Source organism: Artemia sp. Qi Xiang Cuo, chromosome 9, assembly GCF_049724085.1.
Source record: "Artemia sp. Qi Xiang Cuo chromosome 9, ASM4972408v1, whole genome shotgun sequence".
Classification (NCBI taxonomy): Eukaryota; Metazoa; Arthropoda; class Branchiopoda; order Anostraca; family Artemiidae; genus Artemia; species Artemia sp. Qi Xiang Cuo.
Window position 1 is genome coordinate 52,274,959 of NC_142802.1, and position 118,043 is coordinate 52,393,001.

At 36.3% G+C, this 118,043-nt stretch overlaps 2 protein-coding genes across 3 annotated transcripts; one reads left to right on the forward strand and one right to left on the reverse strand.

Moving 5' to 3' along the window:
- Nucleotides 1-2,250: 2,250 nt before the first annotated feature.
- lig (ubiquitin-associated protein-like lingerer) lies at nt 2,251-83,136 on the forward strand. Of its 2 annotated transcripts, none has more exons than XM_089094684.1 (17): nt 2,251-2,292; nt 22,150-22,378; nt 26,057-26,140; nt 29,590-29,869; nt 32,572-32,763; nt 38,446-38,603; nt 43,453-43,563; nt 50,723-50,926; nt 52,217-52,444; nt 56,214-56,483; nt 58,986-59,163; nt 63,389-63,564; nt 64,372-64,488; nt 69,417-69,548; nt 71,422-71,622; nt 74,460-74,627; nt 82,651-83,136. In XM_089094684.1, the coding sequence occupies exons 2-17, from the start codon at nt 22,205-22,207 to the stop codon at nt 82,741-82,743; spliced, it is 2,766 nt and encodes a 921-aa protein (XP_088950810.1). In that variant the 5' UTR covers nt 2,251-2,292; nt 22,150-22,204; the 3' UTR covers nt 82,744-83,136. The 2 variants fall into 2 exon arrangements, with proteins under 2 accessions (XP_088950810.1, XP_088950811.1); XM_089094685.1 differs by having other exon boundaries at nt 2,279-2,374.
- Nucleotides 83,137-93,045: 9,909 nt separating this feature from the next.
- Nucleotides 93,046-103,479, reverse strand: mRpS16 (mitochondrial ribosomal protein S16). The gene is made up of 3 exons (XM_089094091.1): nt 103,345-103,479; nt 96,843-97,002; nt 93,046-93,222 (listed from the first exon to the last, which is right to left on the reverse strand). Exons 1-3 carry the CDS (start codon nt 103,453-103,455, stop codon nt 93,098-93,100), a joined length of 396 nt encoding a protein of 131 aa, XP_088950217.1. The 5' UTR covers nt 103,456-103,479; the 3' UTR covers nt 93,046-93,097.
- Nucleotides 103,480-118,043: the final 14,564 nt, after the last annotated feature.

The following is a 118,043-nucleotide window of genomic DNA, read 5'->3' on the forward strand; positions in this document are numbered from 1 at the left end:
CACCCACCATTCCCCCAAACACATCCAATCAAAATTTTCTGCTAGCCATTTTGGTCAACGTAGTAGAAAATGCAGGAAATTAGGTCTTTGAGGATGACACCCCCCAGCCCCCAGGGCAAGGGTTGTAAATTATGCCCTGGGGGCATATGAGGTTTTATTGAAAGCGTTGTCGTAGAAACTTCAAAAGGGCTCATTTGATTGGAAATTGAAAGGGCTAGTGCCTTTTTTAATAGTTGAAAGTGATGGGAGAGTGACTAACGCCCTTCTAATTCCCACCATTTCCCCAAACATATCCAATCAAAATTTTGAGATAGCCATTTTGTTTAACGTAGTTGAAAGTTCTGGAAGTTTATATTAGAGGATAACAACCACCCTAACAGCCCATAGGGTAAGGGTTGTAATTTTCGCCCTGGGGGGCGTATAAGGTGTTTATAGAAAGCGTTGTAGTAGAAACTCAAAAAGGGCTCATTCGATTGGAAATCGAAAGGCCTAGTGCCCTTTTTAATAGTCGAAAGTGAATGGAAGGCTTTACATTTTTATAGTAAACATCCATGTGGGTATAATGTATTATTTTTTGTTGCTGTTGTTGTTTAGACCAGGGCACTTCGTATCGAAGGAGTTGTTGTAGGAGCTTCGAAAAGGGCTCATTCGATTTAAAATAGCAAGGGGTGATGCCCTTTTTAATAGTCGAAATTGAACGGAGGGCAACTAATCCCCCTACCACGCCCCCCCTCCCATTTGCCTATTATGTTTAATAACTAGATGTTGCCTTAAGATTAAGTGAAAATGCACTGTGTTAATACTAATTCCCAATAAGGCATCTCAGCAGTATCCCAAAAACGACTGAGGGCATTATGTTAAAACTTTCGGGGCTACTTCTGCTCTTAAAATTTAACCAAATCAAAATAGTGTAAGCGTATCCAAGCTATCAAAGAAATTAAACAGATTTTTTTGCAAATGGTATCAAGTTTTCCACTTCAGGTAAACTAGAGGAGGTATGAAACTAAATTAAACACTACTATTTGTGTCCAGATTTTAAAAGGGTATATGTTGTTAAAAATTGCTGAAAATTTGTCTCCAGCATACAAATAGCAAGCCAGACTATAAAGTCTTAAGAAACGAAAACATTTAAAGTATTATTTTCTTTTTCCCTAAAAAAACTATGTCAATATAAAACGAACAGAAATTAATTAAAAAAACTTTTTCCTCAAAATAAGTTTTTCAAAGAAAAGTAAAGAACTCCATTAAACAAAAAATGAGCAAAAATAAAATCAAATAATCTACCAAACGTGAAACTACCACAGATCAGCATCGATAAATAAATGAAAACCAAAACGAACAGAAATTACAATAAATAACTGAGTCAAACTAAAATCGAGCCGAAATTAACATAAGTTGGGCTCAATTCCCCAATGCCTTCCCAAGGTCTGAACATCATTTGCACTTTACTGTTAAAAATACAAATGAATGTGTACCGTCAGTTTATTATACACATACTAATATTTAGTAATCAAAATGTTAATATTATTTGATGTATTAAAGTTATAAAAGTAAAAACATTTATATTTTTTCAGTAAAGTGCATATTATGTTCTGCCCTTGGGAAGGCATAGGGGGTTTGAGCCAAAATTTATGTTAATTTCTGCTCGTTTTGAGTTTGACTCGGTTATTCATTGTAATTTCTGTTCGTTTTGGGTTTCATTTATTTATCGATGCCTTACGCGAGGTTGCCGTTGCTACTCGCACAAAAATTTTACTATTTCGATTTTAGAGTGTCTTAGCTGATATTCTTACAAAAATTAATTGAAATTTAAATACCTTTTCAACTAAAATAAAGTGAAAAAAAGTTTTATGAGAAAAATAATTATAACCTGTGTAGATAACTTTATTAGCTTTATTGATGCCATGGGAAACCTGCGTAAAGAACATAAGTCTGCTTGTTTGGCATATGCATCAAAAGAAAATATTTTTTCTGCCTAAATATTTAAGATTGTTATCTTTAATTCACCCAATGAGAGTTATTGGGATAAAAAAATTATAATTTCGTCTTCCTTCCTTATAATATGTTGGTGTTTTCAAAAAAAGACTTCCCTTTTACGACTATTTGACTCACACATGGCACTCGATATCACATTCTACTAGGCACAGAGCAATTATGATGAATTCGTTTTAAAGATGGCATTGCTTGAATTGGATTTCTTCAATAAACCTTCATTACTGTGTGTACACTACCTAACGCACGTGTTATTGCCGAAAAGGTAAACAAACGAATCAAGGAATTGCTTAAATATTGGTGAGCTGACTTCTAGGGCGACTCGGACAAACTATCTTGGACAGATAATTTGATCAGAATGTATATTCCATAAATATGGACAGTAGGTTCCTCATCTCAGAAAAGATGCAGATTGTTGAGGTTGCCTGATAGGCTAGTTGGGACTGGGCAAGTTAAGATTGGCTGATTACAATTTTGAAGTTTTTCAGCATTTAAACATAAAGCAAAAGTTACCCTTACACAATAGCCTATACGCTTATTTTTTTCTCAAACCTTCTTAAGCCAAATCGATAGCCTAACATCCTTTTTAACCTGCATTTGATAAGCTCAGCCTTGGACTAGGCTATTGCAATTAGGCCTATGCTAGTTTTTGGATTCAGCAGACAATTGGGTAAAATGGTGGGATAGCAGCTCTTCATTAAGAGACTTGCTAGAACATAAACTTATAGGGGTATAATTCTACTTTAGCTACTTTTGGCTATCTTGGAAAGGGGTTAGGTTAGGAAAATGAAACTTTTAAGGATGGGTCTACATGCTAAAGTATGTCCTCAGAAGGTATTTTGATGTACCTACCTCCACTCCTCCCTCTAGGGGGCCCTGAAACTTTCCTACATGACAGGTCTTTACCTATTGAAATTTTGACAAAACGATAGGCTACTTTACCTTAATTTTCAGCTATCAGTTTCTTTTTCTCTGGTTTAGTTCTGAAATGCAATTCCTTTTATTTGAGTAGAATTTTAAATCATATCAATGCTTTTTTTTCAAAATTTAGGAAATGTATTTGCATATCATCAAAACCTTAAAAATTGGGATTGATCAAAGTTGTGAAGCTGAAAACAGTTTTGTTGTACTTCATTTGGTAAAGTTCTGTGAAATCATATTATTGAGTTAGGAATAAAGTGAATACACCATTTGATGCCTTTTTTATGCTGATTACGAATATAATAATCATTTCTATTGGAAATGAATTTTAGCCCCCCCCCCTAAATATGCCAATTCAGGGTTAGGTTAGGTATATATAGGGGGGGGGGAATTCATTTCTGATAGAAATTATTATTATATTCATAATCAGCATAAAAAAAGGCATTGAATTGTGTATTCACTTTATTCCTAACTCAATAATATGATTGTGTAGAACTTTACCCTTCTTTTGATAAATTTTTACCATATCATATTATTGACTTGCAAATAAAGTGAATATACCACTTGATGCCTTTTTTATGCTCTTTACAAATATAATAATCATTTTTGTCATGTGAAGCTGAAAACAGTTTTGTTGTACTTCATATGGTAAATTTTTACCATATCATATTATTGACTTGCAAATAAAGTGAATACAACACATGATGTCCTTTTGTATGCTCTTTCCAAGTATAATAATCATTATTGTCAGAAATGAATTTTAGCCCCAACCCCTATATATACCAATTCAGGGTATATATTTGCACATTAGGGGGTTGGGGGGAAAGTTTAATCTTACCTTTCATTTACATCAGAAATAAAATTTACCCCCACCTCCTAATGTGCAAATATATACCCTGAATTGGTATAAATGGGGTGGGAGTAAAATTTATTTCCAAAAAAAATCATTATATTTGGAAAGAGCATAAAAAAGGCATTGAGAGGTATATTCACTTTATTTGTTAGTCAATAATATGATTTGGTAAAAATTTACCCTTTATTTAAGCAGAAGATCTATTTTGCAAGGTTTCACTTTTATAACACAGTTTTTTAAAGGTCATCAAAGGTCAGGACCCTCTAGAGAGAGAAGGAGTTGAGGTAGTTACTTCAAAATACCTTCACAGGACATACTTTAGCCTGTAGACCCATCCCCAAAGGTTTCATTCTCCTAACCTAATCCCTTCCCAAGATAGCCAAAAGTAGCTAAAGTAGAATTTTACTGTGATAGACATTTCCAGATTGCTCATTTATTTAGGCTATTATTTATTTAAACACAAATGGAGTAAGCCTTAGGCTTGTCTCATTACAAATTAACAGTAAAAAAAAAAAAAAAAAACAATCAGGAACAATATGCAAAATACAATATACAACAAGTGAACCCCTGGGCATTGATTGGTACCACAATTAGCCTAAGCAATAAACTCCTTAGGCTGAAAATAACAAAAAAAGGAGATTCACCAGAATGCACACAGAGACAAATTCATTAAACTCTTTTTAGGGGCACTATAAAAAAAATCATACAAATGCCATAAATATTATGGTTATATATACTGACCTTCATATAAAGAGGTTCCAACCAAAGCTGTAACATTATTTTTTTGAAACAACATGATCAGGTAACATGTTTCATGATCTAATGGACCAATTTACAAAAGAATTCTGTCCAACCTTTCTTAAAACCCTTTTCTGATCCAACTTCATTGAATTTTGTAGTGTGAGTGAACACTGTACTAAGTCTATTCTATCCCTACTTAACTAAGTCTGATCTATCCCTTCTGAATTGCACAGATGGTATGCTCCAATATCTTAGTGGTGCTCATAAGACAAGTACTTCAAATATGGAATAAATTTTGATACCTGTTTTTGTACTTTTTCATTAAGCTGTGAATCAGATTTTCTTGTTGGATACCACACAGATGTGCAGTATTCAACTATTGGTTGTGTCATTGTCTTATACAGCTTAGTAAAGCTTTGCAGGTTAAACCTTCTTTTGATTCATAGCAAACTGTAATTGGCTTTATGTGATGCAGCTAATACTTGTTTATCAAACTGCAGCTGATTATCTAAAACAATACCAAGGTCCCTAATAGAATCAACTGAACATATTATGTTCCTTTCTCATGTTAGGCCTATGCTTTTTTTTCAAATGCTAAAGTCATGTTTGTGGTAGCTTTGTCCTGTGAAGATCATGTCCTGCTACAAAATAATGTTCATCTGCTGGGTTGCTGGGCTGAGGCCTGGCTTCTTGAATTCAATGTTGCCAAGTGCCATATCATTCACTTTGGCAAACAGAATCCATGCTGCTCTTATTTTTTCTTAGGCCACCTACTCTCCTCTGTTAATAATGAACAAGATCTTGGTGTCACTATTGACAACAAATTAAAATTCAGCACACATGTTAAGAGATCTGCTGCTGGGGCTAGTTCAACTTTGGGCTTGATTAAGCATACCATCTCCACTTGTTCCTCTAAAGTCATCAGTCTTCTTTATAAAGGAACTTGTGCATCCTAAGCTTGAAGTTGGAATGTCACTTGCCTCTCCATATTTTAAAAAAGATATAAAAGTTCTTGAAGATATCCAGAGACATGCCACTAAAGTGATATCTGGCATGCAAGGGCTTTCCTATCCTGTAAGACTACCAAAGTTGAATCTCCCTACACTTGTATACAGGAGAAATAGAGGGGATGCCATTTAGCCTTTAAGCTATTGAGGGCTAGTATTCTCCCAGCATTATTCCCTGCTGTTACCACCAATTCAAGAACTAGAGGTCATCAACTGAAACTTGTCAAGCAGTCTACAACATCTAGAGTTGGTACTCAATTCTTCTCAACATGTATTGTCAACAATTACCTTAATTACCTTAATTCGCACTTCGGAGCAAATTAAGGTCCATACTGGATCTGTTGTGCTCCGGGTCAATGATGGCAAAAAATTCGTCACTGTGTTAGGGCCCAGTGACACGCCATAGGAGAGGTCTGCTGGAGAGATGCAATTTAAGCCCACTCGGTAGCGGTGGCCCCGAGGTAGGTATGGCCCGTAAAGACCATTCTCAGTGGTATAGAGCTGACACCACCGCACAACAGCAACTTTGGATTGAGTATGCGAGATGGTTGGGTATGACAAGCAGCATCAGCCTCCTAGCAAGACACTCATTATGATAAAGTTGGCATCAGTCAGTAGTTGAGTGGGACGGACAGTCCCACTCATATTTCCATGGCTTGTTATTCCATTCTTTGTCAAGTCTGGACTTGAAGGATGCAGCCGTAGGTGCATTTGCCGTTTCAGCTTGAAGGCTATTCCAATCGTTGACAACATGCTTGGAGAAGAAGTGTTGCCACGTTTGTGTTTTGACAAAACATTTTGACAGCTTATGTGAGTGTCCTCTTGTATGGTGCTGACTTGAATGTTTGGTAAACAGGGGGTTATTTGGTTGTGTGTTGTACTTGTAGGTCAGCATCATATCACCATAGCGGCGTCTGAAGACGAGTGTTGGCAGCTGCATGCGTTCCAGTCTCTTGTTGTATGGGAGATCTCGTAGGCCAGCTATGCACTTTGTGGCACGTCTCTGAACTCCTTCGATTAGACTGGTATCATTCTTATAAGAAGGGGAGGTGAGACACGTACCAAAATCCAAAACAGGTCTAACTATAGCCTTATAGAGCCTTAGAAAGACTGTATGGGAGCGGCTGGTTATAGTGTGTTTGAGGAGACCAAGGCTTGAATTTGCTTTTGAAACTGCTTGTTGCCAGTGGCCGTGGAACTTCAGTTGTTCATCTATCAGCACTCCTAGATCTTTTTCTTTGGGACTAGATCTTTTTCTTTGGGACTTGTCTTTAGTACTAAGCTAGCCAGTGAATTGGGATCTGACATGCTGTACTGGTGACAGGGGTTGTTGCTTCCAAAGTGAAGGACACTACACTTTGATGTGTTGAATTCAAGTAGCCAGTCTTGTGCCCATGTTTGGATTTTATGAAGGTCATGCTGCAGACTTTGTTGGTTTGCAGGCCCAAACAGCTTGGAGTCATCAGAATAGAGAGTGATGTTGTTTTCTGTTCCATTCATCATAGCGTTGATGTATATAAGGAATAGGGTAGGGCCCAAGACAGTACCTTGGGGGACTCCGCTTACAACATCACATGGTTCGGAGAAGACCTTATCGCCATTAGTTGTGAAGAGTCGAACCTGCTGACTCTGACCAGTCAGAAAGTCCATGACCCAATCGACCATGTCCAAGTGGGTACCTGCTGCTGAAAGTTTCAATCTGAGATGGTTGTGTGGTACCTTGTCAAAAGCCTTGGCTAGGTCCAGTAAAATCAGGTCCACAGGGGTTCCTTTCTCCAGGTAATCTGTTATGGTGCTGTATGTCTCAAGGAGATTGGTCTCAACCAATTTTCCTGGCAGAAATCTGTGCTGGTTGGGGAAAGTATATTATTATTACGGAGATGTGTCAAAATATCAGCATTCACAATCCGCTCAAGGGTTTTTGCCACTGCTGAGGTCAGACTGATGGGTCTGTAGTTTTTGGCTTTGGTGCGGTCACCTCTCTTGAGTTTTGGGATGACATGGGTCAGCTTTCAGTCTTTGGGTACCTTCTTGGAGTCAAGCAACAGTTGGAAAATATTGCATAGTGGTTGTGAAATTACTTTGGCAAGCTCCTTCAATAGTCTTGGGTGCAAATTATCAGGACCAGCGGACTTATTGAGGTCTAGCGCTTCAAGTCGCTTTTGGACGACAGGGGGGGAGAGTAGAAGAAGGGGCATCGGGTTAGGGATGTCGTATGATGGGCTATGAGGAAGAGGACCATCTGGTTCATTGGTGAAAACCAACGCAAACTGCCTGTTGAGGAGTTTGGTGATGTCCTTCAAGTTGGTCACTTCCTTGCTATCATCTGTACTGAGTACTTTTAATGACCGTCTGCTGTGGTCCTTACTTGATACATACTTCCAGAACTTCTTCGGGTTATTCTTACTATCATCAGCTAGCTTGGACTTGTACCGTGCGTAAAGTTGTTTAGTTAGGCTTCTTAGTTTGTTTCAAGCTTTCGCAAACTTTTGGTAGTGTTCTTCCTTCCCTTCTTTATTGTACTTTCTCCAGTACCGTCCCCTCCTGTTTCTTTCCTTGCGTATCTTGGGGGTCATGAAAGGCAGTGTTTTGGGCTTTGGCGTGAGTTTTACTGATGTGTGTTTTTTTTTAAGTGTAAGTAGCTTGTCCTTTAGGTTAGCCCATTTTTGGTTGATATCCCCTTGAAGTAAAGGTGACCAAACTACGCCTTCCAGCTCTTTTCTGATTGCCCTGTAGTCTACATAAGTTTTCTTTATGTAATCATTTTTATCTTACGAAATGACACATTCACTTCTAGGATAATATGATTGCTCTTTCCTAGAGGAGGTAAGTAATTTATGTTCTGAAGCTGGTCTTTATCCCGTAAGAACACTAGGTCCAGTAGAGTTGGTCTCTGGAAAAGTCGGCCTCTAGTAGCTTGTTTGACAATCTGGTAGAGATTAAGGTCATGAAGGCAGTCTGTGAATAGATTCGTGCTTCTGCTTCTGTTTGTAAGTACAGGTACATACAGATATCCATCCTTCCATATGAGGTCACGGAAGTTGAAATCACCAGCTATAAAAAGGTTCCCCGTGTAATTCATAGTTGCTTTATGCAGCATTGTTGCTATTGTCCGCTCGGTTTCTTGGCAATCAGGGGCAGATGGGTTTCTGTAAATACAGCCTACTCTGGTTATTACTCCACCGCTGTCATCACATAAGTCCAACCATACAGATTCGACAAATTGTGAGTTACCTGTGAGACATAATGATTGTATAGTATAACATGTCGTGAATAGCGCCAACGGACCATACCTGCATTCTAAAGACTGTAAGTTTGACATGACACCATACCCTGGAATCTTAACATGGGAATCTTCGAGCCTGTTTCTACTGGACTTGGGACAAACCTCAGTCAATAGGACCAGATCATAATTTTTGGAATAAATCACGGATTTCAGCTCGTTCAATTTGTTAGGAAGTTGGTCAACGTTAGTAATTAGAGCATAAAAATCTGTACTTACTCGTTTTTGGTGTTGCTTACTCCAGTTGTTGGTCCCATTGCCTGGCTGATCCAAGTCCTCATCTGTTCTGTCTAAAGTGGTCGCTGGCGCCTTTGAGTTAGCAGTGTAGTAGCTTCCAGAGCTTGTTTTGCTCTCCAATGAGCTGTCACTAGTCATGGATGAGAGTCTCCGTAGAAAAAGCACTAACATGTTTGGTAACACCCATATTTACATTATTTACACAGTTCACAACTTGGAATTCTACATTTGCATTGGGTTTGGAGGAGAGACTTCTCCACTTTTCGCGTTTTTTGACACAATACAAAGGTCAGGGATTGCGAGGTTTTGTTCACCACCAGCTATTCTGTCCTTAAGCTCTGCAACAAGTGCTTTATATCTCTCTTGATCGTGTTTCAATCAATCATGGCGGAACTGTACTGCTCCTTTCCTTGAGAGAGACTCTTTCAAGATCTGTTTTTTAATTTGAAAGGATGACACAGTAAACAAAAGGGGCGGTGCCATGCTCCGGGTTGGATTGCTAGCCTGTATATTCTGCTTTAGGCAACGGACATTAGTTAAGGGACCGCAATTGATTCCATACTCGGTTGATAAAAACTACTTGAGAGCGTTAGTGTCATCAATGGAAGCGTCGATACCTTATGCAACAATGTTTTTTTTCCATGACTCTTGGTCTTTTTCAGCATGGATGATCTGTCGTACTTTGGATTCTAATGACTGCTGAAAGTTAGCACTAAGTGCTTGGACTTCTGCTTGCACAATTTGCTTCATTTCATCCACGCTACATTTTGAGGATAGGGCCACTTCCACACTATTTACTTTGTCTTTTATAGAACCTAGCTCAGCTCGAAGTGCACTCAGTTTGCGCAAGGGTATTGGAGAGACTACTCTGAAGGTTTCCTATTGCTTGCATGATCACAGTAGTGACATCTTGGATAGTAGCTGTAGGTTGGGGCGGGATAATGGATCTAGGGGTGGTCACATTTGATTTGCACCAAGCACAGTCCCAATTGAAACCATTTTTCTCCTGCATTTTCACGAGAAGTTCATACTCTGCATCAGATATTTTCAGGCAGTCACAACACATCCATTTCCCACACCCATCACAAAGTAATGCTTTAGAGTCCTCTTTCCACAGCATCTGTCCACATTTTTCTGGGGGCTCTCTCTGGGACGTTTCGATTTTGGCGGCATTTTGGGCACAAACAAATTTTCCACCAACAGGAAATTGTATTGGCAACACTCATGAGCTTCACCAGGAAAATTCCTTATATTACTCCAACTTTATCAAGTCAAAAGTTTCTATGCCACTAAAAAAAAAAAATGATTGGAATAAATTATCTAGTGAAACTGTTACTGCTGAATCCATTGATGTTTTTAAATGAAGGCTAGATGCTGAGTGGTCCTCGAAAGAGTGTAAATTCAATTGGGATGCTATCAAAGATGGAGCAGCACCTGGTCACCAGTGATTCTTGCATACAATTAATCATGATTCTGGAGCTCTATTTTAGAAATCCTTAGATTTCTCCTAGCTGCAATTTAAGGTAATTGTGGTAATTCATCCAAAGGCCCTTTAATGATCCCATATATAGTCTCAGAGTATAAACAATAAAAAAAAAAACACTAACACAGTAAAATATTTACTTTACAATATAAAGGATATTTATATTAATCAGATTATCATGTTCCTTTTTATGATTTTTCACATTTCAAGCTCTTTTACAATTGAATTTGTATCTATATTCAGGACAGTCTCTCAGGCTAGACTGGGTAGGCCTATATCAAGGCTACACAGCATTAGGCTACTGTATTACAACAGCTGTAATTTGTCATTTTTAAAGAACAATTTTTGTTGTATTTAGGCTATTAATCAGAACAAATTAAAATCTTCCTTTTAGAACCTTTGTTAAAAGGTGTTAAGCTACACAATTTTTAACTCTAATGTTTTTGTTTATTTGAATTATAATTTAGGTAAATCTTTTAGTGGGTCATATAATTTAGCTAAGATAAAAGTCATCATTTGATGCCTTTTCTTATGCTTTTTCATAATTCAAGAATTGCTTTTGGGGCTAATTGCATCTTGATCCCTTAAAGGGGCCCCAAAGATATTTCATTTTTGTAACCACACAAAGAAGTTATCTGCACTAGTTAAGTTATTGAAAAATGGTTAAAAGATACCACTAGTTTATAAGTAAGTTGTTCAAGAGTAATATGTTCCAAAAATACTTATTTATAATAATTCAAACCTCATTTATTAGGCAACTCAAATGTAAGCTGTTTCCTTACCAATTCAATTTAAAGGTGCATTTTTCAAATTTGTTTGAATAAAAATAGCACTGGAAACTTTGTCATCAACTACCAATAGCATCTAATTTGTCAGAAACTGTCTAAAGCTTTCTTTGACAAAAAAGTGTGTATGATTTTAGTTCAAACCTAGTGCCATATTATATAAATATTTTTAATAATTTTTTTCTGAAATACCCAAAAACTGATCTTGACTTAGAGCTGGCAACCCAAAAATCTTGATAATCTCTGCAATTTCAGTAGGCATTGTCTGTAGGTAAAGCACATATGATAGAAAGGATCTCAGTTTCCAAATTGTCTTCAAAATCTATGGACATGGTCAGTCATAAATCTTTGAAAACCTTTTATTTGAAATCTCCAATTGCTTTAAACTGGCTCATAGAAATTCATAGACTATTTGAATTACCCATGTTCCATGACCATACACCTTAGTTCTGTTGTAGTATAGATGGATGGATGATAGACTATCTATTAACAAGTGAAATTACATCATTTTTATACAATTCTGATGGACTTATGCCAGCTTTGCCTCTCTCTCAGACTATTGCCAAATTCCAGCCTTGGCCTATTAAAACAGACCATCAGTAGCCGAGAGGCAACAATATTCATAAAATTATATAAAGCTCTTGTCAGACCCCATCTCGATTTTGGCATGTGCCTTGCAGGTCCTTCTTATTGGCAAGATGTAAGGCTCATCGAAAATGTTCAGAGGCGAGCAAAAAAGTGCATGAAAAGCCTAAAATCAACTTCATATGAGGACCGCATCAAGTAACTTAAGCTACCTACCCTCATCTAAAGTCACATGAGTAGCAATGTGATGCTGACTTAGAAAATTTGAGAAGAAAACTACCATCTTTAGCAGCAGTCATAGCACCAGCCATCATTACACAAGAGGACATTCCAAGAAGCTGCCAAAGTTAAGCTCCTAATTAAGAACCCGTCAAATGTACTTCTCAAGAAGAGTTATAAACCATTGGAATCAATTGAAGGACTCAACTGTCAGCACTCCCTCCATCCAGTCTTTCAAATGCCACCTTGACAAGGAGTGGGAGAAGAGGCAGTGAAGGTTCAATTGGGAGTTGTCAACTCAAGAGCACTACAGGTCTGGAGGACCTTAAAGCTCTCAAATGTATTAAGGTGAATGGTCTTGGGTTTTTCTTCAATTAGCCATGGCAAATTGATGCCTGCAACCTGATATTTATTTACTTGAAACCAAGTGCTAGAAGGAATCTAGCACTAAACCAAGTGCTAAAATAACCTGGATATTTTTAATATTGTTTTTGCTCTAATACCAAAATTCCTACCCATCAGTATAAATGTATATATATATATATATATATATATATATATATATATATATATATATATATATATATATATATATATATATATATATGTATTTGTTTATACATACAGTACAGGGAGACCAATGCCTGCAAAGCAGACTTTTATACATTGATTCACATTGTTATTTGTTTTCTATCAAAGGCTATTGCCCCAGTGACACAATAGGTTGCTTCAAAGCTTCCCCAATAGGTTACTTCTTGCATTTTCATGTAACCTTTAGCATAGTTGTTTGTGTCTTGTCAGGGGTGAATCTCCAGCATTTTTATTGGGGGGGGGCACATTATTGGGAGGGGGGGGGACTGCCACCCCCAAACGACGCCCCTGTGTCTTGTAATATTTCTTCAGAGAGAGCCATTGGGTTACAAGGGATCCCATAATTTAAAAGATGTGCAAGGTATTTTTTAGCAGCATAATTGGGGTCTAAAAAGTATATCTGGCCATATGAATGTGGTTCAAAATCACCTTCAGGGGTCAGGGGAGTAGCTCCAGCATTTTTATTGGGGGGGGGGGGTTAAGATAGTCCATATATTGATAGTCAAGGGGCATGGGCTGTGTAATAGCTATTTTATCCAAATTATTGGGGGGGGGGGCCTTCAATAATTCTTGCTGCCACTTATCTTTTAACCACATATTTCTTTGTACTTCATTTTTGTTTATCATTACTTCAGACATTTTTCAGTGCCCTGTGCATTAGCTGCTCAAATTGGTCTTGTAACTTTTGATCATCTAGGTTGTTCATTTTCACCTGTGCATTTACATTTGTCAGGTTGTTCTCTTTATCCTATTTCATTTGATTGCCCATTTTGTTCATTTTGAGCTTCCGTTTTTGTCCTCTTGTTCTCATTTTGAGCTTACATTATTTTACGTTTTTGTACTCAAGATGCTATGAAACTGCATAAATGCCCATTGACACTTACATCACCAAATATGAATATACAAGTTTTCATATTTCTTAGATTTGTTCCATAAATTCTTCTAAATAGTTCTGAAATCTGATTTTCTAATGTATTTTGATTCAATCTGTGCAATTGCTAAGGTATTTAATCTTTCCAGATTCTTTGTTGATATTAGATAGTTTTTTTTTATAAATTAGGGGAACAAGCCACTCAATACCTTTTTTATGCTTTAATCAGGAATTAAATTTTAATTCTTTTATGTACATTTAAAGATAATAATTTATTTTATACCTCCAATTTCTTGGTGGTATAATAAAGCTTTTACAGTGATGAAACTGTTGGGGTGGTGACTAACTGCTAACTACTGGTTATCTTACCATTACCCTAGACTAAGTCTGATTTTTGATTATTTAGCAAGGTAAGAGCTGAAAAAGTATTGAATAGGTGTAAAAGAAGTGTATAGGTAAAGCAAAGTGCAACATAAATTAAGATACCCAGTAGTCAGATCAAAAGCCATCACTTCAATAGTTAAATCACTGTAAAATCTCTTATATACCAATTAGCACATGGATTATTTGCATTTCCTTAATGTATGATTAGCCTGAACATTTTCATAGGCAACACAATAGTGCTGCGTAAGTAAAAAGCAATGTGACAACAATGTATTATTTTTTTTTGGTTAGACCAGGACACTTTGCCCCTTTTAATGGTCAAAAGTGATTGGAGGGCAGGTAACCCAATTCCCTTGCCCACCATTTTCCCGAACACATCCAATCAAAATTTTGAGATAGCCATTTTGTTCAATATGATTGAAAGGACTGGAAATTATATCTTTGAGAATGACAACCCATTTTACTAGTCAAAAGTGATTGGAGGACAACTAGCCCCCCTCCCTCACCCACCATTTCCCCAAATTCAGCCAATTCAAATCATAGCCATTTTGTTCTATGTAATTGAAAGGACTGGAAATTGTGTCTTTGAACCTTGGACCTTGTATGCCCTGGGGGCATATAAGGTATATATATATATATAAAAGACCTACAATCACTTTTAGTCAAAAGTGATCGAAGGGCAACAACCCCCCCCCCCCTCCCATGCCATCAATTCCCAAAACACATGATTTAATCAAAATTTTGAGATAGCCATTTTGTTCAGTGTAATTGAAACCCCCATACCTTCTCAAGAACAGAACATAATTTGCACTTTACTGAAAAAAAAGGGTGTGAATTTTCAGTTTAGTATCCATACACTGATATATATTCCTTAAAGCTTTAATAATTTTTAATTTATTAAAGTTAAAAAAGTTAAAACATTTTAAACATAATTTTTTTTTAAATCATACAGTAAATAACCAGGTCAAACTCAAAACAAGCAGAAACTAACATTAGTAGGGCTGACAACCCCTATGCCTGCTCAAGACTAGAACATAATTTGCACTTTACTGAAAATAACATAAATTTAAAATGTTTTCACTTTGTTTTTACTTGTTTAAAACGTTTTTGCCAGATATATCTATGAGGAAGTCCTCTCCTTTGCACTCCAATTACAGTACAGGTGTTGGGTGCCCTTTTTAAGAGTAACAAGAGATTGGAGGGCAAGCAGCCCTTCTCTCAAGCCCATTCATTTTCGAAATGCATCCAGTCAAAATTTTGAAACAGCCATTTTGTTCAGCATACTAGAATGGTCCAGCAACAATGTCTTTAGGAATATTAGGCATTTCAACCCACAGAATTTTCCAATGGGTTCATTATACTTTAAAGCTAAATGTTGCTCTAAAAATTAATCAAAAGACATTGTGCTAAATGGTTGCCAATAAGACACCTCAGCAATGTATTTAGAACAACTGGGAGTAATAAGTTGAAACTTTTGGGGATGCTACTATTACTACTTCTGTTTTTACAATTGAAATAAATGAAAAGAGTGTAAATGTACCCAGGTTGTCAAAGACCATAGATAGAATCTTTTGGGAATGATATTAACTTTTTTTTCAGGTCAACTTCAGAAGCTATAAGATTAAATTAAAAAATACTGTTTGTGTCAGGATTAGAAATTATTGAAAAAGTTTCTCCTACATACAAATAGCAACTCATACCATGGTTTCTTATAGAATAAAACTGGAAAGATATACACAATTTTTTTGTCTATGAAAAAGACTATCAAAGGCAATGCTTAAATGTTTTATTATTTTTTTTTTTTTTTTTTTTAGGGGCACTTCATATGGAAAGGGTTGTTGCAAAAATTTTGGAAGGGGCTCATTTGATTGGAAATGGGAAGTGCTAGTGTCCTTTTTAAGATTCAAAAGTGATTGGAGGACAACTATTCTCCCCCATAACCTTTTTTTCCCAATTACATCCAATAAATATTTTGAGATAGCCATTTTATCAAAAATAGTTCAAAAATCATATAACAAACACTCCAGTGCCAATACAACCCCCCAGGGGCAGGCGTTGGGAGTTATGCCCTGGGGGCATGTATGGTTCTTATGGAAGAGATGCTTGTATAAACTTCAGAGAGGGTTCATTTGATTGGAAATTGAAATTATAACTCACTTTTTAAGAGTCAAAGAAATTGCAGGGCAACTATCCCCCCCTCCATGCTCTTTTTTCCTCAAACCCATCCAAAAATAACTTTGAGCTTGCCATTTTTTTTTTAAATAGTTCAAAGATCACATAACAAAAACTCCAGGGTCAACACATCCCCACAGAGCCTGGGGGCAGGCATTGTAAGTTATGCCCTAGGGACATATATGGTTCTTATGGAAGCAATGCTCATATAAACTTTGTAGAGGGCTCATTTGATTGGAAATTGAAAGTACTAGTTCAGTTTTTGAGAGTCAAAAGAGATTGGAGGGCAACTAGCCCCCCCCCCCCATGCCCCTTTTTCTTGAAATTCATCCCAAAAAATTTTGAGATCATCATTTGGATAAAAATGGTTCAAAGGTCAGATAAGAAAAACTCTGGTATCAATACAACCCCAGGGCCTAGGGGCAGGCGTTTTAAGTCATGCGCTGGGGGTTTGTATGGTTCTTACGGAAGGGATGCTTATATAAACTTCATAGAGGGCTCATTTGATTGGAAATTGAAAGTTCTAATTCACTTTTTAAGAGTAAAAAAGGGGAAGGGACAATTATCCCCCCTCCTCCACGCCTTTTTTCCTAAAACCCATTTGATAAGAACTTTGAGCTAGCCATTTCTTTAAAAATAGTTAAAAGATCATATAACAAAAACTCCAGGGTTGACACAACCCCCAAGGGCCCAGGGACAGACATTGTAAATTATGCCCTAGGGGCATATATGGTTCTTATGAAAGCGATTCTTATTTAAACTTCAGAGAGGGTTCATTTGGTTGGAAATTTAAAGTTCTAGCTCACTTTTTAAGAGTTAAAAGAAACCGTAGGGCAACTAGCCCCCTTCCTCTGAGCCCTTTTTTCTAAAACTCATCCAATAAGAACATTAAGCTGGCTATTTCTTTAAAATAGTTCAAATATCATATAACAAACACTCCGGGGTCGACACAACCCCCCAGGGCTGGGGGGCAGGCATTGTAAGTTATGCCCTGGGGACATATATGGATCTTATGGAAGGGATGCTGATATAAACTTCAAAGAGGGCTCATTTGATTGGAAATTGAAAGTTCTAGTTCAGTTTTTGAGAGTCAAAAGAGATTGGAGGGTAACTAGCCCTCCCCTCCCTCCCCATGCCCCCTTTTCACCAAATTCATCTGATAAAAAATTTGATATAGCCAATTTTTTACAAATAGTTCAAAGGTCAGATAACAAAATCTCAGGTGTAAACGTAACCCCCAATGGCCCAGGGGCAGGCATTGTATGTTTTGCCTTTGGGAAGGCGTTGTAAGCTATGTGCTGGGGGCATGTGTGGTTCTTATGAAAGGGATGCTTGTGTAAACTTCAGAGAGGGCTTATTTGATTGGAAATTGGAAGTTCTAGTTCACTTTTTAGAGTCAAAAGAGATCCAAGAACAACTAGCCCCCCCCTCACGTTTTTTCCCAGCCCATCCAATAAAAATTTTGAGATAGCCATTTTGATAAAAATAGTTAAAGGACTCAGGTGTCAATACAACCCCACAGGGCCTGGGGGCAGGCATTCTAAGTTATGGCCTGGGGGCATATATGGTTCTTATGGAAGGGAAGCTTGTATAAACTTCACAGAGGGCTTATTTTATTGGAAAGTGAAAATTCCAATTCACTTTTTAAGATTCAAAAGGGATTGGAGCCGTACTAGTCCCTCCCTCATGCATTTTTTCTCCAAACCCATCTGATACAAATTTTGAGATTGCCATTTGTTTAAAAATAGTTTAAAAATTAGATAAAAAAAACTGGTGTTGAAACACCCCCCCAGGGCCCAGGGGGCAGGCGTTTTAAGTTGTGTTCTGGGGGCGTATATGGTACTTATGAAAGGAATGCTCGCATAAACTGCAGAAAGGGCTCATTTAATTGGAAATTGAAAGTTCTAGTTTACTTTTTAAGAGTCAAAAGAGATCCGAGGTTAAATAGCCCTCCCCCCTTACACCTATTTTCCCCAAGTGTATCTGATAAAAATTTTGAGATAGCCATTTGTTGAAAATAGTTCAAAGATCCTATAACAAAAACTCCAGTGTCAACACAACCCCCCAGGGCTGGGGGAGCAGGCGTTTTAAGTTATTCCCTGGGGGTTTATGTGGTTCTTATAGAAGGGATACTTGTATAAACTTCAGTGGGGGGTTCATTTAATTGGAAATTGAAAGTTATAGTTCAATTTTGAAGAGTCAAAAGAAATTGCAGGGCAACTAACCCCTCCCCCTCCTCCACGCCCTTTTTTCCTAAAACCCCTCCGATAAGAGCTTCGCGTTAGCTATTTCCTTAAAAATAGTTCAAAGATCATGTAACGAAAACTCACAACCCCCCCCCCCCAGGGCCTGGGGGCAGGCATTGTAAGTTATGGCCTGGGGGCATATACGATTCTTGTGGATGGGATGCTCATATAAACTTTAGAGAGGGCTCATTTGATTGGAAATTGAAAGTTCTAGCTCAGTTTTGAAGAGTCAAAAGAGATTGAAGGGCAACTAGCCCCCTCTCCCACGCCCCTTTTTCTCCCAATGCACCCAATAGAAAATTTGAGATAACCATTTTGTGAAAAATAGTTCAAAGGTCAGATAACAAAAACTCAGATTTCAACACAACCCCCAAGGGCTGGAGGGCAGGCGTTGTAAGTTATGCCCTGGGGGAATATATGGATTTTATGAAAGGGATGCTCGTGTAAACTTCAGAGAGGGCTTTATTTGATTGGAAATTGAAAGTTCTATTTCACTTTTTAAGAGTCAAAAGAGATCCAAGGGCAACTAGCCCCCCTCTCCACGGCTTTTTCCCCAAACCCAACTGATAAAATTTTGGGATAGTAATTTTGATAAAAATAGTTCAAAGATCAGATAAGAAAAATTCCGATATCAATACAACCCCTCAGGGCCTGGGGGCAGGCATTCTAAGTTATGCCCTGGGGGCATGTATGGTTCTAATGGAAGGGATGCTTGTATAAACTTCATAGAAGGCTCATTTGGTTGTAAATTAAAAGTTCTAATTCACTTTTTAAGAGTCAAAAGAGATCAGAGGGCAACTAGTCCCCCCCACGCACTTTTTTTTCCCAAACCTGTCTGATACGAATTTTGAGATAGCCATTCCTTTAAAAATAGTTCAAAACTCAGATAACAAAAACTCTGGTGTTGACACAACCTCCGAGGGGGCAGTTTTAACTATCAAATGCATTTGTTCCTAATTGTCTTTAATTTTAGTTGGGCTATTTACTTCCCTTTGAAAGAATGTTTTTAAAAAATATTTTTATATTTATTTTGTTAGAACAAGACTTTTTGTTTGTTATTTTGACCATCAATCCCCCCTCTTTAAATTCCAAATAATTAAGTTGTTTTCCAATTTTTCAAATTCTATTGGTTTAGTAGATAAGTTTTCTTGTATTGACTTCTTGCAATAAGAAGAAAAAGTATCTGAATGAAGTTTTATGTATCTATCTTCTTTCATAGGCAGCACAATAGCGCTGCCTGAGTAAAGAACAATGTTGGCACAATGTATTCTTTATACATTTTTTTTTTTTTTTTTTGGTTTGGAAATGGTCTGGTCTGGGTTTGAAAAGGTCTGGAAATTATGTCTGAGAGGATGACAACAGCCCTCAGTGCAAGGGTTGTAAGTTATGCCCTGTGGGCAAATAAGGCATATAAGGGATCGTATAACCTTTGGAGGGGGCACATTGGATTGGTAATTATAAGTTCTAGGGCTCCTTTTAAGATTCAGAGTGATTGGAGGGTGAGTACCTCCCCCACACTTCGTTTTTCTCAAAATGCATTTTATTTTAATTTTGAGATGGGCATTTATTGCCATAGAAACTTCGACAACAGCCCATTCGATTGGAAATTGAAAGAGCCATTGCCCTTTTTAATACTCGGAAGTGATTGGAGGGTGACTACCCCTCTCCCCTTCCCCTACGCCAACGATTTTCCCAAACACACCCAGTAAAAAAATGAGATAGCCATTTTGTTCAACGTTATTGAAAGGTCCGGAAATCATGTCTATGAGGATGGCAATCACCCACAGCCCTCAGGGTAAGAGTTGTAACTTATGCCATGGGGGCATATAAGGCGTATATAGAAAGGGTGATCGTATAAACTTCGGAGGGGGCTCATTGGCTTCGCAATAATAAGTTATAGTGTCCTTTTTAAGACTCAGAGTGATCGAAGGGTGGATACCCCCCTCCCAAGCCTTGTATTTTCCCAAGATGTATCTGATAGAACTTCTTAGATGGCCATTTGTTGTTATAGAAACTTAAAAAGCAGCTCATTTGATTGGAAATTGAAAAGAAAGGGTGATCGGATAAACTTCGGAGGAGGCTCGTTGGATTGGTAATCTGAAGTTCTAGTGCCCTTTTTAAGATTCAGAGTGATAGCGGGTGGATAACCGCCACCCCCCAAACCTCGTATTTTCCCGCGATGTATCTGATAGGAAATGTGAGACGGCCATTTATTGTCAAAGAAACTTTGAAAAAGTCTTATTTGATTGGAAATTCGAAAGGGCGAGTTCCCTTTTTATTAGTCATAAGTGATTGGTGGGCAAACTCCCCCCCCCAAGCCATCAATTCCCAAAACATCTAATCAAAATTTTGAGATATCCATTTTGTTCAGTGTTGTTGGATGGTCTGGAAATTATGTCTTTGACAAGCCCCATGACTTCTCAAGAACGGAACATGGTTTACACTTTACTGAAAACAGAATACCTTTTAGGGATGTTCATTTTGTTTTTCTTCTCAAAAATGTTTTCACTATTCATATGAAGGGGCAAGTTCTCCCCCTTGCATTTCAAACACAATACGAGCGCCTATCGCCCTTTTTAGGAATAACATATGATTAGAGGGCAAGCAGGCCTTCTCTCAAGTCCATTCATTTTCCAAACGCATCCACTCAAAATTTTGAAACACCCATTTTGTTCAGCATAGTAGAACAGTCCAGCAATTATGTCTTTAGAGATATTAGGTATCTCAATCCCCCATAATTATGCAATTGGCCCTTTATACTTTAAATTTAAATGTTGCAATTGGCCCATTACACTTTAAAAATAAATGTTGGCTTTAAATAAATCAAATGCATTGTGTTAAATGGTTGCCAATAAGACGCTTCAGCAATATATCGAGAACGACTGGGGGTATTAAGTTGAAACTTTTGGGGCTACTACTATTACTACTTCTGCTTTTACAATTTACATAAATAAAAAGAGTGTAAGTGTATCCAGGTTGTCAAAGAGCATAGATAGAATCTTTTGGGAATGATATTAACTTTTATTTTTCAGGTCAAATTCAGAAGCTATAAGATTAAATTAAAAAATACTGTTTGTGTCAGGATTCAAAATTGTTGAAGAAGTTTCACCGCCATAGAAATAGCAACCCACACTATGGATTCTTATAGAAGAAAACTAGAAAGATATAAAAAAAATGTTTTATTTATTTTTTTCCAGAGGCACCTCATATGGAAAGGGTTGTTGTATAAATTTTGGAAGGGGCTCATTTGATTGGAACTGAGAAGTGATAGTGTCTTTTCCTAGAATAACGTATAAAAATAGGCTTATTAAAATGTTCCTTTTTTTGGAATTATCCAGTAATAAAATGTTGGTGTTGCTTTGCTGTGGGAACTACGAAGAATTGAAGGGGAAAAACATAAGGGAATTATGAATGTCGTTTTTATGTAAGCTAGCATAGTTACAATTTTAAGAATGAGTTGCGGTAAAAAAAAATGCCAGGAAAAATCAATTGCTTGTTTAAAGTCAAAATATAATGATCTCTCCCCTCCCCCCCCTCGTTTTATAATTATGAAACAATAAGGTTATACAAATATGTTGCCGGAGAGAATATTATGATTGAGTTTATAACATGGCATAAAAATTCATTAAAATTATATTAGGACAGAAACAATTGTTCAAAATTATAGCATAGTGTGAAAATATAATTTTCTTTTCCTACAGATTAGAATGCCAAAATCTTTCATAAGCATTGAAGTAGATATTCCTAAATGTAATTCAAGATACAAAATTGGTTTTTAGGTCTGTAAATACTGCATGTACATAGAACAGCTTTTGGCTTAGTGTAATTACCACTATGGCAGTTGGAAGTAAAGGATGTTCAGGAGGAGGAGGACGCAATCAAAACAAGACAAAACCAGCAGACAGTCAGCCAAATCGGGAACAACTAAAAGGGACCTCAAAATCGACAGAATCCACTGTACCTGCAAAAGTAGAGGTTACACAAAAACCAGAACCTCCCAAAATACAGGTATTTAGTTACTGCAAGTTTATTATCTGTGTTAATCAAGAATTATTTTTTATAGCCATTTAATGGAAACGAGCCAACTTTTTTTTTACATATAGACTGTTGACCTTTATCTGAGATTTAAAAAAAACAACAAGTTTTTTTAACTGAAAGTAAGGAACGACGTTAAAACTTAAAACGAACAGAAATTATTTCGTATATGAAAGGGGCTGTCCCCTCCTCAACACCTCGCTCTTTACGCTAAAGATTTTTAGTGTTTAAAAAATAGAGTTGTGAGAAAGTCAAACTTTAGCGTAAAGAGCGAGGCGTTGAGGAGGGGACAGCCCCTTTCATATACGGAATAATTTCTGTTCGTTTTAAGTTTTAACGTCGTTCCTTACTTTCAGTTAAAAAAACTTGTTTTTTATTTAATTTTGAATGTTTTTGAATTAATGCAGGTTTTGACTTTGGCTGATCGTAAATGAATAGCCTAATTAAAACAAAATTTGAATATTAATCTTATTATTATTTGGTTAAATGGCTTTCCCAAAACTTGTTTAATTTTATTTATGAACGTAATTATTAGTAATAAATATACCTAACTTACGTAACGAACTTCCGTATTCATATATTTTTAATACGTATATTAGAGGGTTCGCCCCCTAGTCAATACCTTGCTCTTTAAGCTAAAGTTCGAATTTGTTCCAGTTCCTTAAAAGTGACCCCTTAATCACAATGGCCGTTAATTAGAATAAATAGCTCTCACGAAAACACTAAAAAATCTTTGACTTAAAAAGTGAGATATAGAGTAGCTGGCGGGTTCAATTATATACGTATTAATTTCTCTTCGTATTAATTTTTGATGTTGCTCCTTAATTTCAGTTGAAAAACTTGTTTTTTTTATTTAATTTCTGATCTTTTTTTAAATAATGCTGGGAAAGAATGTTCCTTCCCCCATGAAAACTTCCTTCATGGAAAGGTCCTCCCACATAACCCCCTACCCCCCCCCCCACTACCAGAAAAAATCCCCCCTGTAAACGTCTGTATACTTCCCAATAACCAATATTATATGTTAACATTGGGTAAAGTTCATAACTTTCAGCCCTCCCCCAGGGAACTTCCGGGGATTAAGTCATCCTAAAAGACAAAGTTATCATATTTTTGACCATGCTGAACAAAATGGCTATCTCAAAAATTTTGATTGGGTGACTTTGGGAAAAAAATGAGCGTGGGAGGGGGCCCAGTTGCCCTCCATTTTTTTTGGTCACTTAAAAAGGGCACTAGAACTTTTAATTTCCATTCCAATGAACCCTCCCACGATATTCTAGGACCATTGGGTCGATACGATCACTCCTGAAAAAAAAACAAAAAAAAACACGCATCGATGATCTTTCTTCTGGCAAAAAAATGCAAAATTCCACATTTTTGTAGATAGGAGCTTGAAACCTCTGCAGTAGGGTTCTCTGATCCGCTGAATAGGATGGAGTGATTCTGATTTCGGTTCTATAACTTTAAGGGGGTCTTTCCCTCTTTTTTCGAAAATCAGCTAAATTTTCTCATGCGCGTAACTTTTAAAGGGTAGGACTAAACTTGATGAAACTTATATATTTGAAATCAGCATTAAAATCTGATTCTTTTTGTGTATCTATTGGTATCAAAATTCCGTTTTCTAGAGTTTAGGTTACCATTGAGCTGGGTCGCTCCTTACTTACAGTTCGTTACTGTTACAGCACGAACTGTTTGATTAAATAAAAAAACAAGTTTTTTTTTTAACTGAAAGTAATGAGCGACATTAAAACTTAAAAAGAAAAGAAATTATTCCATATTTGAAAGGGGCTGTCCCCTGCTCAATACCTCGCTCTTTACACTAAAGTTTGTTATTGTTTTAGAAAATAAAGTTGTGTGACAGATTCAAACTTTAGCGTAAAGAGTGAGGCATCGAGGAGGGGACAGCCCGTTTCATATACGGAATAATTTCTGTTCGTTTTAAGTTTTAATGTCGCTCCTTGCTTCCAGTTAAAAAAAAACTTGTTTTTTTTATTCAATTTCTGAACGTTTTTGAATTAATGCAGCTTTGATTTTGGCTCACCGTGCATGAATAATTAAAACGAAATTTGCATATTAATTTTACTTTTTTGGCTAAATGGCTTTCTCGAAATTTTTTTCTGACGTAACTTACGAATTAACTTACGCAACGAACTTGTATATTCGTATGTTTTATTACGTATATTAGAGTGTTTGCCCTCTATCCAATACCTTGCTCTTTACGCTAAAGTTCGAATTTTCTTCATATCACAAACCCCTGAATCACAAGGGCCGGTTAATTAGAATAGATAGCTCTTTTGAAAATACTAAAAAAAAACTTTAGCGAAAAGGGCGAGGTATTGACTAGGGGGTGTACCCCCTCATATACGTAATCATTTCTGTTTGTTTTAAGTTTTAATGTTGCTCCTTACTTTCAGTTGAAAAAACTTGTTTTTTTATTTAATTTCTGATCGTTTTTTAAATAAGTCTAGGAAATCCGGCGCCCCCTTCATAGAAATGTCCCTTCTCCCTAGGAAACATCTCCATAGAAGGATCCTCCCCCGAAACTCCCTCCTCCGACACTCCCTCCCCCCATTAAAAAAAATCCCTCTGAAACGTCTTTATACTTCACATTAACCAATACTATATGTAAACAAGTTCGCTTCCAGGATCCTTATTATTATTGATGTTATGTTTCATCTTTTTTTATTTCAATAAATTGAAATTGAATTGAAACAATGGGCAAAGTTCATAACTTCCAGCCCTTCCCCCGGGAACACTAGGGGATTGTCATCCTCAAAGACATATTTATTAGATTTTCGACTATACGAAACAAAATGGCTATCTCAAAATTTTGATTGGGTGACGTTGGGAAAAAATGAGCGTGGGAGGGGGCCAAGTTGCCCTCCAATTTTTTGTTCACTTAAAAAGGGTACTAGAACTTTTAATTTCCGTTCGAATGAGCCCTCTCACGATATTCTAGGACTACTGGATCGATACGATCACCCCTGGAAAATAAAAAAAAAACAGCAAAAAAACAAAAGAAAAAAAAAACAAATAAACACGCATCCGTGATCTTTCTTCTGACAAAAAATGCAAAATTCCACATTTTTGCAGATAGGAGCTTGAAACTTCCGCTGTAGGGTTTTCGGATGCGCTGAATCCGATGGTGTGATTTTCATTAAAGTTCTACGATTTTTTGGGGGTGTTTCCCCCTTTTTTCAAAAACAAGGCAAATTTTCTCAGGCGCGTAAGTTTTGATGGGTAAGACTAAACTTAATGAAACTTATATGTTTGAAATCAGCATAAAAATCTGATTCTTTTGATGTATCTATGGGGATCAAAATTCCGGTTTTTAGAGTTTCAGTTACTATTGAGCCGGGTCGTTCCTTACTTACAGTTCGTTACCACGAACTGTTTGATTTACTTGCAAAAATGAACGTCTTAATAAAGATTTTATCAAAATGTAAAGTTTTTTCATGTAAATGATTTTATAATATAAATTTAGATTGTGTTTTGTTAGACCTTCTTGAAGTAAACAAACTAATGCTTTCATGCACACGATTCTTTTGTGATTTTTAGTTTAAAATTAATTTAAATAATTAATTTTTTTTCTATAAAAAGAGAAACTTAATTATTTTATTTTTCTGCTTTGCTAATGTGATTCTTCTTTCATAGCCAACTGCTGAACAGATTAGATTAGCCCAGATTACAGCGTCTAGTAGAAGAGACGATCCTGATGTAGAAGATAAAGTGAAACAGGTACCTTTTTTTCCATAATACTCTATAATTTTTTCCATAATATCTTCTATAGTTGTGGTTTGTTAAGTTTTTTTAATATATAGAATATCAGCTTTGTGTCAGAATAGTTTTTTTTGGCACTTCCAGTTTTCAACATTGTGATTTAATCATTCACAATAACAGTCTAATAACAACAAATTCAGTCCAACCTGCTATAAATAAGAAGTAGTATGACGTGATTAGAATCATACTATTAAAATGTACAGTTGATAAAATAACTTGATTGCTCTTCATCAGTTTTATTTATATTTCACAATCTCTAGTCATTTACTCCTTTTTGTCGGCTATAGCTTGAATCATAAACCACTTATAAATTGGTGGAATTGGAAATTTTTTGAACGGCAATTCTGCGGCATTTACGCGACTATAATAGGAAGAAAACTTCAATTCTGCCTAAAAGCTTCCTTTTTAAGTGACACTTGTTCTGGGCTTATGATATGTGTGTTTTATATATATGTTACCGTGAATGTCCAAAATTGGTGAATGTCGACATTCACCGGTAAATGTCCTAAATACTTTTTTTTTCCCCTTGGATTTAGTCAGTGATGCCAGTCAACTTTTTCAGTTTTATGCAAGGTCTGACGGTGATGGGTTTGGTTTTTGACCCATTTCTGAGATTTATAACCTAATTTAACCTAACCTAACTTTAACGTTTACCATCAAAGCTTGCATAAGACAGAAAAAGCTGATTTACAAAGCTAAATGAATCCAAGCAGAGAAAAAGGAATTTCCGACATTCACCGGTGAATGTCGACATTAATCAGATTTCGGACACCCAAAATAACACACACAGACACACACACACACTGTAGAAGGTTTTGATTTTTTGTGGTTTCCCTACATCCTGTAGCAAGGCAAATTGCTGTATGTTATACACATTCTAGTTTGTTGAAGAGTTGTTTTGAGCAAGTTCCATAGATAATCAGACCATACTCAATTACTGGTCTGATTTACTGCGTGTAGAGTTTAAGGAGGGCTCTATCCATGCTTCCCCAATTTGTTCCACATAGTCTTTGCATAATTCTCATTTTCTTTTCATGCAAGATTGTATGATATTGTCAATTTGAGGTTTGAATGTAAGCTTGTTATCCAGGATTATTTCAAGGTATTTAGTTGCATTCTTAGTTGAGATTGTAGAAGTTCCTAGGGTAAATATGATGGAAATATATGATCAATGATTTGGGGACTGATATCGATAGTTTCATACTGGTAGAAACGTTTTGGAGGTTGTTTACAATAGTTTGGAGTTTATTTGCAACTTGAGCAAATGACTTTCCTGTTGCCCATGCTCCAATGTCCTCTGCAAAAATTCAACGCAGTGAGTCAATTTTTAATGCTGTCATATATTAAATGAATATTAAAACCTTGAGTGCAGCTCCCTCTGGGAGTCTCTTTTCAATAAGTCTTGAGGTTGATAGTTTCCCATGTACTTTAACTTTGAGTTCTATTGTCTAGAAAGTTGACAATAAATTTTCTGATTAGTTGAGGGAAACTTAATGCATGTAGCATTTCCTCTAGTATGTCTTCTTGTGCATTGTCATATGCTTCTTCTTCTAATTTAAGCTTCTTCTTCATATGCTTCTTCTAATTTAATCACTACAGCACCTGGTATTAATCCTTCATTTACGGTTTTCTGTGCATCTGTAACAGGTTTCATAATGATGTCTATAGTTGAATGGTAAGTTCTGAATCCAGCTTGATATTTTGGGAGGATGCTATTGGTCTCTGTATACCACTGGATACGGCTGTACACCATTCTCTCGCGCAACTTGCCAAGGGTTGGTAAACATACTATTGGTCTGTATGAATTTGGGTCATCTTTGTGTTTCCCTTGATTGGCCGCAGGTCTTATAATTGCTTGTTTTCATTGCTGGGGGAATACTCCTTGTGTGTAGCAGAGGTTAATTATATGTATTAGAGCTTCTTGGAAATTTTTAGGGACATTGGATACCCCGGAGATATGGATTTCCTCTTCACTTGGACTTGCTTTCTGGTTCATTTTATTAACTGCTTGCAGAAATTCAGTTGTTTTAAAGGGTTGTGTAAGGGGCGTTGGCTTATAAACTGTATTTAATCTTTCATTGTGCCTTTGCTTATTTAACACTTCTTTTTGGACAAACCTCTGTTGGTAGATGTCAGCAAGTGCTTCAGCTTTTTGCTATCATCTTCAGGTTGGATACCAGATACAAGTAGGGGGTGCTTAATGTTATTCTTCGTTTTTCCTGCTCTGATGATCCTGTATCAAAGTTGGTTTATTTTTGATTCAGGTGTATATCTGTCAATCTTCTCCAAGTAGGAAGCTCGTGTCAGAGCTTTGACCTTTCTTGTGTCTCTTCTGAATCTTGAGTAGGCTTGCTTAGATATATTTTCCGGGGTTTGGGTTTTTTCTAAAAGTCTTTTCTGCATCTCTCTTTGTAAATGAAGTTTGACACTAACATATACATATCATACATATATGCATGTGTATAGTTTTAACGTGTAGAAAGATTAAAAACAAGTAAAATTATTTAATAAAAAGATATAAGTGAAAAAATTTAATTGAAAAGAGTAATTAAAAACATAAAATAAGAAGGTAAACGAGTGAACATATACAAAACATAGAGAATACCTTTGCAAATAATAAAAAAAAAACAACAGAAACTCTTCCTATGTTCTACTATTTTTTGATAATGTAGGGGACACAAGTCTTTTCATATATTTGAGGTAAAGCAACTAATGGAGGACAAGATGGGAACGGGTCGAGAAACAGCCAGAGGTGGGCGGAATCTGTTTGGGAAAATCCATGCGAGGTTTTTTTTTTTCCATCTTTGAATCTAAAGGTATTCATATTGGAACTCAAATCGGTTAATGCTATACGGTTATTGATCAAAAATCCGTAGAAGCCATCGAAAAGGTATAAAGACACACGAAATGTTTAACAGGGGAACGACTTTATAATTAATTAGCTGTTAAGAGTGACCAGCCTTTATCTATATCTACGATATTTTTAGGATCCAGGGCACAGGAAAGTTGTTTTTGTTTCGAAAGATTTATTTTCCATCCCTTTCTGCCAGCGAAAAACTCAATGAACCAAAGACCAATTTTAAGTTGAAAAATACCTAAAAATGTTTGAAGTAATTTGAGAACCAAATGAGACCCAATGCGTTGAACCAATCTATCTTAACAGTTTAAGTGGAACTAGGCTGTTCAAAGTCCTTAATTTAAGCGGATGTGGTATAAGTCTTACTTTGACTAAACAAAAATATAAGCAACCGCCTTCTTATCTGCTCTAGCCAACAATCTTTTGATCAGTTTGGAGATATCATCAGGAAGTTTTGAAATAGTTTAGTGTCAAGTCCACTTCTAAGTATCAAACGTGAAGTCAAAAATGAGATTTGTTTGTGCTTATGTTTAACTTTTGGGTTTTTCAGCTTGTTGATCTCAGTAATAAATCAGTAGATGCATGTCTATCAGCTCTGCACGACGCGGACTATGATATTGAAAAAGCAATTGAGCTTCTACTGGAAGGTGTTGAAGACCAATGGGAAGTATCAGGGAGGAAGAAGAAGCAAAAGCCACCTAAAGCCCCAGTTGTAGAAATGGTCGAAGATGACTTGCCAGGAGATAAAAGGAATGAAGCTAATGCATGGGATAATGATAATAGAGGGCCTCGGAGCAGAGGTGGAGGACCACCTAGATTTAGAGGGAGAGGTAAGTAATGAAAATATTATTAATTTCTATTTGATATGAGGTGGAAAATTAGTCAGAAATAACCTCACTTAATTCTTATGCAATAATTGTCTGGTGCTGGTAAACTTTTCTTGATTTGCCACCTCCTTTTCTTTTTTTTTGTAGTCATCCTTTTCTTCTATAATATCTTTTTTTTAACACCTTGTTTTTTTTACACTTACTTGTCTCATTTTTTATCTTCCCCTGCCGCTTTTGGAATTTTTTTTTTTGTTGGACTTTCCTAAATATTCGGTTTCTTTATGGTCTGAATATCCTCTTCCGGAATTGAAGTCCCCCTGTCCTCTAAATTTGAAGATCTATTTTTACGGAAAGTTATTCCTGTTTTTTTCCTTTTTTAGCATGAAAATGTGTATTCTTATGCACAAAAATAGCGATAAACCGACCAACAATGGCACCTGAACCATTCTCCCTCTGAGGGAGAATGGTTCAGGTTAACTGAACCAATTATCATAACTCGTGATGCCTGAATTTCTTTTCGACAATGTTCCCTAGTAGTTTTGAACTTTTTGCAAGAAGTAAATGGTTTCTTTAATGCTGCCTCATTGCCCGAATAACAACTTAATCTAACATTTTGGGATTGGATATAAGATAGTTGCTATTTATATCTAAACCTAGCTCAACTTTCTAGGTAAAACCCAATTTAATGCATTGTGGAATTTATCCTTTCAAATTCACCCGTCTACTTTTGTATCTTTATTTTTATTCTCACTGTGCTTTATGTTATGTTTTTGACCGTGAATTTGACCTCTTTTAGATAAGCTTGCAAATTGCATCATGCAAAAGTTTTTTTTTACTTTTGTTTATTTATTATTTTTCTTCCTTAGAAGAAATATTTTATCCCCTAAATAAAAAAAACAGTCAAACAGTTCGTGGTAACGAACTGTAAGAAAGGAGCGACCCGGCTCAATAGTAACCGAAACTATGAAAAACGGAATTTTGATACCAACAGATACATCAAAAGAATCAAATTTTTGTGCTGATTTCAAATATATAAGAAAGTATCATCAAGTTTAGTTTTACCCATCAACAGTTACGTGCCTAAAAAAATTTGCCTTATTTTCTAAAAAAGGGGGAAACAACCCCTAAAAGTCATAGAACTTCAATGAAAATCACACCATCAGATTCAGTGTATCAGAGAACCCTATTACAGAAGTTTCAAGCTCCTATCTGCGAAAATATGGAATTTTGTATTTTTGACCAGAAGAAATATCACGGATGCATGTTTATTTGTTGTTTTTTTTTCAGGGGTGATCGTATCGATCCAGTAGTCCTAGAATATCGTGAGAGGGCTCATTCGAACGGAAATTAAACATTTTAGTGCCCTTTTTAAGTAGCCAAAAAATTGGAGGGCAACTTGGCCCCCTCCCACGCTCATTTTATTCTCGAAGTCACCCATCAAAATTTTGAGATAGCCATTTTGTTCAGCATAGTCAAAAATCTAATAAATATGTCTTTGAGGATGACTTAATCCCTTGCAGTTTCTGGGGGAAGGGCTGCAAGTTATAAACTTTGCCCAATGTTAACATATAGTATTGGTTATTGGGAAGTATACAGACGTTTTCAGGGGGGATTTTTTTTTCTGGTGGGGGGGGGTCAGAATAGGGGGTTACGGGGGAGGATGTTTCCTTGGGGAAAGGGACATTTCTATGAAGGGGCGCCGGATTTCCCAGCATTATTAAAAAAACGATCAGAAATCAAATAAAAAAAAACAAGTTTTTTTCAACTGAGAGTAAGGAGCAACATTAAAACTTAAAACGAACCGAAATTATTACGTATATGAGGGGGTCCGCCCCCTAGTCAATACCTCGCTCTTTACGCTAAAGTTTATATATCTATTCTAATTAACCGGCCTTTGTGATTCAGGGGTTTATGATTCGAAAAAAATTTGAACTTTAGCGTAAAGACCGAGGTATTGACAAGGGGGTGAACTGTCGAATATACGTAATAAAAACATACGAATATAGAAGTTCGTTACGTAAGTTAATTCGTAAGTTACATCAGAACAAATTTTCGAGAAAGCCATTTAGCCAAAAAAAGAAAATTAATATGCAAATTTTGTTTTAATTATTCATGTACAGTAAGTCAAAATCAAAGCTTCATTAATTCAAAAACGTTCAGAAATTAAATTAAAAAAACAAGTTTTTTTTAAACTGAAAGTAAGGAGCGACATTAAAACTTAAAACGAACAGAAATTATTATGAAAGGGTCTGTCCCCTCCTCAACGCCTCGCTCTTTACGCTAAAGTTTGACTCTGTCTCACAACTTTATTTTTTGAAACAATAAAAAACTTTAGCGTAAAGAGTGAGAGCGAGGCGTTGAGGAGGGGACAGACTCTTTCATATACGGAATAATTTCTGTTCATTTTAAGTTTTAATGTCGCTCCTTACTTTCAGTTAAAAAACTTGTTTTCTTTTATTTAATTTTGCACTAAATCGTGCTTGAATACCTCCGAAAGAAATCTTGTGTGGCTGGATTCCTTATGGCATTTTTTGTGTAGACCCTAAATCTATATACTAAACGTTTAATATTATTAAATATATCATTGATATAATATTATGAAATGTGAAAATATATCAAATATAATTGTCAATTAAGGGAGTTCTTTGGTTTAATTTTTGACTATCCTCCTGCTGTTGATGACTAATTTATTTCTGTATTTCAAGGTCGTGGAAGAGATGGTTTTTCAGACGGCCCAGAAAGGGGTAGAGGAGGAAGAGGTCGAGGTAGAGGTGGTGCTCGTGGGGGTCGGGGTGGCTATAGGGGAAATATTCCCACAGAAGTCACTGTTTTTGACTCACCGATGGAAACTTGGGGTGGTACACCTCAAGAAAAGCCAGAAGAAGAACTTAAAGTTGGTAAGTTCTGTTTTTTAAATACTATGGTTCATCGGTGGAGATGAAATTTAGACTCACAAGAAAATTCAATTTTTGGGAGAAAAATAATCCCGCATTTTTTAGTACCTGATTTTTTGTTTGGGAAATATTTAGCAAATAAAAAGAATGATCTGTTTTTAAGTCAAAAACATTCTATAAGTAATTTTTAAACGTCTATGTTGGGGCAGCGAGGTGTTTTTTTTTTTCAGGAGAGATTCTGACTGCAAACAAAACAAAAAAAACAGTGTGTTGAGCCTAGATATTCAGAATTCTTTATTTTAAATGTGTTTTTTGTTTTGCACTTTGGGCTTGTATGGAGAAAAGAATGGAAAATATGTTTTTTTTTATTATCTTTATCTATCTCGCCGTTTATTTTCTTATTAAGTTATTCTGTTTTTATAATTTGATGATAAATGTATATTATGAAGCAAAATAATATAAATAAAATATTGATAAAATTATATAGTAGTTTAACTCAACTGCTATGTATTTAAGCAACAAGTCTCCCCTATATAGAATAAGTAGTGTCACCCTAGTTTATTAACCTGATTATAGTGACCAACAATGTACGGAAAAATTATTCTTCAAAGGCGGGAGGATTTGAGAAAAATATAAAAAACATGTGTATATTATGGAGCATATAGGAAATGATCGGAAAAATTAAAATTAATCTAGAATTGAGGAAATTAAAGGCATCCAGGTTTCTTCTTATATGCCTTAATTTTATACCCAACGGGTACTGGTGGCTCTGGCCTCTCTTACACCCGGGGAAAGTCTTGATTATCCCCGTCTCCCAAAAATTTTCAAGCCAAATTTTAACAAAAGTTTCCATTTATTGAAATTTGACTTTTCTTACTTTAGTCTTTGCAAAATTACCAATTATCTTGACATCCTTTAAAATACAAACAGGTTCGAATACAAAAAAAAGACGTCAGAATTAATTAACTTTGGTGTACTTATATTTTCAAGGAGTGGTGATGAAGATATGGGAAAAAATGAAAACTTCGGATTCAGTTTGAATATATTTATTGGCAAACTATGCCCTCTACTTTATAAAAAAAAACATTACATGATGATTATAACCATTAGATTATTTATTTGAAATTTTCCACCCCTAAAATTTCTGCGCCTGGGACAAGTTCCCCCTCTTCCCCCACAAAAAAACTACCTCTTCAACGGGGTTGGAACATCCCTCAAATGTCTGACTGAATAAAACTCGTTGACAAAAAATAATACGGAACTATAGAATAATAATACCACGTTTCAAAAAAACGCAAGAAAACTTGGTCATTTGGTAAATAGGTGAGGATGCGTCTGGTTATAAGTGGCTACATCGTACTATGAACCATAACTGGAAGTTGAGTCTGGAACATTGGAGTCGGTCTCCAGCTTTAAGGATGTTTTCAAATCTCCTTTATGCCAAGAGACAGCCTTATCTTCATCTCATCGAGAAGAAAATTCACCCTTTTTAAGTGATAATTTTATTCGATAAGCAAAGCAGGGCAATACATATACCATCATTAATTCAAATTTCTGCAGACTAAGACCATCACACTCAGACGAATTTGAATTTATAAATCCTATTATTTGCTTCATCTCCTCCTAGTTATTTTCATCGATATTCATCTTCGCTCCTGAACCTCTTTCACCGTTCAAAGACTCGGCAATTTCATTACTATCATTATACTTTACAAAACAATGACGCGTTCATTCACGGGTTATGTCATTTTAATCTAATTAGTTTTAAATTAGAACTGTGGGGTTAGTATATATTCAAGAGGTGATAGCCCCAATTTCACAGCAGATAATCTTTATTTGTATAGCACGCAGCTAGGAACATCATCTCTTGTCATGTGTTTTGTCGAAAAAATCATTTTGTTTTAACATTTCGGTTACTATGGGCTAGAATTCATTCTGCACTACAATAATTACAAAAGCGACTTGATGTAGCATTTTTTTGTAAATGACCATTTAAACAGCTTTCTATGATGCTCCAGTGACCCCCTAGTAGCGGAGAAAAAAAAAGGACACATCAATGCTTCCTATGCAAAAAGGGTTTTCCTTGTTGTTCAAGCCAAGGGGCTGTACGTTTCGTTTATGGGGTTTCAGTCAAGGCTATTCCAATGGTGTACTTTTTGCTTCATCCCAACGCCCTTTTTAGGGGTTTCAGGCTATTTTTTTATACTATGGGCCGTAGTTCTTTATTAGGTTTCAGCTACCGCTGCAGTCACGATCTAAAATTTGTATGACACACAGAGAAAAGTCTGATTTTTTTTCTTAGCTGCAATAAAATATATATATATATATATATATATATATATATATATATATATATATATATATATATATATATATATATATATATATATATATATATATATATACATATATATATATATATACATATATATATATATACATATATATATATACATATATATATATATATATATATATATATATATATATATATATATATATATATATATATATATATATATATATATATATATATATATATATATATATATATATATATATATATATATATATATATATATATATATATATATATATATATATCAATGATGATTGGGTTTTGGATTTTGACATGGATAAGGTCATCAATACCTACCATACGTTTGGTCATATGTCATATTGCGTTTAGAAGACAAGGGACATTGAGAACCTGTATATAGAAGCCTACCGCGGGCCGATTGCCGGGGCCCAGCGGCAAAGCCGCTAGGCTTCCGGTATTATGTTTTCGGGAAAATTGGTATCTTGGGATAGTCTCGCATAAAAAAAAAACGATCTAGATAGGTTAAAAGTCTGAGAAAGAAATCGTTAAGAGCCTTAATTTTGGTTTTGTAATTGACGTCATATACTATGTTAGTACATCATATAAGCATTTCTTATGACATCAAATAAGTATTTTCTTATATGATGTCATGCACATCATAAATAAGATTGTTGAGTTTCCAACGCAACAGTTATTTATACAATATAATGTCCATTGGAAGGCCCAAAAAACAAAAATTTCCAGTTGCTGTTAGTATAATTTATGATTCTTTGGAACTAACACCTGAACTATGAAACATGATAAGATGTGAAATTCGACAACCTGAACCATCAACTGTGACAACACCAATGCAGACAGCTAAAGCAAAGGCCTTTGCTAAATTGTCTGTAGAAATCGAAATCCAAAAACGTGTCAAAAATGAAAATGAAGAGCAAGGGCACTAGTGGTTAGAAGATATGTGAAAACGACAATAAGAGCGTGTTAAAAATGAAAATGAAGAGCAGACACACGCGGTTAGAAGACATACGATATCGAACAAGTGAGGGAGTCAAAAATGAAAATGAAGAGCAACGAGTCAATGAAAATCAACCTGGACAGCGAGATTCAAAACGTGTCAAGATTGAAAATGACTGCGATAATGATTGGGTTTGGGATTTTGACATAGATTAGGTCATCAATGCCTACCATAACTTTGTTAAAAAAACGAAGGTTCCGCAATATGTATTTCATAATGACGAAAGATAAGACGAAGCAAACAAATTGAAAATGATAGCGATAATGTTTGGGTTTTGGATTGTCCCACCATCTGAACAATTAAAAGAAACAAAGGTTCGGCGATACGTCTTTCCTAATGACAAAAGACAAGCCGAGGGGAAAGTTAAAGGACCTTTTGCCTTTAGATACTTTTATTAAACAAGATAATTTTACAAAGGCGCCACTTCTAATTTAAGGTCCATTTGGACGTCATGACATCAAGAAAAGGTTCAAATGGTCTGCGTTTAGTAGACAAGCGACAGTGAGAATCTATATATAGAAGCCTGCCGCGTACCCCATGGCTGTTAAAAAAACAAAGGTTCGGGGATATGTATTTCATAATGACGAAAGATAAGCCGATGTGTAACGAACCAAACAAATTGAAATTGATAGCAATGATTATTAGATTTTGGATTTTGACATGGATAAGGTCATCAATACCTACCATACTTTTGAAAATCAAAAACATGGTTTGGATAAATCATTGGAAGAAAAAGAAGTTTTTGTCCCACCACCTGAACAATGGAAAGAAACAAAGGCTCGGCGATATGTATTTCATAATGACAAAAGACAAGTCTAGGCAAAAGTTAAGGGTACAATAAAAAACAAAATTCCACTCGAATGCAGAAATATGGTTCGAAGAATGACAGATTCACAGATTGTCTTCTCTTATATAGACTATAAAATTCTGCTGTAGCTCATCCGCCGTAGGCTGAAAGGCATGTAGAATTTTTTTTGTTCCTGGGCAGTACGTACCTTTCCAAAATGTAATTTGTTATTCATCAGTCTTGTCTGTGGACCAGACGTTCCTTCAAAACTGCTGAGGTTATACCTTTACCACTTTCTCACAATAAGCTGAAATCGGTAGCATAGTAAAAAAAAGAAGTTATGTAGTGGACTTTTCGTTTAATGGTAAATGCATATGTGGGAAAGTTCGGAAGAACTTGTTAAAACATTGTCATAGAACTTTACTGATAAGAATAATTGTTGGTTCTTCCAATAAAAATTTATGGATATGAATTTATACTTAAAATTTCTTATGCGTCTTCAAGATGTCTAATTTAGCAAAAGTAGCTAATCATGTATACTCTGTTAAATGTTGACAGAGAGACGCCTTAGGGAGTGACAGCATGTAGTGGCACTTATTTATATAAAGATGCTTTCAAATTTTAAGGTCGTTTACAGTTATGTTACTGTGTTATCTCCTCCACGGCCGAAGCTTTGATTTGCCACTGAAGTTAAATAGAAAACAGTTAATTTCAAAGCACAAGTTTATATTTTTCTATAGTTATCAGCCTCTGCAATTTTTCCAGCTATACCTTCAATCTTCTCATTGTTTGAGTTAATCGCTCTGTTTTATTGCTTAGCCTAATTTAAGTTCACTTTTGAGAACATATTTGTAGTTATATTCTTGGTGTAAGGTTTCCCTTGAGTCTGGCGTTTAGACTTCTCGGCCATCCTGACAAAAGTGAACGCGGCAAAATCGTTAAAACGACCTGAAATATCAATATGGGTGTCATCAGCGCTATACTTGGTAACTGTATACAAAAGCTACACTAGTGGGTTATTTTAATTTTTTTTAAAGTAAATTTTGTGATGGTAATTGTTACTTCAGCCTTGGTTTTTTTCTGCTATCAATGCATAACCTTATATGCCTTGAAGCTACTACTTTGGGGAAGTTATCTAAACTAGCAAAACATGTAAATTGAACCCTTTTTGAAATTTCAAGGGTAGTTATTTATTAAAGCCTATCTTATTGTGTGACAGGTCTTAGTTCTCTTTTTCATGTCTTTGGATATTATACCTTGATATACATGTGGCTTGGCTCCAGAGCCTTTCAAGTGGGGGGGGGGCAACTGAGTCAGCTACCCCGGGCGCTGCAGCTGGTATGAGGGCCGTGTCTTGGGAGTTGCCCATTTTGATCAAATTCTTCACTTTGATTCGTTTTTGCCTTATATTTGAGTCGGGAGGGGGGGAGGGGTGCCTTAATTAATTCTTCTTTTGGCGCCACCAACCCTAGGAACAGCTCTGATTGGCTCTAATTATTTTCTTTGTCTTAATCTATTATAATTGTTATTTGTCATTGCTATTTCAATTGTTATTTTGTGTAGATAACTGGGGCGACGACTTTCCGGCAGCAGAAGATTGGGACAATGAAGAATATACAGTCTCCTTAGCAGATACCAAAGTTTTCACAGCCAGTTCTGCCGTTGTACCGGAAACACCGGCTCCAGCTGGTGAACAAGGATTATCCAACGGTGACAAATTTGTAAGTAACGTTCGGCTAGTAAATATTCGGCTAACAACTTCGTGAGCAATACATATATCCATAAGTAGTTAAGTGACTATAATAATAAATAAATAGATAAAAACATACCTAAAAGACACTTAGATAGTAGTAGTTTTGGTATTGTATTTCTAAAAAGTAGAGCTGAAGAGGACAATGGGCAAATTTGGGTTACTACAGAAATGTTTATGTTCTACTGTTTAATGGCTAAAATATTTCTCCCTTCTTTCCTTGTTATATTTTACCATTTGTCTTGTCGATCTCATCTTTGAGCCTTTTCTTTATTATTGATTCCAGATTTTAGGAGAGATAACCATTTTAAAGAACTATATTTCATTTTTCTCTTGTTTCATTTCTTCTTTTTGTTTCATGTTTTACTTTTTGTTTGAGCAGTGGCTTTCAGGTTTCTAGCTTGAATAGTTCTGCTGTTGAACAGATAAATAAACATTTGAATTTAAATCTGTAATAGTTAATCTAAGTAGTTGGCTTACAATCAATTATTATAAAGTGTTCCTATTGAATATCTTGTTTCAGACATGCAAGAAACAGAAATAAGTAGTATAATCCACAGCTGATTAGCTGAAAACCAAACAGACGCTAAAAATAAAGGAATGAAGTGCTTATATAACAACAAAAAAATATTGATTGAGTTTTCTGCACAAAAAATAACTATCAAACAAGGTTGTCTTAAGCCAGTCTCTGGCAGGAGTCGAAGTTTGCTTTGGTTGCTTAGGACTCGATTTGACATACTCGGAAAGAAGTCGGTTTTAAACGACATCGTGTCAAAAAGAAGAGTGACAGGAGTAATAACATTCTCATCCACTTCATTTTCCTCTCAAAGTACACGTTGCATACAGGTCGACGCACAAACAATGAGTCCCCAACGTAAGAAAAAAGAAAAACAATCAAATTATATAACATTATGCAAAGTTAGAAGCAATCCTTGTGGAAATTCAGCCTATTGAACATTATGTAAAGTTTCACGCTCAGTCTGAAAATGAAAAGAAGAAATGCTACTTCTTTCTTAAGCCAAAAATAAAAACATTGCGACCCTCCAAATACCAGAGACCAAATGGCCCTAGCGACCCTTCAAATACCCGTTAGAGGATGAGTGGAATGACTACTCTCTTTCTCCGCGTCGGATCCTCTGCTTGAATATCTTAGAATTAGAAATAGGAAAAAAGGCTATCTGCTTGTACCGAGTGTCAGTGTTTCGTAGTGTCTGTTTCTGTTTGCATAGTCTGTGAAGCCGTTAATAATGTTAAAAAGAAATGCTTAAAGAAAGTTGATGATATATAGGGCTGGTACTTCGTGATCGGTTGTCCGAAACTTTTACTGCCACCTAACTTTAATGCAGCAAACATTTTTTTCTTGTCGCCTAATGCCTGATTTGGTTTTCGTCAGCATCATCACTTCAGTTATAGAAATAGTAAAGATTCATCTCACTGTAGTACCCATAGAACGATTACTATTGTGTATAACAATCTTATTTAAACAGTTTTATTGAACATTGTTAGATATTAGCTGGTAATGTAATAAAGTAAGTTTGGTACACACGCAGCAACCGGTTCGGGTTTAAAAGAAGGAGATTTGAGAACATGTCGATCACCGCATTTGTAGTACCCCTTGGTGTCACGAGTAGCATGAAGCACCGTGCTCGAAAAAGGAAAGTGAGGGGGGAGGGGATTCCCCATTTAAACAACTTCTCAGTCATATTATATGACCAGATATCACCTTAACAGCTTATCGAATACTTTTTCCTGGTCAGACTATCAGCTCTTTTTTTTCACGTCTGTCTTCTGACAAGTCCTTTGGCTGTTAAAATTATCCTTTATCATCTATGCAAAAGAAAAAAGAAGGAAACAAGAAGTTGTCTCAGCAAATGTAATTTAGAACAATTAGAAAAATCTAACATTGTTGTCTTCTATAAATTGGACCTTTGCTGGACAGTCTTATCCGGGTTAGATGCGACTTCAATTATGTTTAAGCACTTTTATTGAAAAGTAGAAGAGCAGAATATAACTGAATATTTTCATTGCCATGCCTCGTTTACCCAACATTCTTGTTCTATAGTCAGTGAACGAAAATGCATGTAATTGTTCTTAAAAACTGTTTGGTATAGGGAGGGGCTGCCGTTTGAGGGGCTGCGCGCCGTAATCGTGCTTTGCTTTGCACGACGGTTCAACATATCCACTGTTCTGTATAAAAGTTGATGAGACGATGAGTGGGATGTGTTTGAGGGTGCACGGACTCATTTATTGCCTGAAAATATATACATTGAAAATCATTGCTTGTTTTGAAAAAAAAGAAGGCTGCACATGCCTGCCTTTGTGCCAAAAAAGTTGATGTTAGGAAGGTAGAAGAACATTACGTACCATAAAAAAATTAAGAGTCATTGAAGGATTTTCGGTTGTTCCGTTCTCTAAAGGCATTGTTGCATCCAGAGGGTAACTTTTTGCATTCAAAAAGACAGGTTTAGAACGCTTTTTTAATTGCACTTAACCTCTCTCTTTTACATGTCTACTTGTCTACCAAAAATTTGTCAGGGAGAGAGAAAGGTGGATATTGGAGGGGTCACTTCGTGTCTTCTGCTTGTTTAATTCGCGCTGAATCAGGACTTTGCTCCCCTGAATCAAGACTCAGGGCTTAGTTTGTTTTGGATCAGTTCAGTAGCTTGGCTATATTTCTTTCTGATATGTGCCACAAAAATTAAATTGTCGGTCCTTTTTAGATTTTGAAAATGGTGCATCGCATGAACTAAAAACGGATGCCTTATTGTATAAGCTCGTCAAAGAGTAGAGTGATCACGTCAATTTCTTTAGCAATAAGATACCTATTAAATTTTGGGATGGACGTGTCACACCATTCTTCTGTCCTAAATGCTGAAAATGAAACAGCATATTCAACCAAAATCACAAACAGTAATGTGAAGTAAAAGTTTGTGGAACCACTTTCGGAACCTTGGGAAAATACCTACAAGTTATTCCATTTATCATTAGAAGCAAATATCTTGGCGATGGGGCTAGGGAACCGATGCACATCTTAGACACTTCTAGATATTACTCCAACTTCAATTTGAAACTTACGCAAGATTGAATGGAGTTTTCCACTCGGAGGCAGAATTATGGTTGGAAAATTTAAATCTTGTTGGAACAACCTCAGATAGTTCTCTGACATAGACTACTAAATCCATTTTTTCTTACACAATGTTAGCTACAGCTCAACTATAAGCGTTAGTCATAGTTTTGTCCCAAGGCACGAACTATATGCAGTTTTCAAAATTTAAGGTCATATTTATAAGCCTGACCACACTTTCTGTCAAAAACAAAACGTTGGACCATTACCACTTTCCTGCAACATACTGAAATCGACGACATAGGAAAAAAATATATAATAAACATAAAAAAGAAATTCCAGGACAAAACTAAATTATTGCTCCCGCTACAGTCATATGTACAAGTATGTTTAAGTTTTGAAAAACTACAAGTTTTTCTCAATCTAGTCTCTTTTAAACCTAGTTTAATTTAAATGGCCGGACTCATCGCTAATTGGATCTACGACTAAAGCTGAGGAGTATCAAAATTAGCCATTGTTTATAGAGAAGTTTGAAAATATAAAATTCTTTCCACAATAGTGAAAACACGACATGGACCGTCTTCGACTAAATTTAAGGGTTGGGATCCGGTTATGGTTAAATAAGCCAAATAAAAAGGGGGGCTACTATTTCACAAATTCCTTCCCCCCTCCTCCCCCGGTGAATCCCTGCCTAGGGTACAATTGGACTGGGATTACGTTATAATAGCTAGTTTTGTAAGTGGGTATTCAACTCCGGTCTTCTGGAAGCGGTTTTTGAGGCGTCTAATCGTGGTCTTGATAAGTCGGTAGTCGTTTCTTTTGGCAGATTGTATCGAAAGCAATGTAAAGATTAAGACTAGTCACAAGTGTGTGTTAAAAATTACCTTTACTAAAATCATGTCCTGTAAAGGGATTCATCAAGGAGCTACTTCCTCGTCGGTTCTTTCAATAATATTGTAGTTGAAGCCTAGTACAAGGTTAATGCTAGTTTTCTGTGTCTTGATCTAGATTTGTCATTTGTCAGTTTTGAAAAGAATTTTGCGGCACTTTAAAACTCATATGAGAAATTTCATGCAATGAGACCTGCCCCAATATAATATTAAGAAAGGGATCCTATCCCGAGGGGAAACCGGTGATAGTGCTGTGAAACCGTCATTCAGCATAACCTATCTTAGTGTACCTAGTGGTTGTGATGTAAGGTTGAAACAGTCTTGTTACTAGATGACACTATGAGACGTAAATTTCTACTGTGTGTACCTCCTTGGAAGAGTAACCCAATGATAGGTAATTTTTACTGTATGTCATTCCGTACATTGTTGTGCAGAAAAGAAATAAGAGGCTCCATAAAAGTTAAAAAAAAAAGTTAATAAAAGTTACGTGTCTCATTCATTTGCTTCTGTAATAAAACAAATTTCTGAAATTTCTTTTATCCGCCTCCAGATAACTAAGGCCTTGGCAGTTTGGTGAAACTGTACTATTGTATCTTGAATATTTATCTTATTGTCACAAAGTTTTTTTGTCCCGGGTAACATTTCTGTTTAACGCTGATCAGTTGACTCGCTAAAAGATTGTTTGTATAAAGGCTCGATTTAATTTCTAAATTTGGGAGAGCTTAAAGACCTACTAACAACTTTCTCGACCTGCTTGACTATTTTAACCTGCCTGACCGTGCTTGATTGCTTTATTCTTTCTTCTTAGCTATTATTTTGTCATGCTTAAGGACTTTTCCCAAACTGACATTTTCTTTTTTTCACAGCATGAACCTGACGCTATAAAAGTGCCACCTGCAACAGTGGGCTCAATTACTCATCCGAGTCTAGATCTTAACCTTCTTCTACAGAAGTCTACAAGTGCTGTTCAACAGCAGGTAAGTTTTCCCTGAGATAGAGGCTTAATGTATTTTGCGTAGGTAAACGTGGTATGAACTATAGAACTTGAAAATAAAATTTTGTGATCATTAAGGGGGATTTGATCAAAGTTTTGCGTGGCCTGTTTCTGGAATGTGTGCAATAAACACTAAGTCGTTTTTGTTTTTTATCCCAATTACTAAGATCTTCTTTCACTATGACAAAAAGAAGGGCAAGAAAAATCAGCACTGTTTTTTCATGTAGGAAGTCTAGACAATTTCTTATAAATTATTAGTTTTGTCAAATTTAAATATGAATTTTAGGGCAGTCTTGGGTAATTTTGCTGACCCTTTCAGGACAGTCATAATTTGGGTTAATTTGACTAGTTTTGTCAAGTTCATAGACTTGACTGATATGATTCAAAAACTGTTTCTCAGGGGTTTGCCATTGTTTTTTTTTTTTTTTTGCATTTTTCTTTTCTTGATTGTCAGAATGACTCTTGTATGCTGTATGGTTTAAAATTGTAGCAATAATAAGTGATGTGTAAGAGCGCACATTTAGAATATTTTTATTTCAAGAAATAAAAAAAAATAAGAATAAGAAATAGGGCAATTAATAAAATTGCCCTGTTACATTTATTATTATATTATTATTACATTAATAAAAATAATAAAATAAAGAAAAGAAATAGGAAAATTTTAGGCACTCTAGTAATTGCGCACAGGGTTTGAGCGTAGCTTGGTAATACGGGACCCAGAGAAGGAACCTTGCTGTAGCAACACACTGCAGGGCTGACGCAAGGACCTTAGTAGTCAAGAAGCGTTGTTAATCCGATTACTTACTGCTACTTACAATTTTAAGCACGGAAAGAATGTGTTTGTTGGCCACTTTTTTTGCTTTCTATTGGTTCGGGAGGGGGAGGGGCTAATACAACTGCGCTTGATGCTGTCTTGTTACGTTATCATGCAACATGATTCATTCACACGTATAAGTTATTTTTTCGGAAGTTATTTAGCTCTAAATGTCGTAGAAGTACTACTCTGCAGGTATTTCAGTTTTGTGAGTTATTTTTTAGTCAAAATCAAACGGACTCACAACCACATTGTGAGTTGTTTGATAAGCAGTTTTTTTGCAGTGACAAAAATATGCTACAACTTAAATGGAAGAAGATGAAATTTAAATTTTGCTGGAATAGAAAAATTTGAATACGAAATTATACCTTTGTTTCTTCTAAAAATGTGTATAGCAATCCTTAGAATTCTTCACTTGGCTTATTGGCTATTTCATTGTGTTATGTACCAACTAATGGCTTACGTGACCTTTCCAATGGGCTGAACTCGAATGTACCAATTAATGACTTACGTGACCTGTCGCATGGGCTGACGTCACAGAAGAGTGCACGCCGAGCGAAGAAGGAATGAATTGATAGTATATTAGCAAGTTTTGTAATTATTATAGTTATTTTGATTCTGACTTCAGATTAAAACGGTTCATAATAACTTTTCGACTTCCTTTATAAAATCTGGTGACCAGCGGCGGAATCCGTTCCCAAGGTGAGGATTTTCTTTCCGGGTTTTGTTTCCAAAGAAAGACTACTTTAAATTTCTGCTCCCGGGTTCAGTTCCGAGCAGAAAATTCACTCATTTGTTTCCATTTCCGAATAGAAATCTCTTAGTTGTTTTCGTTTCTAATTTCTGTTTACGGGTTTACTTCCGAACAAAAATACAATTTTCTTTTACTTTTCCGATTTCTGTTTACGGGTTCAGTTCCGAAAAGAAATTCATTTCTGTTTTCGTTTTAATTTCTGTTTACGGGTTGACTTCCGAACAGAAGTCCATTTTTCTATTTCTGATCTCTGTTTACGGGTTTATTTCCGAACAGAAATCTTTTTTGTTTTTGTTTTACTTTTCTGATTCCTGTTTTCGGGTTCACTTCCGAACAGAAATCGCCTTTCTCGTTTACGGGTTTACTTCCGATCAAAAATTCACTTTTGTTTTCGTTCTAATTTTTGTTTACGGGTTTACTTCCGAACAGATGTCCATTTCTCAATTTCTGATCTCTGTTTACGTGTTTATTTCCAAACATAATTTTTTTGGTTTACTTTTATAGCTTCTGTTTAAGGGTTCACTTCCAATTAGGAATACCTTTTCTTGTTTACGGGTTTACTTCCGAACAAAAATCCAATTTTCTTTTACTTTTCTGGTTTCTGTTTACGGGTTCAGTTCCGAACAGAAATTCACTTTTGTTTTTCGTTCTAATTTCTGTTTACAGGTTTACTTCCGAACAGAAGTCCAATGTTTGTCTTACTTTTCTGATTTCTGTTTACGGGTTCAGTTCCTAACAGAAATTCACTTTTGTTTCGTTCTAATTTCTGGTTTCGGGTTTCCTGTTTACGGGTTCACTTCCGCACAGAAACCCCTTTTCTTGTTTACGGGTTTACTTCCGAATAAAAATACAATTTTCATTTACTTTTCTGATTCCTGTTTACGGGGTCAACTCCGAACAGAAATTCACTTTTGTTTTCGTTTTAATTTCTGTTTACGGGTTTTACTTCTGAACAGAAGTCCATTTTTTTTCTGATTTCTGTTTAGGCTACGGGTTTATTTCCGAACAGAAATCCATTTTTTTCTGATCTCTGCTTACGGGTTTATTCTGAACAAGAATCCACCTTTCTTTTGTCTCTCTTCTGTTTTTTTTTTTGCTCCTTTCTTGTTTTACGGGTTCGAGTTCTAATTCAGGCTCCTTTACGATTAGACCTCCATAAGTTAAGCCCATTTAATTTTACCTTTTGCGCTGGTGGACGACAAGGAGACGAAAAAACAATCCAGGGAAGCAGGAGCTCCAAGGACTGACTTCGTTTCCTTACCACACAAGGTCAAGAACCAAGCATAATTATGAAGGGGAAGATCTAGAAACAACGTCAAAGATAGACCAGACTGTCTTGAAGTCATTGCTAGAAGCCTTCCAGCAAAGCTTCTTAGGAGAAGCTTTAATGACAGAGCGGAAGCTGAACGAAGAAAACAAGCTGTCTCTAGTACATCACCTGAAGAAGGAGATGCAACAAGACCGAGAGCTTGTAGAAACTAGCATTCGGACTCTCACTGAGTCTGGAGCCACGACCTTCTATATGGTCTCACTGAGAGAAGGTAACGACGTGGAGGCCTACTTGGAAGCTTTCACAAGAACTGCGACTGCCTGCAATTTACCTCAAGCCGCGTGGGTAGCCAGGCTTGTAGCAAACCTGTCCGGGAAGGCTCTGTAGGCTTATAAAGCCCTGCCAACTGCCAAAGCTAGCGACTTCGACGAGGTCACAACAGCAATTCTCAAGAAGTTCCATGTCAATAGCGAGACTTCTCCGACGATTTCGACATGCTAGCAAGCGCTCAGGCGAGTCTTATACAGAATACGGGGACTACCTGACTACCACAGCCAAAAAATGCCTCAGTTTTTAGAAGATGGAGGAACAAAGAATGGCAGAACCCAACATGAACAGTCTTTTAGAACAGGTCCTAGAAAAAATTGTAGTGGAGCAGTTCATTACAACTGCTAACACAGACCTTAGGGTTTTCTTAGGTCAGAGTGGTGCAAAAACCCTGGGAGAATGCATCAGGAAGGCCGAGGACTGGGACCGAAAGTCTCTACGACCGTTGAAGAAGTAGTTACCTCGAACAAAGGGACCTCTCACCCAAACTTCAACAGATTCTTGGTCTGGAAGACAAACCACACAAACCCTCACCAAAACGTTGTTATTACCATCCTAACTCAACGTCACATACAACCGAGGAATGCAGGAGAGGCAATAGCCAAACCCAAGAGACAAAAAGGGAAAGGGTCAATACAACTATTTTCGTGGAGGAGCTATCAGCGCTCATCCCCTGATTCATTGTCAAGGATCACTGGAATGGGAAAATGATACCTTCAGCGGTTTACTCGGGATGTGAGTTCACCATGTTAGACCCAAAACGGGTCAAGGGAGTTTACGCCATTTCTAGGAAAACTGTGAAGTATGTTTCGGCGGAAGGCCGAAAAATAGAATGTGCCGTTGGACTTCTGACGATACAGCTCGTGGATCGCGCAGGAAGAATTCTTGAAGAACGGATTGAAACAGGTATGTGCCCCACATTACCCCAAAACATTTTACTGGAAAGAAATTTTCCGAGATTCGAAGAGAACGTGCTTCCGATTAATGTCCAGGATCTACCCGAATTGATGGCTCTCTTCCTCAGCAGTTTTTATTCCAAGACGGGATTTATTACCGACTTTAGACTGATCATCTTGGTAGAACAAAAAAACAGCTGATTGTTCCCAGTGAGTATAGATCACAGATTATCAAGATAGGTCATGACAACTTGATGAGTGGTCATTTAGGCAAGGCAAGGACCACTGACCGCATTCTATGTCGTTTTTGGTGGCCCAGAATTTACAAGGACATCGGTAGTTACATCGTCATGCACAGCTTGTCAAATTACCGCCACACGCAAACCAAAGGAAAAGGTACCCCTTAGGTCTCTTCCCACCATAATTAAGTTATTCTCGAGAATTACCATGGATATAGTTGGACCCCTACCAAAAAGCTCCGCAGGTCATCGATGGCTTCTACTTATTACTGACTACGGATCTAGATAGCCAAACCCAAGAGACAAAAAGGGAAAGGGTATATGCATCTAACCTGGTGGAGGAGCTCTCAACCCCCATGCCTGGATACGTTGTCAAGGCTCGCTGCAATGGGCAAATGCTACCTTTAGTGGTTGACTCAGGATGTGAATTCACCATGTTAACCATGCTATAACTAAATTCGACGCCTATCCCATGCCGCGCATTGATCAAATATCGGAAAAGGTCCGGGCTGTACGGTTCTTCTCGATAATAGACTGCCGAAAAGGACAGTGGTAAGTCAAGATGGCAAGTATTTTGGTAGAGAAAACAACATGGTTAACTTCACTTGGTTATAACGAGTTTTGTGTAATGCCATTTGGGCTGTAAGGCGCACCTGCACTTTCCAGCGGATGATCGATGAAGTATTGAGAGAATACCCACACGCTCGGGCATACTTCGATGACATAAGTTTTCAGCGACACTTTGGCACAGCACCTGAGACACCTGAGTGAAGTATTAAAACGTATGAACAAGGCGAACCTAAAAATCAATACCAGGAAGAGTAGGTTTGGTTATACCAAAGTAGAATATTTGGGACACACTGTTGGGGAAGGTACGATCAGTCCATTACTGAACAAAGTACAAGCAATCAAAGCATTTCAGCGCTCGGCCACCAAGAAAGCGTTGAGAACCTTCCTTGGAATGACCAATTATTATTTACGGTTCATCAAGGGGTATGTCAGACTCACAAGGGAACTCAGTGCACTAACCAGGAAACAAGCACCTGACATTTTACCGTGGGAGCCTAAACACCAAGTCTTGTTCGAAGAACTGAAATGCAGACTTACATCATACTTAGTTTTGTGTCCTCCTGACTTTTCCAAGACTTTCTTCTTGCAAACAGACGCTTCCGACATAGCAATTGGAGCCACGCTGTCCCAATCCTTCAGTGATGGAGAGCATCCAATTTGCTACCTGTCGAGAAAACTGCTGGACAGAGAGACTCGATATGTGACGATCGAGAAGGAGTGTCTTGCAGTGGTTTGGGCCCTCTCACGAGTCCGCTACTACCTATATGGGTGAAACTTTGAGGTAGTAACGGAGCACAATTTCTCGGCGTTGCTAAACTCTGTGAGAGGTAGTAACCATCGCCTTGAAAGATGGGCTCTGTCTCTTCAAGAATATAGTTTCACAATTCGTGCAAGACAAGGGAAATTATATACTAATGTGGACGCCTTCTCGCGCCTCTAGGCAGCAGGCCTTACCCTCTATGTAAATATATGTGTTAAATTTATTCTTTTTTTAGATGGCAGAAGATGCAGAAATCATCATGCTGGAAGACAGGGACGTTCAAATAGACGAGACATTTGCTAAGCTCGGCATCGCCGAGGGTTTTTACGAGGACTTTGAGGACCTTCCGAAACTCTAGCCAATCGGGAAAGCATCCGGCGCCATCGGGGAGCTCTAACCAGCCGTATCAGCCGTGAACAACGCTACCGAGATCCAACTTCTAACAATAACGAAGTCAAAAAAGTAACTTCCAGAGGCAGCTGTACGGAGGAAACAGTACGAGTCCCTTAGAATAAAGTTTGACCACACTTCTCCAGCTCCCCCTCTCCCAACTATAGCGACAAATGAAACGGTTTTCACCAATAACGATGGCAAAAGAATCATAATACCAGAAGGAACAAAGCAACCGGATAATATACTTGCCAAGTTTACCGTAACACAAACCTCTGACGGTTTACAAATTCCGAGGAAAGGGAGGAACTCTTATGTACCAACTAACGGATAACATGACCTTTCCAATGGGTTGAACTCAAATATACCAATTGACGGCTTATTTGACCTGCTGCTTGGGCGGACGTAACAGAAGTGTGCACGCCGAGTGAAGAAGGAATGAATTGATAGTATATAAGCAAGTTTTGTAAATATTATAGTTAGTTGAATTCTTAAAACAGTTCATAATACCTTTATTAACGGTTTATTAACGGATTAAAACGGTTCATAATACCTTTTTGACTTACTTTATAATGCATCGGTTATCAGCCTTTTTTTGTTTATTTATTATTATTTTTATATATATATATATATATATATATATATATATATATATATATATACATATATCTGCACATTTTAAAATATGTCTTTATTTACCAGCACCTGCTTTATGCATAGTGATGAATCAGTTCTTGAACCTTGTTTTGCCAATTCAAAATGCTTTTTCGATAAATCGGTTGTTTTAGCAACTTTTTATTCGATCATAATTTTAAGGCTAGTGTGCTATAGAAGTTTAGAGGAAGAAAATGACGAAAAAGTTCTCAAAAATAATCGCAAAAAATGTTTAAAACAGTGTATGTTTTGTCGAAAGTGTTTAATCCTAAAAAAGTGTGTTTCACGAAAACAAAAAGTGATGATGAGTTGCTTAAGATTTAAGCGACTAAGCTTGTAGAAATACAAGGACTTTTAAAATATAAAAAGTATTGCTTGATTTTTGTTTCTCTATTTAATCCTTGATATTTACTTCTTTCCTAACGAATTGTTTTGGACCCATGGAAATAAAGTTGTTTTACATTTTAGAACCAGTCATCCTATATGTCCAGTTACACGCAACAGGCGTCTGAAACGTTGAAAGCTGCAATAGGTGTTGGACTTCCAAGTCAACAGGGAAGCTCTAGCTTATTTACTAGTCCACAGGTAGTACAAGGACAATTTAGCCCCAACACACAGCTACAACAACAACGAGCAAAGTTAGTAAAACCAAAGTTGCCACCTCCTTCAAAGGTAAATATCGATTTTACTTGTTCTTTTTTAGTTTTTTTTTTTTACCTGGTCAGGTTGACCACAATTATTCAAACTGCATTGCTGAAAAAAGAGGGTTTATCCGTTTCTTTATTCTTTTCATGTTCCCCTAGCCAAACTGTCTGAAAAGAGCATCAACTTGGTATTATTTTTTTCGAAACGTTAAAAGCATAGTTTGTATCACAAAACTTACCTGTTTTTTTTAGAAAGTAATAAGTATTTAGGAGGAGGGGAGGGGGGCAAATGAAAATTTTCAGTTTCGAGGGGAGTTCAAATTCGTTCTTTTGTGAAAGTTTTTTCATCGGAAATACTAAAAAAGCATTTTTTATGAAAATATTTCAAAGAAAGATATTTCTGAAAATCTAGGAGGGTGGAATAAAAATATAGGGGTTCCTCTCACCCCCCAATGGACGCTACTGCTAAGAGAGAGAACTTTTGCTGCTGCTAAGAGAGAGAGTTTGTTTCCTGATATAGACAATCGAAGAGATAGGGTGACCAAGTAAGGCTAGTAAGGTAAGGTAAGTAGGTAAGACTAGTTTTAACAATCTTGCTGTCAATTTATTCGGAAAATATTCCCGGTATATGCTTTCCTGTTTTTTGAAAAGCGGTGAGACATTTGACTATGTGGTGATCCTGATAGTGCACATGGTAATGTTTTTGTATAATATAAACGAAATGTTAATATTAACTTGCAAGAAATGCAGAACTCTGCTTTTTAGCCCCCTATTCCATTCAGTTACTTCTTTGAACGAGCCCCAATTACTAAGCGCAGGATCTTCTAGGAAAATATAGTAATACATAAGGGTGATATATGTTTAAGGGGAATTTTTGTAAGATTCTCGTTCTGTTATTTTCCTTAAAAACATATAACAGTGTTAAAACGGAAACACGATGTCTGGCTTTCAATAGCTATATTCAATTAAATGACTTTTAGGCATTTGGTGTTTGAGTACGTGATAGTGCTAAATTGTGATGTTTGAGATTTATTACTACTTTTCAACGGACCAATTGTTACTAAGAAATATCTTGTCCAATGCATTTTAAACGAAAAGTTGATAAAGCAAGCTAGAAGAAATTATCCTCCAGTTTAAGCTGGAAATAGAAATTGTCCAGTTCTGTTTGCTGAATTGGAAATGAAAAAAATTACCTTTTAAATGCCCTAGTCAATCCATCAACTAATTCAATTTTTTTTACTGGAGAAAACAGTAAATAAGGACTATTTATTGTTTGGGCTATTTATGCTTTTTAAAAGTTTGTTTTAATTCTTTGCAGATTCCGTCATCAGCTGTTGAAATGCCAGATGATTCTGTCAGCCAATTGGATATTCAGTTTGGTGGGCTCGAGTTTGGTACGGACTCCACATCTGTAGAATTTGGATCAAATGAGCAAAATTCTGGGTATACTGCAGAAACTCATTCACTGTTAAGTAGCAAGACAGAACCCTATGGATCAGCAGCTAATAACACTCCTGTGGTGCAGCCCTCCCAAACGCAGCCTAAGGTAATGTCAGAACTGATTTGTACTCACATAGGGGTATTGTAGCGAAAATTTTCTTTAAAAAAAATTAGGTGATGACGTTTAAGTATAGTTCCAGTAAGTTTAAGTATAGATTGTTTTCTAATTATATCACAACGTTTTTTGGTTGTTTTTTCATGAAACTTTTTTTATTAGCAGTTCTGGGTGTAGCAGTTCAGTTTTGAGAAGGCCTTGTTGGTTGACACACAACAGCTAACATAACCCTTGTATAAATCAATATTTTTTGGACAGGACCAGGAAGAAATTATTTTTCTGCAAGCATCCCTTTCTAAAAAGGTTTATGATACTTGCAATCAGATGACATACTAAAAAAAACTCAAACAAACTATACCCCTCTTGATGAAGTTTTTAAGTATTGAAAGTTTCGTAGTTCTTTTCCTCTTGTGGTATAAACCCTTTTTTTTATTTTTTATTTTTATTTTATTTTTTATAACCTCTGGAAGAAAATTTCCCGACCTTTTCTTTTATAACTGGTGGTGATAAAATATGAGAACTATGAACCTAAATGTCTTAATGAACTTACGAGATCTACAGAGCCTCTGCTGTGTGAATACAACAACTGCTTACACACTGTAGCTTGATGCAGTATAACTTGCTCTTTGATTAAAGCTTTTATTGATCATGATGTCTCCAATTGCTGATACATACTCTTTTGATTCACTTCTTGATATATTCACTTCTTTTGATGTATGCACTTTTTACTCAGTCAAGACTCTTTTGATTGGACCCTGCCAACACTTCTCATTAAATAACTATATTCGTATGCTGGCTAGTGAACCTGGCCTTCCCTCTGATGTAATATGGGACCTGAAGTAGGAGGTATCATGCCGGTAATACCTGTCAAAGCAAAATTTATCGCTTGAGTAGCCCTAGATCATAACAGTCGTCATGTTAGGAGTATCGTGGTAGAATTATTCGTCGTAGCTATTGAAGCTGGTTTAGCCTTCCATCTGATGTAATATGGGACCTGAAGTAGGAGTCATCATGCCGGTAATAACTGTCAAAGAAAAATTTATCGCTTGAATAGCCCTAGATCATAACAGTCGTCAAGTTAAGAGTATCGTGGTAGAATTATTCGTCGTAACTATTGAAGCTGGTTTAGCCTTCCATCTGATGTAATATGGGACCTGAAGTAGGAGTCATCATGCCGGTAATAACTGTCAAAGAAAAATTTATCGCTTGAGTAGCCCTAGATCATAACAGTCGTCAAGTTAAGGGTATCGTGGTAGAACTATTCGTCGTAGCTATTGAAGCTGGTTTAGCCTTCCATCTGATGTAATATGTGACCTGAAGTAGGAGTCATAATGCCAGTAATAACTGTCAAAGAAAAATTTATCGCTTGAGTAGCCCTAGATCATAACAGTCGTCAAGTTAGGAGTATCGTGGTAGAATTATTCGTCGTAACTATTGAAGCTGGTTTAGCTTTCCATGTGATGTAATATCGGACCTGAAGTAGGAGTCATCATGCCGGTATCTATTGATACCGGTATCATCGTGCCGTAGGTATTGAAGCTGGTTTAGCCTTCCATCTGATGTAATATGGGACCTGAAGTAGGAGTCGTCATGCCGGTAATAACTGTCAAAGAAAAATTTATCGCTTGAGTAGCCCTAGATCATAACAGTCGTTAAGTTAGGAGTATCGTTGTAGAATTATTCTTCGTAGCTATTGAAGCTGGTTTAGCCTTCCTTTGATCTAGGGCTTGAGTAGCCCTAGATCATATCAGTCGTTAAGTTAGGAGTATCGTGGTAGAATTATTCGTCGTAACTATTGAAGCTGGTTTAGCCTTCCATATGATGTAATGTGGGACCTGAAGTAGGAGTCATCATGCCGGTAATAACTGTCAAAGAAAAATTTATCGCTTGAGTAGCCCTAGATCATAACAGTCGTCATGTTAGGAGTATCGTGGTAGAATTATTCGTCGTAGCTATTGAAGCTGGTTTAGCCTTCCATCTGATGTAATATGGGACCTGAAGTAGGAGTCATCATGCCGGTATCTATTGATACCGGCATCATCATGCCGTAGGTATTGAAGCTGGTTTAGCCTTCCATCTGATGTAATATGGGACCTGAAGTAGGAGTCATCATGCCGGTAATAACTGTCAAAGAAAAATTTATCGCTTGAGTAGCCCTAGATCACAACGGTCGTCAAGTTAAGAGTATTGTGGTACAATTATTCGTCATAGCTATTGAAGCTGGTTTAGCCTTCCATCTGATGTAGTATGGGACCTGAAGTAGGAGTCGTCATGCCGGTAATAACTGTCAAAGAAAAATTTATCGCTTGAGTAGCCCTAGATCATAACAGTCGTCATGTTAGGAGTATCGTGGTAGAATTATTCGTCGTAGCTATTGAAGCTGGTTTAGCCTTCCATCTGATGTAATATGGGACCTGAAGTAGGAGTCATCATGCCGGTAATAACTGTCAAAGAAAAATTTATCGCTTGAGTAGCCCTAGATCATAACAGTCGTCAGGTTAGGAGTATTGTGGTAGAATTATTCGTCGTAGCAACGGTCAATGTTAGGGAAGTCGTGGTGTTAGCTTAAAAGCAGTTGTAGTTGTAATCCTGAATGTTTTTTGCAAAGTTGTTTTCAACTGATTCGAAATATATAAGATTCATCAAGTTTATTGTTACCCCTCTAAAGCTATGAGTCTGGGAAAATTTGCCTGATTTTTGAAAAAAAGGGGGTAATACTCCCTAAAAGTTAAAGAATCTTAATGAAAATCACACCACTAAATTCAGCGTATCATAGAATTCTACCTACCATAGAATCTTCAAGCTCCTACGTACAAAAATGTGGACTTTAACATTTTTTGCCAGAAGAAAGATCACGGATGGTGTTTATTTTTTTTTATTGTTATTATTACTATTATTATTTCTGGGGTGATCGCATTGAACTAACGATCCCAGAAGATCGGGAAAGGCTACATTCAAACGGAAATTAAAAGTTCTAATGCTGTTTTTAAGTGACCAAAATGTGACCAATTTGATGACGGTCGCTGCATATGTGACCGAAATATCTAGTATTTGTTTTGAAATTTTATCACTGTTTGTGAAAATCACTGTCTATTAAAAGGATTTGAACCCTATTTGAACTTTTATTTATTTACCAAATGATTGGTAGGGCAACTAGCCCCCTCGCTTGCCCTCTTTTCCCTATAGTCGAGAAGAAACTTAATACACAACCAAACAGATGGAACTCAATATAAGAAACATTTGCAGGGGAGCTTCCCTTTTCAAGGAGTTTAATTAGAAAGAAATTTCTGTGACATTTGAAATAAAAAAAAACAAACTAAATGCATCTTTTGTTTGTTTGTTCGTTTTTTCTTTTGAAAATTTGAAGCAACATTATCGCCAAAGTTTCTACTAGAAATAGGTCTTGAACCATTTTTTTTTTCTGGGGTAGGGGGATAGAGGATACCGTTCACGTTTTGCTTTCAAATTTATCACCCCTTTTGAAGTTTTTTTCTGTGTCTGACCTGGTAGTTTGCTTCAAATTTCTGTAAATAAAATTTTTTCACGTACCTTATCCATTCTAATTTAACCCGTGGACTTTATTGAATTTGAGAATTGCGTTGTTTTGTCTTTCTGATTCTGTTATTGACTGTTGCTGTAAATTTTTCTTTTGCTTTCGAAAGCTAATTATAATATTTTATTATAGTGCTGGAAAAGGATTTGAAGAAAAATATTTTCTTCTAGCAGTTCGACATTGTTTTTATTCTCCTTTTCTTTGCAGGCTACTGGGTTTCCAATAGCTACAACAGGATACAGTCAACAGCAAACGTCTTACTCATCTGTACAGAGTAGTCAGACCGTGTCTACAACAAGTCCAACAATTGTGAGTCAGACTAGTACAACGTATCAGACTTCAACGAACTATCAGTCAGGTTTTCAGAGTGGGGGTGCCTCTAATTATGGTTCAACTGTATATAGTCCAAATGCTTACCCTTCTGGATATGGTGCATCTAGCACCGTGAATAAGCTACCAGGAGTGACTTCAACCCAGGTAGGGTAGATACCCTTAATTTGCGGTATTTGACATTTTAATTTTTAGTCTAGTTCAATTTTTTTTTGTCTAGATTTAAGCATGGTACCCAGATATAAATTATAGTTAAAAACTATTGCTCTGAATGCAAGTTTTTGGTTTAGCGCTAATCGATTAATTCCTAGCCTAGAGAAGTCAGAATTTATGGTTTTTGGGAGAACCTGAAAGTCAGCCGTGTATTATTCTAAAATATTAATATTGAGATTCTTTCCTTAAAAAGAGAGGTACTTTTATATATTTAGTATATATGTTACGGTGAATGTCCGAAATACTTTTTTTCCTCCTTGGATTTAGTCACCGTTGCCAATCATTTTTTTTTAATTTAATACAAGGTTTGATGATGGGAGGTTAGTTTGGATTAGATTAGGTTTGGTTAGACGAGGTTAGGTTGGTTTAGGTTAGCTTAAGTTAGGTCTTTAACCCATTTCTAATGTTCAGAACCAAATTTAACCTAATCTAACCTAGCATAATCTAACCTAACTTTAACTTTTACCATCATAGGTTGCATAAGACTGAAAAAACTGACTCGCAAAGCTAGTTGAATCGAAGCAGAAAAAAGGGAATTTCAAACATATACCGGTGAATGTCGGCATTAACTAGATTTCGGACATTCACCGTAACATATTCATAGATTCAAGCCCATCATTATGTGCATATTAGTAAATATTCAGGAAACTGGGTTGTTTGCATAGCTTATAGTTTTTATTCCCATACCATATCATGAAAACTGTATTGTGCATTAATTGTTTGGTATTTTAAGTATCTCCATTAGTGTTTGGATGTTGATTTTCCTTCAAATCGTCTATGAATAGAACTTGTTCTGAATAAAGCAATAAGAATTTTGGACCAGTTTTTAGCTCAGCTTTGGGGAGACTGAAAATTTATCTGAAACTAAAACAGCTCTTTTATTTCTTGATCTAAGACGAATTTAACATCGCTTTTGAAGGGACTGAAACTTTTGATCGCGAATCAATATTGTGATATAACTAGAGTTAGAGAGCAAGTTTATTTTCCTGTTTGTGAAGAATGAGTGAGCGATATTAAGTATAAGAACCTCCTCTCATTGCGAATAAATGTAAGCTATCCGAATTTTGTAAGTAAATCTTATTCGCTGATAACATTTAAAAATAATTAAATGAAGATGGTTCTTTCAGCTTACAGTAGCGAGCTATTTTAATATTTTTTATGTTTTCAGAAAATGCACAGAATTGTGCATTTTTGTTGTTGTTTCTTTCTTGTGATGTAGGAGACGCATTAAGTTCTACCCCTCTATCTGCCTTGTAATAATTTGATATGTACAAGTTGCACTATATTAATTCAAATTCAAAATAAATAAAACGTATTATGACATTTCTAGCTGGAGGCGGATATTTGTCAATTGACTTTCATATACTACCTTTATTTGTGGAATTCTAAAAAAATACGTTCTTGCAAATTTCACACACGCAACTATTACTACTGCTATCAACTCACCGTACCACCAAGCCGCCTGAGGCCAACACAGATACGGACGCTCCTCCTATTTCAATCTATTCAAAGCCTCTCTCTTCACACCTTACCAGGAGGTTCCCATTTCCCTTAAATCTTTTTTTATGACATCCCCCCACCCCAACCGCGGACGGCCCGCTTTCCATTTAGCCTTAGACGTTTGGCCGAAAAGGACAATATTTAGCAATCTATCATCCTTCATTCGCAGAAAACTTAAAAACAAATTCTTAACACTCTATATACTGATGTAAGAGGCTTAGGGGTAAATCCTTACTTCCATATTGATTTGGAGATTATGCCCTGGAACGTTTTAAATGCTAGCTTTACTCCACCCTCTCCTATAAATGATAAATCCATTACCCCAACCTACCTCCTAATAGTTTGACGGCAGTTACTCGATATTGTGTAATGTTTATCATTTTAAAGTAACAGTTTGTTATTTGGAGTGGCGCAACATTTTGTGTGTATGTGTATGTGGAGGGGGGGGGGGTTCGAGTCCAAAAAAATGCGAATAGAATTTCAAATCATGAATAAAATGTCAGACATTATTAGAAACATCGTACATACTCTATATTGATATTATTGCTTTTTTTATGATTAATATAGAACAAATTCTTTTGATTTATCTTATGTTTCATGTATTTGACCATCTTTTTTAGTTCTTTTATATGATCTTGAATTAAATAAAAGATCAGTAATCTTAGTCCCTTTTTGATGGCTTCAAAGTAACATAAGCTGCTGAATTTCTTTACTTTCTTATTTTTTCCTTTTAATTCAGTTTAAATTAATTAGTTATTTTTTAAGTGCTATTAAATATAACTATGAACCTGAAAATGTAAATTCTTCTATTTCTTACACTCATAACGGTTGTTATTTTCGGTTCTTTTAAACCAAAAATAAATTCATGAACCACAAGATTTAGCATATCAGATCAACAAATTATATAATTGAATATGTATTTTTTTTTCTCTTTAGTCGTACGATTCAACAACAGTGACAAGCTCTTCTACCTCCTCAATGTCTGCGGGAACATTTGGTTTGACGCCAAGTGTCAGTGCTGCTCCAGCAGTACAATCTGCCACACCCGCCTCAGCTGTCTCACATAGGGTTGCGCCAAGTGCTGGATCTGGAATGCATAGTATAGCTAGCTCAGGTAAGAATTAGTAATGAGTTTTCTTTATTTTAGTTTAACCTATATAATTGGTAAACTAGAGAGCACCAGTTTGTATTTGTTTATTAATGCCCCAGAGACGTAAAACCAATTAACAACACAGGCTTGCTTAGCAGGCAAAGCATTAGTCTTCTATTAATCTCGGACGTCCCGGGTCCTAGCTGAACGTAAAACTTTTTTTGGTGGAAAAAAGGGAAGTAATCGAGAATATATTCATTTTTGTACAAAAGTCGCGCTTATGGAATAGAAAATTGATATAAGACTATCTTTGCGTATAATTGGATAAATAATTCAATTAAAGGAGGGATAGGGGGGGGGGGGTCTTTCTATTCGAATATTAATATTTCCAAAGTTATTAGTTTTGGTTTTGGTCTACAGCTAGGGCGTCCAGTTTAAACTTTCAACAAAAATTTTATTTTGACAAGGGGGGTGGTAGTGACTTCTAATTTTGTATGGGGGGGATAGGCTGAATTTTTCACCTGAGGGGAGCAACAAAACAGTTTTTATCAGATAAAATAGAAATCAGGAGGACTTATTTCAAATATTTAAAGATCCTTGTTCGGGTTCCTCCTTAAAGTAAGAATGGTAGATTGCCGGAGAGATGCAGCTTGCCGGATCCTCTTGATGCTGCAGATAGGCTTTTTTCCCAGCTTAAAGATTATCCGTCGAACCACCCTTGGAAGGATTTTTTGTTTTAATGCTATTTTCCTTTTTTTCTTTTTAATTTTTATGCTGGGTTATTATCATTTTTATATTGTATTTATTTGTATGTTTTATTTAAAGAGATTTCCCACCCATGGAGTGGCTTAATTTTCCGAATTGTTTGGCTTATTCGAGTTTTAGTTTATGCGTATTTGCTCCTGTTCTTGTATGTGCTTTTTTTCTTTTTTTTATACTCCATCGTCATACCTTGTATTTTTGATGTGTTATTAAATTAATTAATTAATGCAAAACAAGCAAAATCAGTAAATTATTGGATATAGTCTGGGGCTATATCCGAGCATTAGGAGGAGGGTTGGGATTCGACTGTACTACAAAAAACTTACAATATCCTGTGAATAGTAATTTTACGAATGTAATAACATAAGAATGTTGTTGTTGTCTTGCTTAGTTAGAAAAGAATCTTGCATCAAGATTGCCGAAAGTAGCAGGGCCATTGTAGTAATTAAGTTATTTAACCTTCATTGTTTATCAAACTAGTTTTGTAAAAACGATGATTGTCTGTTTAAATGTCCCCCCCCCCCCGCCAACAACAGTTAGCTACAAATATTATCAGAAAAAGAATTGAAGAACAAACTACAAACCAGTTGAGAACAGTCCAAATTCAAGAATAAACATGGATATTATTTTGTGAATGGAAAACTTGTTTAGAGAATATAGCTTCAAGAAGTGAGTCAAGAATGATAAACTTACTTTTTGTTTGAAAATCAGCGTTAATAAAACCTTTTTTCTGGGGTGTTATCTAGAAAAAAAATAGTATTGCCTGCTAGGCTAGCCTGTCCCTAGAGAAATTCATAAGAAAACAAAAGGATTAATCGTTTAGTCACTTCTAAGATTTTCCAGTGACCTGCTAGTGCTGGGGAAAAAGGGACACGTCAATCTTATCGTGTGAGCATATAATTATAGTTTAAATAAAACTATGAAATTTCGAAATATTATTAAACTTTAAAAATTATTCGAGTTCTCTTGTTTCTATTTCTAGCTAAAAGAATACCGTACTGCCTCACACTTACAAAAGAAATACTGATTAGAAAAAAATTTTGTAAATAAATTCTATCGAAAAAAGTCAAATACTTAAAATGAAAAAAATAATCCATGCCGACCCATATAAAGGTACTTATTTTTATGATATAGGGTAACAAAGATAAGGGAAAATTTGAAGAAAAAATAATACGGAAAAATTTCTGCATATTTGTATAGAATAGATTAACGACAACTCGTTTAAATTAAGGGGAAAAAAATACTATTTGCCGTGTAAATTACAATTGGACTATAGTAAAAAATTGAAGGTCTAATTAATGATAATATTGATTAGATCTTCAATGCTCTTCAATAATCTTCAATCTTCACTGCTTACTGGGTCAATTCCGCGGCGCGCGCGAGTTTCCGCGGAATTGAACCACGAAACTCTTGATCCATAAGCTTCGACTCTTCCCCTGGGCTATCGCCAGGTATTACGTTATTCGGTTTTTAATATAGTATATAAAGTTGAAATAAAGCTGATCTTTAATCGGTTCATGTTGTCCTGTTGGTTCGAAAACTCACTTACGGGTATGAATAGTAAACAAAAAGAAAACGGGGTTCAAATAATTTTCTTATATACTGGTTTGCCTCTCCAGAAGGAAACGCTATAAAATAAGGAATTAAAATTAGAACAATTATATCGCTTTAAAATTAGAAATAGAATTATTAGAAAATTAGAATAAAATTAAGGTACTTTCGCATTATCCGGGCCTCTCTAAAAAGTCAAGTTCGGTTAATACTAATGAAATAAAACAAAATAGGATGAATATATAATAGTTTATAAACAAATTTGGGCTACCCGTTTCCACTTTAGGGGGGGGGGGTAAAGCATTGCATATATTAAATACGTAACCGAACCTAGGTACCTCCCCCCCCCCTTTAAAATAAAAAAACCACGCTGTCATTGCCTAGTCTACAGCGGTTATCATGTCAAAAACGGGTTTTATCATTGCCTTCTCCATAGTGATTAAGCCAAGAGGCCCAGATAATGCGAAAGTACCGAAATCAAAATTAGAAAGCGCTATAAAATATTAGAGAGGAGATCAGGATTTTAGAAGTGCCTAGGTTGAGCATGGCCCAAAATTGGTTGAGAACCACTGCTCTAAACCAATTGGCTTCATATTTTTTGTTGGGCAGCATTTTAACCATATTTAATTCAAAATTATTCTTTTGCGGTTCGAAACGGCTGAAATGGGCTCTTTACTATAGTGTAATCCCTTTTGTCATTTTAAGGGGCGCTAGGACTGTATTTTTCGCACCATCTTAATATTCTGTGATTGCTCGCCTGATACGGTCTGTCCTGAAAAAACAACGAATGAAAAAAAAACGAAGCATCCGTGCCTAAAACTCTTTCCTTTGAGCCTAAAGTTAAATTTTTTTTTATTAACAATCAGGACTGTAGCCAGAATATCTTTTGGGAAGGGGGTATATATAAATATATATATATATATATATATATATATATATATATATATATATATATATATATATATATATATATATATATATATATATATATATGTATATATGTATATATGTATATATATATATATCACAATACTTTGACAATTTAAAACTACCGTTTTCTGATAAAAACTACGTCAACGATGCTCTTTAGAGTGGGACTGACACCTTCTTGTCTATAATAATTCCCGCTTAGTCCAAATTTATTTCTCTAAATGACGGGAACTTAGCGGATAAATGCACCCTTCGGTTTTATCTAAAGGACGTCTCATGGGAAGTTTGAAAGCGTATTTTTAAGCTTTAGATTCAGTGTGCTATGTCATCCTTTATATGATACTGCAGTTTCTGTCAGAAATAGTTTCTGTCTGGAAGTGGTATCAAAAATGCAATTTTTTCGAGCCAAATGGCACTTTACTCTCGCACTATCGTAACAAATTTATGAAAAGCCCATAGGTATGAGCATTAGATTTCTAAAAAGGAGGCGTCACTGTCACTCTAGTTTGGCTTTTATATGTAACTAGGTTACCCGTCTTGCGTTGCTGTGATCTTCAAAGAAAGGAAACACCCCTGGAAAATTTCCCTCGTGGAAAACACCCCCCCCCCCCGCTAAACATATACAAATCTTGTCTTGTTTTTCATCTTATTGCTTTCGCTTAGGGAATCCCAAAAAATGAAAAACAGTTTGAATTTGGGCTGTAAAGTTTAGTGATTTTAAATTATTGGGTGCCATTTTCTTGCCTGTATGTACATGCCTCTGGTACATTAAATGCAGATAAATCTAATTCCAAGTGATCTTAAAAACTTAATTCTGCAGTCACTTCCCTGGTTAGCTACGGCAGAAGTGACTGATTTCAATCAATCGCAATTTTTAAGTTCCAACTTTTGTTTACTAAGCTATAGCCTGCTACCAGCTATTCGTTGCTTTTCTTATGTTCAGTAGTGACAATGATTTCGTTTGACGCACGCAGTATCTTAAATCAGGATTTTATCTTGTTCACAGTTGGAAAAGGTGTTAGTATGCCACCTGGTGTTCCGGCACAAATGTTAGGTCAATATGTAATGAGTCAGGCTCCACCAGGTTTGCCATTTGCTTATGCTGGTTTGGCTCAACAGCCCATTTATTCAATGGAAGATGTACAGAATTTACAGTATCTTCAGAGATATCAACAACCCCTGGTAAGCTTTTACTATATTTCTTCTTTTTTTCTATGCAATAAGACACTTAAATTTGATTTATGGTTACAATTTTTTAAAGTTGCAAAATTCTGAAAAAAATATTTTACCTTAAAAGTTCACCTAATTCTGAAAATAATTGCCTTAAGTTGATTTCTGAATTTAGATTTTCAATTTCTCTATTCATCTTTAGTCTTCTGGAGTAAAACTGGGTACATTTTTACAATGTAAGTGCACTAGCTAACGTGATGAAACACGTTTCCATCTTCCCCTTCCTCAATTTTTTGCTTCTCCTCTTTACTTTTTATTGCATATCTATCTAAAGGATCCTTTTTTCATGTGCAAAATCTTCGCCTTTATATTTTGGCTCTAAGATTAATTTCCTATTTTGTAGATGGATTTTGTTAGCAATTCTTTTTCATATTGAATATTGCGAACAACCTTGATCAGGAAATATCATTACAGTATAAGAAGCACTTAATGAACTGTCATCTGCTTCTTATGCAACGATTTTTGCGCTTGATTTTGTTTGATCGTAGTCGGATATTAACGAATTTGTTATTTTTTAAGATTGATTTTGCAGATTTAATTGACTAGCAAATCTTTCTAGTGTTGTATAAGGGAATAATAAATAATTTGATTTATGTATAGCAGCACGGTAGTATTGACTTTTTATAAGCTTCCGTTGATTGAATCTATCATTGATTCTCATGCAACACTTATTCTTGTACTGGATTTAGCTTCTTGACTATCTGGCTATTTGAAAAATAAAGTTCGAAACTTCACATTAATTATTCTTTGATTTTACAGAGTAACACAACAGCTATGGGAGGTCGAGATACGGGTCTTGCCGGGTATGACCCAAGCAAATTCCAAAGGAATGAAAATAATTCTCCTGTTCCTACTGCGACCACACTAACTGGACAGGTAAGTTTAGCTTGAAATCGCTTTTTCTATCACTCATTGCTGCTCTAATCTTCTCTTGTAAATATTACTTTTGGCCTCCTTTATTTCTTTTTTCCTCTTGTATAAGTATTGTAGTACGTAATTGAGATCAGAAAGAATACGATGGGATGAAAATCCATATCAGTTGGACGTTTCACAAAAAAACGAACAAAAAATAATATCCTCAAGTAAATCGTTATTCATATTATTGAAGAAACAACATTAACAAATTTAGAAACTACGAACCTGCGTCCAAGTGTTTTTAATAACTTGCTTCTTGCCAAAGTAATATGCTAGTTTTTTGTTGTTGCTACGCTTTGTAAATTTTACAGTGTTATTCGAAGATTTCGTACATTTGAGACATTGCACTGTTGTAAAAAGTTAGGATTTTCTTGTTTTTTGTTTTTTTCGTATTCAAAGTGGCATCAGTTACTTAGTGATACGCTGCTAACCCTGGAAGTCACTATTCTACAATATATTGCTCGTAGCCTTTTGCTTATTTTTAGCAAAAACGACTGTTGTATGCCTGAGAAGGGCATGGATTGGCCACCTTGTAATCTCTCCATAATACAGTAGCCAACGGCAATTTCAAGTAAACTAGATTAATAGGATTCTTAAAAGAAAGATTATCACCTCTGAAAACTTCACTGCAGTATGCTGTAAACTTAGTTTAACTCTTTTTTACTTGGGATACAATTCCATCAGGTAACCAATCGGAGAAAATAATAAAAGCTGAAGTTTTGAATAACTCAGGGCAATAAAATTTACCTTGAACCATGCATGCGCTCACTTAATCATAAACAAAAGTTTCGTCTGTAATTCTGACAGAGTCCGCATTCAATCGAGGGTGCTCTCATTTACATAGGCAAATAGTGCCATGGTGCTAACACTAGCTTTTACATCAAGAGAAATTGAGCATCCTTGGAGGTAGGATAGTAGACATTATGAAGCTTCACCCTGAATACCAAAATGAAAAAGTTTTAGAGAACGTTGTGACATACCAAAAACCATTCAGACGGTCAGAAAAAACAGAAGGCCATGCTTCTTTCCTGGATAAAGCTACATTAGTGAAACTAACAAGGACAATATAAGCATGTCTTTAGGCGAAGACCTAATTGATTTGGGTCGGGGCAAAAGTTTTGCCTTGAAGAATTTCATTTGATGATGGTCTGAATTTTGGTCTGACTGATTTGCATGTTTGTAAGTGACGAATATGGTAGTTATTGCATGCATAATTTGAATTTGAATATATTGGCAAAATACAGTTCGGAGATCTATGATAAATATTTATTTTGGCGACACTGAATAGTACAGTCCCAAGAAATATTGTATGATTTTTCTTCCCTTTTTTTATAGGCCTATTGCTAAAAAAGATCTTTCTCTCTCTCGTCTTCTTATGGGTAATTCAGACACGCTATAAAACAATGTCCAAGCCTGTAAAATCACTTGATTGACTTGGAAGAATATCACAATAGACCCAAACCTGACCTTTAAATACTTTTGTTTAAGTTCGTCTGTTTAGAGAATCAGAGGCCGAAACTTTCAAAAATATTTACATTGAATGTCATAGTATTCATCATTTACGACAATTAATATGCTTAATAATGAATGTATAAATAAATAGATATGCATTAACATCATCACCATTGGTCTTTTGAAGGATTAAATAAAAAAAATAACTGGAAGTAAGGAGCAATATTAAAACTTAAAACAAACATAAATTATTGCGTATACGGAGGGGGGGAGGTCCCCCTCCTCAGAACCTCACTCTTCAGGCTAAAGTTTTTCGGCATTAAAAAAAAACAAACTACTTATTGTTCTAGTTGAACGACCCTTGTGTTTCAAGGATCGTTTTTAAAGAATTGGGACAAAATTTAAACTTTAGCGTAAAGAGAGAGGCGTTGAGGAGGGCAACCCCCCACGTAAAACAATAATTTCTGTTCGTTTTAAGTTTTAATATTGCTCCTTATTTTCAGTTAAAAAACTTGTTTGTTTTTTATTTAATTTCTGGTCGTTTTTTAAGTAACGCCAGGAATTCTGGCTCCACCTCCTTGAAAAATCCCCCTCTCCACGCTAATATCTTCTGGAAAATTCAATCCTAGAACAAATTTACCCCGGACAATTACCTTTAGCACCTCCACGCGTAAAATTGAGTCAGTAAAGAGAAAGCAAGACATATAAAGAAATTTCGTATAGGAATTCTGGTAAATTCCCCCAGTATACAATTTCCCCTGAAAAGTTCACCCCCTGGAAAATTCCCTCTCCATGGAAAATTCTCCCCGTGCAAAGTCCCCCCAGCAAAAAATTCGTCCTCCCCTCCCGGCCCGAAAAATGTGTGCATACTTCCCAAAATTTTATAACTTAGACCTTTCCCAGGGGCTGTGGGAGTCGTGTTATCTTCAAAGACATAGTTATTAGGTCTTTCAACTATACTGAACAAAATAGCAATCTAAGAATTTGGATCGGACGATTTTGGGAAAAAAGTGGTGTGGGAGGGGACCTAATTGCCCTCTATTTTTTTGGTTACGTAAAAAGGGCACTAGAACTTTTCATTTCCATTAGAATGAGCCCTCTCCCGATATTTTAGGCCCACTGGGTTGATACGATCACACCCTGAAAAAAAAAACACGCATCCCTAATCTTTCTTCTGGCAAAAAGTACAAAATTTCACATTTTTCAAGATAGGAGCTTGAAACCTCTATAGTAGGGGTTTCTGATGCTTTGAATCTGATGGTGTGGTTTTCATTAGGATTCTATGACTTTTAGGGGGTGTTTTACCCTTTTTTCGAAAATCAGGAAAATTTTCTCAGGCTCGTAACCATTGATGGGTAAGACTAAACTGAATGAAACTTCTAGATTTAAAATCAGCATAAAAAGCCAATTATTTTGATATATCTAATGGTATGAAAATTCCGTTTTTTTAATTTTGGTTACTATTGAACCGGGTCGCTCCTTACTAACAGTTCGTTGCCACGAACTGTTTGATAGATAGGCGCAGAATAAGGTTTACTTGTGAGATTTGTTATTATAAAGTATGAATCGTTAGGTTGCAACATAAAAAGAATTACTCTCATCCTAAAAGATTTACCAAAGACTGAAAAGATCACAATTAAAATATAAGAAAACTTAAAAAAAAAAAAACGTTTTTATCTGCAACTGCATTAAAAAGTGTTGTTTCTTATTTGATTTTGTTTAAGACAATAAAATCATGGACATTTGTAACATTTTAACATAATTATCAAAGGACGATTTAATAATTTTACTTTTATCAAGTTCCAAAGAAAAAAAACAACATGTTTTTATTTTTAATGCATTTGAGATAAAGGTATGTTTTCAGTTATCTGCTTTAAATTAAATACATCACCAATCGACAAAGCAGGGCTGATAAACATAACAGTCTCCTGATATTTTTATTCAGATTGAGAAATATGCCAGTCTGTGATGTTGCTTCCTGGTCACTTTTCAAGAATGTAGTTTTCAATGCGCAATCTACTACCCTCTGTTCTTTGTTTTGCCGCTCTCAATGTGTCGCTTTTCTGTTGTAGAGACGAAATTCGGAAGTTGAGTCGCATGAAAAATCGATGATTTAATGTAGCAAAATCCGGAGTTGTACTATTCAACTGAAAATGTGTTCCACCAGAGGAAATTCAACTAGGGATCAGCAAGACCAAGCCAGTTAATCACCAGCTTATCTTGGTCTCCCTATCGGCTCCGCAAAACAGCGCTCACGACAGCTGTTAATTGACATCGAGCGTCAATTCGGTCTATGTTATACATCCTTTGTCATGAATAAGCTAAGTTTCAGTTGTTGCCTTCTTTTGGAAGACTAATTCTGCTGCTCTAACATTATTTACATGTAGCTCCATCTTGGAAAATTCTTGGAAATATTCATTTAAGTAGCTTTATCTGTGTTTTTAAGTGTTCTGCTTACTGGATTTAATTGAAGTTGAACCATTCTTTATCTCGGTACTGACCCTGCAATTTTATCAAGATGTTTGTTTTCTTTTTCATCTTTGTTTATATTCTGTCTTTTTCCTTCCCTGTTTGACGGGTTTTCGAGTAAATATAAATGCATACTGCTTTTTGTTTTTTGATAGTTGTTTTGCAGTCATAGACTTGAATTTGTTTTTAAGTAGAACCTCTTCAGTCAAACTTTGATGAGAATCAAAGCATTTCACAATTCGTACTTGCTTCTTAGGATTTCAGACCATAGTATTGATCTAAAGAGGCAGATATGTTTAAGTAGGCTGAGTAGTGAGGATAGACATCTCTAGGCTCAGATAAGCCCTCCACAGGAAAATGATAATCTAGTTTAAATATTGCAGAGATGGGGAATTCTAACCGTCACGTCAAGAGTGGATGCAATTGCCTCTAGACTTGTCTGCTAGATAAGCAATTCATTTCTGGAGAGGCGATTCAGTGCCAATACTACAGACAAAAGATATATATTACAGATGTCCAACTGATCATATTTTTGGTAAACGACAGATTTGGTGCTTGTACTTATCTGTCTTCATTTCTTCCAAAATATTTTCATAAATGTTCCCTATTGGATCAAGCTTATCCAGAAGTATTTGATTTTGAAAAAGAAATTCAAGAGAATTGGTGCTTAGTTATCAGTTTTACCCCTATAAGAATTTAATAAATATTGGTTAATAAGCATGAGCTAATCATTTGAATAAATTGACTGATTAATAAGCATGAAAAAACCGTCTTCCAACATACACCACCGTCTTCAAGACAAACTTTTCCTTTCGAGCCCTTTTTAACATTACAGCACAGGCCAGTTGGACACTTGTATTATGTATCTTTTGTCTTTGGTCAACTCAGTAAATTCTTTGAAAAAAATAAAATGTTTGTAAATGGAAGAAAAGTCATACTGATAATTAGTTAATGTCTTTTTTGTTTAGGCTGGCGGTACTCCCTATCTAAATCCAGCAGGACCAGCTCAATTAGCTGCTGGACCAGCTTATGCGTATTTCTACAGTAATCTTCCAAGTGGATTCCAATATGGAGCACCCACAGCTGCTGCTATCTATCCAGTAAGTTATTTGTCATATCTATATTGTGAAAATAGACTATAAAATCAAAGATCTCCAGATGTCCACGAAAACTATTTACCTTTAAAAAGGAAATTCATATGATCAGACAAGTATTTTCACGCAGAACTCAGTCATGCATCATAATCGCCCCGTCATTTGACGGATTTTCGACAAATACTTCATTACGTCCATTATGCATGCTCTACAAAAAAAGAAGAAAAATATTACTATGAATGTCAACATTCACCGGTGAATGTCCTAAATACCTTTTTTTGTCCTTTGATTTTGTCAGTAAAGCCAGTCAACTTTTTCAGTTTCATGCAAAGTTTTATAGTGACAGGTTGGGTTTCTAACCCATTTCTGAGATTTATAAACCAATTTAACCCAACCTAACCTTAATTTTTACCATCAAAGCTAGCATAAGATTGAAAAACTAATTGAATCCAAGCAGAGAAAAGAATTTCGGACCTTCACTGGTGAATGTCGACATTAACCAGATTTCGGACATGCACGGTAACACAAAAAAAAAATGTATTTCAATAAAGTTTAGAAAAATGAATATCATCTAAGTGACAAAGAGTGGTTAAATAATGGTGTATTTCAAAAGAACTATCGCGTTCTATAATGAGTTCGATTCTCTATCTCCTTAGCCAACACTAAAAATCAGATAGAGAAAAAAATTGAAATTGGTTTTTCACAAGGCAAAGGTGAAAAACAGCCTAAAATGAATGCAAAAAGACCCATCAGAATTGGGGAACTTTTTTTTTTCTTTCTAGGTAACTAGGATATTGATATTCTGATTTTTCGTGTTATTCATTTATTTCTAACCTTACCAAATTATGTGAAGCTTTTTTACTCGTTGATACATTTACCATTAGATTATCTTGGTAACCAACAATAAAAGCAATTGGATGTTTTTCAATTATTCTTATTCTTTGTTCAAATGAGTTAAAACTAGTAACTCTCGATTGGTATGATTGAAGATATCTTCTGAATCATTAAGAGCAAAACCAAGATTACTTTCTGTACAATGTCGGAGAAGGACAAATTCTTGCTTTAAATTATAGAAGGTAGCATAGTTTTAAACAGAATCAACTTCATCAAGAATTGATCTTAATTTTTTTGAGAAAAAAAAAAAAAATACACACCTGGCAGATGACAAAGACAAAAAAAAGCAAGTCCACGACTTCCAATTAATATGTGACTAAGTAACTAAGTTTAGTTTTACCGAATTAATGAGAATTAGCTTGATTATTTAATATTTTAAAAGGCTTTTAATATTAATTGCCTTACTCATGTTTTTATTTTCAAAATGCCTTGGCGAGGAAAGAGTCGCTGGGGAAAATTTTCATATTTGGTGTTATTTCCAAGAGGTTTTCTATGATGACTCCAATGACTCACAAAAAAAGCTTTACCTGATTCTGCTTTTGAGATAACAAAGGCATCATTTGTAATTAAATTCAATGTGAAATAATTAGAAAATGTGGATTTTTGTTTCCTTTTAGATGCAAGATAAGTCAGATTTGTGAGGCAATAGAGCAAATCACAATCAATCTTTGTGAAATGAAGTTTGGTTTTCCATATTTCTCAGGACCAGCATTTTGTACATCGACTTTCTTCATTGGGATGTCAGTATAATTTTATTAGCACTTTCAGGGATTTAACTGTGGGAGCGGCAATTGTTTTATATATGGCATTTTTCGGTTTAAGCCAGTTTTTAAGATTTCTTTTGTTGTTCCGGTTTTTTTTTTCTCGACATAAGAAGCAAAGTCTAGTAGAACTTGTGATAGACTTTTTGAAATAAATATTATCTTATCTCTTCTTTTAACTGTATCCTGGCTGTTGTTCTTATTCGCTTGTTTCTATCTACTAGGTATCCGCTGCCACTACAGGAGCGACTGCAAGTTCCTACAAGAGTCCGTCTGCCTCCCAAGCTCCCTATGGTTATGGTGGATATGACAATAGTGATTATACAAAAACGGCTTATGTCAACCAATCAATGGCTAAAACGGCCGCTGATCTGGGCGTCGGTGCTTCAGTTCATGGGAAAACTGCAACTTATCAACTTGGAAAGGTATTTTGTTGAGTCCACCTTTTATTTTTGTATTTTGTGCAGGTGTTTCATAATTTTTATAAATGTTTCATTTTAGCATATCTTTCCACAATTATTTCATATCAATCGCATAGAGACTATTAGCATGTTTTTAAAAGAGCTTGTTTCCAAAGGGCGCAAGTCTAACTCATTGTTGACATTATTAAAAAAAAAGAACATGGTAAAGATATGCTAACATATCTCGTATCTAACATAACGAATCCGAATAATTGTAACCCTAGGTAACCGTTGCGGAACGACAGAAGTAGCAATGTTTACGGGGTTGGACTGGATTGTGCCTGTAAACAACGTTTAGAAGCGCATTAAAAATCTTAGTGGCTGATCTCTATTAAATGAATTTAAGATTCGGCAGGCTCTTCTTATGGATGCTGACGAAAAGAATGTTTGCCTTTCCTCACAAAGGTTAGGTCAAGCGTGGGCGCTTGTTACCATAAGTGTAGGTGTTGACCAAGTTTGGCCAGGCTCCAACGGTCAATTCTGGTAGGTGTCCTGATGAAAAGAATTTAGGTTCCCTGTTGGCGAGGTAACGTACGGTTGTCACCACTTATTGGTGCAAAAATGGTGCTACACCACTTACTGGAGGGAAAAGCCCCCGGCGGCGCCAAATTATAATAATGGGATGCCCGCGTCTACCACGTTGGTTCTGTAAATGTCGGGTTTGTTAGTACCCAATTTACAGAAAACCCTGCCCCCAGGGTATAATAACGTGATCGAGCAGTCACAAGGCCACGTTAAGGCCTAGAGTGTACCCGACCCGGGTCACCACTAAAAATCTCTAACTATCTCCTTGGAGGTAACGAACCCCCCTGTCAATACAATAATGACGGTATCTCGTAACTCTGTTCCTACCCTGTCTGGGTTCCTGGAAAATTAGTACACAGTTGTAGAAAATATCTTACTTGTAATCTTCTAAAGGTCACATATAACAAAAAGATTAGGCTTCCCCAAACGGGGTCTAAATACAGACTAACTCAATAATATTTTACACTAACAGAATCTTGGCACTTGGGGTGTGGCCCAGTGTGACGCAGGCCAATCAAATGACTCAAGTCCCTCACATACTTTCAACTGAATTTGCCCGACAGATACTTTCAGAATCAATGACTTGAATTTTAGCAAGCCCTTGCGATGACTCATACTGAATTTTAATACAAGCAATTTACTTTCTCTTGCAAAATGGTTGCCTTGACGACGAATTTAACTTACGATTGAAAAGTATCTTATCGGCAACTGTAATTACAGAAAAGAAAATAGGCCATTTATCTGAAAAGAAAAGGAACAGGGGTGGAACCCCAACATTCCCCCCCACACCTCGATCCACGATCCGATTTTGGATTATGCCCAGCCATCTTAAAGGTACATCCAGGACACCTATGTTTAATGCCCATGAAGTTTGATCGAGATTTTGCAACTCTTTTTGGTAGATGTGTAAAAGACACAAAGCGAGGGGAACCTCTTCCCTTCACCACCTGGGAATGGGAGTGAAGCTGAACTTCTCTATGTCTACTTCTTGGCCAGAGCTGTTTAGGGATACAAGATTTCTGAAACTTGGATCAAAATCGAGAAATATAAAAATAAGAAAAAAATTAGGAATTTTCAGATTGATCTTTCCAGGATGATTTTTATAAAAACCTAAAAGAGACGCAGAATTTACAATACAAAGACAATTCTATTCTCTAGACCAATCTAATATTACATCATTGCTGAGATGTTAACTTTTTTAGCTAAGGCAGTTTCGTTTTGCCTCTTAAATATACTATTTGTTAGGTTAGAAAAAGTATTTTTTTTTTAAACTAGTGGAAAATCTGCTAACTTCATCGGAACTTCTCTACTCTATTTCTAACCCCCAGCTCTTTTTGTTGGCGAACTACCGACCGTTTATGATGGTTTAAACAATGAATGCGTTTTTTGCTTCTTTTTTCTTTTTGAGAGTTTCAGTACGGTTTATAATGCGAACAATATGGCAACTTAAAGTTAAAATGAAATATTTGTTGTAAAATAATATAATTCCAATATTTTATGGCACGATGAGGGTATTAAAAAAAAAAGAAAAAAAAAGACTGTTTGGTGTATAAAATAATACTCATTAAAAATTCATTGCAGCACAAAGCCACCAGGAACTAAAACAGCTATGTATGCTCCTCCTCCGCCTAATTCTGTTCTGAGCTTCACTCTTTTATGCTTCCTATGAAGCTCCTCCTTCTTTTGAAGCTCCCGCCAAAGCAATGTTATTCTCGTACACAACTCTAATCACTTGTACGTTCTTATATGGTATAGCATAGAAGGATTGAACCTTCACTGAAGCGAATTTGTCTATTGAATCAAATGCACGTCCACAATCTATAAAGCTCAGGACTGTATGGTTCTTATTCAAACTTCGCATTGCTAATCTACCCAAGAAAATTTACTCTCCCTTTCCGTAAACTACATTATCGTTCTCTTAAAACTTAATCTACAGCATCTCTTAGTCCAATAAGTACCATCATCCTGAGCAATATACTTCCTATCAAAATCTAGCTAATGCCTGTATAATTAATGAATTAAATCATCACAATTGCAAGGTTATATAAAGTTTTACAGTTGGGACCAGTTTTTATTTTTAGGTTCTTGCAAATGCAAAACGGGCAAGTTATATAACTTAGAAACAGTTTAAATAAAATCTATCCAGGAGGTACAAACACTAATCCATCAAAAAATCATTTAAAATAGGTTTCGCGAAGAAGGCATGTTATGAACATTTTATTCTACTGAACTGTATTCTTTTGCGTCTGATCAATTATATTCCTTTTCTTCTTCAGAGTGGATATGATAAAGGATTTCATACTGGTACACCCCCTCCTTTTGGTATGACTGGTGCAAGTGCAGCACATCTCGGCAATCCTGTGGCTGCTGGCTATCCACAGATGTTCGTCCCTGCAATGCCACACCAATCGGCATCAGCTTTAATTCATCAACAATTACATGGGGTACGCTCTGTTTATACTTACAAATTAACTTCCAAACTTTCTTTCAGCTTGTGTTCATAGATCGTAGAAGAGATTGAATCATTTAAAACTAAACAATTTTCTATACAACTAATCAGATTTGTCTCTGATCATTCGTTTCTTATTGTGGCGGTTAGCAAGAACCAAACTTAATACGAATTTCCCTATAATCTTTTTTTTACATCTTAACGAGAAACTAACTTCCCCTCACATAGATAGTACAGTCAATCTAAATTAATTTTATGAGTTACTTCAAACAAATGGCAACAGTTTTGATTTTGGTTTCATTCGGACCGGAAAAATTTCTCTACAATATGTGAAGAATCGGCCAAAATAGGTAGAGGTGAAATTGACGATTTTTCATCTTATCTTCTAAAACAACGACTTAAAAAAATGGACTTGCACTTTTAAAAAATCGATGATTCGAAAATCCTGTACATAGCTCACGAATATGGACTCAGTTCTGTGTTTTGGCCATCCCCCTGAGTCGTCCCCCCCTCATATACACGCGCGCGCGCAAGATAAAGCGTGCATTAATATCCGTTGGATATTGCACGAAGTCGGATCCACGCAGAGAAAATTGACACTTCCTATGCCGAAATCCTAGGAAAAGGTCGTGTCCTAGTATCTTGCATATTTGGCCCCAACGCACACCCAATCAAATAAATGGTTTTGCACACATTCAACGCTCTTGGTGAGAAAATTATTCAATAGATGCGGTAATGCGCAATAACAAGCTGACCCATTTTGCCGACATTTGAGTTTGAAAGAAGGTGTAAGCAGTACGCTTACGGATCGATTTGGGCCTCTAGTTAACTTTTTAGTTACATTCAAGATCCAAGGAAGGTTTGACCAAGCTGAAATCAGACCATAGCTAAATAATCAAAGGACGTGATGGGTATGTCTTACTATGAGCCATTAAAAGTAAGGATACATTTTATTGTCAATAAATACTGTTTCTCTACTAGAATGATTGAGATGTACGGGGGATAAACGCAACTTTATAATTATACGTACGGTATGACAAGAATGTTTTGTGAAGCTGTCGAAAAGATCTGAAAAAATTGATGTTATTCATACTCTAAAGCGATCAGCTTCTAATGCACGTGAAACCAGTTCTTACATAAAGAATGTCGGGGTTGAACCGGAAATAGGCTGAACTGCACGCTCTCGATTACTCAGACGCCATTTGGTGAAAAATTCTACAAAAATTAGGAAGAGAGTCACCTAACCTTCATGTCCCAAGGACGAATTCCTAGTTTGGTTGATTGATCCTTTCATAAGTTAAACTGCAAAAATGCTTTAGGTAGTAGGTCAGTTTTTTCTGGAATCTTTGACCTTTATCGTAACCTTTGACCAGCCGTTTTGGTGGACGTCGATGAAGATTATTGCTACAGAAAGACCTGGAAGTAGCGTTACAAAAGTAGTGGTTAGACTAGGAGGATTCTACACCCTCATGTATTTTGTCGGTGGATCTTTGATGGATGGATCTGGACTGAAAGAAATCTTTTAATTGATGTACGCTTCCGATACAGTTCCTCATCTTCTAAGTGGTAAGGCTATTTCTCGAGCACTGTGAGCCCATACCATTGTAGACGCAGCACTTTACTCAATTCTGATAAAGGACTTTGTTGATGAGGATTCAGATGCGGAACTTCAAGTGAATACAGAACTATGGTTTAGCTTAGTGAAAATAGAGACCTATATGAGAAAATTATGGATGGACGAGTTTCTCTTGAACATATCCCTCATTCTTAAAGTCTCATGAAAGTCAAAGCTTCTCTTCGGCTCTTAAATCAGAGTGAAGTCACAGAGATGAATGTACAGGTCAGTGGAAACTTCATTTTCAAACTGTTTCCGACATGCTCCCTTACCTCGCAGCAGCTGATCACCACAACTACACGAATTCGGCGAGGCTCTACCTACAGCAGATGAACAAACTTGAACATACAAACCCAACACTTTTCCAGTCTTTCGAAAAAGGCTGCCATGTTGTCTGAAAACGGCAACCGGATTGACTAGAGGTAAAGGAATGACGGAGATACAGAGACTTCAGTGGGTAATGGGACGTCCAGCCTGTGCTCACGTTAATCTTCTGATGCAAGAGCTGACGGATGTTATGTATCACACAAGCAACCAACACAAAGAATCTGGTATTTCATGGCAGCAGAGGGAATGCAAATACACACAAATAGTTATTGACTTTGTCGAGCAGTCCTCTCCTTTCGAGAGTGATCTGCAATCGCTTTGGATCAATGGTACTGGCATCGCTGCAGTAGGAAACGTGAACACCGACGAAGCAGTGGAAGTCGGAAAGAAGATTCTTGACGGAATGGTAGGAAAATCTCTGAACGAGCATTCATTCAAACGGAAGTATCAGTCAGTCCTTATGATGGCGAAGCAAAAAAAATGGGCAGAAATCCACCGTTTTGACCCTTCATTGCTGTTTCAACGTCTTCTACCTACATCCAAAAGACTGACTATGGACGAAGAATCTAAACTTGAATATGAACTTTGCTCCTATCTTTCGTCGCTTTTTCATGATTCTGGCACGTTCCGAAAGGCAAATAAACCAGAGCTAGCAAAAGCTATCAAGCGAGTTCCAGAAATTGATACTACTGGGGAATATCTTAGTCTGACTTGCACCTACGTCTTAGACGGGGGCGCTTTGCTTCACATGATTTCCTGGGCGAAAAAAGAAACATGTTCGGAGATCAGATAACGATACTGGAACTATGTTTCGGTCAAATATCCAGACGTCATTATTGTCTTTGATGGCTACGACATCGCTGCTTCAACAAAAGATATGTCTCATCTTAAGCGAAACCGTGTCACTGGACGGGAAGTACTGTATAGTCCAGAAATGAGACTGGCCACCAAAAAAGAGGAATTTCTTTCGTGCAAAAAGAATAAAGCCCGTTTCGTCAATGTACTTTCTAATTATTGACGAAGCAAAGGTCTTAGAACCATCCAAGCTAAAGCTGATGTTGACTTGCTTATTGTGCTTACAGCAGATGAGTGTCCGAAGAGTTGACGTTGTAGTTATCGGTCATGATATCAACAAGTTCATATTGTTACTTTATCATTGTATTCCTGAGCACCACAAGGTCTACCTGCACAGCGAGCCTAAGGCAACCACTTTAGGTGCAACATAGAAATCGAAGCTATTGTTGAGAAGATTGGGACTGCAACATGCAAACTGCTTCCTTTTGCTCACGCAAATTTCGGCTGCGACTTAACTTCCCGTCTACATGGACTTGGCAAAGGGATTGCGCTTAAACGGCTGAGAGACAACGAACAGTTTAGGAAAAATACTTCAACGCTTTCTAGAATGATGTTTCGAACGAAGAGGTTAAAGCAGCGGAAGAGGCTGCACTTTCTATATTGTACGATGGTAAATCTACATACAGTCTTGGCAGTTGCACACACCGAGTCTTTCAGCAGAAAGTAGCAACGTCTACAACTTTCTTCCATCCCCAAGATCTACCTCCTACTTCAGCAGCAGCGAAATTTTGCTGTTTTCCGATCCTATCTTCAAGTACAAGATTGGATTGGGCTGCAGAGCCCTGCCCTTGATCCTGAGAATTGGGGATGGAGACTCCAGAACGGCATGCTGTACCCTATCCTCACGGATCTTCCAGCAACGCCAAAGAAAATTCTCAACCGTCGTGAAGTGTGGTTGTAAGGGATCCTATGATAGTGACCGGTGCAGCTGTCATCGAATGCGACATTGCTTGCAAATGAACTAGTTACTCTAATGCTCAGGTCCAAATCGAAGATGAAGAAGACATGTGATTAATTAAATAAATGTGATGAATCTCCAATCCTTTTGCAATTTCAAATTATCTATGATTTTTGTTCAAATTAAAATCAATGATTTAGCTAGTTGTGAGAAGTTTTTTATTTAATTCTAAGACTTTGGGGTGGTCACGTTTTGGGTGGAGGGGGTAAATTGACATGGACACGAATTCTCTTCTACATTAGCAGTCTAATTTCCTTCTGTATGAATTCAACTTTGCGTAATGTTGCTCTCAGACCTAAATCGACGCTTGATTTATGGGCGAGAGGGAAGGGAACTGAACATGAGCGTTCAAAACAAAACAAAGTGCATATTCGTGATCCATGTACCAGATTTACCTATTGCTGACTTTCTATACGTGCAAACTAAGTTGATTTTAAAAAGTCCTCATTTTATAAGAAAAGACGATAAACGGTCGATTTCGCCCAGTCCGATTTTGACCGATTTTTTATATGCTGTAGACAATTTTTTAAGGTTAAAAAAAGTTGGTTCGAACGGTACCAATATCGAAACTGTTTCAATTTGTTTGAGGTTAAATCTTAAATTGACTGTACTAAGATATCATTGAGGCATTTTGGTGTTTTGACAAGGATAAGATAAGATATTTATTTCAAAAAATGACTATCCCAAGCCCCGAAGGGCCGAATTCGCATTTCGGGGTCATATAATAAAAAAAAACCATAGAAATAGCACAACAACTAAAAAACTGGCTAAACAATGCCAAAAAAACAACAATATCAGAAAGGCAAAGCCATTCATTAGTCTAAAAAACAAAAAATGTTAGAAAGTTAAAAAGGCACAAACTAAAAAAAAAAAAAAAAAATTGAGATAAAAATTGTGTTAAAAAGGTTTAAAAGAGACTATATAAAAAGGGGAGGGAACGGAAGAACCAAACGGACACAAGCTTTGTTATCAGCAGTACAAAAAAAACAACAAAAAACTAGTGGTTTATTTGATCAGTAATGAAGGGGACAAAGGTTTATTCCTACTTGGAGGTTAAACAACGGATGTGGGACAAGATAGGGACCGGCCCAGAAACAGTACATGGCAGGCGGTGTGTGGATGGGGATTGTCTTTTGGGGAAAATGTTTTCCGTGCGAGGGTTTATTATTGCATTTTTTGCAAAACGGAGGCACAACGTTCCTCTCCTGTGCTCAAGAGTTTCCAGCTTGGTCATTTTTAGAAGGAGTGAATATGGTAGCAAAGTTTCTTTAAAAATTATTCTTAGGGCTCTTTTTTGAATAGATTTAATTTTATCTGATTCATCACGGGAGATGCCAGGATGCCAAACTGGACAAGCATATTCAAGATGTGGGCGGACAAAGGAAGTATAAATCCTTAAAGAATGGGATGGGGGGATGTTAAATTTATTCAAGAGCTTAAGGAGAGACATGGACGCATTAGCTCTACGGACAATATCTTTCACGTGGATATCCCACTTTAAATTAGAGGAAATTGTAACCCCGAGTAATTTAAAGGAAGACACAGAAATATCTGGGGGGATAGGGTCAAGGAAGGCGGGAATAGATTTCAAGAAATTTATCGTCTTTATATTTGATTTATTGAAATTTACTTTCATATTTAGGTTCTTAGCTTCATCCGAAATGTGGGTTAGAATTTCAAGGGGGTCACTTTTAATATTCCTGTGACATACTTCGAGGATAGACAAGTCATCCACGTATTTCCACCTTTGGGGGAAGTCCTTACCAATATCGTTAATCATAACTAGAAATAAAAGTGGTCCCAATAAGGTTCCTAGAGGAATTCCACAATATATAGGGAGGGGGTCAGAGAAAATATTTTTGTATTTAACAACTTGAGATCTATTTGAAAGAAACGATATAACAATATTTACTAACAGAGGATCAAGATTAAAGTTAACCAGTAGCGAACGAATTAGGGTGATGTGGTCAACCAGGTCAAAAGCTTTTTGGAAAAAAGGTTCAGCCAGACATTTGGCTTATCAAGGTTACTTACGATGGTATGCATTAAGTGCACAAGGTAATGGGTGGTGGAAGTTTTCTTTAAGTTACCAAACTGCCGGGTGTCAATACGCGGAAAAATTTTATCCTTAAGCCAGTCACAGAGGAAACCTTCATAAAGTTTGGAAAAAAAAACAGAAGTGAGTGTAATGGGGCGAATGTTGGCGAAAGTCAGACTGGTCCATTTTTTAGGGACAGGTGTTATAAAACCTTGTTTCCAGCAACTTGGGAATTTACCAAATTTTGTCATGTGGTTGAAAATATTTGATAAAGGCTCAGCAATTTTGTCCGAAAAGGCTTAATTAAGTCAACTGGGATGTCCAAGGGACAAATACTTGATTTTCTAAGCTTAAGAATTTTATTTATAACATCAGAGGGAGAAATAAAGGGGAAGGAATTGGGAGGAATAGTTGGACTTGAGCCAGTGAAACGGGGGAGACTTTGAACGATGGAAGCAAGATACAAGTTCAAATTGTTGGCAGTCTTATTAGGGGGTTCAGTGAGATGAAAATCAACTTCGGAGTTACCTTTTCCGCATATTTCTTTAATTTTTCTGTATGATTGTTTGGGCATGTTAGAATATAGATCTTTGACTTTACTATTATAATAATTAGAAGCTACTTTTCTTAATTTTTTATTTAGGAACTTCCTTAGACTATTAGCCTCAGTAATACGACCTGCTTTGAAAAAACTGATTTTTTTCCTTATAAGTTTTTTAAAAGACTCAGTAACATAAGGCTTATCTGTAGAACACGTTTTAAATTTTTTCTCGTGGAACTGCGATTCATAATTGCCCCTCAATAAATTTTGGAGGGACAAAGCCATGTTGTCTACGTCATTTGTTTGATACACAGTGGACCAATTTTCAGTAGTAATCCAGGAGCCTAAATTGAAAAGTCCTGAGTCAGTGAGAGGTCCATATGTGGTTTCAGTTATAGAAAACGACTGTTTAACTGTAGCCAGCAGAGATAGGAGAAGGCTAAAATGGTAACTACCCCCTAGAGGGGGCAGAGTGGTGACGGGTTTGTAGAACTTCGAAAGATTAGTGCAAATTAAATCAAGAGTGGTATTGCCTTTTGTAATAGGGAAATTAATGACCTGTTTTAAATTAAAAGCGTTACATGTAGAATCAAGTCTTATATCGTTTGCGTCACCCATCAGGAAAATTCCTGCATTTGGGTATTTTGATAGTACAAAGTCAGCACTTGCATGTAATTTTTCGAAGGAGACATGATGAAGAGCATCGTAGTTTCTTGGTAAACTGCAATAATCACAGATGATCTCATGACTTTTGTGAGATTGTTGTGCAGCAAGACAGAATATGTAAGTTTCCGCTATGTAGCTATTTTTGTCATCCTCAGAATATGCTGTTATCCATTACCTTAGTTTGATGAAGACTATATTTTATCCAACAAGATTTCATAAAATGCTATGATACTTTGGTAATGCACTTTGTACCACGGTACACGGTGCACTTTGGTATTTTTTTTTTACCGTTAGGATGTTCCAAATAATGTTTAAATCCTTAGCTTATTTAAGGATAAAGCAAGTATTAAAGGCACGTACGTGTGTGTGTGTGTGGGGGGGGGGGGTCCAATGTTTTACGAATGTCTGGCAACTTATTATTCAAAATATCATTTTTTGTTATGCCCCCCCCCTCCCACGAAAAAAAACATGCATACGTGTCTGATGCATCCTGTTGTAGTTGTATTTCAGGAACGCAATAATAGAAAAAAACTAATAGTTGTTTTTCGTTGTTATAATTTAACTGAGACGATGGTAGTAATGTAACTGAGAAAATGCTAGTAATTTTATCTGTCTCTTATTTCGTTCTGTCTATTAAATTAATTTGTCTCTCAGTGGATGTTCTTGACAAAATGTCATCATTATAAGCTCATATATGTTTTTAACTGTTGTCTCACTACATCAGCAATTGATACAAGTGTCAGGTTTCAGCTGGTTATGTTTTAACTTGTTAAATCCATTTAAGCTGAAAAGGCTCAGATACTCCTTGATACACTTTGGTGGAATTTGAAATCAATTTTTAAGTTACATAGGCTAGATACTGTGTCATAGTTCAATTTTAGCTTCGTAGTGAATCTTATTTTACATCAGCTAGGAAAGTCTTCTAAGTTATTTTAAACTTCATTATTTCTAATTAAAATTTTCAAAGCTTTATGCATTTAAAACTTGTTGTGCATTTAAATTGGTTCGTTTTTTTCAGGACAACTTAAATAGTCAAAGAGGTTCGGCTGGCGGTCAAGGAAAGGGGGCTCCGTCAAGTAAGCCCTATGGCGGCTCTTATTGGGGCAATTAAACGTTGGCCAATTGTGAAGTATCCTCCTCCTTGTCAAGACACACTGAAGGTGTGGAATGTATCTGTTAGTTGTGTTAGCACTGTCATACTTTAAGCAAGGCTATTTGTAAGTTTTCACTTTTCTCTTGAGGAGAAAGAGTAAAGTTTTGACCATGTATAGTCGCTCTTTTAGTGAAATTTTATTTGCTTCTTTTTTTTACGCGGTGAAAAAAGTTAGAAAAAAATTGTATCGTAGTACGCAGTAATTGGCCGGAACTTCCATGGTATTTTGTTTCCAGAGATTATTCTGATTTGTCTCTTGATTTATTGACCTGTCTTGTTTTGTAATGCTTCTCCTCTTCTTGTAGCTAAGATTACATTATGGAAAATTAAATAAAAGAAGTCTTGGACTAATATTTGTTGCCATCTATCCAGCGTAGGATCCTGCTCGATTGTATACATTTATTATAATCAAGAAAAAAAAAGTTTCATTAGCGCTCTGTTGCAATGCATGAATTTTACATCACAGTGAAGAAAATTATATTTCGCTTTCTATTGTTTTCACTACTTTTATAAAAATGGTTTTTGTACAGGGTGTTCCAAAAGAAACAGTGCAGTAGGAATATGCTAATAACCCAAAAAGACAAAACTCACAGAAACATACTATATATTGCAAATATTCGCAAATATAATACCTTATCAACTAAAGTACGAGGATTGACTCGTGCAGTAAGATATGATCTGCAATAACTGTTGAAAGTGTGAGCCATTCAACTGCAGACATAAACGAGCGCGACGCTGCATGTTTTGAAACACACATTCAAGTTCATCAGGTTTGATGTTTTGAATAACACTTGTTATTTTCTGCTTCAGTTCATCCGTAGTTCGAGGATTGTCTGCATACACTGAGCCTTTCAATTTGCCCCACAAATAAAAGTCAGGAGGTGTTAAATCCGGTGATCGAGGTGGCCACCAACCACGAGAGATCACACGATCCCCAAAGACATCACCAACTGCAGCCATACTGACACGAGCCGTATGTGCACTGGAACCAGCCTTGTTGCTTTTCTTGCTCCGTCAGTTGATCAAAAAATGGCTCCAGGATGTTATGAATGTAACAATCAGATGTGATGGTGTTTTCAAAAAAGATAGGTCCAATTATACGCCGCCTTGACAAAGCACACCAAACACCAACTTTTTAGATCGTGGAGTGGCTTCTGAAACAGAGCATGAGGATTTATTGTAGACCACACTCTAGAGTTCTGACTGTTCATGTACCCGGACAAATGGAACCATGCTTCATCACTGAAGAATGTATGGTTTAAAATGTTTTCACCTTTCTGTAGAATAAAATTTTCGAACCACCGACAGAAGAGTACGCGTTTTTCTGAATCCTGAGGCTTCAGTTCATGAACAACATGCACTTTATATGGAAAGAATTTAAGTTGATGCACTGCTCGGTGAGTTGATGTTAGAGATATCCTAGTTTCTTGAGACAAACGCCTCAGACTTTCGTGGGCTCCTCTGAAGTTTGTTGGTAACATTCTGTAATACTTTCTGTAATGTAATACATTCTGTAATGTTCAGTGCACTGTTTCTTTTGGAACACCCTACAAGGAAAGTTTTCTTTTCCTTCAAGGAATCAAGATCCAAAAAAATGATATCTAGAGCTTTATACTGCAGCTACTCTTGCGAATTTTTGAGAACATGAAACAATAACCCTTCCCAATTTCGAAACAAGATCTGCAAAGTGGCTTAAACCGTTCATCCAAATGTGATGAATCTAATGGAATGTGTTATAATTTTGTTGGTTCTTTTTATATTTTGTTAAAAGACCAGAAAAGGGAATGGCACTTTAAGTACAATTCACCAGAATTACACGTTAAGCGTAAAAAAAGAAAAAAAGGAAGTACAAAATTATACTGAATGTTCTATTGCTATCAAATCTTCCGATGATGTTCTTTGCGGACTTCCAAAATTTATTGTTGTCATTTCTGTTTTATTAGTTTTCTTATTTATTCTAACTACTTGGAATGGACATGTTTGTATCGTTTACTATAACAACTATGAACTATTTCTAAAAACGGGAAGATATATATGGTTCCATTGTAACTGAACCACTGTGTAACGGAACCCCAAGCAACTGAACCACCGTGCAACTGAACCACCGTACAACTGAACCACCGTGCAACTGAACTTAATACACAAATCCCTTTTTGAGATATGCCATTTTGAAAATCTGCATGCACATAGCGTATTTTGATTTAATTCAAGTTCCACCTCAAATACCCCTTTCTGTCAAATTTTCAACTTGATTAGCGTAGCCTTAATAGTGCTAGTTTAATAGTAGCAGAGGTCGTAGTAGGAGCAGTAGCAGTAATAATAGTGTTGAATTAGTAGTAGTAGCAGCAGCATTAATAGGAGTAGTAGCAGGTATATGCCCCAGAACTTTCATCTTGTTACGCTAAGCTGTTCCAAAAAAAAAATCGCTGATACACCTGTATCAGCAATCTGTATGTTATTGCAAGTTGCCAATTGTTAAAATTTTAGGTTTTTATAGAAGAGATGGTCGTAAAAACTTTGAAGGAGGCTCATTCGATTCGAAATTGAAAGTTCAATTTCGAAGAATCAAAGGTAATCATAGGACAATCAGCCTTTCTCTCTTAACCGACATCCCCCCCCCAAATACATCCGATCAAAATAAAAATAAACATTTTGTTCAAAATAGTCTGAAGATCAAATAACCATGCCTTTGGGGTTAACAACCCCACCAGCAGCATCTGGGACAAGGGCTGTAAGTTAAGCTAGTTGCTCATTGCTAACACATAAGGTTTTTGTAGAAAAAATTTTGTATGAACTTTTGGAGGGGGGCTCATTCGATTGGAAATCAAAATTTCCAGTGCACTTTTTCAGAGTTAAAAGTAATCGGAGGGCTTCCACCCCACCCTATTTTTCACCCAAATACATCCAATCTAAATTTTGGGACGGCCATTTTATTTAAAACAGTTTAAAGGTTAAATAACTATACCATAGTTAAATAACTATACCATAGTTAAATAACTATGGCTGATAACCCTATTGTGTTGTACCCAATTTAAGTAAGGTGGTTGAGTTGCACGGGGGTTCAGTTGCACGGGGGTTCAGTTTTACGGTGGGTCAGTTGTACAGGGGTTCAGTTATATGAGGGTTGAGTTGCACGGGGGTTTAGTTACACGAGGGTTTAGTCAAATGGGGTTCAGTTGCCCGGTGGTTCAGTTACACGAGGGTTCAGTTGCACGGGGGTTCAGTTACGCGGTGATTCAGTTACACTCCCATCGATATATATGCATATACGATCCCAGTAAATGGGTAGATATTTTGTTATTCTTTGGGAGAGACGCTTTAAGAAAAAGTAAGTCTTATTTACTGTTGAGCAATCGATCATTCTCTTAATAACAACTGCTTAAAATTTCGAGGAAGACAATTGTATATTATTGATAACAGATAAGCCTACTAAAATACTAGAAAACAACCAAGATAAAAAAAGGAGAATATTTGAGAGACTGCCTTGAAAAACTGACTGAAATGTTTAGTTGAACTTCAATGAATTAGCGACTTTCTCATTTTGACAGTGGTGTATCTTTTCTTTGCTTCAATTAAGAGTACCTTTTTATCGCCAAATCTTTTTATATTTTGGCAAACATGCACAATTACTTTCTCATTTCTAATAAAACTGCTACATAGTTTTTGGTCAAATACTTCGTCTCCTTGTCCAGATTTGTTGCAGTTGGTTCTTTTTGGGTATTCTGGAATATTTTCGTTTTGGAAAAGCTTGCAATCATTGGAGCTGCACAAACCCAAAGAAGGTTGACACCTCGTCACAAGAGAATCTGTAGTTGCTCTACTAATGTAGCTGTACCCTTTACACTCTGCCCGAGTTTCTTCAGATAAGATAAGATTTATTGCTGAAAAACAGCTATCACAAGCCCAAAAGGGCCGAATTCGCACTTCGTCAAATAAAGCGAAAAAAGAACAACAAAAACAAACAATCAAAAAACAACAGGAAATTATAAAAGGGTCAATGTCAAATACGTAAAAATGTTAAAAACAAAAAAACTCATAAAATTAGAAGGTCAATGTCAAGTCAGCAAAAATACCATAAAAAAAACGAAAACTCGTAAAATTAACAAGGGGATAAAGTAAAATTAAAACGTAAAATTAAGTTAGTTGGTGACTAACAAACATAAATATAAAACCTCCAAATTTGCGAAATGGGCATTAAATTTAATAACTATGAGATAAAGAGTGAGTGAGGGGGGGGGGGGGAGGCAGCAGAGAGTCACTGGTTGAAACTATGTAAGGGATAAAAGTTCTTCTATATCTTTCAGTGCAAACTCTTATTGGGGCAAGAAGGGGTATTTTTGTTAACACAGAACGCGGGAGGCGGGGTCGAAGGGGTGAATATTGACCAGGGAAAAGTGGAGTTGTTCGAGGGTTATGAAGGGCATTGTTACCAAACCGCAAGGTAATTTTTGCTCTCCTTTCCTTCAGGGTGACAAGATTAGCTCTCCTAAGAAGGGAAATATAAGGTACTTTACTCTCATTGAAGATAATTCTTAGGCACTTATTTTGGACTGCTTCTATTCTGTCCGACAATTCAATAGATATCCCAGAATGCCAAACAGGACAGGTGTACTTAAGGGTTGGGAGTATAAATGAGAGGAAAATCGTCAAACAGTGCGATCTAGGGCATTTAAATTTGTTAAGACGTTTAAGGAGGGAAAATGCGGCATTTGCACGTTTTAAAATGTCATTAATATGACAATCCCATTTTAAGTCGCTTGAGATGGTAACGCCCAATAATTTCATTGTGGTAACAGACATTTCAGGGGGGATTGGAAGGAGAAAGAAGGAGGAGTTTTAAGGAAATTAATAGTAAGAACAGTTGACTTTAAAGGGTTGACTTTCATATCATCAGTAAGAGCTTCGGCTCATATCGATTCCAAGATGTCCATTGGGTTGCTTTTTGAATTTTTGGAACATGTCTCTATGACAGTTAGATCGTCAACGAATTTCCATCTATCCGGAAAATGAACACCAAGGTTGTTTATCATTGTAAGAAATAAAATTGGACCTAAGAGGGTTCCTTGGGGCACACCATTATAAATTGGGAGGGGATCAGAATATACATTCAGGTATTTCACAACTTGCGTTCTGTTAGAGAGGAAAGACGCCATTATTCTAATTAAATAAGGGTCGATTTGAAAGTCATTAGATAGCTTTTCTAATAGTATATTGTGGTTGATTAAATCAAAAGCTTTTTGCAAGTCAACAACGATAACATTGAGCCAGGTATTGGGTTTTTCGAGTATGTTACATATTGTGTTCATAAGGTGAACAAGATAGTGGGTAGTAGATGTACAGCGCAGGTTTCTGAATTGTCTTTGGTCAACATTTGGGATTATCTTTACTTTCAAACACTCGGCTAAAAAGCTTTCATATAACTTCGAAAAAACTGGAGTAAGAGTAATGGGACGGACACCATCGAAATCTTGATTGTTACCTTTCTTTTTTACGGGAGATCTTTCTGAAGGGTTTGAAATGTCATAACATAAATAACTACCATCAAAGCAGGGATCTCATTTGGGGAAAAGAAGGAACGCCATAAAACAGTTGCCAGAAAGGAGAAGAATAACTCAAAATAGGGGTAATTAACCAGTGGCGTAATTTCGTCAAAACCAGGGGGGGGGCAAAGTTGGAGCCAATTTTCCCAAATCAAGTGAAAATTAAAAATGGGCCATATAGTGCCATAAGGGTAAATATATACTAAAGAAAACTGACTTGTTTCTCTGGATGCTTGAATTATACAGGCTTATGTATGTTATGTTTTAATATGTATGTTAAGAACCGTACTCACCATCAGCATGGAGGACTTGCCCTGTATATTAGAACTGATTTGAATGTGAAGGTTAGGGATGATTTGTCTGTTAATAAAGAGATGATTTTCGAGTGTTTTGTTACGGAGGTTGATAAGAAAGGTGACCCATTTTTTATTGCTGTTTGTTACCGCCCCCCTTCAGCTAGTGTAGATTGTTTTTTAGAATTATTAGAGCAACAAATGGACCTTCTAACTCGTAAGGACATGCCGTGGTTTGTGTGTGGGGATTTTAACATTGATTTGAAATTGTTAACATCTAACTTAAAAGCCAGGAATTTTTTGAATTTAATGTTAGACTATGGGATGCATCCTGCCGTAGATATTTGTACGAGAGTGACGGAGTCATTTTCATATTTAATTAATAATGTATTTTTGAATGTTCGCCATGATTCGTCAAGTGTTGTGTTAAATGATGTTTCGGATCACTTTGGTTTGGCAATATTAGTTCCGGGTATATTTCAGAATATTAATATTAATTTTGGTGCTCGCCCTAAGCCTAAGAAATTATTAGTTGATTCAAATACTATTTCAAGATTTAAGCTTAGGATAGAACAGTTAGACTTTAAATTTTTACAAGAGGAATTAGATTTAAATTTGAAGTTTGACCTTTGGTATGGTAAGATTAAGGATACGTTGTAGGAATGTTGTGAAGTGTCAGGAATACAGAAGAGAGGGGTGTCTCCAAAAAACACTTGGATTACAAAGAGTTTGTTACAGTCAATTAATAGAATACGCTCTTTATATAAGTTGTCAACGAGGAGCAATGATCCTCATGATAATGTAATATATAGAGTTTATAATAGTAGGTTAAATGCTGCACTCCGACTGGCTAAGGTAAAATATTATAAGGTTAAATTTAAAAAAGTTGAGGGTAACCTGAGTAAGACTTGGACATTGATTAAGTTGGTGACTTGCCATGGTAGCGTCTTGATCCGTCCAGATAATATGGGAATGAATAATAATGTTGCAGATGAGATGTGTAATCACTTCGCTACTATTGGACAGCGTGTGTCATCATCGGTGCCAGTATTTGATCAAGATGGAGATTTTCGTCAGTTCCTACCTGAAGATTGTGATGTGTCTGCGTACCTTAAATCTGTAACTATTGATGAATTATTTGATGTTATAAATAATATGAAAAATGGTGCATCAGGAGGCGATTTTATTTTCTTGAAGGTTTTGAAGTCGATTTTAGCTTTTATATCTAGTCATTTTTTAGGACTTATAAACAATTGTTTAGAAGCTAGAATTTTTCCCGATTGTCTAAATTGCACGAATGTTAACCCGATATTTAAAGGAGGTGATAAGAATTGTTTTAGTGATTATAGACCGATTTCTTTACTGCCATTTATTTCTAGAGTGTTTGTAAAGTTGATTCATAGTAGGATGGTAAGTTTTTTCGAGAAAAGAAAATTTTTTAGTTCAAGTCAGTTCGGGTTTAGGAGTCATCATTCTACAGAGCATGGAGTTTTGTTTTTAACAACTTTTATTAATGATGCTTTAGACAAGGGTCTGAAGATAGCTTCGATATTTTTGGATATTACTAAAGCATTTGACTCTGTTGATCATGATATACTAGTTCAAAAGCTATATAGTAGTGGTATACGTGGGGATTTTTTAAATGTGATAGTTAGTTTTCTTAGTGGAAGGACTCAGTGTGTCGTGATGGATGGAGTTACATCTAAAATTGAATATTTTTCGATTGGAGTACCCCAGGGTTCCGTTTAGGGCCCTTTGTTGTTTTTGGTTTATATTAATGACCTTTGTAGAGCTTCAAGTAATGTGTCTTGTTCTTTGGACCTTGATACTTACGGTACTAAAGGAATTCTGCCATGTTTTGCTGATGATGCCCATTTCACTGTAGCTGCTAGAACTGAAAATGAGTTGATGAATATATTGGAACAAGATATTTCTTCAATTTAAAAGTGGATGCGAGTAAATAAATTTAAACTGAAGCACAGTAAGTAGAATTTTTGATTTATGGTAGAATTAATGTAAATTATCCATGGATTAATAATATATAAGTAGGTCACCATACTATTGTAAGATCTACTAGTACTAGATACCTCGGTGTTATAATTGATGAAAGCCTTAGTTTTAAAGACCATATTGCATCTGTTAACAGCAAATTGTCTCGTAATATTGGTATTATGCGTAAACTTAGGTATCTTTTTCCGTGTGAAATTCTGAGAATGTTGTATTTTTCTATGGTTCACCCATATCTCATTTACTGTTGTATGGTTTGGTCGAAAACATTCGTAACTCACCTCCATCCGCTCTGCGTAACACAGAATATGGCAATTAGAGTTCTTTATGGTAATCAAATTGACCTACCTGTATCGGTGAGGCATCTTTACCGCGTGTATAAAATTCTACCGTTAGCAGGAATATGCGTATCCTATAATGCTCTGTTTATGTTTAAATATTTAGCTTCGGAGTTACCATCATGTTTTTCAGGAGTGTTTAGTCTTGCGTCTACTATTCACGATCATTTGACACGATCTTCTCAGTTCTAGGTTTAGGTTTTCTAGGTTCAGGTCTAGGTTTTCAATTCGCCATGTTGTTCCGTTAGTTTGGGAGAGTTTTCCAGAGGATTTGAGGAATGTTGGAGGTTTGCAGGATTTTTGTAAGTCGCTAAAGAACCATTGTTTTGATGTGTATATTTTGAATGGATTATTCCATGCCACTTAAGTTTTGTTTTTGAGGAGGGTTTAGTTGCAGCTGAATATGATTTTAATTATTATATTTTTGTTGGGTTTTGTTTGGAGGTTCGTTGGTTTTCGGGTCCGGTAAGTTGAGCTATAATTATGTTGTTTTTTTTTTGTTTTTTTTTTTTCTATTTCTTTTTTTTTTCTCTTTTTTTTTTGGTTTCTTGTTTTTTTTTTTATTTATTAGGAGGGTTTTATACCGCACAAGCATTGCTTCAGGGAATCGATGATGTATATATTTTTTTTTTTAAATAAACCCATTGTTACTTACTTATCTTAGTTTTGACAACATTTTTTGCAGAAACTAAATTTCAGCTGGGAGGAAAACTGAGGTGTGGGGGGGGGGAGGCAAACGGAGGTCTTGAAGGGGAAGCTGCCCCATAGCAAAGTACGCCCCTGTAATTAAAGCCACTTTCTTTAGTTTAGGAACTCTTCTATTTGGAAAATCCCATATTTTGGCCGACTAGAAAAGTCGCCCCTTCCTCTCCCTAAAGCAAAATTTAAAAGTCTTCAGTGCCAAGGGTCTTTTTTCTTCAGTTTAAACCATGGCAATTAAAGTCGGACAAAAATCCAGATCACTTTTAACTCATTCAGGCATGTACAATATTTAGTTGACTAACCCCTTCTCTTGTGTTTCAGCTCCAGGATAATATTTTAGTGCTATACTCGCATGTCTGGCAAAAACATCAAGGTCATTCTATGCTGTTTTTGCTGCATTAGCTTCATCTGCCTTCACCCTTATTATTATCTTGTATGACTATGTTTCGATTACCACTATGAATGCCAAAGATAGTGCGCCCAAAAAAATACCAATTGTATATTTTACCAGTTGAACTCTAAGCCTATTTTTCCAATATTCTTCTTCTTTTTTCTCAAGGTTTTTTTGATGATATCGATGTGACTTGGGGAAAACTCCATGGGACACTTTTACCTCAGAGCAGACCAGATAAAACAAATGGCTAAAGTATTATCCAGCAATGTATCTTTGGATTAGCTTAATGCTATTAAGAATGTGTTTGATGCCAGGTTTTCTTTAATTTCCGAGTTTTGTCAATTCCTGTTCGGATTTTCAAATCCGTGTTCTTTATTTGAAAAAAATGTAAACAAAACAAATACTCATTGGTTTTTAAGAGGTACCTAACTATTTTATTTAAGTAACAAGCACTTCACAGCGCTTAAGTCTCAAGTGCTCTGAAATTATACTGAAATGGAACTTGAACTAAAAGGAATGAAATTATTTACAACATTAACCTTTGGTCCCATTCTCTATTCTAGGATTTTTTCTTTTTCTTACCTGTATGTTAAATCCTAGTTCTGTAACTTGGTGTATTGGAAGTAACAGGGAAAAGATTACACGCCTTTATGCTGTTCCCAAGTAATCTAACATTGCGTACATAATCTAAATCAGACATCAGTTTACGTTCCCATCGCAATCCTGCGTAACTAACTTTCGTTTTGCGAAATGCTGAGGGTCTGAGCAGCATAAAAAATTTCCATATCCTGAAACATTGTTTCAGTTGAACTTGAAACAAGCAGATTCTTTATCCATTGCATGTATGATATAATGTAGGCTATGTTTTCCGAATAGCAAAAAACATAAAAATCTTAAGTGGGTGCACATTTCTTCAAGTGTGATCATCCAGTCGTCTGAACTTTTACAAGTTCAGAACATCTGCCTAAAGACATGTTTCACCAACATTACAAAACAAAACTTTCCAATTTATCAAGAACTAAAATCGCTTACAAAACATTATTTAATCTTAATGGTCAGAGAACTTGGGACAGGCTTACCAAAGGCCTGGTCTGTATCTTTGAGACGTTCTCTCCATGCGTTCAAGTATGACCGGGGATGAATAGGAAAAAATCCGCTCAAACCTAAAAAGATACTAGAGTTACTTTTCAATTCTCTTGGTAGCTGCCTTTGATCAGATTGATTGACCTAACCAAAAAAGTGTGGGGATAAAAACGTCATTTTGTTTCTTTGCCATGGAGTAAACGTCGTAGTTTTCAGCCCCTCAAAACCTATAAAATTGCTTACCCCAAGAAGATGCTAAACAGTCAATCTTGTTATTTCTAAAATGCACCCTGTGTAAAAAGTTAATGATTTATAACTTTGTCCAAAAAACATAAACCCTACACAATCTATGCTGTTACTGAAAAGACTGCAGACTGTACTAGCTAAGACTGCAGTAATTTATCTCAGAGCATAGCATTTATCTATTATTTCAAAATAATTCAAGATAGAAACAATATGATTCTATGCTTATCACCGAGTGATTGCCACAAAAACTCTTCTCTAATAATTGCGAAACTACATATTGGCTTTGAATTATCATATATAATTGTTAACTTGCATGAAGGCAAATTTTACCAATTAACAAAAGTATTTAAAATCATGTGCATGAAAATAAACAAGCTTCACAATTCTTGCTTGCCAATCACCGGTTGTGATAGAAAAGAACTACTCAAACAAAACTTTGAAGCCTGCTAGCGCTTGTTACACAGATCAAGTCTAAAATTTCTTCATTAACGTCTCCTTAACTGTAAATACCTTCAAACAAAATTTCAATTGAGTGCAGACATTTTAGTGTAGAAGGTAGGTGGGGCTCAGAGGGAGTAGACGCCTCTGAAAATACACCAGCTCTTTCCCCTTAGTGCCAAATAATTTGCCCTATAAGTTTCAAGCAACTTTGAGAAAATTCATATTAAGTACAGAGAAAGGAAGCAGTCCTTTGAAAATCATCTTTCTCATGCCCATTAGCCCAGGGTACTTACTCCATAAAGTCAATCATTGAATAAAACGTATACCTACCTTTCTCCTAAACAGCTGACAATGGGAGGTGATGTTAGAGGAGATGAGGACCAGTTTTGGACCTCTAATCATAGAGATAAAAATTCTTGGATGAATCTGTTTCAAACAGGGTGCAACAGGCTTAGTTTTCTGATGAAAATTTGGTGGTGAGAGGAGAGGCAACATATCCATTTTGGGCTTAAAATCGTACAGGTTGTAAATCATTGAATAATTTTGACTCAAACAAGTTCCAACAAGATTGCCTTTCCACTAAAATGTTGGAAGGATGGAGGACATTGAATGGCAATTTTTCTGCTTTCGTTCTCAAATCATAGAAATTAAAAATCCTTGTAGGATTCCAATTCAAACAAGGGGCAGCATTTCTACCATTCTTGAAAATTTTGCACAGCAAGGGATGAAGAGGGGAGTGTTAGAGGGACTAAGAACCTATTTTATGCCTCCATCAATATAGGTTGAAAAACCTCACTGCTTGAAAGTAGTGGGTTGGGAGTGCTAGAGGGGCGATGGGCCCACTTAGCTTCTCCAATTGTACAATTAAATATTCTTACATGGTTTTGGTCAAACAGGATGTGAAACGCTTACCTTAGTGCCAAAACGTTAATAGGAATGCCAGAGGGTAATGTTGCCCACTATGGCTCTTTAATCATACTGAACCCTTGTCATTCAAGTTTAAACAATGTGAAACACGCCTGCATTTGTATGAACAGAAAAGCAGGAAGAGGAGGAGTATGTCAGAAGGTCTATGGCCCAGCTTATTGTCTCCAATCATACTAATTGAAGATCCTTTCATAATTCTGGTTCAAGCAAAGTACAACATGCCAACCTTTCTCCTTTTTGGGAAATGAAGGCGTTTACAGCTCTGTGGGAGGAGCATGGCACAACAGTCCTTCAATTATCCTAATTGAAAATCCTTGCATGATTCTGGATCAAACAAAGTATGATATGCCTACATTTCTTCTATTGGCAAATGGAAGGCTGTTGGAGGAGCATGGCCCCATTTCAATCCTCTAATATAATCTGCATGATTCTTGTTCAAATGAGGTGTAACATGTCAACCTTTGTGCTAAAAAGTTGGCAGTGGGAGGGGTGGGATGGCATTGGAGGCTTTAGCTGACTGGTTCACTGGAACAAGAAAAGTCCTTGTTCAATTTGGCTTCAAACAAGATCCAACTTGCATACCTTTCTGCTGAGAAGTTGGCAAAGAGACCAGGGGATGTTGGAAAGGCCTTGGATCCACTTTATGCCTCCAATAATATAGATTAGAAACCATTGCTTAACTCTGCATCAAACGAGCTGCAAAATGCTTGTCTTTTTGCTACAAAAAAATGGTTGGTAGAGGGCAAAGGGATATTGGAGGGACCATTAGCTCAATACAGTACTACCAATAATAGTGATTGAAAATCTAAGAATGATTTTGGTTCAAACATGGCGCAACATGCCTATTTTTTGGCTAAAATGTAGGAGAGGTGGAGAGTCTTGGCCCACTTTTGTTCTCTAGTCATATAGATTAAATATTCTTGTATGCTTCTAGTTCTAATAGGGTGCAATATGCATACCTTTGTGCCAATATATTCACAGGGTATTGGAAGACCCTCTGGTCCTCTTTGGCTCTCAAATCATATCAAATAGAAATTCTTGCATGATTCTGGTCTGGATAAGATGCAATATGACTACCATTCTGCTACAAAGTCAGCAGTGGGAGCAGCAGAGGAATATTGAATAGGCCATGAGCCCACTTTATGGCTCCATTAAAAAAGATTAAAAATCCTTGTGTGATTCCACTACAAATAAAGTAACCAACAATATACTTTGGCTTTCTAAAAAAAAAAAAAATTAAAGTGAGAGGGTGGGAACCTGGAGGTCAACAGCCTTTTTTTGCCTCCAATCATACTGATTGAAAATTCTTGCATGATTCCGGTTCAAACAAGGTGCAAAATGCCTACCTTTCTACTAATTGGCAGTGGCGTAATGTCATCAAAATCCTGGGGGGGGAGAGGGGCAAGTTTGGAGCTAATTTTCCCAAATCAAGTGAAAATGACAGAGAAAACTAAAAAAACAAGCCATTTAGTACTATAAAAGTACTATTTAGTTCTATAAAGGTACTTTATAGCACTATAAAGGTAAATATGTACTAAAAAAAACTATATCTTTTTCTGTTGATGCTTAAATTATGCAGGTTTCTGTTAGTTTTGACAAGATTTTGGAAGAGACTAAATTTCAGCTGGGGGCCAAACTAGGGTCTGGGGGGGGGGTATATATTATATCTACCTTCTCAAATATTAAAGCTTCACAGTGTGAGAAGAGTTCTAGGCTTGGCTAGAAGTGTAATAGACCAACTGAAATTAACAGAGGATTTATTTAATAGACAGGTGGGGTGTGAGGGAATATGAAACTTCAAAATTGTGTGTGGAAACGAGGAAAGCATTAAAGTTTTGTTTTATATCCAATGTTCATATTTACATTCAGCAGCCCCTCCCCAACGAGATGATACTTTTTTTTATGATTTTACTATTTTTTATAATAAACTATTTTTAATTTTAAAAAAAATTCAATACCTTCCATATTCAATTATGTTGTCAATTAATCTTATTTTTAGGACTTGGAAAAATTGAAAATGAACTTGTACAGTAATTTAAAGTTAAAAATTATGTAAATAAGTCAGACTTTTTTTTTCAAAACTTACCAAACAAAGATGCAGCTGGTATTGACATTTTAGCTCCTTCTGAGATCCAATACTGAAGTCTATCAAAGTTAACTGCCACTAATTTTTCATTGTTCTGGTTTGGCAAGGGGTCAAATGACCCAATCTGCTCAATTACAGGACCATCAGAGGGAAGTTTAGCCTAAAATAAACACAATTGCAGAAATAGACTATGTCTAATATCTAATAAAAGTATCAGACTTGCAATGCTTATCATGGTGTTGACCTATTATTTCTTCCTATAGCCTCTGTAGAGCTACACTTGCATGTTTTCTGAAAAAGGAGGAAATAGAGATAGTAAAGAGGCTGGTTATATTTCTTTAAAGAGCAGGAGAGATTAAGAGCATTCAGTCCTAAAGGCTTAGTGCAAAAGTTACAACAAAGTGACTGAGAAATATAATGTCTATTTAATGTAGTTCCATGCAAATATTTTTAAAGAGAGAGAAGACTAAAATGTTAATCTGGGTTTTAAAAATGTAAATTTTGGTTCATCTTTAAATTAATCCATAAGATCAGGGGGACACCAGCTAGCTTTTTAGCTGATTCCAATAAGTGTTATTTTGCAATCAGCCAATATTTTGAATCATTGTTTTGACAGCTTAGTCACCCCAAACTGTTCTTCACTAATGTGTTTTAAAACCCAGCACTTGTTGTTTTTAGCTGAGCTAGATTACCTTCATTATCATTTTCTGGTAAATCAATGTTTTTCTTCCAGCTTCGTCTTATTGGAAAAATTACCATAATGCAGATTTGAACACCAAACTTTGCTGAAATTTTAACCAATTTCTAAATCCAATCTTAATCCACCAACTGCTTACCTGCATTGGGAGACCAAAAATCCAAGTCAGGGTTGCCACAACAGTCAGTTCCTAAAGTGCTACAATTGCCCAAATGTGTATGCTACACAGCAATTTTTGATACCATATTATAGTCAAAAAATTGACTGTAATAGTACTAAAATAGCAATTTAGGGCTATTTTAGCAACCCTGAGCACATGCCACAGTGCTACACATAATAAAATAATTTTAAAATAGCACTTTTGTGCTACAGGTGGAAACCCTAGTCCAAGTGCACATTCATGGAATAGTTTATTCTGACTTGAGTACTACACTTGCCCTAAATTTGAATTTATTCATTATGCTAATTATTTATTAAAAAACAAAGTGACCAGAGATTAGAAGAAAAAACAAATAGATGGAAGTAATGGCCAAAGTGAAATTAAATGTTGGCAAATCTTGAGATTGCAAAAGAATATGCTCTTGATAAAGCATTTTGCACATTTCTTAAATATATAATTTTATAATATGACAGACAAATCCTAAGATAAGAACTTAGCAAGAAACTTGGAGATGCTTTACCTGAGAATATATTTAAATACTGTAAACTAAAGCTAGGATTGCTGAAGCTCCTCTTATTCTTTGAAAAATTGGTTCAAACAACCCCTCTAAGAAAGCATCAAACAAGACTCAGTAGTGGTGTACAAATAGGAAGAGAATATGGGACCCCTCAAAAGTCTCTTTTTATTTTAAATTTGTTTATTGACCAGTGAAAAATGGTCATTCAAGGCAAGGGAAACAAGAGTACTAAATAATATATTCCTCAGTTAATTTCAACTCGTTTTGAGTTTTAATTGGTTATTTATTGTAATTTCTGTTCAGTTTGGGTTTCATTTATTTATCAATGCTGATTCATGGTAGTTTTATGCTTGGTAGCTTATTTGATTCTATTTTTGGTCATTCTTTGTTTAATGGAGTTCTTTACTTTTCTTTGAAAAACTTATTTTGTGGAAAAAGTTTTTTAATTAATATCTGTTCGTTTTATATTGACATAGTCTTTTCAGGAAGAAATAAAATAATACTTTAAATCTTTTCATTTTTTCAAGACTTTATAGTTTCGCCTGCTATTTGTATGCTGGAAAAAAATTTTCAGCAATTTTTAACAACATACACCCTTTTAAAAATCTGGGCACAAATAGTAGTGTTTAATTTAGTTTCATACCTCCTCTAGTTGACCTGAAATGGAAAACTTGATACCATTCAAAAAAAATCTGCTTACTTACTTTGAATGCTTGGATACATTTGTGCTATTTTGATTTGGTAAAATTTTAAGAGCAGAAGTAGCCCCAAATGTTTGAACATATTGCCCTCAGTCATTCTTGGGATACTGCTGAGATGCCTTATAGGGAATTAGAATTAACGCAGTGCATTTTAATTTAATCTTAAGGCAGCATTTAGTTTTTAAACATAATGGGAGAGTAGGTGTGGGAGGGGGATTAGTTGTCCTCCAATCACTTTCGACTATTAAGAGGGGCATCAGCCCTTTCTATTTTCAATTGAATGAGCCCTTTTCGAAGTTCCTACAATAACTCCTTCAATACAAAGTGCCCTGGTCTAAACAACAACAAAAAATAATACATTATACCCACATTGATCTTTACTATAAAAATGTTGAGCCTTCCAATCACTTTTGACTATTAAAAAGGGTACTGGGCCTTTCAATTTCCAATCAAATGAGCCCTTTTTGAGTTTCTACAACAACACATTCAATAAACACCTTATATGCCCCCAGGGCATAAATTACAAACCTTACCCAAAGAACAGTTAGGGTGGTTGTCATCCTGTAAGACCAAATTTCCAGAACTTTCAACTATGTTAAACTAAATGGCTATCTCAAAATTTTGATTGGATGTGTTTGGGGAAATAGTGGGCATGAGAGGGGCGTTTTTCACTCTCCAATCACTTTCAACTATTAAAAAGGCACTAGCCCTTTCAATTTCCAATCAAATGAATCCTTTTGAAGTTTCTACAACAACACTTTCAATAAAAACCTTAAATGCCTCCAGGGCATAACAACCCTTGCCCTGAGGGTGGGGTGTCATCCTCAAAGACTTAATTTCCAGAACTTTCTACTATGTTGAACAGAATGGCTATTTGAAAATTTTGATTGGATGTATTCAGAAGAATGGTGGGTGTGAGAGGGGTCTTAGTTACCCTTGAATCACTTTCGACTATTAAAAAGGGCACTAGTCCTCTGAATTTCCAATTGAATGAGCCCCTTTTGAAGTTTTAATGACAACTCTATCTATAAAAACCTTATATGCCCCCAGGGCATAACTTACAACCTTTTCCCTGGGGGCTCTGTCATCCTTAAAAACATTATTTCCAGGCCTTTCAACTATGTTTAACAAAATGGCTATCTCTAAACTTTGATTGAATGTTTTTGAGGAAATGGTGGGTGAGAGAGGGGGGTTAATTACTCTCCAATCACTTTCGACTATTAAAAAGGGCAATTTCAATTTTCAAGCAAATGAGCCCTTTTTGAAATTTCTACAACAATTTTCTATATTAACCTTATATGCCCCCAGGGCATAACTTACAACCCTTGCCCTGAGGGCTCTGAGGGGATTATCGTTTCCCTAATTTCCTAAGACCTAATTTCCAGAACTTTCAACTATGTTAAACAAAATGGATATCTCAAAATTTTGATTGGATGTGTTTGGGAAAATGGTGGGTGTGAGAGGGGGTTAGCTGCCCTTCAATCACTTTCGACTATTAAAAAGGGCACTAGCCCTTTCAATTTTCAATTGAATGCACCCTTTTCAAAGTTTCTACAACATTGCTTTTTATAAAAACCTTATATGCCCCCAGGGCATAACTTACAACCCTTGCCCTGAGATCTGTGTGGGGGAGGGGTTGTCATCCTTAAAGACCTAATTTCCAAAACTTTCAACTATGTTGAATAAACTGGCTATCAAAAAATTTTGATTTGAATGTGTTTGGCAAAAAAGTGGGCATGGGAGGGGGGTCGGTTGCCGTCAAATCACTTTTGACTATTAAAAAGGGCACTAGCTCTTTCTATTTTCAATTGAATGAGGCCTTTTTGAATTTTCTATGACAATGCATTCAATAAAAACCTTATATGCCCCCAGGGCATAACTTACAACCCTTGCCCTGAGGGCTGTGGGGGGTTGTCATCATCAAAGACCTAATTTCCAGAACTTAAAACTATGTTGAATAAAATGGCTATCTCAAAAATTTTGATTGGATGTGTTTTGGGAAAAGGTGGGCATGAGAGGGGGGTTAGTTGCCCTCCAATCACTTTCAACTATTAAAAAGGGCACTAGCCCTTTGAATTTTCAATCAAATGAGTCCTTTTTGAATTTTCTACAGCCAAACTTTCTATAAAAACCTTATACACCCCAGGGCATAACTTACAAACCGTGCCCTGAGGGCTGTGGGGGAGTGTCCTTCTCAAAAACATAATTTCTATCTGGAAATTAACTATGCTGAACAAAATGGCTATCTCAAAATTTTGATTTGATGTGTTTTGGGAAATGGTGGGTGTGGAAGGGGCGGTAGTTGCCTTCCAATCACTTTTGACTATTAAAAAGGGCACAAGCCACTCCAACTTTCAATTGAATGAGCCCTTTTTGAAGTTTCTATGACAACTTCTTTAATACAAAGTGCCCTGGTCTAAAGGAACAAAATAATAAATAATACATTGTATCAACATTGTTCTTATATGCCCCCAGTACATAACTTAAAACCCTTGCCCTGAGGGTTGTGGGGGAGTGTCCTCCTCAAAAACATATTTTCTATTGGGAAATCAACTATGCTGAACAAAATGCCTATATAAATATAACAATATGGCTATATAACAATTAATGGCTATAATATATTAATGGCTATATGGCTATAGAACAAAATGGCTATATAACAATTCAGGGTATATATTTGTGAATTAGGGGGGGGGGCAAATTTTACTTCTGATGTAAATTGGAGGTAAGTTTAAACTTTGGTAAGTTTTTACCAAATTATATTATTGACTTAGGAATAAAGTGAATATACCACTCAATGCCTTTTTTTATGCTCTTTACAAATATAATCATCATTTTTGTCAGAAATGAATTTTAGCCCCCACCCCTATATATACCAATTCAGGGTATATATTTGTACCTTAGGGGGGTGGGGGGAAAGTTTAAACTTACCTCTCACTTACACTATTAATAAAATTTACCCCACACCTCTAAAGTGTAAATATATAAAATGAATCGTCATATATATGGGTGGAGGTAAAATTCATTTCCGACAAAAATCATTATTTTATTTGGAAAGAGCATAAAAAAAGGCATCAAGTGATATATTCACTTTATTCCTAAGTCAATAATATGATTTGGTAAAAATTTACCATAAAATTTGCCCTCCCCCCTAATGTGCAAATATATACCCTGAATTGGTATATATAAGGGTGGGGTAAAATTCATTTCTGACAAAAATGATTATTATATTTGGGAAGAAGCACAAAAAAAAGGCATCAAGTAGTAGGCTATATTCACTTTATTTGTGTCAATAATATGATTTGGTAAAAATTTACCATTCTTTTTACCCCAAAATGCATTGTTGAATTATGAAAGAGCACAAAAATAGCATTCAAGTGGTAGGCTAGCCTATATTTACTTTCATCCTAGCAAAATTATGTTGTAAACTGCAAATTTACCAATGAATTTTTTAAATGACTTTAGGGTAAAGTTCTTCAAAATCATAGGCTATTATTGAGTTAGGAATAAAGTGAATACACCATTGGATGCCTTTTTTTATGCTGATTACAAATATAATAAGCATTTCTATCGGAAATGAATTTCAGCCCCCCCCCCCTATATAGGCTATACCTAACCTAACCAAGCCCTGAATTGGCCTATATAGGGGGGGGGGGCTGAAATTCATTTCCGGTAAAATTCTACTTTTGCTACTTTTGACTATCTTGGAAAAAGGTTAGGTTAGGAAAATGAAACTTTCAGGGATGGGTCTACAAGTTAAAGTATGTCGTGGAAAGGTATTTTGAAGTACCTACCTCCACTCCTTCTCTCTCTAGAGGGTCCTGACCTTTGATGACCTTTAAAAATATGTGAGTTATAGAAGTGAAACTTTGCAAAATAGATCTTCTGCTTAAACGAAGTACAACAGACTTGTTTTCAGCTTCACAACTTTGCTCAATCCCAATTTATAAGGTTTTAAAGATATGCAAATACATTTCCTAAATTTTGGAAATAAACTATTTATATGTCTTAAAATTCTACCCAAATAACTGAAATTGTATTTTCGGAGCTAAAGCCAGAGAAAAAGAAACTGATAACTGAAAATTAAGGTAAAATGTTGTTTTGTCAAAATTTCAATAGGTATAGACCTGTCATGTAGGCAAATTTCACGACCCTCTAGAGGAAGGGGTGAAAGTAGACTCTTCAAAATACCTTCCTGGGACGTACTTTAGCCTGTAAACCCATCCCTGAAAGTCTCATTTTCCTAATCTAACCCCTTCCCAAGATCGCCAAAAGTAGCTAAAGTAGAATTTTACCTCATTTCCGATAGAAATGCTTATTATATTCGTAATCAGCATAAAAAAAAGGCATCCAATGGTGTATTCACTTTATTCCTAACTCAATAATATGATTTCGTAGAACTTTACCGACTTTAGTTCTTTACAAACCTCCATAACAACAACATGATAAAAGGGGCGATTTGTACATCCATGCTGTTGCAGGCGAATAGATTTCTTCCCAGCTCCATAAATACCTTTCCAACTCTGAATTCTAGGCATTTTCTTCTATTTCTTCGACGAAAGTCAGGGCAATCCCTTTACGGTATATAATAAACGCTGTAGTCACAAATCCAGTTTTAAGCCCTTTTACGGACCTCAAAGATTGTATCGTTTTTTCTTATTTTAGATTAATTAAAAATCTCTTTGAAAAAGAAGTGTTTCAAAGAAAAGTAAAGGTCATATCAAAATTAAGATCAGAAGAAATAAAGCCTATAATAATACAAATTCAAAACGACCAGAAATTACTATTAAAGAAGAAACAAACAGAAATTAAATAAACAGTCATAGCAAAAAAAAAACACAACAGGTACTAATAGAAATGAATAAATAAATCTTAAAACAAGTAAAGCTTAAATTGAATATGGAAATCAAGCTTAAAACGAACAAAAATCACTTGCTATTGAAGCATAAATGAAACCCAAAACGAACACAAATTAAATAAACAATCATAGCAAACAGTGTTGCCTCTGATTTTTTTTTCCCCACGAGCACTTCAAATGGAAGGGGTGATCGTAAAAACTTCGGAGGGGGATGATTGGATTTCAGAATTTCTAGTGCCCTTTTTCAGATTCAACAGTCATAGGAGGGCAAATAGCCCCCCCCCCCACCACCAAGCCCTTTCTACACAAATTCATCTGATAAAGATTTTGAGATAGCCATTTTGTTAGAAATAGTTAAAACATCACATAAAAAAACTCTGGGGTTGACACAATCCCAGAGCCTGGGGGCAGGTGTTGTAAATTATGCCCCGGAGGAATATGAAGTTTTTGTGGAAGGAGTGGTCGTATAAACTTCAAAGAGGTCTTATTTGATTGGAAATTGAAAGTTTAAGTTCCCTATTTAAGAGTCAAAAGTGATCAGAGGGTAGTTAGACCTCCCTACAACCTCTTTTACCCAATTGTATCCAATCAAAATTTTGAGATAGCCATTTTGTTCAAAATACTTCAAAGATCAAATAAAAAAAATTCGGGGTCGACACAAACCCCTAGAGGCCAGTGGCGAGCGTTGTAAGTTATGCCCTGAGGGCATATAAGATTGTTATGGAAGGAGTGGTCGTATAAACTTCGCAAGGAGCTCATTCGATTTGGAGTTTAAAGTTCTAGTTTCCTTTTTAAGAGTCAAAAGTGACAAGAGGGCAACAAGCCCCCTATCCCATGCTCTTTTTTACCCAAATCAACCCAATCAAATGTTTGAGATAACTATTTTGCTCAAAATAGATAAAATATCGTATAACAAAAACTCCGGGGTTGAAACACCCCCCCCCCCCCAGAGCCCAGAGCTAGTGTTGTAAGTTATCCCCGGAGGTAATTAAGTTTTTACGAAAGGGGTGGTCGTATAAACTTTGGAGGGGACTTATTTGATTAGAAATTTGAAGTTCTAGTACCCTTTTTAAGAGTAAAAAGTTATCTGAGGGAAAGCAGCCCCCTTCCCTGAGCCCTTATCTCCCAAATGCATCTGGCACAAATTTTGATATAGCTATTTTGTTAAAAATAATTCAAAGATCAAATAACAAAACTTTTGGGTCGACACAGCCCCCCCCCCCAGAGACCGGAGAAAAGTGTTATAAGTTATGCTCGGGGGGTATATAAGATTTTTATGGAAATCATGGTCGTATAGACTTCAGAGAGGGCACAGTTGTTTGGAAAATTAGAAGTTCTTATGTCGTTTTTAAGAGTGAAAAGTGATCAGAGGCCAACTAGCCCACCAAGCCTTTTTTCCTCAAACGTTCATTTTTCCTAAAAGTTTTGAGACGATCATTTTATTAGAAAGAGTTCAAAGATCAGATAACAAAAAACTCAGGGGTCGACGCAACCCTCTAGAGCCCAGGGGCAATTGTTATAAGCTGTGCCCCGGGGACACATACGGTCTTAATGGAAGCAGTGGTCGTATAGACTTCGGAGGGAGGGGGAGGTGGCTCCTTTGATTGGAAACTGAAATTTCTAGTTCTCTATGTAATATTAAAAAGGGACCTGAGGTCAATTAGCCCCCAACGCGCTTTTTTCCCTAAACGCATCCGATCGAATTTATTTGATAGCCATTTTGTTCGAAATAGACCAAAGATCATAGAACAAAAAACTCTGGGGTTGACAATACCCCCCAGAGCCAGGGGCAAGTGTTGTAAGTTATGCACCGGGGGCATATAAAGTTTTTATGGAAAGTGTGGTCAAAAAGGTCAAAAGTGATCGGAGGGCATCTAGACCTTCCTACGCCTTCTTTTCTCCAAATGCATCTGGTCAAAATTTTAAGATGGCCGTTTTGTTTAAAATTTTCCAAAGATCAGTTAACAAAACTTTGGGTCAACGCAACACCCAGAGCCCGGGAAAAGGGTTGTATATTATGCCCCGGGGGCACAGAAGGATTCAACGGAAAAGGTGGTCGTATAAAATTTGGAGGAGGCTCAAATGATTGAGAAACTGAAAGTTCTAGTTCCATTTATAAGATTCAAAAGAATCTTATAAAGAGGGAAACAAGCCCCCTCCCCCCACGCCCGATTTTCGCCAAATACATCCAATTGAATTTTTTAGATAGCCATTTTGTTCAAAATAGACCAAAGATCATCTAACAAAACTCCAGGGTTGACAAAACCCTTCAGAGCCCGGGGGCAAGTGTTGTAAGCTATGTACCGGGGGCATATAAGGTTTTTATGGAAGGAATGGTATGGAAGGATACTTCAGAAGGGGCGCGTTTGACTAGAAATTAAACTTTCTAGTTCCTTTCTAAAAGTCAAAAAGTGATGAGAGGGCAACTAGCCCCCCCCCCATGCCAATTTTCTCCAATTGAGTTCAGTCGAAATTTGAGATAGCTGTTTTTTTTTCAAAATAGTGCATGTGTCATACAAGAATGCCTCTGGGGTTGACACAGCCCCGAAAAGTCCGGGGTGAAGAGTTATAAGCTATCCTCCAGGGGCATACAAGGTTCTATGGAAGGGAGTGGTTGTATAGACTTTGGAGGAGTCTCATTTGATTTGAAATTGAAAGTTCTAGTTCCCCATTTTAACAGCCAAAATCTATCAAAGCCCTCTTTTCATCTAATACATCCGATCGAAAATTTTAGATGGCCATTGTGTTCAAAATAGCCCAAGGATTATACAACAATGTCTTTAGGCTTAATACAACCCCAGAGCCCTGGAGCAAAATTTTGAGAAAGCCATTTTGTTCAAAATAGTTCAAATGTCAACTAACTATGGTTCCGGATTTGCAACCCTCCCCCTCCCGCCCTCATGGAAAGGGCTACAAATTATAATAATTACCCTTCGTCAATATATGAAGTTTGTATGGAAGATGTGGTCGTATAAATTTTGGAGGAGGTTCATTCAAATGAAAATCGAAACTTCTTTTGCCCTTTTTGCTCTTTTGGAATACTTTATTCAAAAAATTATGGGACCTGACCCCTGGCCCTCCCTCCATGGCCCTTACCCCATCCCCCCCAAAAAAACCTATTAACGATATGTTAATCCAAAAATCATGCGAGCTGAACCAGGGCCCTCCTTCCATGGCTCAACCCCCCTCCCAAAAAACTCATTAAAGATATTTTATTACCAAAATCATAGGAGCTGACCCCTGGCCCTCCCTCCCTCGCCTGACCCCCTATCCCCCCCCCACCGCCCCCAGGAAAAAACTTATTAACGACGATATTTTGTTCTAAAAATCATAGGAGCTGACCCCTGACCCTCCCACCCTAGCTCGAACCCCCCCCCCCCCCCCCCCCCCAAAAAAAAACCTATTAGCGATATTTTATACCGAAAATCAAGGGAGCTGACAGCTGAACCTCCCTCCATGGCCCGACCCCCTCCCCATAAAAAAAAAACTTATTACCAATATTATATTCAAAAAATCATGGGAGCTGAACCATAACCCTCTCTCCAAAACCCGACCCTCACCTAAAAAACTTATCAGCGATATTTTATTCCAAACATCAAGGGAGCCGAACCAGAGCCCTCCCTCCAGGGATTGAGCCCCCCCCCAAAAAAAAAAAACACAAACGATATTTTATTCCAAAAATCATGGGAGCTGACCCCTCCACCTAGAAATAAAACTTATTAACGATATTTTATTCCCGAAATCAAGAGAGCTGACCCATGGCCCTCTCTCCATGGCCCTACCCCCCCCCCCCATAAAAAACTTATTAATGATTTCTTATTCCAAAAATCATGGGAGCTGACCCCTATCCCTCCTTCCAAGGAACGACCCTCACTACCTTAAAAAAACTTATTAACAAAATTTATTCCAAACATCAATGGAGCTAACCCCTGGCCCACCCTCCATGGTCCGACAACGCCCCTCCCTCCTAAAAATAACAACTTATTGATGATATTTTATTCCAAAAATCACTAGAGCTGACCTCTGACCCTCTCTCCATGGCCTCACGCCGCTCCCTCAAAAAATAAGAACTTTTTAACGATATTTTATTCCCAAAATCTTGGCAGCTGACACCTAGCCCTCCCTCCATAGCCCAGCCCCCCAAAAAAATGATAAAACTTATTAACTGTATTTTATTCCAAAAATAATTGGTGCTAACCCCTGGCCCTCCCTCCACCCCCCCCCCTCCAAAAAAACAAAAAACAACTTATTAACAATATAGCATTCCACAAATCATGGGAGCTGACCCCTGGCCATCCCTCCATTGCCAGATCCCCACCCCCTAAAGAAACTTATTAACCATACTTTATTCCAAAAATCATGGGCGTTGTCCCCTAGTCCTCCCTCAAAGGCCTGACCCCTCCCCACCAAAAAAGAGTTACGAACGGTATTTTTATTCTAAAATTCTTGGATCTGACCCCTGGCCCTCCAAGGCCTTCCTCCTTCCCTCAAAAAATTACTAACAATATTTTTATAGAAGGGGTCGTCGTATGAACTTCAAAGGGGGTTTATTCGATTGGAAATCGAGAGTTCTAGTGCCCTTTTTAAGAATAAAAATTATTGGAAGGTATCTAGCTCCCCTCCCTCAAGCCCTTTTTCCCCAAATATATCTGATAAAAAATTTGAGGGGGCCATTTTGTTAAATATAGTTCAAAGATTATATAAGAACAACTCCTTTACGTACGGCCATTTTATTAAATTAATTAAAAAAAACTTTCCGAAAAATCAGTTGTTCAAAGAAAAGTAAAGGCCATTTTAAACTTAAGCTGAGGAGATACAAATACCTGTTAAAATTCAAACTCAAAACTAACAGAAATTACTATTAAATAATAAATGAAACCAAACACGAGCAGAAGCAAAGCGCAAAATAATAGCAAAAAACATACACCAAATAATAATATAAATGTATAAATATATTTTAAAGCTAATTATGTTTAGGTTGCATATAAAAATGAAGTTTAAAGCGAAAAAAAATATATTGCTATTAAAGTATAAATGAAACTTAAAACGAACAGAAATTAAATAAACAATCAATGCGAACAAACATACAATATATATTAATGTAAATGAATAAATAAATCTTAAAACGAGTGAAACTTAAAAAGAATAAGCAAATCAAGTTTGAACCGAATAAAAATAACTACAAACAAGAGTTTGGGTATCGCCTCACTGCAGAAGCCTAAAACCTACTGCGTCATTGGCGCTTTACTGAAAACAATTCTTTGAAATGTTTTCACTTTTGTAACTTTAAGAAATCAAAAATTAATTAAGATTTTAGGGAATAAATATCAGCATATGTATATTAAATTGACAATGCACATTTTTTTTTTTAGTAAACTCATTTGAATTTTTTTTCAGTAAAGTACAAATTATATTCTGGATTTTAGCAAGCATAGGGGTTTTGAAACCTACTCAAATTAATTTATGCTCGTTTTGAGTTTGACTCTAATATTTATTTTAATTTTTGTTCGTTTTGGGTTTCATTTATTTATTTATACTGATTTGGGGTAGTTGTGTGCTGGTAGATTATATGATAGTCCGGACGCTAGGTGTTGAAAATGTGAATCATACCACGACGGAATGGGGCTGCTACGAGAATTAGCCTACCCTCCACCCCCTAAATTGACCATGTTGATTCAAAAATACCAATGGCACTTGCTTGCGAGTGGTGGAACACTCCGAAACTTGACATTTTATTATATTTTTGTGTTTCATTCAAGAAAATGCATGTTCCACAAAGTTTTAGGTGCAGTTTTTCGCTCAAATAGAAATGTCCAGAAGCCATAGAATGTTTTCATAACAAACTAAGATGATTAGTTTGAGAAAATGGCGGAGTAAATAAAATGGCAAAACTATATGAGTCATGAACAGTCGTGGAAAGTATCAACAAAATAAAATTGAATATTAGATATATAATGATATTAATTGTTGAAAGATCCATCAGTTCAAGATGATTTTTTTTTTACTGTATTTTTTATTTTCATTTTCAATGCTGTAAGAACTGGAAAATAATAAATTTGTAATATACGAGTAATTCGTTTTTAGTGAAGCACCAATGACGCAGAAGGCTTTAGGTTTTTACAGTTAAAGAAGGGGGCAGTATCCAAATTTTGTTTGTAGTGAAACTATATTTGTCTTGACCAATCTTGAAAAGAACTAATAAATTAAAGTGAATATTTGATGCATAATGATATTAGTTGCTAAAAGCTCATCACTTCAAGATTTTACTGTAATTTTAATATTTATTTTCAATATTAAGTACAAAAGAAAATATTTGTAACATAATTCGTTTTCAGTAAAGCGCCAATGACGCAGTAGGTTTTAGGCTTCTGCAGTGAGGCGATACCCAAACTCTTGTTTTTAGTTATTTTTATTCCTCAAAAACATGTTTTCTATGTGAAAATCAACTACGCTGAACAAATTAGCTATCTCAAAATTTTGATTGGATGTGTTTGGGGGACTGATGGGCGTGGGGGGGGGGGCTAGTTCCCCTCCAATCACTTTCGACTATTAAAAAGGGCACTATCCCGTTGAATTTCCAATCGAACAAGCATGTTTTGAAGTTTCTACGACAACACCTTCTATAAAAACCTTATATGCCCCCAGGGCACATCTTAAAACCCTTGTCCTGAAGGTTCTGGGGGAGTGTCCTCCTCAAAAACATATTTTCTATCTGGAAATCAACTAAGCTGAACAAAATGGCTATCTCAAAATTTTGATTGGATGTGTCTGGGGAAATGATGGGCGTGGGGGGAGGGGCTAGTTACACTCCAATCACTTTCGACTATTAAAAAGGGCACTAGCCCTTTAATTTCCAATCAATTGAGCCTGTTTTGAAGTTTCTATGACAACGCCTTCTATAAAAACCTTATATGCCCCCAGGGCATAACTTAAAACCCTTGCCCTGAGGGTTGTGGGGGGGTGTCCTCCTCAAAAATATATTTTCTATCTGGAAATCAACTACGCTGAACAAAAGGACTATCTCAAAATTTTGATTGGATGTGTTTGGGGGAATGGTGGGCGTGGGGGGGGGCTAGTTGCCCTCCAATCATTTTTGACTATTAAAAAGGACACTAGAACTCTCGATTTCCAATCGAATGAGCCCTCTTTGAAGCTTCTACGACGACCCCTTCAATATGAAGTGCCTCTGGGGAAAAAAAATAATAAAACATTGGAGCCGTATGGCCTTTACTATAGGCAACGCTACAGCGTTGCCTCTGAAACAGTTCAAAGGTCAGATAAGAAAAACTCCAGTCTCTCCAATAACTTTCAACTATTAAAAAAGGCACTAGCCCATTCAATTTCTAATTGAATGAGCCCTTTTGAAGTTTCTACGCTTTCAATAAAAACCTTATATGCCCCCAGGGCATAGCTTACACCCCTTGCCCGGAGGGCTATGGGGAGAGGGGTTGTCATCCTAAAATACTTAATTTCCAAAAATTGCAACTACGTTTAATAGAATAGCTATCTAAATATTGATTGGATGCGTTTGGAGAAACGATTCGCGTGAGAGGGGGGTTAGTTGCCCTCAAATCACTTTCAACAATTAAAAAGGGCACTAGCTCTTTAAATTTTCAATCGAATGAGCCCTTTTTGAAGTTTCTACGACAAATATTTGAATAAAAGCCTTATATACCACCAGAGCATAAATGATAACCCTTGCCCTAAAAACTGTGGGGGGGAGGGTTGAGTTAAACAGTATAATTTTCTAAAATTGGGACTGTGTGGAAAATATCGGCTATCACAAAACCGTTATTGGGTATGGTTGGGGAAAAGGTGGGCTTGAAAGGGGTAAGTTGCTTTCCAATCACTGTCTACTATTAAAAAGTGCACTAGCCATTTCAATTTCCAATCGAATTAGCCCTTTTTGAAGTTTCTACGACAACACGTTATATAAGACCCTTATATGCCCCCTGGGCATAACTTATGACCCTTGCCCTGAGGGCTGTGGGGGGGGGGGTTGTCAACCTCAAAGACCTAATTTCCAGAACTTAAAACTACGTTGAATAAAATGGCTATCACAAAGTTTTTATTAGATGTGTTTGGGGAAAAGGTGGGCGTGAGAGGCGGGTTAGTTGCTCTCTGGGCGTGGAAGGGGTGTTAGTTGCTTTTCAATCACTTTCGACTATTAAAAAGGGCACTAGCCCTTTGAATTTCCAATCCAATGAGCCTTTTTTGAAGTTTCTACGACAATACCTTCTATAAAAAACCTTATATACCCCCAGGGCATAACTTACAACCCTTGTCCTAAGGGCTGTGGGGGACTGTCCTCAAAAACATAATTTATATCTGAAAATCAACTACGCTGAAAAAAATGACTATCTCGAAATTTTGATTGGATGTGTTTCGGGAAATGGTGGGCGTGGAAGGGGTGTTAGTCACCTTCCAATCACTTTCGACTATGAAAAAGTGGAACAAGCCACTCCAATTTCCAATTGAATGAGCCCTTTTCAAAGTTTCTACGACAACTTCTTCGATACGAAGTGCCTTGCTCTAAAGGAAAAAATGAATAAATAATACATTTTGCCAACAACTTTCTTATATGCCCCCAGGGCATAACTTAAAACCTTTACTGTGAGGGTAGTGGGGAAGTTTCCTCCTCTTTACTTAGTCCCTGTTTCTTGTCTCGTTCTCGAGTGTCCCCGCTGCCTATGACTTATGCAGCAACTATATATAAACCTTATATACCCCCAGGGCATAACGTACAACCCTTGCACTGAGGGCTCTGAGGGGGTTATCATCCTAAAAGACCTAATTTCCAGAACGTTCAACTACGTTGAACAAAATGGATATCTCAAAATTTTGATTGGTTGTGTTTTGGAAATTGGTGGGCTTGAGAGGGGTGTTAGTCGCTATTTAATCACTTTCAACCGCTGTATATATAATTAGCAGTAAGTTTACCACAGATGATTTCTGGCTCTTCATTCTCGGCGCAAACAAAAAGCTCCTCCCACTTCTTCATGCATTAGCGGGTTAGTGTCCATGCGTCAATCAATGAGAAATGGCTTGAAATTGTATTATTCGTAATTGCGAAAGCAGAAAAAACTTGGTGAGCCGGCCAAGTGGTTTGCAACTGTCCCATCTCACAGGTATGACTTAATTTATATACAAATTATGACTTAATCTATTATTTATATGCAGTGGACTTGACTGATTGGCCCATGTAGGATTTCTAAAAAAGAGGGCGGGGGGTTGATGAAATTTGTGGAAATAAGGAATTTTTTTCTTCTAATAACTGGTGGAATAGATGTGATGGTTTCAGGGGCGGATCCAGGATTTTTTTAGGGGGGGGGTGCAAAATAGGTTGATATGATAAAGTTACGTTAGGAGCAAGATTAATTAAAGCAAACTTGCGTTAATTAGATAAATTACACTACTTTAGACTACGTTAGGGGGGCGCCCCTTGCCCCCCATCTCTTGATCCGCCACTGGATGGTTTATCATTTTTTTTCACGTAGTGATATTTATTTTCTCCGATTGTAGTTACTGTGTGACTTGAAAAAGGCTAATTACCTGTTATGGCGGAGAGCAAAAATTAGACCTAGTTTTATTGTTAGTCAATGTGTTTGCATAAAATGGATAAGCAATCCCTGAGCTTTAAACAATAAACCAATCTGTTTTAAAGTCTTCTCGCATTTCGAGTTTAGATTGTGATTTGGGTTCATGATAGAGACCAGTTTTAGAACTTAGGCTCTAATTATTGGTTACCGTGTTAAAAGTTGCTACAATAGCCCTATCCAAGAAAATACCAAACCTCTGTTAAGAAGTGTTTTTCGTAAAATTCTTAGTGAGTTTTTAGAAAATTGAAGGACATCACACATTTTAGTGGCAGATCCAAAATTTTACGGGGCTTTACGCTAGAAAAGCTCCTATTATAGAATATTCTTCCACTTTATTTGCCAGAAAATAAATAAAATGCATTTCTTACTGCTGAGTCTGTGTAATCTTAGACCTTTTACGGCACAATTGCCAAAATATTTCTAAAACTGTTTTTCAAATTTTTAAAAGATTTCAGCCGCTAAATTTTACATTTGATTTTCCAGGGCAACAGAATGGCTAACAGTATGTGGCCAGGAGGATATTTTGAGAAAACCTGATTTTACTATTTATATAAGGAAGTATGCCAATGTGTGTAACCGCCATTTTGGCCCATCAGACCCTGTTTGTGAGGAAGAGGGTCTTCACAGCAGATGTCGGAAACTTAAATTCAATTCTATACCATCTCTGCTCTTACCCACTAATCCAGAGGCTACCGAAGGCCAGAGGCTGTTTTCTGCAAGTGACTGTGTTGTGAGGAAGGAGTCTAAGACAATAAAAGAAGGCTTCAAAGCAACCTTAAGTGATGATATGGTTGTAATTCCGAAAAGTTACAAGCTGAATGAAGTCAATTTCACTTTCATCTCTGCTTTAGAAACCATTGACGAAGAAGAAAATGTGTCCCATTTTTCAGAGATAACTGATTCTTCTAAGTAAAATAGATATTTGCCGATTTTTTTTAGCTGTTCCTTCGTCGCAACTCGTAATTTGAATCCAGAAGTTTCCCCGAAGGACCAAACCGGGCACGCCATTCTTCAGGACTGGGTAGAGCTCACCAAATCTATGATGGCCTTGCTAGACCGGGAAGAAGGAGGCTTTTTCGTAATGGCAAGACAAACGCTCTTGCCTCATATAACCAGTTTGATGCAACTCCTAGAAAACGTAGAGTCCCCACAATGTGAAAATGAAGATATCCGTGAAAAATCCGTCTTGACAAAGCCAAAAAGGAAAGGACACCGTGACGAACAAAACTCCCCCTTACCTAAAAAAGTTAAAAGGTCTGACGAACTGCCTCAGAACTCAACAGGTGGAAAATTAGGGATGGGGGAGAGGGTAGAAATGGAGTGCACGGAGGAGTTTTCAAGCTCGAAAAAGAAAATGATACAAAATCAAGTCAGGTATACTCCTCGTAAAAGAGGTTTAGACAGATCATCAAAAACCAAGAAAAAATTATATCGAGATGCCGTGCTAGAAATTGTGTAATGAAAGCAAAACTGACACAGCTTTCTGAAACTAGCAAAAAAGAAAGAAATCTTGATGTAGCAAACACCCATCTTAGTGGTATTACGCTAAGGATGATCCAGTCTGAAATTCGGAGAGGAAAAAAACGTCTACCATACACAGAAGATGAGAAAAAAATTGCTTTGTCGCTCTACTTCACCTCGCCCTCTTCTTATGTGACTATCAAGAAAGCTGGTATTTTTCAGTTGCCGTTACTTCCGACTATTCGTAGATACTTCAGAACGCTTGAAGTGCGATATGGCTTTGATGACGACATATTTCAATTGCTAGAAACTAAACTAGAGAAACAAGCTGATAGATTTTGCACATTAGCTGTGGATGACATATCACTGAAACCTGGATTAACTTATGATCGGTTTAAGGATGCAGTTACCGGACATGATAGAGATGGAAAGCTGGTAAAATTTGCAACTCTTTTCGTGCTCCAAGGTATAACAGATAAATGGAAGCAGCCGGTTGGTTACTTTCAGATTGAGAAAGGGCCGAAAGGTAACCAGCTGGTGACTATGGTTAAGGAATGCGCGTAGAGGTGTAAAAATATTGGATTACAAGTCAAGGCTTTGATCTTTGATCAGGGGGGGGGGGACTTCAGAGGACGTGTAAAGAATCTTGGCGTCAGCGAGAAAAAAACATTTTTTGACTTCAGTGGAGAAAAACTGTGTTATATTTAAGTACAAGAAAGCCTGTTGACAATATAATTCACTGTGTGAGAGGGTGGATCCTCACTATAAACTCAGTCCTCTCTATAACTGATGATCTTCTTGGTAGAGGTGTAAAATTTGTATTTCCACGACGGCTCAACCAAGACAACTTGGAACATTTCAGATATACCTATTATTGTATATACCCAGATATACAATTCCCTTTGCCATTTTTAATGACAGAATGCTTACAAAAACACATAAACGAAATGGTGAGAGTAGGAATAATTGAAATAAGACGTTCTGAATATACAGCTCCAATATTTTGTATAGGGAAACCAGGAAAGAATAGGAAAGTTCCTCCGAAAAACTTGTGGAATGAATGTAATAGTCGGGTCCTCATCAATTTAAGATCAATACATAAGGTGATAAAGGACTCACAGTGGGGTATTCGAAGAATTTCAGAGGTCATCTCTGATCTATCTAATAAAACCAAATTCATTTCAACAATTCTTCACCTGAAAGCGGTTATGCCGAATCTGTTTTTCCAAAAACGGGAGAAAAACGAGTTTGAAAATTTTGACATTTTTATCTCAGAATCGGCTATAGCTAGAGCGATGATTTTTGTTTCAAAATTAAGAAGAAAAATCGCTTATATTGTTGTGCTTGTTTTTATTGGCCTACGGTAAGCCTTTCCTGAGATAAAACGGAATGAATATCAGTTTTGGCACAGATTTGCACCTTTTTTTACAAACTGTTTGACAGTGTCAATGGAAGTTCTTTTCTAGATCCAAGATCTCATCGACGAGGTCTTACGGAGAAATCGCAATCGTACCACTTTTTAAGAAACCCGGTTGACTTTTCAACAAAGCTTAAATTTGTAAACAGAAGTACAAGAATGCCTGTTGACAATATAATTCACTGTGTGAGAGGGTGGATCCTCACTATAAACTCAGTCCTCTCTATAACTGATGATCTTCTTGGTAGAGGTGTAAAATTTGTATTTCCACGACGGCTCAACCAAGACAACTTGGAACATTTCTATTGACAAATAAGACAAGGTGGAGGGTATTGCAACAAATCTACGTCCAAACAGTTTGCAGTTCTATATCGACAGGCAACATGCAAGTTGTTGGGTAGTAGCTGCAAAAATACAGGCAACTGCGAGCCAATTCCTGACCAGGGAAATATTTTGGTCGACTTCCTTTCACAGAAAAAAAGTGACATACCACAGGTGAAGCTGACTGGGCTTACCATGGCTCACCAAAGCAATAATCTTCTGTTGGAAGAAGAGAATGAAGACTTCAATGAAGTATCTGAAAGCCTAGAAACTTACACGTTTACATATATCGTTGGTTTTTCTGTTAAGGAGCTGCTGACTTGGCACAAGTATCCGATGTGTGCTTCAAAGCTTATTCAAGGTGATAGTGAATTTTTCGACGAAATTATTCTTTTATGGCGGAAAAGGCCTACGAGCAGTCAAGTCTGAATTTATCCAACCTTACAGCTCCTTCGCTAGGTGTCGTTTCGTTTCTGCAAGACTGTTACTCCATTTTCCTCAAATATTATAGAAATTCTTGTTGGAAACCGGGACTAACCAATCGAATTGGGCTTGAGTGCAAAGACCTGAACTGGGAAACTGGCTGCGAGGACTTCCCCCTTGAGCAATTTATAATATTTTTTTTCGCACACGTGCATATAACGAAGTAAATTCAAGAATCGGGAAATCGAGAACCATCCCTATGTAGTAAAATAAACTAGCAAGTAATTATTTTAGTTTTAGTAGTTTAAATATTTGATTATCTCTTTTTTTTAACAAAGGGGCAAATTTTTCAAAGCTTGTTCAAATAGAACTTATTTTTTACTTGATTATCGTTATAAATTCATTCTTCGTCTTTCTTTCCATTCTTAAACCAATGTTATATTTACCTTTTGCATTATTACAGCCCACTATATATACATGTATATAAATTTATGTGCAGTCTTACAGCCATACCAATTATTCTCCTTTATTTTTATTCTTTAATAATATATTTCTGGTCGTTTTGAGTTTGAGTCATTGTAGGCTTCTATTTCTACTGATCTTAAGTTTAATATGGCCTTTAATTTTCTTTAAAAAAAAACTTTCTTTTTCGCAAAGTTTTCGTTGTATTTATATACATATATATATATAAATATATATATATATATATATATATATATATATATATATATATATATATATATATATATATATATATATATATATATATATATATATATATATATATATATATATATATATATATATATATATATATATATATATATATATATATATATATATATATATATATATATATATATATATATATATATATATATATATATATATATATATATATTGGCAGAAACTTTACGTATTTTGGCAGATATACGTATACGTATTTTGGCAGAAACTTTCTCAAAATGCCTTTAAAACCTACTCGAGACTTCGAAATCTACTTGTAATTCCTATAAACATCTGAGCTAATATATATATATATATATA

Bases quoted from the DNA above. Each gene is read 5' to 3' on its own strand.
- lig (XM_089094684.1), top strand. From the start codon at position 22,205: ATGGCAGTTGGAAGTAAAGGATGTTCAGGAGGAGGAGGACGCAATCAA. The intron at 59,164-63,388 runs GTAAGAATTAGT...TCTTGTTCACAG, and splicing joins GCATAGTATAGCTAGCTCAG to TTGGAAAAGGTGTTAGTATG. The intron at 63,565-64,371 runs GTAAGCTTTTAC...TTGATTTTACAG, and splicing joins AGAGATATCAACAACCCCTG to AGTAACACAACAGCTATGGG.
- mRpS16 (XM_089094091.1), bottom strand. From the start codon at position 103,455: ATGCCTAGAATTCAGAGTTGGAAAGGTATTTATGGAGCTGGGAAGAAA. The intron at 97,003-103,344 runs GTTTGTAAAGAA...TGTTTATTTTAG, and splicing joins ATCATGTTGTTGTTATGGAG to GCTAAACTTCCCTCTGATGG. The intron at 93,223-96,842 runs GTAAGTTTTGAA...GTATCTTTTTAG, and splicing joins ACCAGCTGCATCTTTGTTTG to GTTTGAGCGGATTTTTTCCT.